Source organism: Bidens hawaiensis, unplaced genomic scaffold, assembly GCF_021521415.1.
Source record: "Bidens hawaiensis isolate Kalapana, Puna unplaced genomic scaffold, B.hawaiensis_p1.1 tig00029622_1, whole genome shotgun sequence".
NCBI lineage: Eukaryota > Viridiplantae > Streptophyta > Magnoliopsida > Asterales > Asteraceae > Bidens > Bidens hawaiensis.
The window spans coordinates 60,279-204,457 of NW_027494907.1; the positions used below are offsets into that span (position 1 = coordinate 60,279).

Consider the following 144,179-nt stretch of genomic DNA (forward strand, 5'->3'; position numbering starts at 1 on the left):
AATCTTTCCACTTAGGAATGCAGACTTAACATCAAGCTGGAACACCTTAATGCTCTTTGAGGCAGCATATGCAAGAAAGATCCTGATAGCTTCAAGTCTTGCCACAGGAGCAAAGACTTCCTCAAAGTCTATTCCTTCCTCTTGAAGGCATCCCAGTGCCACAAGCCTAGCTTTATTCTTAATCACCAAACCCCTCTGTAAGTTCCCCCGCCACGAGGCGTCGCCGATCGATACGAGATCCGCACGAGGTCTAGGAGTGCGGAATCCTCCTAGACTCGTTTATTGGTGTAAAGATGAAGAACACAAACACGTACACGATCAAATACACGAACAAATACAAGAACTGGATAATCAAATCTGAGATTCTTATATAATAATCAAAACACGTTACATACCGTAACCAAACAGAAAACACGACTGACCCGAGGTGAGCTCTACCTCGGGTCGTCTCACACGACTCTCCTTGTCTCTTACTCTCTCCAAACAAACTGCTCAAAACACACACTAATTTCTGGATTACTAAACCTAAACAAGACACACGTATATATATATATAAAACATTCTCGGGCCTGGGCTTCAGTAGGCGAAGTTGTTATAACTTCGCCTATGGCGAAGTTATTCTAACTTTGCCTATGGCAGAAGTTGTTACAACTTCGCCTACGGCGAAGTTGTTATAACTACGTACTTCGTTTCCGCTGATCAGAATTGCATATCGACGGACACAAAATGCACCAACAGTCTCCCCTTTGACCGTTGCTCTCAATTCTAACAAACACAAAAGATCATCTGTTACACGACATGCACCAACAGTCCCCCTCGTAACTGATGATCTTCTGTTTGCAGTCAACCAGCCGTGTCTGAATCTGTCATGTAGCTTCACAAATCTACCAATCACCCAGCGTCTTCCATATCAGATCTTCCCTTCAGTGTAAGCTTCTCCGACTATAACGATTGAGGTCTTTGAAATGCATGCATCCTCGTGCCAATAGATCATCTCAACCAATCACGTGAGTCCATCTGACTTCACCAACACGTGAAGTTGGGCTTCCTCCACAACTTCACCAACTCATCGGCATACGATAAGGTTTAATCTTCAACTACTCAATATCAAGTGATCAATTTCATCACAAAACCACCTTGACAGAATCTAACACATGACCATTAATTAATCCGAAGCATCTTCAATCACCAGGGATAACGATCAAGAACATAAACACTTTAGTTCCCGATTAAATCCAACTTGTTCCAAAATTTTCACTCTAATAAATAAGCATCACGTTTCAGGATCCAATTCTCGAACGCATTGAAAATAACATAAATAATATGCTCTGACTGCAATCCAGTAATGACAAAAACCTTCAGTTCAATTTGACTTTCTTCAGTTGGTCAACCTCGAACAACAACAATTTCATTGCCCACAAACACCCAAATATGTGTCAATATCCAGTTTCAATCAATATCCCATTCACAAACTCAACTCCATATCCAGAGTTGACACGTATTTGTTCACACGTAAGACCCAGAGATAACAAGTTTCACTCGTTGACGGAACAACATCTCCGGTCTCACAATAATCGTGTACACCTGGCCATATAGACGAAAACTCCAAAACACTCCTTTTTTTTTCCTCGTTAACTTCGCCTAAAGTCAACTTCGCCTGTCCATAACTTCGCCTATTCCATAACATTGCCTGACTGATAAGCGAACTTGTGAGGTAGGCAAAGTTGTGGATAACTTCGCTTAACCTTATATCTTCGCCTAAACCCTAAAATTTAAGCGACAACTTCGCCTGAACCTATAACTTCGCCTGCGGCGCAGTTCAGCCAAGAACACATCAGATTCGTGCCAGAAATGCCAAAACGCAGATCTTGAACCATAGCATAAGAGCCTTAGGCTCTGATACCACATGTAAGTTCCCCCGCCACGAGGCGTCGCCGATCGATACGAGATCCGCACGAGGTCTAGGAGTGCGGAATCCTCCTAGACTCGTTTATTGGTGTAAAGATGAAGAACACAAACACGTACACGAACAAATACACGAACAAATACAAGAACGGGATAATCAAATCTGCAGATTCTTATATAATAATCAAAACACGTTACATACCGTAACCAAACAGAAAACACGACTGACCCGAGGTGAGCTCTACCTCGGGTCGTCTCACACGACTCTCCTTGTCTCTTACTCTCTCCAAACAAACTGCTCAAAACACACACTAATTTCTGGATTACTAAACCTAAACAAGACACACGTATATATATATAAAACATTCTCGGGCCTGGGCTTCAGTAGGCGAAGTTGTTATAACTTCGCCTATGGCGAAGTTATTCTAACTTCGCCTATGGCAGAAGTTGTTACAACTTCGCCTACGGCGAAGTTGTTATAACTTCGTACCTCGTTTCCGCTGATCAGAATTGCATAGCGACGGTCACAAAATGCACCAACACCCTCTCATCCCTTTTGTTTCTAAAAACCCATTTTGTTCCTGTTGCATATCTGTCAAATGGCTTATCAACAAGATCCCACACATGTAGATCTCTGAACTGAGCCAGTTCTTCCTGCATTGCTTCTACCCAACTGTTGTCTTTCAGTACTTGAGAAATATTCTTAGGCTCTATTTGGGATAGAAAACATGAGTAAAGACAGATGTTTGCAATTTCTGAGTGACTTCTTGTGACTCTTTCATGCAAATCTCCAATGATGTTTTCAGAAGGATGATTCTTTTCCACATAAGGAGTTTGAACAATCATATCTGCAGACACAGTTATGTCAAGATTTGACTCATTGAGTTCTGGTTTTTCAATGATCAAATCAGTCTCTGCATCATGAAATTCTGGTGCTTCATTATTATTTTGTCTTGAAGTAGATGAACCATTGTTTTTCTAAGTTCAATCTTTGAAACATATCTTGAAATCTTGCAGTAGATGCAGCTTCTTCTTCACTTGGTTGGTTGCTTGAGTCTCCCTCATTCTGAACTTGATCATTTTGTTCATCTTGATTAACTTGATTTATCTCAGTATGATCATGTTCAGGACTGTGATAGTTTTCTTGATTATCTTCTTGAACTTGTTCAACAATGTCACTTGAGGAATTCTTCACAAATGTATATTCCTTTTCTTTTCTAGCAACCTTTTTCCATAATTCTTCCAAGTCCAGTGGTTTCTCTTCAAGTACACTGGCTTGTAGAATGAGTCATCAAAGTCTTCAGGATAAATCTTGAAAGACCTTATTAACTTTTCATGATCAAACAGCCATGTTGCACCATCAACTGTATCGAATTGATTCTCATTAAAGATGATGTCAGATGATTCTATAACACTCAAATGATCTTTCACATATACTCTGTATGCTTTTGAGTGTGTAGAATATCCAACAAAGAAATAATCTAGAGATTTTGTTTGAAACTTGTTCAAATAGTCCCTAGTGTTTAAAAGAAAACATTTGCATCCAAAGGGCTTGAAAAACTTGATATAAGGCTTTCTGTTGTGGAATATTTCATATGGAGTTTTGTTATGTCTTTTGTTTACAAGCACCCTGTTCTTAACATAGCATGCAGTGTTTATGGCTTCAGCCCAAAAAGTAACAGGCAAGTTAGCATCTGCGAACATGGTTCTTGCAGCTTCAATCAAAGTTCTATTTCTTCTTTCTACAACACCATTTTGTTCAGGATTTCTAGGAGCTGAGAATTGTTGAAGTATTCCCTTTTCTGCACAAAATTCTTGCATAACTCCATTCTTGAACTCAGTACCATTATCACTTCTCATTATTTTAACCTTCTTATTCAACTTGTTCTCATTCATTTTTACACAACCCTTAATCAACTCTGCAGTCTCATCTTTGGTACTTAGGAATTAAACCCAAGTATATCTTGAATAGTCATCAATGATCACAAGACAATATCTTTTCTTTCCTATACTTGGCACACTCACAGGACCAAAGAGATCCATGTGAAGTAATTCAAGTATTTGATCTATTGAGTTGATGAGCTTAGGCTTATGAGTAGATTTGTGTTGTTTTCCCTTTTGGCATGAATTACAATGATCTTCCAATTTGAACTCTCTTGTAGGTAAGCCTATGACATGCTCACCTTTGACAAGTCTATTCATGTTCTGTAAGTTCACATGACACAGTTTCCTCCTATGCCACAATTTGGATTCATTTTCAGTGGCTTTGGAAACAAAACATGCACCACCTCTTGAAACAGCTTCTTTCATATTCAATTCATACAAGTTGCCATTTCTTGGTGCCATCATCATAATCATTTCAGGTGGAATCACAAACTCAGGTTTTAAGATGAAGTAGTGGGAATCATCAAAACTGACTTTGTATACCTTATCACACATTTGTGATATACTTAGTAGATTATACTGTAGACCTTCAACATGAAACACATTATCAAAAGAAACCTTTCCATTTGTTAAGATTCCTTTTCCCACAATCTTTCCACCATTCTCATCACTCCCAAAGGCTACATTACCTTCATACTTTTCTTCATAATTAACAAGTGATCTTTTGTCACAAGTCATGTGCCTAGAACAACCACTATCCATATACCATATGTCATTCAGAGGAGTGGACTGTTCCTAAGATGATGATCCTTTTTATTTCTCAATTATGGCCATGAATGCCACATTTTCTTTCTTGATATCATCTGCAATGTCCTCTTCATGATTGCTCCAATCAAAATTTCCTTCATGTTGTGTAGTCACTGCCACATTTCCTTGATTTCTAATCTGATTTTGGTTTACTGGAACAGTGTTGTTTGGAACATTTTGAGTTGCTTGAAGGTTTTGATTGTTGTTCATATGAAAATCTTGAGTCTGTCGCATACTTTGTTGTTGATGGTTCATTTGAGGCTGAAAGTTGTTGAAGTTGGGGTTGTAATTGTTGTTGGAATTAAAGTTGTTGTTATTGTTGAATCTTGGCTGATTTTGTTGGCAATGCTGCTGACCTCTTGGTTGTTGATTCTGGAATTGATTCATCTGAAAGTTTCTTGGTTGATTGCACTCTCTTGCAAAATGACCAGGTTGCTGATAATTGTAGCAAATTGCTTTAGACTTGTCAAATCCAATCCTGTCATTTGGACCAGAGGCCAGTGACCTACCAGCTCTGTTATACAGCCTTTTACTTCTTAAAGCCAACATGGCAGCTTGCCATTTCAAATCCTTGTCTTCCAAATCATCTCCATCAATTTGCTCTAAGTCATCTTGTACCACACTTGTGTGAATCAGGTTCTTTGCAACAAAGGCATTATATGACTCAGTGAACATAGAAATTAAGGCCTGTGTTTCATTGCCTTGTCCATTTCCACCACTAGAATGGGGTAAATTCCCACTTGCCATAGAGGCAGAATCAGTGTCATCAATCAGTTGCACATTGAACCTCTGCTGATTTCCTTGATTACTTGTGCTACCTCCAATGAAAGATTTTGGAGTAGCATTATGCTCAACTGTTTCTTCAATGATGGGAATTTGCTGTTGATTCTTGGTGGTCAAGTTACCCATTGGTGCAATCAATGCATTTGAAACATTGAAGCAGGGTCTTTCTTCCTTAATCATTTCATTCTCAACCATCTCAAGCTCTGCCGCTTGAAGAAAGCATATTACATCATCCAATTTCAATTCACTGAAATTATGCTTCTGAAGGATGAACTTACAAGCAGTATACCATTCCTTTGGCTTTGAGTTGAGTAACTTCGTATTTAAATCAAGGTCAGTCATTACATAATCAGTTGTCCTCAACGCATTCACAGTAGCTAGAAAACGTTCTAGTATTGATTTTAACCTTTCTCCCTCCTTATACTTGAACCTTTCCAACTGTTGCTTCAATCTCTGTTTCTTAATGTTCTTCAGCTTAGTATTCCCTTCATACATCTCAAGGATGGCATCATACATTTGTTTGGCAGTTGTATGATGTGCCACCTTAGTTAGAATCGCCCAAGATAGTCCTAGCTTAATCATAGCTAAGGCCCTGTCATCCACCTTTCTCATTCTTTCTCTTACAGCAGCAGTTCCAGCTGTGTTTGCACCTTCCTCAACTATAGCTTGTGGACCATTCTTGATGGAGTTCCACATATCAACATCATTGTAGCAAACGGCAGCTTCAAAAAGCACCTTCCACTTGGTAAAGTTTTCCTGTCTATACAATCTTGGTATCTTGTTAGTAGACACCTCTTGTTCCTCATATCCAGAAATTTTCAAATACTTAAAATCAGTTTCTTTGTAAAAAGCAAAGTTTTAAAACAATCAGATCGAAAAACAGATTGTTCAGATCTGATGTGTCTGATATGAGTAAAACACGATTTAGATATAAAGATTAAAGCTTTAATTGAAATAATGAAGAGAAAACACCGGTAAATTGTAGATCTGGAAGAAAAATGAAGAACAGAGCTGCTGACGTCACAAATCAATGGAACAGTGGTCTTCTTACATCATCTTTCTTCAAATCTTCAATCAGCAACAAGAATCTTTCCAAAATATCAGCAAATAGCTCTGATACCACTTGTCAGGTCCCCGATTTCAGGTGGATCTTACTCGAATCATGTCATAACTCACACAAATAGATGTGTCAACAAGGGAGTTGATGACAGGTTGCTATATTTAGAAAGATTACCGTTTGTTAAAGGCGGAATCAATAACAAACATATGTTAGCTTGATCAGTATTCAAAGGTAACCAACACTGACAAGATTCACTCAAAAGATTTCCATTTATATAATATTCATCATACAAAGTGGATAATCGATTTAGGGTTTCTTGGAGGAAGGTTTTATCCGTACTATTTTAAGACAGCCACCACACACACAATATTCATTCTCTATTAATGTGTCTTTCTGCCTTGTGTGTGCTGTCCTCAGGTGTGCCCTAATTTTTCCTTTTATAGGCCTGAAACCTGTGGACAGCTGTCATTCCTTCTAGAATACCCTAAACGTACATACATATTCAAATTACATATTTAGAAATATTCTAAGTGTAAAACAAGTCTTTCGGGTAGGCTTTGCATCAATCTTGTCTTTCCGAGTATGCTCTGCCATCCTTCAGGACTTGGTAAAAATAGAAGTGTGCTCGGGAATTAGTTTCCGTGTAGACTTTATTTGAAGAGTATTTTACCAAGTAAAATACTCACCGGGTAGGCTTCAATCTTCTTGACTTTGCCAGACTTTGCCCGACAAACCCTTACGAGCAACCTTGTTCTTCAATGGTTCCTTCAACCCTTTGCTAGAGAAAAGCTTATTAGCAAAGTGTGCTCGGTAGCACTGTTCCTTGCTTAAGTTGAACCTTGCCCGATCATACTTGAGATATATCATTAAATCATCAAGCTTACTTGGACCATAATTATTAATGAATACCTTGCCCGATCTTCCAATTACTTGGCTTCATGAGCTTGGTTAGCCTAAAGCTTACTCGGAAGTGTGCTTTACTTGGCTATGAAGAACAAACCTGCTTGATATAGTGCACCATGCCTGGACTTGCATAAACTAGTGAACCTTACCCGGTAATACACTAATTTGCAAACCCTGCCCGGATATTCACTAAAGAAGAATTCCAGAAGATAGCCTTGCCCGATAGACAAAATATCGTACCCGGCTAAGTAAAAGCTTGCTCGGAGGTCTAAGGTGTGCCCGGATCCATACTTAGCAAATTCTGAGGAGGTTGAGAAGATCCAATCTTCCATATGTTACATAGAACAAGTCTTTAACTTAACAATCTTCCCCTTAGGTCAATTTCTTGACCAAACACATGCATCGGGCAGAATTTCGCCATCATCATCTCTTTGAATTCTTCCCATGTTAAATTGTATAGCACCTGCCTTCCCTTGCTCATTATCAGAGTATTCCACCATTCTAAAGCTTCGCTTGAACATTTGGGCAAAGTATTGAATCTTCTCTTGCTCGAAACACTTGCTTATGATTACAATTGATTCCATCTCTTTTAACCATCTAACTGTTGTAATGGCACCTTTGTCGCCATAAAACTCTTTGGGTCCAAAGTATTTAAAGTCTTTGAACGAGCAACTATCGATTTTCATTTTCTTAAACTTTTGCTTGACATCAGCATCATCATTGGATTCGTGAACACTCTCTTCTACGTGAGATGGTTTAGGACGGGATTTGACCAATTTTCGAGAGGGTTCAACAGATTGGGATTGCCTAGAGTGAGTTCTAGCTTGAGATTCAGCCCTAACGGCTTCTTTTATCACTTGTTGGATTTGATTCATATATTTATCGTTTATTTTCTCTTCTTGTTCTTTTCTTGTTCTTTCTCGTTTTCGTTTCTTTTATCTGCTTCTTTTTGTGAAGCTTCAGCATTATTACTTTGAATTGACATTGTTGAAATTTAATAACATTCTTTTCTTAAAATACACATACTTTATTATTTATTCCACACACACATATATATATATATATCATGAAGTGATATATATATATATATTACAATATTTATATATATCGTTAATCGATATATATAAATCCCTATCTTTATTTTTAGAACGTTTTAACGTTCTTATTACACATGAGATTGCAACATAAAACACATAATACAACAACATCAACACTTTTCGATTCTTTTCGAGTTCTCAGTACTTCATGTATTTCTTCACATGTTTGGTTATCTTGTTACACTTTCGAAGAAGCTTATCTCCTATCTTCTTCTTCTTGACTCCATCCACAGCTACCTTTTTCCTCAAAACATCAGTCTCGTGCAAGGTTCTATCAAGATGTTCTTCCTGCGATTGCAGGATCTCATTCGGGTATCCATATCGAGGTGGCTAATCACAGTACCCCATCATGACGATATCGTAGTGGTTCTTGGGATATGGTGATGATGTCACGTCACACGGGTATTTGAAGAAAATCTCGGTTGCTTCATTCTGCACACGGATCTCATTTTCTTGTTCCTCAATGGACGGGATCTTGCCTTGATATGGTGGGAAACTTGATGACGATTTGTTCTTGAGTTCTTCAAGGTATTGCACATAGGTGTCCAGGCGAGCAGTCACTGTCGGACGGTTCCTCTATTGGCGTTGTTTCTTCATCGGGATTCTCCTCCTCTGGGTCCTCTTTTTCCTCCTCTTCAGAATCTTCCTCCTCCATCAATTGGGCAGTTTCTTTCATAATCGGTTGCATATGAAAGCTTTCATACGACATCATGACCCTCATTCTTGGCATTCGGGAAGGTCCGTCATGTGTGTTGGGGTGGGAATCAACTGAGTCGAATGCAGAAGTTCCAGTCTACCATCTTCTTTGGTCGGAGTGGCGTTGCATCCAGTCGGACGAATCTGACATAGTTCCTCCTTGATTTGTTTGTTGGAGAGGAATGCAAACGACGGACGAGGATTGAGTGGTTGATACATTGGAACATCAAATGGATGGTACTTCGGGATCTTAGATGGATGATACGTTGGTATCTCGGATGGGTGGTACATCGGTATGCTTGATGGGTGATAGCTTGAGTGTCTTGGGGGATCATTCCTTTGCATTGTTGGACTATCGAGTAAGTTGATCGGACATTGATCGGTTCCAGGGAAGTATATTGGTTTGGTTCGGTCAATCGGTTGGTCTTGATTGAAGAAAGACTCGTAGTAATCCTCATTGTTATCCTTTGGTAAAGGTTTAGGAATTCCAGCTCTTCGAGCGTCTTTCATGAATCCATCCATGATCTTCTTGAATGACATCTAAAGGTTGGGTGGTCTAGATTAGGGAGGGATAGAAAAGGTTTACTAGCCTATTTTATCCCTATTTAAGTTTAAACAAGTAATTAAAATATTTTTCCTATACTTGGATCGAAGCCTAGGTATTAACTTTTAATACCTAATTTGCTAAGATCGATGCTCTGATACCAACACTTGTCACACCCCAGACCACGACCTTGGCGTGTGACGCTTATGTCGGTACCACATTTATAAATATATCATAGTTACGTGTTAAAAGCGGAAGTCTTTATATTATGTGGATTTAAAATATAATATTTACATTAACAAAAGACGGGATTAAAAGTTCCAGCTTAGTGCTTGAGAAAGATTACTTGTAATTTACAGAATCACCATATATAATTTAAAGTTAACAAAACAATCCAAGCCATCGGATATCTTGAGCACTTCGAGCTTCCAAGCCCTATTCTTGATTACTTGCAAAATGTTTAAAAATATGTCAGCAACACATGCTGGTGAATATGCTGACGCTAAAATATTTTCTTTTACTTGATTACCCCTCGAGACATAACTTAGGTCCGACCCATCGTGGCTTAGGAATAATCAAGCTTTAGAACAAACACAATTATAAACTCAAGTCTCTACACAAAGCACCTAGCAAACACCGCAACGTTCGACATTACTTTGGTACCATACATATACACGTGATCAGTCCCACTCGGACGTAACTTAGGTCCGACCCATCGTGGGGGAGGTCGTGACCAAGTGTGGCGCGGTGTGCCCACCGACTTTATTACCACATACGTATGGATCCAAACAAACGTACACGACAGTCTGAGGGCTAGCGTTTACTTTTTTTATAACATTTTAGAGACACGTAGTCCCATGTAATTATTTTCATTTAATTCATTTGAACCGATTAAAACAAGTTTGTAAAGTTGGAGTGTATTCACCTTTTTCATTGGATCAGCTTCAATACACTGTCCGAGGGTCTTTCCCTTTTTCTTGCTATCTCGCACCTATAGTACGAGTATAACTTTTTGTTAGTCGTATATGCAATCCGGCTTAAGACCTTTAGTCTCTTTTTATAATCGTTACCTCGATTATATTTTCTTTACCTTAAAACCTCAATTAAAAAGTATTATTTCTTTTTTTTCTTTTATATATTAAAAGTCTTTCTTTTAACTTTTTTACTTTCTTTTTCTTTTATAAGATAAACCTTTAGTTAGTCATATTTTACTGTTATTTAAAAGCCTACGTTTCTTCTTCTCTAAGAAACATATACTTTTCTTTTATTTATTATTTAAGAATAATCATAATAACTTATATAATATTCTATAACAAAGAACTATAACATTCGTATTGATATCATATACATAATCCTCTCTTTTATTTTCTTTGTTATGTTTTCTTTCTATTTATTGAGGTATCGAGTATATCCTCGACTTAGGGTTTTTAAACCTTTCATTTTATTATTATTTGAGTTGGGCATTATGCCTACCTACGTTTGCTTATAAAAACCCTACACAATCGAGCAACACTTCGATGCCGCTTTATTTTCTTTATCTCCTTGATCAACCTTTTCGTCAACACTTTTTCCTTTGTGGATCGAGTCACGCCAATACTTCTTCCCACGTTGGCACACTTATCGTTGTGGGTCGTCAGGATGGCACGCTTCAAGATAACATCGTCGGTATCTCAGAATTACTTTGATTTGGGTACGGAAATCGAGGATTTTAGGCACGTTTTATGAGGTTATAAAGGGTACACTTCCCAAGGTTTAGAGAGATGGTAGAGAGAGATATGTATTTGAAAATATGGTGTGAGAAATGCAATGGTTGAGCTCTGCTATTTATAGGCATTTCAGGGGACCCATCGCGATACGAGATGGTCCTTTGATTGACCCGTCGCATATCGCGACGTTGGTCTGCCTGGTCACTAATAGGTATGCCACGTGGCGGACGCGGTGGCACGTGGTGACACGTGGCCGTACATCATGCCACCGGTTGACACGTGGCAACACGTGTCACACATGTCAGACCACGTCATCACGATATGCGATGACGTTGGCTCATCGGCGATCGTGTATCGCCATGTGGCCATTTCTTGGGTTTGTAATCTAGCCCTTCTCAATACGCGTTGGGCTTGCCCCTTGTCCCGTCGTGTATCGCTATGGGATAGAAAGACAGAATTTTCAATTTCAACCCTAAAGTTTAGAATTTGGCATTTTTGGTCCTCTTTACTTTGGACATGACAACTTTGTTCCAAAATTTTCACGATATTACATTATGTTATCAATTTTTAAAAAACATGTTCAGTAACAAGTCGTGGTACAACTTAAATACACATATAATTGATTTTATGGCTAATTCTCTTTGTATGCATCTTAATAAAAAAACAGCAATTAGTAACAAAATTAGGGTTTAATTTTAGGTATTTTATTCTTTATCGTTGATAATGTAGGGTGATTGTGCTAACCTAATCATGAACTAGGGTTGTAGACATCATGTTTTGGATATTGGACCATCATAAAATTTGATTATGTGATCGTTCAAATAAGTTGAATTTTCATATTCGATAATAATGTTATTGGCACATTACTCATTGTTATTACCATTATTAATCATTGGTGTTACCGTTATTAATGAGGAGAAAAAGCGATCAGAGTCGCTGAAGAGCAAAATTTTTTAGGTGCTTAAACCCTTATTTATGTGACTGTTTTAAGTGTGTTTTATTACCCAAATTGGAGTGGTAATAGTTACTGACGTGAGGTTGCAAACTCACTCAAATATAAACCAATTTCACTAATTAGATAGTAGTAGGTGGGTATCGAATACATGGAGTTTGTGGAAAATGTTTTACCAATTAGTCCTGTAAAATAACTATATTAAAAACCAATCGCTGAAAACAAATTCAAAGATTTGATTGGTTGATTTGATTAACAAAAAGAACTAAAAACAATTTAACGAGTTTAAACCAGGACGAGAAAATATGCCTTTCTTTGGTTTCAGGTTTCTATGAATGTTAACGCAAATGTTTAATCTGAGATGAACTATAAAGACACAGTTCGTGATTATGCGAACGATTGTGATATTTGAAGACTAAGTACTTGGATTACAAAACGCAAGGTAATCATTCAAAAACCAATTAGTTTATCCAACCCCGAATCCCACCCAATTAATCTCGATTGCCTATAGCACCAAGAACACGAACTCAACAAACTAACAATTTATCAATCAATACATAAACACCTTAATAATGAAAGCAATAAGATCAAACTATTATCTTAGAAATTGCATGAACATTCAATCAACATTTAAAACAAAACCTTACAATCCGAGGGAAAACACAAAGAGAAGTAGCCAAGCATGATTTGGTTCATCATCCTTTCAGTTATAGTATGCATATGAATCAAAAACAAGTCTCCAATACAACTCACAATTGATCTATGGCACCTGAAAGTAGCCCATAGGTCGTCCTCAATTGAAAGAAAATGATAAGATAATGAAAATCCATCCAAAAAAAGTATATATCTGGCTATTACGATTTTAGCGTCGGCCACCGTAAGTTAAGGTGGCCACCATAGCTTACGGTGGCCTTAACAAATCCCACGTCAGAAAACAACTGAATTACAGCAGCTTTTTGTCTCAACCCTCATCGTAGCTTACGGTAGGTACCGTAAGCTACGATGGCTTCCTTCTTTGCCTCCTTACTTTCTTGTTAATTTTCCATCTTCCTTCGCCCGCTCTTCTCATTTCGACTAGCTTCCTTCCAACGCATCCCATTCACTTCTTTTACGTCTTTTATACCTGAAATAACATTTAAACAGAGTCATCCAATTCCACAAATAAACCGATTAAATGAATGATTATTAGTGATCTTTTAACACTTAAGGGTTGTCCAACGGACCACCCGTCATTTACGTTAACTTTTTGTTGAATTTATTTATGGAGATATAATATATGCGTAAACATAATATGCAAGACCAATTTTTTTTACATTTAATGATGTTCAATAGCAACATAAATGTTGAGGTTTGCTCAAGTACAAGTATGTGAAATGTCTATTCAAATATGTTTACAAAGAATATGACAAACAAGTTATTAAAATTGATCAAGTAGCAAGAGGTTGTTATTAACAAAAAATAGACATCAGTACTATAACAAATTGTTAGGAACGGATTTCGTGCACACAATTAGAAATAATCGGACAAAAACACACGAAAAACAATTATGAAAATCCCTAGAATGTGGCCGGTAGAATCAACCACATACAGTAAATTGCTAAGAATAGTAAGTGATTGATGAACAAAGAGCCAAATAAGTCAAATGACTTCCATTCTTAATAATATTCAGAATGTTACACGAAAAATTTGGGGTTTGAGGAAGAACAAATTTCAGGTGTGGCTGCCAATAATAGATAGGAATAATAGATCAGAGGTCTGTCCCATCACTGAGACGTATCATTCTATTTATAGACACCTGAAAATTCCTTCTAGAAACCCCAATCATTACAAAAATTCTTGAAATAACTACAAGTGTAAACAGATCTTTGAGTAGACTTTATCTTTGTCGAGTGGAGTTCCTTTAACCATGTAATCATTGAGTATGCTTGGAACATTACTTCGAGTACTTAGAATATTTTCCCGTGAAAATATTCCTCTCAAGAAAGCTTCGATCTTCATGTTTAATTCAAACTTTGATCGGAATAATCTCATGAGCAAACAAGTTCTTCCTTTAATCTCTTCAATATTGATTTAGTCTTATTAGAGTAAACATTGTATACTCGGGTATTGTAGCTTGCTCGAGACTGAACATAGCTGGGAGTAACTCTGAGAATAATTTCATAAACTCCCTACCAGCATGCATGATATCCATATTTATTCCATCTTTGCTCGACCCACTAGGCTACTCGGGAAGTTAGTTTAAGAAAAGGTATATCAACGGTTTGCTAGGTTGAAAACTTACTTGATAGAAGAACTAACCTTACTCGATGAAGTGTAGCTTGCTCGAAACTAACACTTAGAAGATTTCTTGAAGATTATTTTTCTCGGATAAGATATCTTGCTCGAGGAAGTAAAAACCTTGATCGAGGTGCCTGAGCTTGATCGAGTTCCATACTTAGGCAATTCTAGGGAGGTTGAGAAGATTCCAATCTTTCCTTTAGACCCAAAAATCTCCCCCAAGATTGAAACAAACTCAGATGCACCAAAACATACCGGGATACTTAAACTTTGTCAAATACACATCAAATCCTTTAAAACTATAAATCACATTCCATAAAAAAGGAAATGGTTACATATTCAAATTATGTCTCATGGGCATCACACATCAAAGTACAACCAAAATACATCAAAAAAAAAGTTACAAGAAACTAAATATGGTCTTCAGTGTTTGTCTTTTGCAATCCTTCATTCAGATTCTTCATTCATCTTGTCAAGATTATTAATTCTGACTACAAAGTCTCTTTTTTTTATTACATTGTGAGTTATTGATAGAATTGATGATCTTCAAGTACTGCAGCTCCGAGTCATATTTAATGATACCCAAAATAAGTCCAGATGAGTTCATAAGAAGGACACTTCTTGTTGTTTCCTTATATCCGAGCTCTGTAATTCTTCCATTATTTTGAACATCAACATTTGTTTTTCTCAAGTAATTCATATATTGAACAAAAGGATCCAATTATAATAGAGAGGTGGGTAAACAGGCAACAAGCTGTGCAGCCACCCCCTTTTGAATGGCAAACTCGATCCTACTGAAAACAAAGTTATAATTCTTTGGCATTGATAAGTTACTGTGCACAACCTGTTGAACTCTATTAAGAAACGTAATAGCTTCGGGGGAAGGACCCAAATGTACCAAAAGCAAAAGGAATGAAGGCGTGTTGATTCTCGGCACATGCTTTCTCATGCTTAGCACTTTTTTACTGATTCAGCCACAACATAGCTTGCCAAACAACAAACCGGGTATCTCCTTACCAACAAGGGGGATACTCCTGTAAGGTCTAAACAAGCGTGCTTCCCCCTGCTTATCCAAACATAAGAACGTTTGTTGGCTAAAGAGTTGACCTCCCTTAAAGGGGGTTTACTAGGAAATTCACAGGAGTTTCTTTCTTTGCCATGGTCCCCACTCGTTTTTACACATCACAAAGGATATGTCTGACCAAATCATGTATATATATAAAAATCATAAGTTCCTTATAATGATTAGCATGTTCACCAAAATTATCCAAACAAACTTTAGGACACACTGGGCATGTCTCATCAACTGGGAACAATGGGATCATTAAATAATATATTAGAATGGCCCGGTACTCCATTGATGACATGTGCTTCCCTAACCCTTCGATGGGGATGCCAGTAAAGAAATCTTGAGCATGGAGAGCCTGAAGGCAAACTAAAACCGCTTTTTGGCGAGTTGATAAGTTAAACTCATCTCCCATATTTTGTACTATTTTAATATAAACTCACTCACCAAAGAATGTTAGGCTTGGGGGGGGGGGGTTGTCCATATTAGCGAACCCACTGAGATCAAGATCGGGAAGGGAACTATGCAAGCAATCCTATTGAAGCATGAATGTCTACTACTTAGACACCAAGACCAAGCAATATGCAAGTGGGAATTTGTTAGTACATAAAATGTCTATCTCTTTGGTCTTGTAGTGGTTAAACGAACTTAAACTGTTAGATCTACATTGTTAAGGAACGTATAAGTCATGTTACCACCGTATAAGACTCATACGGCGTATACGTCTTATACGCTGGGGAGACTTATACGGTCCATAGGTTCTAGTATAAAAAGGCTTATCATTGTCATATTTTCGAAGATCTTTGGGGAGTTTATTAGTCCAACTTGTATTTGTTCTATAATAGTCATATTAGATTGTACTTCACCATTACTGGCAATATATTAGAAATAGAGAGAATATAATGAGTAATCTTGTTGTTTTCGATCACGTTTAGGGATTCCGCACCTTCACGTTGATTCTAGATATCGAGCTACGTCTGGTTCACGGAACGAACACGTTCCTACATATGGTATCAGAGCTTGGGTTCTCGATATCGAAAAAAATACAAGAACTACTTGTTTCACGTCAAGAATTGATCTATTTCTCAATTCGTTAAAATTTCGTTCCAGATTTGTTCGAGTTAAATCATGTCCAAAATCTTAGAGATTGTTTGTTTTTGTTTATAGATCAAGTCTGGAAAGTTTCGTTGGATTTTGAGTTCGTTTACTCTCTTAAACGTCAAAATTCGTTAAAAAACGCGAAAAATTGGCCCATTCCAAAATCAAAATCCGATTGCACCTAAATGTTCGTTTTGATATCGGGAACATTTATGGAATATTTTGTGCGATTTCGAGTTCATTTGATAGGTCAAACGTCGAAAAACATTAAAAAATTTTTAGCTTAGTTGGACTTATACGCTGAAGGACTTATACGGAGCTAAAGATTTATACGTTCCTAAGGAATTATACGTTGCTAAGAACTTATACGCTCGAACTTATACGCCAGAAACTTATACACTAGAAACTTATACTCTGGAAACACAAAATTTCAAAAATTTTCAAAATGGAATTTTCGAGTTTGTTTAGTGATGAAGATGCATTGAGAAGAAACAAAAGGAAAGTTTTGAAGAAAGAATTTGTTGATTTTGAGATGATGAATAGAGAATTGTTTGATTGCTTAATCAAAAGATATTGTAAGCTTGTGAGCGAAACGAAACATATCGGAGTTGAGAGACGTGAGATCGAATACATTGACAGGTTGGCAGATACACTCGTTGAAACTTCACCTGGAGGTTGGGGTATATTCATTATGTCAATACAATCAGACTCCAACACGTACAATCTCGCTTAATTCATTGAGAAGATAAGGATCATGAATTGTCTTTCCAAATGAATAGTAAAGTTAATGAAAGTTCGAAAAAGTCTGAAAAAGAGTGTAAAACCTGAAGAACCATCATTTCCAGAAATTGAAAACACTGCAAAGTTCGATGATGATGGTGATTCAAAATATGATAAAGATTTGGTTTTGGAATCTCTGTTGGAATTCAAGAAGATGAAACTTGATGATAAACCAAGGAAGCTAAATTTTTCAAAAAAATTGAGTCACTTTGTAAAGAAAGTTTAGAAAACGATATGGAGTAAACGTATTAAGGAAGCTTATGATCAAATTCAAAAAAGAGAAAAGGCACTGTGGGAAAAGATTAATCAAAATGAGAAAACAATAAACAAATACACTGACGAAAATGCTGCACTTAAACAGGAACTACAAACTGTTAAGATTGAGACTGAAAGAATTGATTTGAAGCTTAACAGTTATAAAGAAGCATTTTTTTTCTGGAATATATTCTTCTCAAACTGATTGGTAAATATGAGGTAACCGGGGATGTTGTTTATGGTATAATGATCATGGTGTGGGGGTATAAGCATGAGCATGGTAATGGAGTTTTGGGAAACCACCTAAAATTCGTTGATAAGGTTGAATTAGAACATGGTATGGCATCTGAGAGCAAGAATGAAATCCAGTATCGAAATCAATTCAATAAGGATTTCGTTATTCAAAAGAACAAACGTAAACAAACTGAGGAACCTTCTTGCTATAAGAATAGCCCTAAGTTTGCTTACATTCCAAAATCAGATGTTGTTACATCTAAAGGAAACCAAGATGTTCTTAAAACAGAAAAACAAAAATTTCAAAATTCAAAATGTAAAAATACGAGCTCAAACGTCAAATCAATTATCCAAAAGGATCCTCAAAACAAACTTTCAAAAGAAAAGTCGATACCGTTCAAAATGTTTCTGGGAAACCAAGAGTTGCTAAAATTGTTGATTTGAAAGACTGTAATGGAAAAAGGTTTGAAAGTTTCGAATTTTATGTGAAAAGATCCAAATCAAAGTTATATCATTGGATTGTTAAGAAAAAGGACTCATCCGATAAAGTATCCAAGGGGGAATTAGTTAGTACATAAAATTTCTCTCGCTTTGGTCTTGTAGTGGTTAATCAAACTGACACTGTTAGATCTACATTGTTAGGGGGCGTAGAAGTCAGGTTACCACCGTATAAGACAAATATGGCGTATAAGTCTTATACGCTGGGGAGACTTATACGGTCCATAGGTTCTAGTATAAATAGGCTTATCATTGTCATATTTTAGAAGATCTTTGGAGAGTTTCTTAGTCCAACTTGTATTTGTTCTATAATTGTCATATCATACTGTACTTCACCATTAATGGAAATGTATGAGAAATAGAGAGAATATAACGAGTAATCTTGTTTTCGATCACGTTTAGGGTTTCCGCACCTTCACATTGATTCTAGATATCGATCTATGTCTTGTTCACGATACGAACACGTTCCTAAAAATCCAACGCACAACCATAATCTTAATGCAAACCATTAATATCAAAATCCCGCAAACTGTGGTCCTGTAATTCCAAGATAGTGCTCTTGATGCTACGAAAGCATATGTGTAAACATCCTCAGCTGAATATAAACTTATGCCCCCAAAACGGATTGGTTGAGAGGCTAGGCTAACCTCAATTGAAAATCCCTAAAAAGTGAACCCCCTACATACCACAATATCCTCAACCACCTCACGTAGCCTGTTATCAAAAATAGAGACGACATACTTAACAAACATAGGCTGGCAAATAACAATTTAGCAACCACCATACTAGAGCGAATCAAGAGGAGCTCACATTGAGGGTCATGCGGACGAGTTAAACAACTCATTAGGTCCACTGCGTTTGAAGCTCTATTAAAGGCCAAGCTACTGACAAAACCGGTGTTCCGGCTAACCGCACCCCCTAGGAGTTTCATACCAAGCTTCAGTCTCCCAATCCCGTTAGGAAATGAACATATTTTTGTTTTTACCCCATTGCATGACGGCCAAAAAACTTCAATTTTTTTAATATTGAGCTCGAGCCCCAAACTTGGCCCCTCAAACTAATAATATCTAAGGCTTTAGCCACTTCAGTGGCATCTCCTAAAATCGTGCCATCTTGTAAGTGCCATGCATGGAAAACTAGCTTGCAAGAATCTCGTACACGATGAATGAGTGGGTGTAAAGCTAACGCAAATAGGACGGGTCCCAAAAGATTTCCTTGTTGAACACCAGTCATTGATGAAATACAATCGTTCCCTACATATAACCTAGCTGGTTGCTTGTATAGAAAATTGCCCCATAGAAAATTTATTTGTAAGCAAGGCTAGCGACCCATCAGAATGGAATAAATTAGAAACCTATTTACGCAATGAAGCACCGCCTCCACCCCCCTCTCGGGATCACCACCCCAAATTGAAAGTCGCTTGAGTATTTTTGCCATATCTTTCCCAACACTCCTCATCGCCACCTTAGATACAAGTCTTCTCCCAATCACGCCTACGATAATGGGCCTTACCCCATTGCCGAGCTTAAGTAGCGGGGTTAAAGGGGCAGAAGCCACAAACTCTGCCAAAGCTCCCCCTGAACCACAAATTAACCATGCCCGTAATTTCCTTAATCAATCCCACAACAGTCGTTTATGCCTCCACACATAGGGCATCGATTATATGTTGGGCCTGCGGCCCATCTCTTCCATAAGAAGTCCATTTCGGGAAAGATTTAATACACCCCATAACACTTTCGACATTCACAACCAAATGGGTCTATGAGAGTAAGGCCCTGGGCAAGGTAGGCGCGAGTAAGATGGGATGTTTACTTAGCAATGCTTTCATAGTAGCATCACCAAGGGGAGCAACACCTGAAGAGAACAAAATTTTAACCGCGGCCGTGAAGTTCCCATCTGCAACTTTTCGAATACACTGTTTAACATTGAGGACCTCCTTAGAATAATCACCCTCAACGGAGGCCTCATCGGGTCGCGGGCTCAAATATGTTGGTTGGTTAAAGAGCAACGAGATTAGTTCAACATGCTCACTTCCATCCCCCCTCAAGTTGCCAAGGCATATAGAATAGACATGCATTGCAATATCTTCCTCTAGAAGGTCTGAAAACCTGTAATGTGCAACGCGGTAATATCAAAATTCTAACTCATGCCTCAACAAACTTCAGAACTCACGCCACGTCACACAAAGAAAAAATTAAGGCCCTGTAAAATGCCATGCGATAGCTATGAAGGATGCTTTTAACTGTCTTTAATAGTAGGGAGAAAAGACGATCAAGGAGTGCCACACCCATAATAATCACACCCGTAACAACTACATTAACAGCAAGCTGTGGTTTAGGGATTCCCACAAGAAAGTCTTTCACTTCTCCCGTATCAACCTTTAACTTTGTTACCTTGTCAACATGGTGGCAGAACCGACTGAACGCATGTAAAGACATGCACTCTCCGCCCATCCATTGATTTCCGTCTTCAAGGCGTCAGCCACCGCAACAAAAAGCTCTCAATCTGTGGATATAGCATCCACCATAGACCATTACAAGTTTTCGTGGATATGAGAATGTGCTTCTCATGTGGTGAACGTTCACATGTTGCAAAACAGTATGGATCTAAGGTTAGTTCGAATGAAAAACCTTTAATCAAAGAGCAAGTTCCTTTGGTTAAAGGTATTTTGAAAAGACAACCTTCACAAGTCAAGTTTGATTCACATATCATGTTTGATGATGTTAACCCTAGAAAAATGGTTAGGGTGATTTACACGATTCTAGTGAAACTTGCAAACCCGTTGAGCTTGTTAAACCAATTTGTAAAAATATGGATTTGGGTGTGATTCATGATGAGTATCTTAAACTTAGGTCAAAGAAACCTCTGACTTATTATCAAGTTCATCAATCACATCATAAAACCATCAAATAAGGGATCAAGTGTGAGTAAGTTTCAAGTTAATGTATGCCGAAACGAAACAAAGGTAGAACCCAAGACTGAGGACTTGGCTGCCTTTTTGACCTAATAATCTACTTGATTGTGCAGAGTTTATCCAAGACTATTTCAGGGCACAAATGTATCATGGATAGTGGATGCTCTCGACACATTACCGGCAATCTTAGTCTCCTTTCAAACGTGAAAGATATTCGAGGAGATTTTGTTGCATTTGCGGGAAAACAAGGCGGTTTGATTACCAAAGAGGGAGATGTTTCGAATGGTCGTATTACATTCGAGAAATTAAAATATTGTGATAAAGTGGATCATAATCTATTGAGTGTTTCACAGATTTGCGATAAAAAGTATACCAACTTATTCACTAATAAAGAATGTGTTATTCTCAAACCAGGATTTGTTATCCCCGAGGACGTGGTTATCATGCGATCACCTCGATCAAATCATATCTATGCTCTTGATATGGCGTATAACGTATTATCTTCTTCAAAAGTAACGTCTTTAGTCTTTAAAGCAACTGAGAAGTACACGATCCTATGGCACAGACGAATGGGTCACATCCATATTCGTAAAATGAATCATTTGATGGAAAATGATTTGGTGGATGGTGTATCATTGAAGAATTTCAAGTCGACCGACCACTATGTTGCGTGCAAAAAGGGTAAACAGAAAAAGAAATCACACCCGTTGTAGCGGCTTAACTCTATTGAAACTCCTTTGGAACGACTTCATATGGATTGGTTTGGTCCAGTGAACCGTCCAAGTATTGCTCGATACCTTTATTGTTTAGTTTCCACTGAAGACTATTCAAGATTCTCTTTGGTCTTATTCATGAGCACGAAGAATCAGACACCAGTTCTTGAATCACTTTGTAAACATAAAGTGAGACGTATTCAAATTGATAATGACACGTAGTTCAAGAATAGTATGCTTGATTTTTTCTATATTCAATGAGGTATTCATCGTGAATATAGTGCTCCATATGTGCCATAACAGAATGGTGCAGCTGAGAGGAAGAATAGGACATTGATTGAAGCAGAAATAACGATGTTGGCGGATTCTAAGCTTGTCGTTCAATTTCTGAACGACGTTGTGAATACCGCATGCTATACTTTGAATTGTGTTCTAATGGTTAAGAAGCTCAAGAAGACGAGTTATGAGTTGCTTAATAACCGTAAACCAATTCTTCAATTTTTATACCATTCGGGTTTCCTTGCACGATGATGAAACAAGATGCGGGTAAATTTGATGAGAAGGCGGTCGAGGGTTACTTTCTAGGTTATGTGTCACCTAAAAAACGTGTACATAACTTCTCTTCTAGATGTGCAGAGGAATGGTGTCACGTTGATTGACAGAGATATACTACACCACCTTCCAGCAAAGAACCTGGATGTTCGTCTATGATGGTTTATTTAATTCATTCACTCCTTCGGTTGATGTACAAAACAATGAATTGGTTTGTGTGTATTTGGAAGCCACAATTGTTTTCCATACCAAGATCTTTTAATTATGGCGATAACATTGTACAAGATCAACAAGAAGCATCAGATGATCTTTTTTATCTTCGGATGATGCCGACTTTGAAGATTCTTCCTCCGTTCCATTTGTTGAATCTCAGGATACTCATGAGATACACGTTGAAGAATCTTCCCAATCTTTGAATGATTGATCGATTGAATAAAACGTCACCAATCTTCAAGATATTATTGATGTTCTTGAGAATCCGACACTTCGGATTCATTCTTATCATCCTCTGGACAATATCATTGTAATGTGAATGAAGGTGTTCGTACGTGAAGACAAATTGCTATTGTATGCGTCGATATTGTATTGTATGCATATGCGGACATGCACACATCGTGTATCATGAGTATCACCAAATACACCAGTTTCTTATCTCAGATAGAACTAACAAGTGTTCCTGTGGAACTAAAAGATCCGTCTCGTGTAGAAGCAATGCAAGAAGAGTTATAGCAGTTCGTTAGACTAGGTGTTTAGGATCTTATTGATAAACCGGATCGGTAAAAAAGGCTATCACGACGAGATGGGTATTAAGAGTAAGAAAGATCATCATGGGGTAATTGTGCCAAATTAGGCATGAAGAGTTGTACAATGGTTTACTCATCTAGTAAGCGTGGACTACAGTGTAGTATATGCTACGGTTGTAAGATTGGAGGCTACACGTATTCTCTTGACCTATGATGCCTTTAAGAATTTCAAAGTATATGAGCTGGACGTTAAGAATGCATTTCTTAATGGGGAAATTCATGAAGAGGTGTATGTGAACCAGCCTCATGGTTTTTAAGATCCAGATTATCCGAAGCATGTTTACCGATTAAACAAGGCTCTATATGCTCTTCAACAAGCCCCAAGAGCTTCGTATAGCACACTTGATGACCATTTAGTTGATCGTGGCTTCAAATGGGGGACAGTGGATTTCTACCCTGTTTTATAAGACTGTGGAAGATGTTCTTCTTCTAGTCCAGATATATGTGGATGATATCATTTTTGACTCAGCAAACGACAAGTTATGTATGGGCTTCGAGAAGACAATGCAAACCAAGTTCAAGATGAGTTTGATGAGAGAAATGAATTTCTTCTTAGGGATGTAGTTTCATCAGTCTGAAGCCGGAATCTTTATTCATCAGACCAAATATGTAGACGATGTCTTGACCCGATTCAAGATTACTTACAGAAAAGTCCCTTCTACTCGTCTTCCCGTTGGTCATAATTTGTCACCTGTTAAATTGGAATATACTTTTGATCCAACCTTTTATTGAGCTATGATTGGCTCCTTAATGTATTCAACTACATCACGTCCTGATATAATGTTTGCTGTTTTCTTGTGTGCCAGGTATCAATCGAGTCCCCGAGTGACTCATCTAGGTGTTGTAAAGCGTATTTTCCACTATCTGAGGGGTATTCCTGATATCAGGATATGGTACTCCAAGGTTGATAGTTTTGATCTCTCTGTTTCTTTTTTTTTTCAGATTTCGACTATATAGGATGCATGATCAACTTCAAGTCTACTACAACGAGATGCCAATTTTTGGGAAATCTGCTTGTTTCCTGGCAGTGTAAGAAGTAGACAACGGTCTTTACTTCAACCACCAAAGCCGAATACGTGGCAGCCTTGAGTTGTTGCTCATAGGTTTTGTGGATCCATCAACACTTGCGGGATTACGGTTTAAAGTTTCTTAATATTCCAATTTTTATTGATAACTCTGCTGCAATTTGCATAACGAAAATCCCCATTCACCACTCGAAACGAAACATATAGAAATTTGTTATCATTTCATCCGTGATTGTTAATGAAGGCTTATACGTTAAAACTGTTAACGAATGAAAAATGAAGAAAGGGGTATTCATTACCATTATAACGTATGAAGGGTTTCGTTGAACTTTTAACAAATGAAGGATTATTCGTTTGAACTCTTGACGAATGAAGGGTCATTCGCTAAGACTTGATAATGAATAGGCTATAAGTTTTGTATTGGGACGTGTGCATAATTCAATGGTATATAAAACCTAAAGGAACGAATGAATAGTTTATTCATTATTTGCATTAGTTCTCGTAAACCACAAAACCCAAGCGAAACCCTGCCAAAATATTTCCAGAAATTTTGATATTGGTAAATCGATTGTTTGATACTTAATTCGTATACAGAAGGTAACTACGATCAAGAATGAGGGTTTTAATTGGGATTTGGTCTTTTTTGGACTGTGTTTAACGATTAAATTGTTTTCGGACTTTAATTGACTAATTGGACATTTAAACTGATCTTAAAATCAATTTAGATAGTAAGGATTTATTGTCGAAGATGCATCGATGATAAGAAACCAAATTCTAATGTATAGGGTTAACATTTAGGTGATTTGCAGAATTCAAATGCATTTTTTGACTTCTGGATTTCATATGAATTTTGACATTGACTTATTTAGTAAACATGTCAGATTCGTTTGATTTCATGCGTAACTATTTTAACGAATGAGATCCCATTCGTTGATCTTGTGACGAATGAGTCCTCATCCGTTTACTGTTGTTAATGTATGACCACGTTCGGTTATAAATAGATAGAATAACCTCATTTGTTGTTTATCATAACGAATGTAAGTTCATATTTGATAATGAATGTAAATTTCAATTTGAAGAATGTAGATAATCGCTTAAAGTATTAACGAATGTGTCCATTCGTTATAATCTTTAACGAAGGTGATATGTTGCCATTCGTTATTGTTAAAAGTATAACGAATGAAGATAAATTAATATGGTTAAAGTATATTACTAATAATAACTTGTTAGTTTTTACAAATATGGCCGATAACGTTTCAATGAGCAATTTATGGTTAATCTTCATTTGATCATACAAGAACAACCAGCAGAACAACCAGTAGAACAACATGCTCAACAAGAAGGAGAGGCACAAGCTATTGATTTACCTTTCGATAAGAAGCACAATATGTGTGCATTCTTAAATGAAGATTTTTTGGATGAGTAATGCTTAGGTCCGCTATTTCTTTCTTAAAGAGATCGAGGATCTACTTTGCTATTTCTGTTGACGTACATATTCATTTTAGCATTATCCGTCCTTTCTAGGGTACTATATGCATCTGAAGAGAATCATATAGCTTTGAAGTCCAAAGAAAGAAGATCGTCATCGATGTGGTTGTGATTCGAAAGGTGTCGCGGTTCCCATATACAATACACAATCGATGTGAGTTTGATAAAGTATTGATCAAGGGTTGTTTAAGCGATTGTAGTATAAAGGTGATTTGAATAAAAAAGGCACACCTTTGCGAAAATTATAAGTACTTACTTCATGTACTTATACATTGCCTTGGAACACGAAAGGGTGGATTCGATGAGTGCAGAGCTATGCTTCAATCGGATTTCGTTGCTATTTTAAACACATCGTTCAATTTTTTGTAGATGGTGTTCTATTACCTAAAGGAAACTGCACGATGAGGAAGAACAAGTTCTTGATGTATCCACGCTTCTTACAATTTATCATTAATCTCCTTCAAGACGAATTTGATTAAAGACCCAGATATGTCTAAAGATTTATTGATCCTTGAACACATGAATGAAGAAACGATGAGATGGGTTAGGGCTTATCGTGGTCAGACTGTTCAGACAAAGCCTAAGCTTAAAAATTTTATTGGGCACATGGCTCGTTTTAATTACGTAGCTCCACTTAATGATCATTGAATCCACTATGATTCGGATTCTGAACGTGAATGTGGTGAAGATGGGAACGATGGTGATGATGGAGGTAATGATGGTGATCATGATGCTGTTGAGCATAAACGTAAAGCTAAAGTTAATGCAGTGGAGAAACCAACGAAGAAGCGACCTCGTAGAGGGACGGTTATCGAGATAAAAGAACCTCAAAAACACGTTCCAACTGTGGTGGTGTCTTCTAATGTATCATCTCCACAAGCCCTGGTGGTTACTACTTCACCAAGTACCCTGGTTACTATTATGACGACACCTTCTACCGATCCACGCTTCATGTCTATTCCAAGACCGGTGATCTCTTAGATGGCTTCGCCTCCTCAACAAACGATTTCTGCAAGTCCATCTTGTAACAACGCGGGTTTTTACATTGTATATTAAATACCAATACCCGACTCGTTTACGTTGTTCAAAAAAAAATTGTTAATTAGTTCATCTAATTGTAGTAAATTTGCAAGACTTGTTGTAAATTAATTAAAAGAGAATAACGATTAAAGGTTTAGTTTGAATTTTTAATCTCTTTATAAATAACAAGTCAACTCTTCATTGATCAAGTGTAGATTTTGTAAATTTACGATTTTATATAATAAATAAAGTTGGAGTGTTGTTTTTGCAATTTCCTGAAACTTGAGTAACATATTCTTGGTCATCTTCTTCGTGTCATTACGGCGAAATTTCCGGCCTCAACATCGTATTCTCCGGTGATGTTTATAGCATCATATTAGTTACCAGAACCGACAATTGATCGCACCTGTTGTCTCGCAATCGTTGACTGTAAGTCAAACTTCTTTTATGGAGTTTTAATTCATGATATTAAGCACCGATTTGTTGACCAAAAATTTCGGGAATTACCAAAATGAGACAACGCGTCTAGAACTCTATATAAACAGATCGTTACTCTTTTTCAGTTACAACTTACTCACCGCATGTGTCCGTCACTCGCAATTGGCCCCTACCTTGTTTAATCGTATCCGTTACCGCCGACACTTTTACGGCAGCAAAACCTGTCGCAAAAGAACTCGATGTCAGGTAATATACATATACCATTATACTTGTCTTATTATTTTATTTTGATAAAAGGCCCCATTGCTCTATCTATTAATCGTTAGTGTAGAGATTGAGTTGAGATTTAAAATGGGAACGGGTTAATAGATTTGTGAATTTTGGGTGAAAAAAATAATATTGGTCTCCTTTTTTTTTTCTTGGCCAATAGTAACAGGAGATCAACATCAAATATTTTTAATTATTATTATTATTATTAATATTATTATTATTATTATTATTATTATTATTATTATTATTATCTCATTTTATATATATAGTAAAAATTGTTTGGAACAACTTGTTTGCTTTGAAAATCTTCATCACTAACTTTTAAGTAATTAGTTATTATTATTATTACTTTGAATTTAATCTACTGTTTATTTTAAAATGAATTTTTAATCGGTCTAAAGCAAAGTGAATATATTATTGAAAGTATACTTGCAAAACCAATAACGACCGCAAAAAAACTTTTATGAGAGGGCTGTTGATTATCAATTGAGAAGTTGAGCTTTTAAGATTTATATGATCTGGTGGTTTGTTTTTCTCTTAGTAGTATTTAATCTTTCTATATTAAAATTAATATTATTTTTATCATTTAAAGGATCGAACACCGTTACAACCATGAAGCAAATTGTTCATTTAGAAGTTTTCATTGTATGTTTGGGTGTGTGTGTAAATAGATAATGGTTCCTCGTTTAAACAAACCTATCATCAAGACGAGTTCTCGTTTAATATATATATATATATATATAATTTTTTAAATTATCATTTATTAATTTTAAATCTATACATAACTTGTAATAAACATTTAAATTGATTACGTTCTTATTACACTTGCATAAAATTTATATAAATTATTATTTAGCGCTTTATCAATCCCTAAATTCGTTATGAACCCATCATGTCATTTTTTGGGTTTGTTTATGTTGTTAGATTATTTATCTTAATATTATAACCTTAAAACTAGGGCTTATTGTCAAGACTCCTCATGGAACTAACTAACTTGTTCGCTTTAACCGCCTTCCCGTTCCGCCGTTATGTCACCGTCTACTTTATTGCACCCGTTAAGGTGAGTAATCACTCCCCTATTTTACTTGTTTTTATCTTCTGATGATGCCGACTTTGAAGATTCTTCCTCCGCTCCATTTGTTGATCTCTGGATACTCATGAGATACATGTTGAAGAATCTTCCCAATATTTGAATGATTCATCGACTGAAGAAAATGTCACCAATCATCAAGATAATATTGAAGTTCCCGAGAATCCGACACTTCAGATTCATTCTTATCATCCTATGGACAATATCATTGGTAATGTGGATGAAGGTGTTCGTACGTGACGACAAATTGCTATTGTATGCGAAGATAATGTATTGTATGCATATGCGCACATGCATACATCGGGTATCATGAGTATCACCAAATACAATTGTTTCTTATCTCAGATAGAACTGAAAAGTGTACCTATGGCACTAAAAGATCCGTTTTGGGTAGAAGCAATGCAAGAAGAGTTGTAGCAGTTCGTTAGACTAGGTGTTTGGGATCTTATTGATAAACCGGATCGGGTAAAAAAGGCTATCACGACGAAAGGGGTATTTAAGTGTTAGAAAGATCACCATGGGGTAATTGTGCAAAATTAGACATGAATAGTTGTATAATGGTTATCAATCTAGTAAGCGTGGACTACACTGTAGTATATGCTCCGGTTGTAAGATTGGAGGCTATACGTATTCTCTTGTCCTATGGTTCCTTTAAGAATTTCAAAGTATTCCAGATGGACGTTAAGAGTGCGTTTCTTAATGGGGAAATTCATGAAGAGGTGTATGTGAACCAGCCTCTTGGTTTTTAAGATCCAGATTATCCGAAGCGTGTTTACTGATTAAACAAGGCTCTATATGCTCTTCAACAAGCCTCGAGAGCTTGGTATAACACACTTGATGACCATTTAGTTGATAGTGGCTTTAAATGGGGGACCGTGGATTGTACGATGTTCTATATGACTGTGGAAGATGTTCTTCTTCTAGTCTAGATATATGTGGATGATATCATTTTTGGCTCAACAAACGACAAGTTATGTAAGGGCTTCGAGACGACAATGCGAACCAAGTTCGAGATGAGTTTGATGGGAGAAATGAATTTCTTCTTAGGGATGCAGTTTCACCAGTCTGAAGCCGGAATCTTTATTCATCAAACGAAATATGTAGACGATGTCTTGACCCGATTCATTATTACTTCCGGAAAATTCCCTTCTACTCGTCTTCCCGTTGGTCATAATTTGTCACCAGTCAAATTGGAAGATACTTTTGATCCAACTCTTTATCGAGCTACGATTGGTACTTTAATGTATTTAACTACATCGCGTCCTGATATAATGTTTGCTGTTTGCTGTTTGCTTGTGTGCCAGGTATCAATCGAGTCCTCGAGTGACTCATCTAGGTGCTGTAAAGCGTGTTTTCCACTATCTGAGGGGTATTCCTGACATCGGGTTATGATACTCGAAGGTTGATAGTTTTGATCTCACTGCTTTTTTTTTAGATTCTGACTATGGAGGATGCGTGATCAACTTCATGTCTACTACAGTGGGATGCCAATTTTTGAGAAACTGGCTTGTTTCCTGGCAGTGTTAGAAGTAGACAACGGTCTTTACTTCAACCACCAAAGCCGAATACGTGGCAGCCACGAGTTGTTGCTCACAGGTTTTGTGGATCCATCAACACTTACGGGATTACGGTTTAAAGTTTCTTAATACTGCAATTTTTTTTGATAAATCTGTTGCAATTTGCATAACGAAAAACCCCATTCACCACTCGAAAACGAAACATATCGAAATTTGTTATCATTTCATCTATGATTGTTAATGAAGGCTTATATGCTAAAACTGTTAACAAATGAAAAATGAATAAAGGGGTATTCATTACCATTATAACGTATGAAGGATTTCGTTTGAACTTTTAACGAATGAAGGATTATTTGTATGAACTCTTGACGAATGAAGGGTCATTCGCTAAGACTTGATAATGAATAGGCTATTAGTTTTGTATTGGATGTGTGCATAATTCAAATGCATTTTTTGACTTCTGAATTTTATATGAATTTTGACCTCGACTTATTTAGTAAACATATCAGATTTGTTTGAGTTCATGCGTCACCATTTTAACGAATGAAATCCCATTCATTGATTTTGTAACGAATGAGTCCTCATTCGTTTAATGTTGTTAATGTATGACCACATTCGTTTATAAATAGAAAGATTAACCTCATTCGTTGTTTATCATAATGAATGTAAGTTCATATTTGATAATGAATGTAAATTTCAATTTGATGAATGCAGATAATCGCTTAAAGTATTAACGAATGTGTCCATTCGTTAATAATCTTTAACGAAGGTTATTGTTAAAAGTATAACGAATGAAGATAAATTAATAGGGTTAAAGTATATTACTTATAATAACTTGTACGTTTTAACAGATATGGCTGATAATGTTTCAATTGAGCAATTTGCTGTTAATGAAGATGTTATCATACAAGAACAACCAGTAGAACAACCTGCTCAACAAGAAGGAGAGGCACAAGCTATTGATTTACCGTTTGATAAGTACAATATATGTGCGTTCTAAAATGAAGATTTTTTTGGATGAGTAATGGGTCTGTTATTTCTTTCTTTAGGAGATCGAGGATCTACTTTGCTATTTTTGCTGATGTACATATTCATTTTAGCATTATCCGTCCTTTCTAGGATACTGCTAAATATGTATCTGAAGAGAATCATATAGCTTTGAAGACCAAAAAAGAAGATCGTCATCGATGTGGTTGTGATTCGGATGGTGTTGCGGTTCCTAGATACAATACACGATCGTTGGGAGTTTGATAAAGGATCCAGGGTTGTTTAAGTGATAGAAGTATAAAGGTAATTTGAATAAACAAGGCACACCTGTGCGAAATTTAGAAGTACTTACTTCATGTACTTATACATTGCCTTGGAGGACGAACGGGTGGATTCAATAAGTGCAGAGCTATGCTTCAATCGGCTTTCGTTACTCTTATTTTAAACAAGTCCAATTTTTCGTAAATGGTGTTCTATCACCTAAAGGAAAACTGCACGATGAGGAAGAACAAATTCTTGATGTATCCACGCATCTTACAATTAATCATCGATCTCCTTCAAGTCGAATTAGATTAAATACCCAGAGATGTCTAAAGATTTATTGTTCCTTGAACACATGAATGAAGATACGATGAGACGGGTTAGGGCTTATCGTGGTCAGATTGTTCAGACAAAGCCTAAACTTAAAAAATTTATTGGGCACATGGCTCGTTCAAATTATGTAGCTCCACCTAATGATCATTGAATCCACTATGATTCGGATTCCGAACGTGAATGTTATGAAGATGGGAACGATGGTGATGATGGAGGTAATGATGGTAATCATGATGCTGCTGAGCGTAAACGTAAAGCTAAACTTAATGAAGTGGAGAAACCAGCGACGAAGCAAACTCGTAGAGGGCCGGTCATCAAGATACAAGAACCACAAAAACACGTTCCACCTGTGGTGGTGTCTCCTAATGTATCATCTCCATAAGCCCTGGTGGTTACTACTTCACCAAGTACTCCGGTCACTATTATGACGACATCTTCTACCGATCCATGCTTCATGTCTATTCCAAGACTGGTGATCTCTTAGATGGCTTCATCTCTTCAACAAACGATTGCTACAAGTCAATATTGTAACAAAGCGGGTTTTTACATTGTATATTTAATACCAATACCCGACCCATTTACGTTGTTAAAAAAATTTGTTAATTAGTTCGTCTAATTGTGGTAAATTTGCAAGACTTGTTGTAAATTAATTTAAAGAGAATAACGATTAAAGGTTTAGTTATAATTTTAAACTCTTTATAAATAACAAGCCAACTCTTCAAAGATCAAGTGTCGATTTTGTAAATATATGATTTTATATAATAAATAAAGTTGGAGGGTTGTTTTTGCAATTTCCTGAAACTTGAGTAACATATTCTTGGTCATCTTCTTCGGGTCATTACGGCGAAATTTCCGGCCTCAACTCCATATTCTCCGGCGACGTTTATAGCATCATATTAATTACCAGAACTAGAAATTGATCGCACTAGTTGTCTCACAATTGTTGTCTGTTAGTCAAATATCTTTTATAGAGTTTTAATTCGTGATATTCAGCACTGATTAGTCGACCAAAAATTTTGGGAATTACCAAAATGAGACAACGCCAGGGGCGGATCTATAGTGAAAACGGGTGGTTCCGAGGAACCACACGAGTTTTGAAATAATAGTGTATTTATATATAGAAAATAATAAAGGAACCACCTTATAAATTAGAAAGGAACCACCTTACAAACATTTGAAGCCTTTGTCTAGCTGGAAACCTATTGGTTTTGTAACCCGGAGGTCACAGGTTCAATTCTGGTTTTTGAAACATTTTTTTTTTACTTAGTTAGGGTTTTATAATAAACACAACCAGTGACCAGTCCACAAAACACCACACAGCGCCTCCCCAGTCTCGTCGTTTAACCGCCGCAGATCTTCCCCGTGATTCCAATTTATCAAACTATTACTTCTCAAAGCCACCACCATCAGATGACTTCGAAGCTGACTTCCAGGGATTCAAAGACCGAATTCAGGATAACAATAAGCCTAAGACTTTTGTTTTCTCAGCCAACAATAACTCATCTGGTAATTCACTTTTTTTTCATTAATAGTTTAAGGAATTTGTTATAGGTAAATTACAAGTCATGAACTTGAAGCTTCTAGATCTGACTTATCAAACTAGATTGATGACATAGAAACTAGTCTGTTCTTTCTTGTTATGAATTGCGTATTCGTAATAATATATATATATATTGAAATTTAAAGCTTTTTGAATACCAAAACTAAGTCATTTGAAAATTAATTGATCTTTAAGCTGTTTATTTGTCCCCAGCCCCTGACCCTCTTCAGCCCCTGACTGCCGGCAGCCTCACTCCGTCAGCCACTCGTCCTCGTCACTCCGACCATCGTGGAACGTCGGCAACCTCACTCTGTCAGCCACTCAGCCGTCCCCATCCTCTTGCCACTGCCTACTCTTACTCGAATCCTCTAATCCTCCCACTTTGAAGGTAAGTTTACATTCACAATCCATTGTTAAATGTTAATTGTTCTTGACTTCTTGTAAAATGTTAATTGCTCTTGATTGTTAAGTTATTTGTTAAATTTAGTTTTAGTTTGTTAGATTGTTGGTTTTAATTTGTTAGTTTTTAATTTCTAATGACGGTGTCTCTTTTATTATTTTATCGTATTTTTATTATGTAATGAACTTTCTCGAACCATCGAACCGACCCGAACCTTAAACCGACCTGGATTTTTTTATACCCGACTCCATGAAATAGAAACGTCTAAAAGTAGTGCACCACCCGGAAAAAAATCCTGGATCCGCCACTGGACAACTCATCTAGAATTCTATATAAACCGATCGTTACTCTTATTCGATTACAACTCACTCACCGCATGTGTCCGTCACTCGCAATCGGCCCCTACCCTGTTTAATCGAATCCGTACCGCTGACACTTTTCCGGCAGCCAAACCTATCGCAAACGAACTCGATGTCATGTAATATATATATACCATTCTACTCTTGTTATTTTATTTTGACAAAAGGCCCTATCGCTTTAACTTTTAATCGTTAGTGTAGAGATTGAGTTGAGATTTAAATGGGAACGGGTTAATAGATTTGTGAATTTGGGGTGAAAAAAATAATATTGGTCTCCTTTTTTTTTCTAGGCCAACAGTAATAGGAGATCAACATCAAATATTTTTAATTTTTATTATTATTATTATTATTATATCATTTTATATATAAATAGTAAAAATTGTTTGGAACAGTTTGTTTGTTTTGAAAATCTTCATCACTAACTTTAAAGTAATTGTTTATTATTATTATTATTATTATTATTATTATTATTATTATGAATTCAATCTACTCTTTATTTTAAAATGAATTTTTCATCGGTCTAAAGCAAAGTGAATATATTATTGAAAGGATACTTGCAAAACCAATAACGGCCGCATACTTTTAACTTTTATGAGAGGGCAATTGATTATCAGTTGAGAAATTGAGCTTTTAAGATTTATAAGATGTGGTGGTTTGTTTTTCTCTTAGTAGTATTTAATCTTTCTACATTGAAATTAATATTATTTTAATCATTTAATGGATCGAACACCGTTACAACCGTGAAGCAAATCGTTCATTAAGAAGTTTTCATTGTATGTTTGGGTGTGTGTAAATAGATAATGGTTCCTCGTTTAAACAAACCTATCGTCTAGAGTTATCGTTTAATATATATATATACATATGTATATATAATTTTAAATTATCATTTATTGATTTTAAATCTATACGTAACTTATAATAAACATTTAAATTGATTACGTTCTTATTACACTTACATAAAATTTATATAAATTATTATTTAGTGCTTTATCAATCCCTAAATCCGTTATGATTCCATCATGTCATTTTTCTGGTTTGTTTATGTCGTTAGATTATTTATCTTAATATTATAACCTTAAAACTAGGGCTTATTGTCAAGATTCCTCGTGGAACTAACTAACTTGTTCGCTTTAACCACTTTCCCGTTCCGCCGTTACGTCACCGTCTACCTTATTGCACCCGTTAAGATGAGTAATCACTCCCCTGTTTTACTTGTTTTTCAAACCTTTTTTTGGGGACTTATGCGTACCAATTATTAGTTACACATTTTATTATATCCTCAAAAGCAATATGTTAATATTTGTGTTGTGTATCAATTGAATGACTACTTGCTATTTGTTATTTGTTTATGTGTCTATTTACCACATTCGAGAGGTCCATCATTATATTCACATCATGTCGCAGTGGTCAGCGTCCGATCGCATGACAATGGTTTCACCGATAACTCACTCACGGTAACTGTGACACCCGGTAATTTTCCATATTCTTTAATCTTTATAATTGATCAAAATTACGTGTCATTTATATAATTTATATGAGGTATAAACCATAGTATACTTGAAATATGGACGAGAACAGTCGTTAATGCCTATAGGATTGTATAAAGTGCCGATGAGAACGGCTATATGATGAAGATAGCCCAGTAATAGTTTAGAGGTGACAAATATATCAAGCTAAATATATATCTATGATCCAATATAAGGGGTAATGGCAAGACCATGCCCAGTAATGTCCTAATTCCCTAATTTGGACCAAAACACCATATACGTTTAAATAATAGAATATAGTCGCTGAACCGGCCAAATCAATGATACATTATACAGTGAGACGACCAAGATATGAAACTATGAAGGAATTAAAGGTATACTAGTCAAAATAATATGAAGTTAATAATTTAAACAATCCATGAAAGATTACAATATGGAGCACTAATTAACCGAATATAACTCCGGGCTAAATTTAAATATACATCATACCGGGAACCGAAATAAATACCGGGTTCCATACCATCTATAATACTTTATAGGTGACCAAATAAATTAAGAGAAGCTCATAATACCCAAGTCCAATATAAATTCCATAACTTGTTTACTCGATGATCAACTCGTCCTAACGAATATCCACTTAAGACCCGAACCAAGATTGAACTTAGCACTACATTTGGACAACCAATATATTTATTAAATGACCATAATACCTTCCCTTTGCAGCCCAAAGCCGAACCCCAACCTCTTCCCATTCAGTTTTAATGTACAAGGAACAAACACCACATTAAATCTTATAAACCATTATCCATGCATCCATATGTATCATGATCATGTATCATCATCATCTTCAACATCATAATTGTGAATGTACTACATGATCAAGCAAAAATCTTCCTAACCATTCCCTATGGCCGCCTCCCCCATTCCCTCAAATAAACAACAATAAACACCATACTTTGATCACTATTGCACTTGATTTGATAAGATTATAATCCCCCAAACCAAGGGATGTGTTCCCTTGGGTTTTCCTATAAATAAGACCAAGTACTTGGATGGAAAACACCACACACAAACTCAAGAAACATAGCTCCAAACCAACCTCTTCTTCTCTCGGCCGAAGGCAGCAGCAGAGCACCACCACAGCCGCCTCTTTGCAACCCGTTTTCTCTATAATGCTGCTCTGAACATCTTGAACCCTATATATCGTTGGAAAGCTAGAAGAAATCCTTAAACCGTGGTAGAAAGCCTTGAACGGATCTCTGCCCGGAAGACTAGGTAAGAAGCTTTGAACCTTCGAAGGTCACTACTGGAAACTGCATTTTCCAGCAGTACCCCCCTCTCTTCTTTTGTTCATATCTCACAAACCACTTGGTATTTTTGGGTGATTCTTGTTTAGGAATCCAAGGAAACTCGCAAGGATAACGAACCACCTTTAGAACATCCATTTCCGGCTTCATTTCAGCATTAGGTAAGCCGAAAACTCGAGTTGTAACAGTTTATGGTGGCTGGAAAAACACAGATTCTGTCCAGCCACGGTTTCATCATTTTACTTGACCCTAATCCACCTATTTCATGTTATTTGAACATATTGTAGACTCTTAACATCGTGGTTAACGTCAAGGAACTTGGATCTCGTCTTAAATCGCTCAAAAACCGACATTCCCAAGGTACTAATGCCATATAATGTTTAGTAGAAAAACATGGACTAAGCCTAAGATACATATACATAATGAGGTGATTAGACATAAACATAAACTTGAAGTGTGTTGAAATGACATATAATTAAGGATAAATCATGTTAAGTAAAAGATATAAAGGATTTAAAGGGTGTTTAAGGAAGGTTAAGGTTAATAGAACACCTAGTTAAGGTAAAAATGATCTTGAGTAGTAAAACCCACTTATAAATAAACAAATTGATATAAATGTAAAGATTGAATTTTGGTTATGTTAAACTTTAAAAAGGGTATAACTAACGTATTAAAAACCGTATCGGGTTTGTCATAAAAGTAAAAATAATAATAGTAATAATAATAGTAATAATAATAATAATAATAATGATAAAATATGAGTACTAGTAATAAAGATAAAAGTATAAATAAAAGTGCACATTAAACATAAGGTGCAATCCTTGCATCAAGTCTTGGAAATAAAAATAACGATGATTGTACGGGTAAAATACAAGGTACACGTATATTCCTATATACGCAAATGAAAATATAAATACCCATGTATAATGTTATAAAAACAAAGGATGTGATAACTATATGTTACGAAGACGAAAATACTAATAATACTTATCATATACATGAGGAAATGATATATACAATTAATACATATATATTCCTATATATGTGCCATACGTATAAATATAAAATACGGGTTTTTGTGATGGACATTGCGAGTAACTGGAAGGGTGGAGGTGCCGGTAGTCGGGACGTCCTGTCTAGGCTGGTAACTGAATATATCATAGATGGGCCCGTTACCTACCTGGGGACTAACGATGAGAGCTCCAAAACCTATTAGGCTAAAGCATGTCACGAACGTCATGATTACCGATGAATAATTTGTATCGAGCATTCCCTAATGCTCGGAGGATATGTATATAAAGAGGATATAACGGAAATACATAACAAGTATAAGACGTTGTCTAACGTCCGTATCGCTAATGTATAAAAAGTATACATATATACCGTCACCTCATAAGTATGTATCGGGCTAAGTATTAATAGTTATATATTATGTACTGAAGTGCATACGTATACGATATAATACAGGAAACTCACCAAGTATAACGGAACATTATTCCTCATTTAAGGTGAGTCTCACAGCCCCTATTTTCACTATTTTCACTATGTTTTGAACTGTTTTCGGGGCGAGGGACACGTGTTTAAATATGTTTTATCATGGTGTATATCTTGATTTACAATGTGCGTGTACATGAGATATTTGGCGCGCTCATGGTACATAAAGTCCCCGGTATATATTGTAACCATAAACTATAGGCAACTATAGCCGAGGAACTCTACGGGTAGTACTACTGGTCTGACCAACCCACTCGTAAGTGGTCGCGCCACTTTATAAGACGGGTGCTTAGTTTTCCGATTTATTTATTCCCTCGTGGACTCGTGGGATGTTATGTGGGGCTTTATGGTGTATATATATAGTCAAGGAATGGTTACGAACTCATGTATTCACGTTACACTGCAAGTCATGGATACTGCATTCATGACGTTATGAGAATTATATTATAAAGCATTTTATCGAGTCACAAAACTTGTGAACTCACTCAGTTTATACTGATTAAATTATTTTACGTGTCTTTCAGGTATTTAGCTACGTGAAGAGGTCACGGTGTCTCACTACGGTTTTATGTTTAAGTATGGAAATTTCATGTATGAGGATTTTATATTTTGGAGTTTTCACGGTTATATCTCCCTTCGGCAGGACATAACTGTGAAATCTCAATATGTTATATGTAAACCTTTTTATGGATATTTTTGTAAAACTTATATTATGAATGAAATCTTCATGTATTTTATCATATAGTTGTTGCTTAACCGCGCTCTCGAAAACCTTTCATGAGTCGCACACCGGTTGTTTCCGCCTATGGACCGGGTGTGACAGACTGGTATCAGAGCCAAGGTTATAGCGAACTAGGATTCAACCCTGAGTCTAGGCTATAACCCCTAGATTCCCTCATGAAAACGTTTTTCATGCATGACATGTTTTCAAAACTTGCATTACACGAGAGTGCACGTGTCTTCACGACACCTTTATCGCAACTAATGGTCTAGTATAGGAATGACCAAAATAAAGGATAGAAAGAAAAAAAAAAAAGCGATATTATCACTAATTAAACCTTAATCCTTTCAGCGATGGCCTTCCCGAACAATGATCCATATCATGGCCTAGCCATCACTGACTCCGACTCCGGCTCTGACTCTAACACTGATAGCAGCAGTGTCCATATGAGCGACGTTGTTCCAATTCCTGATGATCCTATAGAGATCTCCGATGACGAGCCTACCGAGGTAATCAGGCTCGATGAGGACGACAAGGTAACTTATGACGACGACGACCTTGAGGAGATGGAGGAGCTGGCTGCAGTGCCCTCCGAGGAGATATGAACCGCCGGGCTGAAAAGGTATGCCACGGACTCCGACGATGAGGTGCCCCGGACTATACATGAGGTAGGCGAGTCCTCATGCCCCAAAGGGCGCGCTACCTCCGATGATACAGAGGTCCCCGTACCACCGACCACAACAGCCGCCGAGGCTGAGAGAAAGGCCCTTGATGAATGGCTAATGGATTGGGAGCAGAGGGTCGAGGTGTTTATGGAGAGCGTGAAAGGCAAGGCCTGTGAGACCAGTCTCCGCCTTGATAACCACTATGACTTGATCTCGGACGCAAGGATGAGAGTGCTAAAGTTGGAGCATATGGTAAAAGATGCATTGCACTTAGCTGATGTGGGAGCGAGGCGGGCCGCTGCCGCCGAACGAAGGGTGATGAAATTGGAAAATGAGGTTAAGACAATTCAAGCCTTTTTGGGAGACGTGTTTCCACCACCGCCACCACCGATGCCATGAAGCGACTATAGACTAGTATTAGCGGGTAGTAATCATATGTATGGGAAGTAATATATTACGGACTACGATCCGATCTTTTGGCAAAACGCTTGTATGTTGTAGGAGTTTGTAGCAGACTTAAACATAAACTTATGTAATCAAATCTTTTGATGTAATGAAGTTATGATTATGATATATGAGTATGAGTATACGATGTGGTATAAAGAAATGTAATAATAAAATCTATGTATGCGAGTATATGATTAATAAGTATGACTATAAGCAAATATATGGGTGTGAATGTAATAAGTATCGAACCTACAACTACTTACATACGAGCGTGATGCCAATACTAACCGATCCTTCTTAATCTCAACTTGAAGGAAAATGACAAGGAGAAGGAACGACAGTTTACCTAATACACCTGCGCAATTACAAGAAGTCATAGCGCAAGCGATAGCCTCCTACGAAGCCAGTAGGGGCGACTCAAGTCAAGAACGAAGGAATTCCGCAAACACTGAAAATGTAGCTCCAGAGACTGGCGGTGAGGAACGAGGATGTTCCTACAAAACTTTCATGACATGCAAACCGTGGTCCTTTAAGGGAACGGAAGGAGCCATAGGAGTTATCCGTTGGATCGAGAAGACAGAATCTGTGATAGCAATCAGTGGATGCACAGAAAAACAGAAAGTGTTGTACGTGACATGTATGTTTCAAGATGAAGCCCTATCGTGGTGGAATTTACAAGTACAAACCCTAGGCCGAGACGTGGCCTATGGTAAGACCTGGAAAGAGTTAAAGGAGATGATGGAAAAGAAATATTGCCCAAGGACTGAGATGCAGAAGTTGGAAAATGAGTTCTGGACGCTCACCATGAAGGGAGCCGACATCACAGCATATAACACGCGATTTCACGAGCTATGCCGAATAGTTCCTCATATGGCCACCACTGAAGAAAAGAGAGTTGAAAGGTACATCTGGGGATTAGCAACAGTTATCAGGGGACCAATCACGGCCACTAGGCCTGCGACCATGGCCGAGGCTGTTGAACTAGGTCTGAGTCTGACAGAAGATGCATACGAGCTGGCACCCTAGGAAAGCCAACTCAGAAGGAAGGAAGCCAACCATTCTCCCAACGCGGCAACAGCCGCCGTAACAATCACAAGAGGAGCTGGGCCTCTCGTAATCAAGGGTCAAGTTCCAAAGAACCCCTTGTCAAGAAACAAGAAACTGTGAAAGTGTATGCCGCCCAGACCACGGATCAACCACGGAAGACGTATAGCGGGTCAAACCCGTGGTGTGACAAATGCAAGTATTATCATGTTGGTGACTGCTCAAGTATTGTGTGTAAGCATTGTCACAAGAGATGACATGTGGAAGCTAAGTGTAGAATTAAGAATAGTGCAGTAGTTGTGAAGCAAGAACCGGGGAAAACGACACCACGAGCTTGTTATGGGTGCGGAAATACGGGTCATTTTATCAAGAACTGTCCGCAGATGAAGAATACAGCTCAAGCTAGGGCTTTTGTTATCGGGGCGAGTGAAGCTAAGGAAGACCCAAATGTCGTCACTGGTACGTTCCTACTTAACAACCACTATGCGTCTGTGTTATTTGATACTGGTGCGGATTTAAGTTTTATATCCACTGAATTTAAAGACCTACTTGGTTTAGCACCTAGTAAATTAGCAACGCCCTATACTATAGAATTAGCTAATGGCAAACAGTTACGATCAGACGATATAGTGGAAAGTTGCGTACTAGTGATGGGAGAACATGAATTTAACGTAGATCTGTTGCCGATAGATTTAGGAAGTTTTGATGTCGTTTTAGGCATGGATTGGTTAGCAAAGAACCATGCTGAAGTTAATTGTTATGACAAGCAAATCCACATACCCTTGGCAAGTGGTGAAACGCTGACTATTCAAGGAGAAAGACGTGGCACTGTGATGAAGTTAATTTCGTGTATGAAAGCACGAAAGTGCTTGCGAAAGAAGTGTCAAGCTTTCTTAGCCCACGTGGTGGAGAAGAAGGATGAAGAAAGGAAGATAGAAAGTATACCTATAGTAAGAGATTTCCCCGATGTCTTTCCAGAAGATCTACCAGGGTTACCACTTCAAAGACAAGTGGAGTTTCGAATCGATCTAGTACCAGGAGCTGCACCAGTAGCGCGAGCACCTTATCGATTAGCTCCCTCGGAAATGCGAGAACTATCGAATCAATTACAGGAGCTACTAGACAAGGGTTTCATACGCCCGAGCTACTCACCTTGGGGAGCCCCGGTACTATTTGTCAAGAAGAAAGACGGTTCGTTCCGTATGTGTATTGATTACAGGGAACTTAACAAACTGACCATCAAAAATCGGTACCCTTTACCGAGGATTGATGATTTGTTTGACCAATTACAGGGATCTAGTTTCTATTCCAAGATAGATCTACGATCCGGGTACCATCAGCTGAAGATACACGAGGACGATGTACCAAAGACTGCGTTCCGAACGAGGTATGGTCATTATGAATTTCTAGTCATGCCTTTTGGGCTAATGAACGCACCTGCCGTGTTCATGGACTTAATGAATCGAGTGTGCAAACCTTACCTTGACATGTTCGTGATAGTGTTTATAGATGACATATTAATTTATTCCCGAACCGAAGAAGAGCACGAGCAACACCTTCGATTGATTTTAGAATTGTTGAGAAAGGAGAAGTTGTATGCAAAGTTTTCAAAGTGTGATTTTTGGCTAAGAGAAGTACACTTTTTAGGCCATGTCGTCAACGAGAAGGGAATTCATGTTGACCCTTCAAAAGTAGAGGCCATTAAAAACTGGGAAGTGCCGAAGACGCCGACGGAAATACGACAATTTTTAGGTCTGGCAGGCTACTATCGACGGCTTATTGAAAATTTCTCGAAGATAGCACAACCCCTTACTGCGCTCACACAGAAAGATAAGTCGTTTGATTGGGGAGATAAACAAGAAAAGGCGTTCCAGTTGCTAAAACAGAAACTTTTCAGTGCACCTATTCTAGCCTTACCAGAAGGGATGGATGACTTCGTAGTTTATTGCGATGCTTCGCATCAAGGACTTGGTTGTATCCTTATACAAACAAATCAAGTCATCGCGTATGCGTCACGACAACTCAAAGTGCACAAGAAAAATTACACCACTCATGATTTGGAATTGGGCGCAGTGGTGTTTGCACTTAAGATATGGCGTCATTACTTATACGGCACCCATTGCACAATCTACACTGATCATAAAAGCCTACAACATATATTTGATCAAAAAGAATTAAACATGAGGCAACGACGGTGGGTTGAATTATTGAATGATTATGATTGTGTAATCAAGTACCACCCTGGAAAGGCGAACGTTGTAGCAGACGTTTTAAGCAGGAAAGAAAGGGTGAAGACATCACGTGTTAAAGTCTTAGGGCTAACTATAAGTACGAACCTCACCACCCTTATCCACGAAGCCCAACGAGAAGCTTTGAAACCTGATAATATCAAAGACGAGGGTCTCCGTGGTATGGTTGACAACTTAGAATCCAAAGAAGACGGTACCCTGTACTTTGTCAACCGAATATGGGTTCCTCTCAAGGGAGGATTACGTGAAAGAATACTTGATGAAGCCCACAAGACGAAGTATTCCGTGCACCCCGGTGCAGATAAAATGTATAAAGATGTAAAGGGATACTATTGGTGGCCTAATCTTAAGGGTGATATAGCAAATTATGTGGGAAAATGTTTAACTTGCGCAAAAGTCAAGGCGGAATATCAGAAACTATCCGGATTATTACAACAGCCCGAGATTCCCATGTGGAAATGGGAACAAATCTCGATGGATTTCATTAAGAAGTTACCTAGGACTCCAAGTGGTTATGACACCATATGGGTGATAGTCGACCGGCTAACCAAATCCGCGCATTTCTTAGCTATCAAAGAAACGGATAAGATGGAGCGGTTAGCTAGACTATATATAAAAGAGATCGTGTCAAGACATGGAGTCCCAGTCTCGATTATTTCCGACCGCGACAGTCGATTTACGTCTCATTTTTGGAAGTCGTTACAAAAAGCTTTGGGCACGCGATTAGATATGAGTACCGCCTACCATCCCCAGACTGATGGCCAAAGCGAGCGAACTATACAAACATTGGAGGATATGCTAAGAGCGTGTGCAATTGATTTTGGTGGTAGCTGGGATGTTCACCTTCCTTTGGTGGAATTTTCATATAATAATAGCTACCACACGAGCATAAAGGCTGCACCGTTCGAAGCTTTGTATGGTCGTAAGTGTAGGTCGCCCTTGTGCTGGGCGGAAATAGGCGATAGAGAAATGACGGGTCCCGAACTAATTCAAGAAACTACTGACAAGATAATTCAAATAAAAGAACGACTGAAAACGGCCCGCGATCGACAGAAAAGTTATGCGGATGTGAGACGCAAGCCTTTGGAATTCCAAGTGGGAGATAAAGTTCTTTTAAAGGTCTCGCCATGGAAAGGAGTTCCGAGGTTTGGAAAGCGGGGCAAGCTCAGCCCAAGATATACCGGACCATTTGAGATCCTGGAAAGGATATGTCCCGTGGCCTATAAGTTGAAGCTACCTGAAGAACTTAACGGGATACATGACACATTCCATGTGTCGAACCTTAAAAAGTGTCTATCCGATGAATCTTTAATCGTACCCCTAGACGAAGTACATATTGACGAACAATTACATTTTGTTGAAGAACCGATAGCCGTTACCGACTGGAAAGAACAAAAACTACGAAGAAGTCGGATTAAGTTAGTGAAGGTACAGTGGAAATCTAAAAGAGGACCCGAGTTTACCTGGGAAAGAGAAGATCAAATTCGAAAGAAGTACCCACACCTTTTCCCGGACCCAACTATAACGGATAACTAACAACAAATTTCGGGACGAAATTCTTCCAACAGGGGGAGAATGTGACACCCGGTAATTTTCCATATTCTTTAATCTTTATAATTGATCAAAATTACGTGTCATTTATATAATTTATATGAGGTATAAACCATAGTATACTTGAAATGTGGACGAGAACAGTCGTTAATGCCTATAGGATTGTATAAAGTGCCGATGAGAACGGCTATATGATGAAGATAGCCCAGTAATAGTTTAGAGGTGACAAATATATCAAGCTAAATATATATCTATGATCCAATATAAGGGGTAATGGTAAGACCATGCCCAGTAATGTCCTAATTCCCTAATTTGGACCAAAACGCCATAAACGTTTAAATAATAGAATATAGTCGCTGAACCGGCCAAATCAATGATACATTATACAGTGAGACGACCAAGATATGAAACTATGAAGGAATTAAAGGTATACTAGTCAAAATAATATGAAGTTAATAATTTAAACAATCCATGAAAGATTACAATATGGAGCACTAATTAACCGAATATAACTCCGGGCTAAATTTAAATATACATCATACCGGGAACCGAAATAAATACCGGGTTCCATACCATCTATAATACTTTATAGGTGACCAAATAAATTAAGAGAAGCTCATAATACCCAAGTCCAATATAAATTCCATAACTTGTTTACTCGATGATCAACTCGTCCTAACGACTATCCACTTAAGACCCGAACCAAGATTGAACTTAGCACTACATTTGGACAACCAATATATTTATTAAATGACCATAATACCTTCCCTTTGCAGCCCAAAGCCGAACCCCAACCTCTTCCCATTCAGTTTTAATGTACAAGGAACAAACACCACATTAAATCTTATAAACCATTATCCATGCATCCATATGTATCATGATCATGTATCATCATCATCTTCAACATCATAATTGTGAATGTACTACATGATCAAGCAAAAATCTTCCTAACCATTCCCTATGGCCGCCTCCCCCATTCCCTCAAATAAACAACAATAAACACCATACTTTGATCACTATTGCACTTGATTTGATAAGATTATAATCCCCCAAACCAAGGGATGTGTTCCCTTGGGTTTTCCTATAAATAAGACCAAGTACTTGGATGGAAAACACCACACACAAACTCAAGAAACATAGCTCCAAACCAACCTCTTCTTCTCTCGGCCGAAGGCAGCAGCAGAGCACCACCACAGCCGCCTCTTTGCAACCCGTTTTCTCTATAATGCTGCTCTGAACATCTTGAACCCTATATATCGTTGGAAAGCTAGAAGAAATCCTTAAACCGTGGTAGAAAGCCTTGAACGGATCTCTGCCCGGAAGACTCGGTAAGAAGCTTTGAACCTTCGAAGGTCACTACTGGAAACTGCATTTTCCAGCAGTACCCCCCTCTCTTCTTTTGTTCATATCTCACAAACCACTTGGTATTTTTGGGTGATTCTTGTTTAGGAATCCAAGGAAACTCGCAAGGATTACGAACCACCTTTTGAACATCCATTTCCGGCTTCATTTCAGCATTAGGTAAGCCGAAAACTCGAGTTGTAACAGTTTATGGTGGCTGGAAAAACACAGATTCTGTCCAGCCACGGTTTCATCATTTTACTTGACCCTAATCCACCTATTTCATGTTATTTGAACATATTGTAGACTCTTAACATCGTGGTTAACGTCAAGGAACTTGGATCTCGTCTTAAATCGCTCAAAAACCGACATTCCCAAGGTACTAATGCCATATAATGTTTAGTAGAAAAACATGGACTAAGCCTAAGATACATATACATAATGAGGTGATTAGACATAAACATAAACTTGAAGTGTGTTGAAATGACATATAATTAAGGATAAATCATGTTAAGTAAAAGATATAAAGGATTTAAAGGGTGTTTAAGGAAGGTTAAGGTTAATAGAACACCTAGTTAAGGTAAAAATGATCTTGAGTAGTAAAACCCACTTATAAATAAACAAATTGATATAAATGTAAAGATGGAATTTTGGTTATGTTAAACTTTAAAAAGGGTATAACTAACGTATTAAAAACCGTATCGGGTTTGTCATAAAAGTAAAAATAATAATAGTAATAATAATAGTAATAATAATAATAATAATAATGATAAAATATGAGTACTAGTAATAAAGATAAAAGTATAAATAAAAGTGCACATTAAACATAAGGTGCAATCCTTGCATCAAGTCTTGGAAATAAAAATAACGATGATTGTACGGGTAAAATACAAGGTACACGTATATTCCTATATACTCAAATGAAAATATAAATACCCATGTATAATGTTATAAAAACAAAGGATGTGATAACTATATGTTACGAAGACGAAAATACTAATAATACTTATCATATACATGAGGAAATGATATATACAATTAATATATGTGCCATACGTATAAATATAAAATACGGGTTTTTGTGATGGACATTGCGAGTAACTGGAAGGGTGGAGGTGCCGGTAGTCGGGACGTCCTGTCTAGGCTGGTAACTGAATATATCATAGATGGGCCCGTTACCTACCTGGGGACTAACGATGAGAGCTCCAAAACCTATTAGGCTAAAGCATGTCACGAACGTCATGATTACCGATGAATAATTTGTATCGAGCATTCCCTAATGCTCGGAGGATATGTATATAAAGAGGATATAACGGAAATACATAACAAGTATAAGACGTTGTCTAACGTCCGTATCGCTAATGTATAAAAAGTATACATATATACCGTCACCTCATAAGTATGTATCGGGCTAAGTATTAATAGTTATATATTATGTACTGAAGTGCATACGTATACGATATAATACAGGAAACTCACCAAGTATAACGGAACATTATTCCTCATTTAAGGTGAGTCTCACAGCCCCTATTTTCACTATTTTCACTATGTTTTGAACTGTTTTCGGGGCGAGGGACACGTGTTTAAATATGTTTTATCATGGTGTATATCTTGATTTACAATGTGCGTGTACATGAGATATTTGGCGCGCTCATGGTACATAAAGTCCCCGGTATATATTGTAACCATAAACTATAGGCAACTATAGCCGAGGAACTCTACGGGTAGTACTACTGGTCTGACCAACCCACTCGTAAGTGGTCGCGCCACTTTATAAGACGGGTGCTTAGTTTTCCGATTTATTTATTCCCTCGTGGACTCGTGGGATGTTATGTGGGGCTTTATGGTGTATATATATAGTCAAGGAATGGTTACGAACTCATGTATTCACGTTACACTGCAAGTCATGGATACTGCATTCATGACGTTATGAGAATTATATTATAAAGCATTTTATCGAGTCACAAAACTTGTGAACTCACTCAGTTTATACTGATTAAATTATTTTACGTGTCTTTCAGGTATTTAGCTACGTGAAGAGGTCACGGTGTCTCACTACGGTTTTATGTTTAAGTATGGAAATTTCATGTATGAGGATTTTATATTTTGGAGTTTTCACGGTTATATCTCCCTTCGGCAGGACATAACTGTGAAATCTCAATATGTTATATGTAAACCTTTTTATGGATATTTTTGTAAAACTTATATTATGAATGAAATCTTCATGTATTTTATCATATAGTTGTTGCTTAACCGCGCTCTCGAAAACCTTTCATGAGTCGCACACCGGTTGTTTCCGCCTATGGACCGGGTGTGACAGTAACCAACGCCCGATTCGCATGGCAACGGTTTAGCCCGATCATCATTATTGTTTGTAATATTTATATGCTACGATTTGATTGCTTATACTCACAAATAATAGTTTTGCGGTTTTTCTTATATATTATTATGTAGTGTCAAAAACTGGTGATTTTCTCACTCAACCTCGTGTTAACAAACCTATTCTATTTTGCATGCATTTGCAGGATATCAGGTTGGTTGTTTAACAAGATGAAGATCACATAGAGATGCCTTTTAGGATTCAAAATTTTTCAAGAATTATTTGATATCATTTGTAATTTCTTTATACTTGATGTACTTGTTTGTAACTTGTTACTTAAAATAAATAAATTAAATATTGCCACTTTACAATTGCATGATAGTACCTTGTGAGCTGTGAACAATCAGTTCACGCCCAGACACTTCCGCCTTAGGTTGGGGTGTGACACATCTCTTCTAACACGTATGATGCAAAGACCTGATTATGCGTTCATGTCTTTTAACAGACCCGAAGGTCCTATGTAGCCGGTGAATCCTATGTTCTTTAACTTCTCAATTCAACAACAAATGCTCCAGTTGTTGAATCTGATTCATTTGCAAGAAAATCAAATGGCTGCAGATAGATTATTTCAAGGTAGAAGCGAGTTGATCAAACAAAAAAGGTGAGCCATTTATCATATGTTCAACGAGAGAACAGGGAATTGCGAGCCCTGGTTACTGGTCGGGGGAGAGACTGAATTAGCAAGATGAACTGATTCTACAACTTACTTGTAAAGACAACATGCTTAAGACGTTGAAGAATGATGATAAATATAAAGATAAAGATCCAGAAGCTAGTACTGGTGGTGATCAGTAAACAGGTGGTACTTCGACATTTGGCGGTGCTCCGGCTGAGGGTAAACCAGGTGATACTTCAACATTTGGTGGTGCTCCGGCCGAGGGTGATTCAGGGAAGAAGTTATTGGTTTATCATGATTTCACTAATATGCAACCCGTGAATACTTTTAAGGTAAACATGGTGTAAATACGTTATATGACGATTACGCGAGCCGAGATCTAGTCGCTAACACGATACACGAGTCAAATACGTTAAGGAATACTTTATTGAATACGTCAATGCGTGAATACATTATGGAGAGAATCCGACATGGTAATGTTACATTAGGGATAACTAATGATGGATCTCTGTAGCTCAATGAACAGGAACTGCCTATGTAAAGGCCCGATCCCCATTCGTCTACATCAATAAAGAATGGGGTACTCACGTGACGAATGAGCTTCCATTTGTTATATTTCTTAACGAATGGGCATCCTTAAATAACGAATGAGCCTCCATTCACTAAATCCCTTATCGAATGGGCTCCTCACTTAACGAATAGGCAGCTAGTCTAACGAATGGACCCCATTCGTTAAAAAATTCATAGCAAACGCGCCACATTACATTACGGCCTATTGACTAACATACCCTAGCCTATTCGATCAGCTACGGAAAATAAATCTTGTGCTAACACATGGTGTCGTTTATGGATGATAGGGTCTAGTGATGAGCATAGTGGATGCCAATGAGATTGAAGAGGGTGAGTTTGTGGATCACTCGTTGACAAAAGAGCATATTTCCATCCTGCTTAATTTAAACGAAGAGGCAGTTAATGAGTTGGAGGATAGGAGGATGTGGAAGTGGAGGATGGTGAGGAAGTGCGTTTTGATAATAGTATTCCAACTGAGAATACGTCTTATGATGATGATTATGTGGAGATGGAAGATGTAACTGATGAGGAATATCCTTTGGGGAAAGATGTAAATGTATATGCAAACTCGCTATATGTAAGGCATATTCGTTAGAGTAGTCAATAACGAATGTGTCCCGGTGTTATTAGGTATTCATTTGTTAGGGAATGTTTATGAATGTCACTAACGTATGTGCTTATTCGTTAAGATAGCGAATAAGGTTAATGTATGGATAGCGATCGAGGCTCATTCGTTACTCGTTAGGGATGTCAAACGAATGAGATCATATCCTATATATATATCCCTGTAAAGTTTATTCTAATAAATCATTTATCAATTATTCCAATCACATACTATTATGTTGCCTAAATTCTGTCTCAACACACAATCAATGTAATCATTCGTGTCTTAACCGTAATGTCATATCAGAGACAAGATTTGTAGTTCGTATAAGTTCAGATTAGGTTCTCTCACTACTCCTATATTTATTGATATTCTGTTGCGATACGTATTACTACGAATCCCGTTCACCACTTGTAAACTATACATACTGAAATTTGTTATCATTTTACCGGTGATTGATATGAAAAGAAATTAATAAATCTTGAAAAGATTCACATGGATTTTCATAAAGCCGACCTTTATACCATAAGCATTTGACAAAACTTGACACATTATCTGCTTGGTTTAAATGGTTTATTAACTTTAAAAGAAATTCAATTGCTCGTTAATCATTTTCATTTTTGCATAGTTTTTTGTTTATTTTCTTTCTTTATATTTTTGTCTTTATATGGAGAAAAACAGAAAATTTTGAAAATATTGTAAATCCTGTTTGTATAGATAAAATCCATAAACATTCTTATATGTTAAACGTCAAAAACATTGAAAAATCCTTAAAATGAGTTTTTGAAGCAGAAAGGAAAAATGATAGTACATTGATCATTTGTATCTCATATCCAACAAACAAAATAAGAAAAAAGGCTGTATGCTTTATTGTATTAGTTCATTGGTAGGCCTCAAACAAATAAGTAAGGAAGAGTATGTGACATAAACCTAAAATTGCCAAATTGAAAAGGGTGTTAGTCTCTAGAAAAGTCTTTGTAAATATAGGCAGAAATGTAATAGCCTGTCATACTCAAGCCTTAAATTAGTTTGATCACCAAAAATTGTTACAAAATAAATGTTTTAAGCTTCTAGTTAATGATTAAAACTTCAATGATATATGGTCTTATGACCTTAAATCAGGTATTGATGGGATGTTTGGGGTTTCCAAACTGCATTGGGTCTTTATGCTGTTTATCATCTGAGTATTCACTTTGGTGAATATTAAAATGCAATATAGCGAACCCGTAGTTTATCTGCCAATATAAGTCATTAAATTTGATCAAAAAGCACTTCACTGTACAAATTCACTACTGACTTGATCAAACCACGTTGTTAGTCATACATTATCCCTTTGCTCACGTCTTATTACCATTAAGAAACAGACCACAATGGATACGATGTATGCAAGCCTTACAAATGAAATCGTGCATACTCATCCATGGGAAAACACCTCGGGATATTTCTTGATAACGGGGGTATGTCTTGTATTGGGGATTATTTTCTAGTTAGCTACTCTAAAAAATTTGATGTCAAAATATATTGATCTGCTAATTCTAAGGTTTAAGTCAAGTTGAGGTGACATGGTAAAAATAAAATTAAGCACAAATCAAGATTAGGGCCGATAGTTTATGATATTTTGTGTCCTAATTGAAACTTAAACGTATCACAAAAATTTATAAAATATTTTTTCTATGGTTAGGTGGACAACAATACAAATGACTGACTTAACACCTATCATAATAAGCTGAAATATAAAATTGTTATGGAAAGAATTATTAGGCAATATGATTCCTTTCTTAAACTCACAAAAATATGTACTTCTTTTGTAGTTTAAATCTAGTTTTATTTTTTTTTTGAATATTTGGAAATTGCAAATATATTTTTGGTGTGTTTTAATATAAATTTAGAAAAATACATAAAGATTTTATATTTTGCTTTATTTTCGATTACCGAGCTATGCAAATTGAAAATGTGAAAAGGAAAAATTTTACCCACGTTTTTAAGTTTAAAGGGTTAATTTAAGAGCTTTAAGGTAATTTTAAGTATTATTTATGAAAAAGATATCAAAAAGTTGGTATTAATTGTTAATATTAAATTTTACAAGAGTTTGGAATGGTAAAAACTCCATTCGTTAATATTAATGTTTATTCATTACTAAAATATAACAAATGAGTTCTCATTCGTTAAATATATATAACGAATGTGTTACATTCGTTATCTCATCACATTCTCTTCTGTTTCAAACTAACAAATGAAGGCTTATTCGTTAATTTGTTAACGAATGAAGAACGAATATAAGGGTTATTCGTTATATTCTTAACGAATGAAGGATTATTCATTAACTAAAGTAAACGAATGAACCATTCGTTTGCATTAGGAAGGGTGCCAAGGTGTACGGAGGATATAACCCTAACAGACGAATGGAATCATATTCGTCTATTCACTGTGTCTCTCAAATCCCCCAACCTAAGTGAAACTATTGCAAAATTTTCCTAGATCAATTTTTGATCAAAACTTGTTATCATCATCAATTCGTGTTATAAAGTATAGAAAAGAATTAGGACTCGTTTACTTTAAGTTACGGTAACACTTAATATAGTTTTGTAGGATTTTGACGCTAAAAACCTTTCCGAACTTATAATGGATTAATTGAACATTAAACTCAATATTAAAATCAAATTAAACATGATTACGGTATTATCGATGTTTCATCGATGACATTGAATCTAAGTTTGTCGTATATGATAATATATGGAATGATTTTAGAATTAAAACTGGTTATTTTGAGTTTCTGGGTTCATCCTTATTTTGACTTTGACATTTATAGTAAAACGAATGCATTTTTTAAGTTCATTCTTGTTTCTAGTAACGATTGAGTAACATTCGTATATTACGGTAAACGAATGACCACATTCGTTGATGTGTTTAACGAATGAAATCATTCATTGGTTGTCCTAACGAGTTAGTGTCTGTTTTACAGAAAGGAATGTGCATAATTGTAACAGATGAGTCTATTCGTTATAAATGTTTAACGAATGTGCATAATTTTAACGAATGAGTCTATTCATTATAAATGTTAACGAATGTACCTATTCGTTATAATGTATTAACGAATGTGTTTATTTGTTATTTATTTTAATGAACGAGAAGTGTTTTCATTCATTACTCTTTAATATATAACGAGTGAGGGCAGTTAATCATTTTTATTTATATTTCAAAGTCTAATATATTTGTTTTTGCGGAATGGCTGATATTCCACAGATTAATGTTCCCGAGGGTGAGCAAGAGCAACTATTGTTCAAGAGGCTCAAGTTATACAAGTAGAACAGGTTGAGAAACCTGTTGAAAATCCCGAGGCTTAGCAAGAAGAAGAAGAACCCGTTGCTAATAAGTTAGTATATGATAAGAAGCACAACATCTGTGTGTTCTTAGATGATAATTTCTTTGGAACTACGATGTTCGGGGGTGTAATTTCATTCTTAAGGAGATCAAGAATTTATCATGCTATATCCACTGATCTTCCAGTACAACATTATAGCATAATCAGACCATTTTGGGAAACTACTAAGTATGTATCTGGAGAGAACCACATCATTGCTGAAGTACATGAGAAGAAGATCTGGTAATAGATCGCTTGTCAGTTGTAATCCCTTCTAAACGGATTGGCACTATTATCACCCACTTCTTGTTTTGTACACCCCCTTTTTAAGTGATTTAGGAACGTGTTCGTGTCTTGAACAAAACTTAGATCGATATCTAGAATCAACGTGAAGGTGCGGAATCCCTAAAAGTTATGGCAAATATTAGTACAAGTACCTTTTGGACTTAAAAGTTATGAGTGAGTAAGACTAGAACCTATTTATAGACTTTGATAACCAAATTATACGTCGTATAAGGTATACGACACAAAAGATATGCGCCATATAAGTATTTATACGTTCCTAAACATGATTTTTCAATCCAAATCACTATTATCCTACTACACAAGACCTACAAGAGCTAAGCGATAGACAACAGAATCCCCCTTGGATATTGCTTGGTTTTGGTATATAAGCAGTAGACATTCATGCTCCAACAAACTCTCCATTGGATATTGTTTAGACTAGGTTTTTCAAAACTTTAATCATTAAGTCATCTTCAATAATTCTCCCCTCAAGTCTTGAGAGTCTAACAGACTCTTCCTCAAGCTTCTTATGTCATGATGAGACCTGCTATTCATGATAATTATATGTTGAATATCTTAATTAACTATGTAAGCATACTCAAATACTTGAAACGATTTTTCAACCGTTTGACAGTTTATCAACATAGAAATCAACAAAAAATTTGTTGTCTTATCAAGTCCAAATTAATGATTTTGAATAAACAATGACATTTTAGTATGTTTCCTATCGATTTTATAAAATTCAGTATTCCCACATCATTAGTCGAAAATAAAACAGAAATGTAAAATCATTTTGCTTTAATGAAAAGCAATAAGAGAAATATAAAGCAATGAACTTCAAAACTATTTACAAATTTGTACTCATACACATATTTTGTGAGTTTGAGCAGGGAATCATATTGACCAAATTATCCTTTCATCATAGTTATATATTTTAGCTTTACTATGACTAGTATTAAGTAAGTCATTGGTATTGATGTCCACCTAAACCTTTCATATTTTTTTTTGAAGGTTCTATGATACGATTAAGTGGTTCAATTAAGCACGAATCTATGTGGCCCCCATATTTCAGACACCATTTTTATATCTCATACAGTGAAATTTCACACGTATGTCATTTTTCTTTCTTAAATCGAATAGCTATGACTCATGCAAAAATAATAAAGTAAAAATAACTCAGAAGGTTAAAATTTTCCCTTAAGATCAATAATACTACACGCAGAAAAGGTTCCATTTTAACAATATAAAAAGATAAAAAAGTTGAAATTGTACAGGGCCTTAACCTCCAGTTCGATACAAGACTTTCACATGTTTGTGGTTACAGTATATAAAAAGAAGATCCAAGGCTAGTACGAAACACGAAGAAAATAATGCATAATACTTAGGTCTTAACCCTCAGATTGGTATTACTACACGCATAGAGGATCCAAGACTTAACAAAAATAAAGAAAAACTTAAGCTGAATTTCTTTGCAAAATAAAAAGAAAAATACGTTAAATTTATTTGCAAAATGAATACATGCACACATAAGAATCTTTTAAACATTTTTATACTTAAAACATACCCTAAGTTTGGTATTACTACACGCAGAGAGGATACAAGACTTAAACAAAACTAAAGAAAAACTTAAGCTGAATTTCTTTGCAAAATAAAAGAAAAATAAGATAAATTTCTTTGCACAATGAATACATGCACACATAGCAATCTTTTAAACATTTTGATACTTAAAACGTACACTAGCTATGCTTCAATATGTTAATCCATTAGATTCACGTAGTTCTTATGTTTATATCACATAATTTTCCTTACTTGTTTGTTTAAGGCCTACCAACACATTGATACAATTAAGCAATCAACCTTTTCGCTTATTTTTTATTGGATTTGGGACCAGATGATCAATGTACTACCATCTTCCCTTTTTGCTTCAAAAATTCACTTTGACAGTTTATATATTTTCTCTTAAATATATCTCCCACTAAAATAAAAAAAAACATATTTTTAGTCTTAAACTATGAAAAAAAATTTACGAAAACAAATTGATTGTTTGATGTGGTCTACTGACATTAAGGTATTTTAGATCACTTTTAATCAAAATGGCAGCCTCATTATCAAGAATATATATTCAGTAGTATAAATGGACATGAAAAGCAAATCGTAATGAACTCCATTCACAGTGAATGCCTCACCCTCCATTGATTTGATAGTGCTGAGCACAACCATGCTCCAATGATAGACGTTATGAATTTTAGGAGCCCTTGCACACACTGTTTAAGGAAACAGAGATATCCAAACCCCCTCGGTCTTGGACCTTTTCACATTTTCAAAAATCTCTACAGTTTCAGAATCTTCAGACATATTCATTAATCATAAATCTTGCTATATGACCTTCCAGAATTTACATGTAAAACCATTGAATTTTCTAAACTTTCGGGCTTTACTGATTTGACATTGTTATCCGAACTTTTAGGACATGACTCTTTTTCAACAAAATACTTATTTGGATTTGACATATGAGTCCTTTTTTTTAATTATCCAATGATATAACTTTGATTTGGATCTTTTCACATAAAATTTAAAACATTCAAACCGTTTTACATCACAATCTATCAAATTAACAACCTCAACAACTTTTGGTGTCCCCGAAACAATTTTAACAGTATCTTCTTTTCTTTTGAAAATTTGTTTAGGAGGAACCTTTGGGATAATAAATTTAATGTTTGAGCTCTTATTTTTAGATTTTCAATTTTAAAATTTTTGTTTTTCTGTTGTAAGAACATCTTGGCTGTTTTAAGATATAACAACATCTAATTTTGGAATGTAATAAAACTTAGGACTATTCTTATAACAAGAAGGTTCTTCAGTTTGTTCACATTTTTTCCTTTTGAATAACGAAATTCTTATTGAATTGATTTCGATACTGGATTTCATTCTTGCTCTCAGATGTCATACCATGTACAAATTCAACCTTATCAACGAATTTTTGGTGTTTTCCCAAAACTCCATTACCATGCTCATGCTTATACCCCACACCAAGATCATTATATCCATAAACAACATCCCCGGTTACCTCATCTTAACTGGTAGGTTTGGGAAGAATACAGTCTAGGACAAAAGACGCTGCTTCGTAACTCTTAAGCTTCAAATCAAGTCTTTCAGGCTCAATTTTAATAGTATGCAGTTCTTGTTTAAGTGCAGTATTTTCATCAAGGTGTCTGTTTGTGGCAATTTGTTTTTCACTGATAGTTTGTTTTAACATCAAAACAGTATTCTCATATTGATTAATATTTTCCCAAAGTGCCTTTTCGCATTTTTGAAGCTTATCATAAGCTTCCTTAACACGTTTAATATCATTTAGTAAAGCGTCGGAATGAGTTTTTAACATTTTGTAGTCCACATATTTTTCTAAAAATTCTTTATTTAGTTACTCACATTTTTCACATTTTTTTTATGTTTTGAATGTTTACTGACTCATGATTAGACTCTAATCTGATTTTGACTTGATAATGAGAAGAAGGTTTAGAGTGTACCTCAAATAACTTAACCTCTTCGAATTTCACAGTTGGGATGTTTGAACTTTCTGGTTTGACTTGATTGAGAATTGGTTCAGTTCCCTTAGCTTCAACAACAACTTCCTCAGTTTTTTCTTCAACTTTCATCTTCTTGAACTCCAACTTTAGATTATCATTAGAAGATTGAAACAATGATTCCAAAATAAATTCTTCATCATATTCTGAATCACCATCATCATCAAACTTTGGAGTGTTTTCAGTTTCTAGCAATGACGATTCTTCAGGTTTTACACTCTTTTCAGCAGTTTTATCAATCATTTCAGACTTTTTAGACTTGCCAATTAGAATTTCATTCTCACCATTAGACTTCATAACCATTTCACAATATTCAAATAACTCGTGAATCTGTTCTGATTTCATAACAAAATTAGAACACTTTTCTGAACATTCACACACATCAACTTTCCTATTCTTTTGGTGAGATAATTCATAATCCTTTAACTTCTCGATGAATTGAGAGGGATTGTACGTGTTGGGGTCTGATTGTATTGACAAAATGAATACACCCCACACTTTAGTTGAAGTGTCAATGAGTGTATCAGCCAACTTGTCAGTGTATTTGAATTCACGTCTCTAAATCCGGATATGTTTCATTTCGCTTACAAGCTTGCAATATTTTTGATTAAACGATCAAATTCTCCAGTCATCGTCTCAAAATCATCAAATTATTTCTTCAAAACATGCCTTCTGTTTCTTCTCGATGTAGCTTCAACATTAAACAAACTCGAAAAATCCATTTTGAAAATTTTCAAAATTTTGTGTTCCTAGCGCGTAAGTCCTTACCAGCGTATAAGTTCTTAGCAACGTATAAGTCCAAAAATTTATCCTCCGTATAAGTCCCGAACATATCTGGCGTATATGTCTAAAACATATCCGACGTATATGTCTAAAGTATATCTGGCGTATATGTCCAAATAGCCAAAAGAATTTTAACGTTTTCGATGTTTGACCTATGAAACGAGCTTGAAATCACACGAAATTTTCCTGAAATGTTACCAACATAAACATTCTGGTGCAATCGGATTTTGATTTTGGAACGAGCTAGTTTTTCGTGTTTTCTAACGATTATTGACGTTTAAGCATGTAAAAGAACTCAAAAACCAATGACACTTTCCAAACATGATCTATAAACAAAAAAGAACAATCACTAAGAATTTGGACATGATTTTGCTTTAACAAATCCGAAACGAACTTTTAATGACATGAGAAATAAATCTATTCTTGACGTGAAACGAGAATGCCGTGTCGTTTCTTCCAATATCGAGCATCAAAGTTCCGATACCACTTGTTTGAACGTGTTCGTGTGATGAACAAAACGTAGATCGATATCTATAATGAACTTGAAGATGCGGAATCCCTAAACGTGATCGAAAACCATGAGATTTCTCATTATATTCTCTCTATTTCTCATATATCTCATTCATTAGCTGTAAAGTACAACATGATATGAAAAAAATCTGTGCAAGTACTTTCGGGACCTAAAAGTTAAGAATGCATCAGACTTGAACCTATTTATAGACTTTGATAACCAACTTATACGCCGTATAAGGTATACGACGCATAAGATATGCGCCCTATAAGACTTATACACCGTATAAGTGCTTATACGTTCCTAAACATGGTTTTTTAATCACTTCTATCCCACTACACAAGACCTATGAGATCGACATTATTATCTAACAAGTGAACCTTCTCCTTGCATCGAAAACATCTCACTTTCGACTTATCAAAATCCAATTTGGTTGATGTACCATCCAAGCAGCTTTTCCTGGTGATCTATGTTTAACGTTGAGCTATTTGAATGACACTTGCAATGCACACTCTGACATCTAACATCTCCTTTTCTTCATGATTAATCTGATCATAATCCTCTTTAGCCATGTTAAAATTCCCGATCCTTCCAACTATTAAACATTCATATGATTCTAGAACGGATCCTAGAAAAGCCATATATTCCTTGACGTTGTCAGTTGTCAGACCATTGTTATTCTTGATGTTTACCGCATTGTTGCATTGTAAGACATAAGGATTTTGACTTTGCAGTTGAGAGGTTTGATCAGGTGTCTTGGTTCCAGAATAACTGCTAGAAAATTGAGCAGTTTATGGAGTTTGAGATCCACTTTGCTGATTACCCACAAAAGCAGCTCCCTCAGTGCAGTAAGCAGTTTGAATCTTCAGATTTTGAGAAACCACGGATTGAGAAATTTTGAAATACAACTCAATTTCTTGAGGAACGGAGGTACTCTTAATCTTCTGCTTCTTTCTCAGTTCCAATTCTTGTGCTTCTAGCTTTTCGGTGAAACGAGTTAGAGCGAGTTGAGCATAAGCAACCGGATTAGACCGTTGGATCATAATAAAGTTTACCAATCTACAGGTAAAGCATCGGGCAAATTATCAATGTATTCAAATTCCTTTTTATCAATGCCCATCCTTTACATTTCATTCACCAAGTGACTGTATCTTACGATTAATTGGGCAAGCGATTCACCCTTCACCATGCTGAATATATCAAATTCTTTTTTAGGCAATGCCATCTTTGATTTCCTCATATCTAGATTTCCCTTATCCCTGTTGAGAAGTGCTCGCCATATAGAATTACATGAGCCATTATGTTGAAGCAATTGAAAGATTTCGGCTTTAATTGCTTCTTGAAACAGGTCAGCATCTTCTTCTACCTAAGAAACGTCGCTTTTTCAGCTTCAGAAATTTGTGATAATCGATAGATTGTTCCATTTTCATTCTTCAGTATTAAGCACTCTTCCTTGATAGCAATCCACGTGTCATAATTCCCAGCTTCAACGTGTGTTTCAAACTTATAAGCCAACCTAGGAAAATATTCTATTCTACGAAGCTTATGTGGCTTATTAGATGTTCCCATCTCATTCTCAAGATTAAGATTCTTATGTAGAGTTGACGGTTGCATCAAGAAAGCACTTAAGTCTTTCATTTATGAGAAAATTCAACAACCAAAAACCAAAACCCATACTTTCCGTGTACGTGTAACACCCAGTGTATAAGTCAGCACGAATCCCAATACGTATAAGAATTAGACGTATAAGACAGCATACGTATAAGTTCTTTTAACCCGTATAAGTGTATCTGGAGTACAAGTCAGCAACTTATCCACTCGTATAAGTCTTATCCTCTCTAAATCAACTTATCCGTGCAACCCTTATCGGTTGATCAAACAGTACACGGGTAACAACATTTTCAATTTTGATAAAAGAAATCAGGCTAGTTTTTATCTGAAATTTGGTTGGGTTTTGAACGATGTATAAACGATCAATCTGTGAATAATTGAAAAGTTTTTGACGGTGAAATCATTTAGAATTGTGAAATCAGCCTTCAAACGTGGAAACAATTGACAATTCCTTGTGTTGTCAAAGCAAATAAGAGCCTATAAGATACCACTTGAAAAGATATCTAAACGATCAGGATTGACATGAAATATATCTGCACTATAACGTAATGTGTGGAATACACTACGAGATGAGAAAAATAAGTAATAATTTAACAATTAAGCTCTTTATATCATCAAAGGTTAATAAGCACAGAGACTATGACAATGAAGTACAATGAGAATTTTGAAATCTTAGGAATGAACGGATATGAAACACTTATATAGTATTTGTGACATATACGGTAGTATATGATATATACATCATATAACATGTATGCCGTATATGTACATATACATCTGTATATGTTCGTATCCTTCATTTTACATTTAAATCCTATTTCCCAATCAGAAATACATACAAAATACAATACCCTAGCACTAGACATTATTTACTAACAATCACGAATAATTGTTACATCATAAACAAGCTGATCATTGTGGTAACATAATGAATCAAGTTTAGACTTGAATTTACCAACTGAAAAAACTCTTGTTCATTATCAACAGATGAACGTACAATAACAGAATCACCTAGCTCAAAGTTAGAAGAGTTATAACTAACCTCTTCTATTTTTGGCATGCAAGCAAAAGTGTCTTGCTGCTCAATGCTTGAATCATCTGATTCAATCTCTGATTCTGATGCATCACTTTCATCAATAAGCTTATTGCCCCTAACATCTTCAAATTGCTTAGTTTGCTCATACAATGTGAAATTTGCTTGATTACCCCCATTAGGCGTGTTACCTAATAGTCTATAAGACCAGTCAATTTCTTCATTAGCAACCAATGCTTGTGACCCGCCTGGTTTAACTGATTCATCCCCTGTTGACTTCTATTTGGACTCAAAGTTGTGTACTTCTTGTTTAAACTTCTTTCTTGAGACCGAGATCCAAAACATTCCTTCTTCGGTTTGTCTCATTCCTTGGCTAAATGACCGAACTCTTGGCTATTATAACATTTAACTTTCAACTTAACAAAGCCAATTCTCTTGTTCATTGCTGGCAAGTCTTTTCCTGTCCTTTGCATGAACTTTTTAACCTTCCTCATGATCATCTTCATACTCCGTTTTAGTTCCATCAATTCAAAATCATCCGGATCGATCTGATCATAATCTTCATCTGTTAAATCATTTGTAGCAATCTTACTACCCACCAATTGCTCATAAGATGTCATGAAAGCACATATTAAGGCAAATTTTTGTTTATCCTCCTTCATGTTCACATTTGGCGGTTGTGAAGTTTGAGGAATTGCACTAGAAGAATTACTAGATCCAGTTGCCATGAAACATACATTTGGACCAGATTCAACACCTTGTGGAATCATCATTCTTGAAGAAACCATTTTCTTTAAGAATTACCAAATAAGTGGAATATGAATAAGGTAGCACATTCTTCAAGGTGTCAATCTGATCACTCTCATTAGGAGGCAGTGAGAAATTGCTCATTTCAGCAATTAAATGACAAAATCTTGTAAACATTATAGTCACTATCTCCATTTCAAATGACAAAAGTTTTTAAACTGAATGTAGGAACGTGTTCGTGACGTGAACAAGACGCAGATCGATATCTAGAATCAACGTGAAGGTGCGGAATCCCTAAACGTGATTGAAAACAACAAGATTACTCATTATATTCTCTCTTTTTCTCATATATCTCAATATTAGTGATTGAAAACAACAATATGATTTGACAATTATAGAACAAATACGAGTTGGACCAAAAAAAATCTAAACTCAAAGGCCAAACAACCTATATATATAGGTGAGTTTGGGACTTATACGCCGTATAAGTGGGTTATACGGCGCATAAGTTATGCGCCGCATAAGACGTATACGCCGTATACGTACTCTCATGAGTTTACAACATTACAAAACATTCCAATACTATTCTAATACATGACCTACAAGACCAAAGCGATAAACATTTTATGTACTAACAGACTCCCCCTTGTATATTGCTTGGTTTGTTGTCTAAGCAGTGGACGTTCTTGCTTCAACAGACACCCCCTCGGATATTTCTTAGACTAGGTTCTCAAAACATCGATCATTAAGTCATCTTCATTAATTCTCCCCCTCAAGTCAATAGTTTCAGAATCATCAGGCATATTCGTTAAATTAAAACTCTTGCTATCTGAACTTCCAGAATTAACATGAAAAACTATTGATTTTTCTGAACTTTCGGATTTGACTGATATGATATTGTAATCCGAACTTTCAGAACATGACTCTTTTTCAACACAAACTTGATCGGATGAGTCCTTTTTCTTAATGATCCAATGATATAGCTTTGATTTGGATCTTTTCACATAAAATTTCAAACTTTCATCCCTTTTTACATTACAATCATTTAAATCTACAATCTCAACAACTTTTGGTTACTCCGAAACATTTTTAACGGTATCGTCTTTTCTTCTGAAAGTTTGTTTCGAAGGATCCTTTGGAATAATTTATTTGACGTTTGAGCTCGTATTTTTATATTTTGATTTTTGGAATTTTGGTTTTTCTATTTTAAAAACATCTTGGTTTCCTTTAGATGTAAAAAAATTTGATTTTGGAATGTAAGCATACATAGGTATATTCTTTTAACAAGAAGGTTTCTCTGGTTGTTCACGTTTGTCTTTTTGAATAAAGAAATCTTTATTGAATTAATTTCAATACTGAATTTCTCTTTCGCAGTTAGATGTACATACCATGTACGAATTCAACCTTATTAACTTGCTCATGCTTATACCCCACACCATGATCATTATATCCATAAACAACATCCCCAGTTACTGATCGGTTTGGGTAGAATATAGTCCAGGAACGTATATGTTAGAGCATATAAGTTTTTAGCAACGTATAAGTCCTTAGAAACGTATAAGTCCTTACCACCATATAAGTCCAACGTATAAGTTGTGACAATCGTCAATTTCAGGTTAACTCCGTTAACTCAACTCCGTAAATTCAAACTTAAGATCATTGAATCTATAACGCACACTTCATTACATTTAAACTAGGGTTTAAATGACACTTAACACTTACTACATGGGGAATTTTTTGGGATTTGCACCGAAACGCAAACGAATTGACGCAAACGATTGATGAATAAACGAAAAACGTCAAAACAGTAATTATGTGATAATTATGTGTTAGACTTATGTGTTATGTGATAACATGATTATAAACGTTAACTCAAGATGTAAACAAGTTAGTTAGGCTAGAAAAGAAATACTTAGAAGTGGAGGGACTTGAGTGTAACTTGTTATGTTTATAAATACATCATTAACCAAACCCTAACTATTATTCTCCTTCCCCCACAAGTGCCGATCGGAACCTCACCCCCCTTGCTCCTTGGCTGCCGTCGACTTTCACACACATATACACCATCAAATCAAGTGTTTGATTGAAGGATTAGGTGCTAGGAAGGTATAATTGATTATCCTATACATCCTTATTACTTGATTTTGATGTTTGTTGGGTTAATTGAAAACCCTAAGCTGCAGATTTCATGTGTACATGTAACCAATACGATTGTTGTTGATTGAGTAATGATTTGATAACTAGAATTGATATTGTAACATGTTGATTGTTGTGTCTTTGATTTGGGTTCAAACAAAAACCCTAATCATGTATTTAATGTGTAATTGATGTGCATGGATGGTGTTTATGGAGTCTAGAATGTTATATGAATGCATGATAGTTCATAGATTGTTAATATGTTGAGTTTGGATGCAAACAGTTTCTGGACAGAATGTGTATTTGATGTTTAAGTGACTGTAACAAAGTGTAAATGTGAAATTTTGTTGAGATTATTTGTACTACAGTAAACTAGGTTGAGTCTAGTTTCTATAAAGTATAAATTTGTAATTTTTGGACAAGTAGAAGTTAACTTTTATGATTTTACAAAAACGTTGTGCAAAGCTGAGCTGTTAGACCTGCTGTTAGGTTGTTTTGTAAATGTTATATCTCATGAACCACGGGACCAATTGGGTTGGTTTCACTTCTGGAAGTTGACTTATTGAGTATGGAACCTAACCCAAGTGGTCTTGCATTTATTGGATTTTTCGTTTAACATGAATTGCAAATAACATTCTGTTGCGCATGAATTTAACTGTTATGAGTTTGCTGTAATGATTTGATGATTGTGAGAAAACTATGTGGAATAAAAATATAATAAAATATGTTCTGGAAACCTAAGACATATATGCTTCTGTGATGATTTTTGGTAAATTATTTGAGATGCTATGATTGGTTGAATAGTAAAATCTTTTAAGTAGAATTTCTGCCTCGGTGAAACTAGCTGCTGAGATTTGTGAAAATGCATGAAACATAATACTTGCTAATTTATTATCGTATTTTTACCAAAATGCCCTTACGGTGAGTAATTGCTGGTGATGTACTTTATGAATACATGACACGTATATGATTGCTTACACATGTAATGTATCACAAATACATTTGTTAAAGTCACACACGATTCACAAACGAAACACGAAACATGTTATGTGCATATGTATTATGTGCCGGGTCTAGAGACTCGATAATATTCCGACACTTAGAAAGATCTCTTTGTTGTTTTCGAACGTTAGAGAGAGCTTTTCTGTGACGCGCATCTTGGCGATTTAATTTGGGAATTTCTTTGCAAACAGTGAGTTTCACTTACCCCTTTAAACTGTTTTTAAACGCTTTTCACTTGGGGGAGATAACATACTCCGAAAAACGCATTTAAGATTTTGTTAGTAGATTATATATCACTTGTAAAGGCTAAGTGGCAAACGAAACAATTGAAGTCCTACACATCGAACCGGTTAATATTTGGATAATAGCGAGTCACTGTTGAGTAGTACTACTGGGTTTGACAAACCCCACCCAACGCTAAACTCGACTGGAGGTCGAGCGGGTGTAATTTTGGCTAACACGTACCATGGTCTGGAGGACCTGGTGACAAGGCACTTGATAAACAGTCGGCTTCGGTGTCGAACACTTAGTAATACTTGCTTTATAGGCTAGCTACCTATAGATATATAATTGACATAACACTATCTGGTAACGCAAAACGCTGTAACGCAAAACGCTGTAACGCAAAACACTGTAACGCAAAACGCTGTAACGCTTAACGCAACACGCTGAACGCAAACGCTAATCGCTTTATTTTTATTTAAACTTGTGAACTCACCAACCTTGTGTTGACACTTTTAGTATGTTATTCTCAGGTAGCCGAGGCGGGCGCGCGGTTTAGGAACATGCATTGCTTGAACATTTTTAATTATGCAAACTTATTTTAAACTGTTATCATTGGGTTTTTAAGTCGTCCTGCGTGACGCAACATTGGTCTCTATGGTTTTACGCTTCCGCATTAAATTACTCGTAAACGTTTTTCATGGTTTTGAAACTTTGTTTTATGGTTTGATTATAACTGATGATTCCGATCCTGTTAGTTCACACCCTCTGACGGTAAAACTCCGTTAGTGGATTTTGAGGGTGTGACAGATTGGTATCAAAGCCATTGGTTATAGCGAACTAGAAGCTGCATGCATACTTGACTATAACCGCGATGACCCATTAGTTATAACGATATGCACTGCATAGGTTAGTGTAGTCTTGTAATCTTATCTCTTTACCTCTTTCACTCATACGCGCGCGCATACACGGCTTACCTGTAGGAATGTCGACGCCACCCTCATCATCATCCGATTCGATGACGCATGCTCACGGGAAGGAACCGCAGTTACCTACTGCATCGCCACCCTGTGTAGTCCCGAAACTCGAAGCTCCCGCACAGAAGAGGTACCGCCTATCCGGAGGCATATACGAAAACGACGTTAGCTGGGATTGGTACCCTAACATGATCAGACGTATGGTCTATCGCGAACAAGTTCCCCCGTTACCTCACCCGAACCATCCTGCTTATCCCAACACCCTACCACCCATAACCGAACCTGTAGAGCGAGTTCTCGCAGCTGTTGTTTCATGCTTGGAGCGTGACGTGGGTTACATGCGCTATACGAGAGCGAACGTTTCCGGACTGTTAAAAGACGGAACCGAGACTAAGGAGGAGATTGCCCGCATGGCAACGGCAATGAAGGAAATGCAAGAAGCTAGTGATCAACAAATGAAGATTATGAGGAAGATGCAAGCCGAGATGATAGAGTTGCAAGAGCAACTCAAAGTAGCAAGGACCCGAACCGAGATAGCTCTAGAGCGTTGCGATGTCTTACAAATGCAACTTGCTCAGAACGCAGCCGAGCCTGAGGCCGAGCCTGAGGCCGAACCTGAAGAAGATCCCGAAGAGGAGCATGAGGAGGATCCCGAGGAAGATCCCGAGGAGGAACCAGAAGGAGAACCGGAGGAAGAACCGGCTGAGGAGGAGGCACACTCGGAGGTGTCCTCAGATGATGACATCTAGTGATGATGACACCTAGATGGAGGGGTTGTCTCCATCCGAACTATTATTTTTCTATGATTTTAAGGATTGATTGGAAATACTTTGTAGCGAATACAATGGTTTTAATCATGAATTATTAATTAGATTAATATGTGGTTGTGATGTGATGTTGTTTCTTATTTCTTTCTTACCTATCTTTTTATTACATGTATGGTGTGTTGTATATGAAAAAAAAATTCATGTTTAACATTTTATACTGTGATTCTAGGAAATGGCTGGAAGAAACGCTGGATGTGGACGTGGTAGCATCAACTTGACTGCAGCTGAACTCCAAACTCTGCTGAACGACCATGCAGCGGCCGCTTTAGCCGCACACGTTCAGAATCAAGCTGGAGGTCCAAGTGGAACGTGTACCTTCAAGAATTACCTTGACTGCAAGCCCAGTTCGTTTAAGGGCACTGAGGGAGTTTAGGCTTCCTGCGTTGGGCTGAGAAGGCCGAGTCGGCATTTGAGATGTGCAATTGTCCCCCTGCCAGTAGGGTCAAATTCGCTGCTGGAACACTTGAGGATTCTGCCCTCACTTGGTGGAATTCGAATGTGCAGATCCTTGGATTGGAACTGGCTAACGCAATGAACTGGGAGGAGTTCCAAAACATGATGCGAGAGGAGTACTGTCCGAGAGAAGAGATTTCAAAGTTAGAGTCGGAATTTTGGTCACTGAAGATGGTGGGCTCAGAAATTGAAGCCTACACCACCTGTTCTCACGAGTTGGCTGTGATGTGTCCGCGGATGGTGGATCCGCCGAGTAAGAGGATTGAAATGTACATTGATGGGTTAGCACCGCAGATTCAGGGCATGGTGACGTCTTCCAGACCAGCCACGATTCAACAAGCGATCCGTTTAGCTCACAAACTGACGGATCAGGCTGTGACCCAAGGTGCGTTACCACCTAGGGGTTCAACTACTAAAGCCCGTGACAACCCGAGTAATGACAACAACAGCAACAGCAACCCGAGCAGCGGAAAGAGGAAGTTTGACAACACCAGATCCTCGTCCTCGAACCTCCCACCGCAACAACACTACCGTAAGCCCGAATTCACTCGCAGCTTTAACAATCAAAGTCACAACTACAATAACAACGGTAGCGGGCAGGGTTCGAGCGGATATGTTGGGAAAAATCCAAAGTGCAATAGGTGCAACTATCATCATGTTGGCCCCGTGTAACCGTGTCAAGTGTCAGAGATGCGGAAAGATGGGTCACCAGGCGAAGGAGTGTAGAGGAGACCTTGCGGCAACGGGTGCTCCTAAACCACCTATGACGACGAAGGGATGTTACGAATGTGGGCAGGAAGGTCATTTCAGGAAAGATTGCCCCAAGCTGAAACAGAACGACAACAATGGAGGTAATGGAAGTGGCAGTAATGGTGGAAGCAATGGCAAAGGAAGGGCTTTTGTGATTGGGTCGGGTCAAGCCCGCAATGATCCGCACGTGGTGACTGGTAAGTTCCCTGTGAACGATTGTTTTGCTTCTGTATTGTTTGACACTGGAGCTGATAGGAGTTTTGTGTCGAAAGCCTTTAGCCAACTCTTAGACTTAACTCCAACTCCGTTAGATGCTAAGTTTCCTGTTGAATTAGCTGACGGTAAGACTATAGTAACGACTCATGTACTTGCGGGATGCAAGTTAAAAGTGTCAGGTCATGTCTTTGATATCGACCTTATTCCTTTTACGCTTAGTAGTTTCGATGTCGTTGTCGGCATGGACTGGTTATCCGAGAACCGAGCGGAGATTATATGTCACGACAAGATAGTTCACGTTACTACCCCTTCCGGCGAGATCATTTCGGTCCGAGGTGAGAGGAGCGGCATGACCACCAGCATCATTACCCTTATGAAGGCGCAGAAGTATCTACGAAAGGGTCATCCGGCAATTTTGGCGCAGATTGTTGAGAAACCTTCGGAGGAGAAACGAATTGAAGATATACCGGCTGTGCGAGATTTTCCGGAAGTCTTCCCGGAGGATTTGCCCGGACTCCCTCCTATTCGTCAAGTCGAATTCCAAATCGAGTTGACACCCAGTGCAGCACCCATAGCACGAGCCCCGTATCGGCTCGCACCGGTGGAGCTTCAAGAACTGTCCACTCAGTTGCAAGACTTGTTGGATAAGGGTTTTATCCGACCTAGCTCATCGCCATGGGGAGCCCCTGTCTTATTTGTCCGAAAGAAGGACGGGACTTTCCGCATGTGCATCGACTACCGGGAGTTGAACAAGGTGACGGTCAAGAACCGTTATCCTTTACCCCGAATTGATGATCTGTTTGACCAGCTTCAAGGATCGAGTTACTACTCGAAGATCGATCTGCGATCCGGTTACCACCAACTGAGAGTGCGCGAAGAAGATATCTCAAAGACGGCTTTCAGAACACGGTATGGTCACTACGAGTTTTCGGTTATGCCTTTTGGCCTAACCAACGCACCAGCCGTATTTATGGATCTCATGAATCGAGTATGCAAGGCGTACCTCGACAAGTTTTGTGATTGTTTTCATTGATGATATTCTCGTCTACTCCAAGAACGAAGCTGACCATGAAGAACACTTAAGGGTAATTCTGGAATTGTTGAAGAATGAACAACTGTATGCTAAACTCTCGAAATGTGAATTTTGGCTTCGCGATGTTCACTTTTTAGGGCATGTGATCAACGAGAATGGTATCCATGTCGATCCCGGTAAGGTAGAGGCCATCAAAAACTGGGAAGCACCTAAGACTCCGACTGAGGTGCGGCAATTCCTAGGACTGGCCGGCTACTACCGACGTTTCATCAAGGGATTTTCAGAGATTGCTCAACCCCTCACCGCTTTGACTCACAAAGGCACTAAGTACAATTGGGGTGACGCGCAAGAATCCGCTTTTCAACTGTTGAAAACCAAAGTTTGTAGCGCCCCTATTCTAGCCCTCCCCGAGGGAACGGAAAATTTCGAGGTACACTGTGACGCATCTATACAAGGTCTCGGTTGTGTGCTGATGCAACTCGAGAAGGTTATAGCCTACGCCTCTCGACAACTACGGGTTCATGAGAAGAACTACACGACCCATGACTTGGAACTCGTAGCTGTGGTGTTTGCCCTTAAGATATGGAGGCATTACTTGTACGGTACCAAGTTTACCATTTACACCGACCACAAGAGTCTCCAACATATCTACGATCAGAAGGAGCTGAACATGCGACGGCGTCGTTGGGTCGAGCTGCTCAAGGATTATGATTGTGCCATCAAGTACCACCCTGGCAAGGCCAATGTGGTGGCCGACGCCCTCAGTAGAAAAGAAACAGATAAACCCAGACGAGTGCGAGTAATGCAACTCACGATTCATGCCAGCTTACCCGATCAGATTCGCGATGCGCAACTCGGAGCTTTGAAAGATGACAATCTTCCATCGGAACTCATGCGGGGCATGAACAAGCAACTTGAAACCAGATCGGACGGGGTCCGATATTTTGAGAATCGGATTTGGGTTCCACGGTACGGAGAGTTGAGAACTCTAGTGATGGACGAAGCTCACAAGTCACTTCGCACTTTTGGAAGTCGCTGCAGAGCGCACTAGGCACCCGTCTTGATATGAGCACAGCATACCATCCTCAGACGGATGGGCAAAGTGAACGAACTATTCAGACCCTGGAAGATATGTTGCGTGCATGCGTATTGGATTTCGGAAAAAGTTGGGAACCTCACTTACCTTTGGTAGAGTTTTCGTATAATAACAGCTACCACGCAAGTATTAAGGCAGCGCCGTTTGAAGCGCTGTATGGACGGAAGTGTCGATCACCATTCTGCTGGGCAGAGGTGGGTGACAGCCAAATCACTGATCCAAAACTGGTACTCGAAACTTCGGAAGAGATTGTTCAAATCCGAAATCGCATGGCAGCAGCACGAGATCGCCAAAAGAGTTACGCCGACAAGCGCCGAAAACCTCTCGAATTTCAAGTGAACGATCGAGTGTTACTCAAAGTCTCACCTTGGAAAGGTGTGGTTTGCTTTGGTAAGCGAAACAAACTCAACCCATGATATGTTGGTCCCTATCGAATAACTGAGCGCATTGGTCCGGTGGTGTACCGACTGGACCTACCAACGGAACTCAGTGGCGTACACGATGTATTCCACGTATCAAATTTGAAGAAATGTCTGTCCGATGAAACCCATGTAGTCCCTTTGGAGGAATTGCAAGTTGATGAACAGTTATGTTTCATTGAGGAACCAGTCGAGGTTTTGGATTGGGAAACCAAAACGCTCAAGCACAGCAAAATTCCAATCGTTAAAGTTCGTTGGAACTCGAGACGTGGACCGGAGTTCACGTGGGAACGCGAGGATCAAATGATGAAAAAGTATCCTCACCTTTTTGAAGGGCTAACCAAACACAGAAAACCGCGAAACCCGGCAAACCGTCAGAAATCACCGGAGGTATGAATTAAATTTCGGGACGAAATTTCTTTCTACTGGGGAATGATATGACAAACTGAAATTTTTTTTTTCTTACTCTTTCAGACACTCATCACGACTTGACTCAAATTTTCGGGACGAAAATTCTTTAACATGGGAATGATGTGACAATCGTCAATTTCAGGTTAACTCCGTTAACACAACTCCGTCAATTCAAACTTAAGATCATTGAATCTATAACGCACACTTCATTACATTTAAACTAGGGTTTAAATGACGCTTAACACTTACTACATGTGTAGTCTTTCGGGATTTGCACCGAAACGCAAACGAGTTGACGCAAACGATTGATGAATAAACGAAAAACGTCAAAACAGTAATTATGTGATAATTATGTTTTAGACTTATGTGTTATGTGATAACAAGATTATAAACGTTAACTCAAGATTTAAATAAGTTAGTTAGGCTAGAAAAGAAATACTTAGAAGTGGAGGGACTTGAGTGTAACTTTTTATGTTTATAATACATCATTAACCAAACCCTAACTATTATTCTCCTTCCCCCACAAGTGCCAATCGGAACCTCACCCCCCTTGCTCCTTGGCTGCCGTCGACTTTCACACACATATACACCATCAAATCAAGTGTTTGATTGAAGGATTAGGTGCTAGGAAGGTATAATTGATTATCCTATACATCCTTATTACTTGATTTTGATGTTTGTTGGGTTAATTGAAAGCCCTAAGCTGCCGATTTCATGTGTACATGTAACCAATACGATTGTTGTTGATTGAGTAATGATTTGATAACTAGAATTGATATTGTAACATGTTGATTGTTGTGTCTTTGATTTGGGTTCAAACAAAAACCCTAATAATGTATGTAATGTGAAATTGATGTGCATGGATGGTGTTTATGGAGTCTAGATTGTTATATGAATGCATGATAGTTCATAGATTGTTAATATGTTGAGTTTGGATGCAAACAGTTTCTGGACAGAATGTGTATTTGATGTTTAAGTGACTGTAACGAAGTGTAAATGTAAAAATTGGTTGAGATTATTGGTACTACTGTAAACTAGGTTGAGTCTAGTTTCTATAAAGTATAAATTTGTAATTTTTGGACAAGGAGAAATTAACTTTTATGATTTTACAAAAACGTTGTGCAAAGCTGAGCTGTTAGACCTGCTGTTAGGTTGTTTTGTAAATGTTATATCTCATGAACCATGATACCAATTGGGTTGGTTCCACTTCTGGAAGTTGACTTATTGAGTTAGGAACCTAACTCAAGTGGTCTTGCAATTATTGGATTTTTTGTTTAACGAGAATTGCAAATAACATTCTGTTACACATGAATTTGACTGTTATGAGTTTGCTGTAATGATTTGATGATTGCGAGAAAACTATGTGGAATAAAAATATAATAAAATATGTTCTGGAAACCTAAGACATATATGCTTCTGTGATGATTTTTGGTAAATTATTTGAGATGCTATGATCGGTGGAATAGTACAATCTTTTAAGTAGAATTTCTGTCTCGGTGAAACTAGCTGCTGAGATTTGTGAAAATGCATGAAACATAATACTTGCTAATTTATTATCGTGTTTTGACCAAAATGCCCTTACGGGGAGTAATTGCTGGTGATGTACTTTATGAATACATGACACGTATATGATTGCTTACACATGTAATGTATCACAAATACATTTGTTAAAGTCACACACGATTCACAAACGAAACACGAAACATGTTATGTGCATAGGTATTATGTGCCGGGTCTAGAGACTCGATAATATTCCGACAATTAGAAAGATCTCTTGGTTGTTTTAGAACGTTAGAGAGAGCTTTTCTGTGACGCGCATCTTGGTGATTTAATTTGGGAATTTCTTCGCAAACAGTGAGTTTCACTTACCCCTTTAAACTGTTTTTAAACGCTTTTCACTTGGGGAGATAACATACTCCGAAAAACGCATTTAAGATTTTGTTAGTAGATTATATATCACTTGTAAAGGCTAAGTGGCAAACGAAACAATTGAAGTCCTACACATAGAACCGGTTAATATTTGGATAATAGCGAGTCACTGTTGAGTAGTACTACTGGGTTTGACAAACCCCACCCAACGCTAAACTCGACTGGAGGTCGAGCGGGTGTAATTTTGGCTAACACGTACCATGGTCTGGAGGACCTGGTGACAAGGCACTTGATAAACAGTCAGCTTCGGTGTCGAACACTTATTAATACTTGCTTTATAGGCTAGCTACCTATAGATATATAATTGACATAACACTATCTGGTAAAGCAAAACGCTGTAACGCAAAACACTGTAACGCAAAACGCTGTAACGCTTAACGCAACACGCTGAACGCAAACGCTAATCGCTTTATTTTTATTTAAACTTGTGAACTCACCAACCTTGTGTTGACACTTTTAGTATGTTATTCTCAGGGAGCAGAGGCGGGCGCGCGGTTTAGGAACATGCATTGCTTGAACATTTTTAATTATGCAAACTTATTTTTAACTGTTATCATTGGGTTTTTAAGTCGTCCTGCGTGACGCAACATTGGTCTCTATGGTTTTACGCTTCCGCATTAAATTACTCGTAAACGTTTTTCATGGTTTTGAAACTTTGTTTTATGGTTTGATTATAACAGATGATTCCGATCCTGTTAGTTCACACCCTCTGACGGTAAAACTCCGTTAGTGGATTTTGAGGGTGACATAAGTCCTTAGGAACGTATAATTCCTTAGCACCATATAAGTCCAACGTATAAGTCCTTAGGGCGTATAAGCAATCATTACATAATCTTGCATCAATCCCATGCATAGACGTATAAGATCATCAAAGTTATGAAAAACGTATATTATATCCATATAAGTCCATAGTCTCAACTTACACGTACAAGAACATATACGTCCAACATCAGTTCCAACGTATAACCAGACTTATACGTATCCAACATATGCGCTCAGTTTGATACATATCTGCTGACTTGTTTGTAAACACAATTATCAATCTGACCACTAACAAGATGAAAAGCTAAAGACGTTTCGTGTTTCAACAGACCCCCCCTCGGATTTTGCTTCATATTGTTTGTTTTAACTCTTTACGTTCTCGAACCTTCAATACTAATGGTTTAAACTTGGTCGTCCAACACAAAACATTCAACCGCACTACTATCGCATTCCGATCTTCGAATTTTAAGTTCGTATCTTAAACACGCATCATTGAATCAACAATATGCAAGTAAGTATAGCTTATACGTAACGTTTTTGTCTATGTTCCTTTTAACATATATGCTCGTATATGTTGAATCTCTTATTCGATCATATAAGTATGTAGAACCAAATGATATATAAGTCATATACTTAGTTATATATGTATGATAGATGTTGATATATCTTATGTGAAAATAAGGTAAAAACATTTAAGACTTGCCATCTTCAATCTCCATTGATGACATCATCAAGCTTCGTATTAAATCGACATGAAATGCATCAAAAATGATAGAAATAAGATAAAAATCGAGTTTCCCGAGTAGAATCAGAGCCACAAGACTTTGATACCACTTGAAAGACCGGATGCTGGATCATAATACTTCATCATATACGTGTAGGAACGATATGAAACAGATCGAAAACGTTGCGTTTACTATACTATTCTAAATGGGGGAAACACGTAGCAAAGGAACGAAACACAAGTCAACTCACTATAGCAATCACTATATTCATATAACAAATTTTCAGTGTAAATGATTTCCAATTTCCAAAAACTATTTACACATGAACTGTAAGAAACATATTTTTGTGAGTTGAGTAAGGAATCATATTGATCTATCCGTTCTTCCATTACGGTTTTCAGCTTTATTATGTCTGATGTTAAGTTAGTTGTTGGTATTGTTGTCCACTTAAACTTTTATAACAAAATATTCAGAGACATCAGTGATATGATTAAGGTTCAATTAAGCACATAATATCAGAACATGATCGGATTCTAATCTTGATTCTAGCTTAATTTGATTTTTACCATGTCACCCCAACTTGACTTAAACCTTAGAACCAGCAGATCTAACATTTTAAACATTTAACATGGAAATCTTAGCAATAATATTCCACAACAAGGCATACCCCCGTTATCAAGCAATACCCAAAGTTTCCTTTACCATGGATGAGTATGTACGATTTCATCTGTCGGCTTACAGACATTGTATCCCATGGGGTCCGTTTCTTATCGGTATTAACAAGCGCGCAAGGGAGGAACAATGTATGACTAACAACGTGTTTGATCATGTCAGTAGTGAAAGTTGTACAAAGTACAAAGTGATCAAGTTTAATGACTTTTTGGGGTTCGCTCTTTGAGCACATTTTTAAATATTCACCGCAATGAATACCCAAATGATAAACCGTATAAAGACCCAATGGCTCTAGAAACCTAAAGCATCCCATCAATACAGGATTTAAGTCCATAAAACCATACCCTTTTGAAGTGTATATTATGTACTAGATGCTTAAAATAATTTTATTAATTCTTTATTATTGGTGATCTACTTAAACATAAGGCTTGAGTATGACAGACTATTACATTTATGCCTTCATTACCAAGACTTTTGCTAGAATTCTAACCCATCTTTCAATATGGTAATTTATGTTTATATCACTTATTCCCTTACTTGTTTGTTTAAAAGTCTACCAATGCACCAAACATTAAGCAATAGACTTTTATACTGCATTTTACCGGTACTTGGAACAAGACGATCAATGTACTATTATTTTTCTTTTATACTTTAAAATTCATTTTAAGGAGCATTTTCTATTATTTTTGTATTTTTCTCATTTTTCAATGTTTTTTTTTACTTTAAGGATATTTGAATGTTTTTGGATTTTAAGATTTTAAAATGTTTTTGATTTTTCCCAAACCATTTCTCCCCCTAAAACCAAAAACTATTTACAAAAATTCTAAACAAAGAAATGTGACCTAGTGAACAGTTACTCAAGGTCGGTATCCATAATCTCGGAATCACTTTCTTTCCCACCTCCCAAATTCTTAATACCATTAAGACCCAACAAATACGAAAATCTGTTTTTATCGAAAGCTTTAGTAAAAAGATCGGCTTTTTGTTCGTCAGTGTGAATTTTGTCTATGGTGATCAACTTCTTCTCGTAGGAATCACGAATGAAGTGATACCGTATTTATATATGTTTAGTTTTAGAATGATTTACCGGGGTTTTTGTTATGGAGATAGCACTAGTGTTATCTACAAATATAGGAGTAGTAAGAAATTTCTAACCGTAATCGCGCATCTGTTGTTGTATCCATAAAGCTTGAGAATAGCAATTGGATGCAGCCACATACTCAGCTTCATATGTAGATAGCAATATTTTCGTCTACTTCTTGCACTGCCATGTCACCAAACTTCTACCATAAAAATTGACAACCGGCGGTGGTAGATTTAGCGTTCAGCTTATAGCTTCCATAATCCGATTCAGAATATGCTCTCAGCTCAAATACATCATCTCTTGGATTCCAAAGACCGACCCCTGGACATCTCTTTAGATATCGAAGTATCCGATTCATTAACGCCAAGTGAGAGACTTTTGGATCGGATTGATATCGGGCGCACAAACAAGTAGAATACATGATGGCTGACCTTGATGCTGTGAGATACATGAGGGAAACAATAATAGAATGATAAAGCGTCTAGTCTAGTCAACCTTCTCCCCGGTGGGATCATGACCGAAACATGATTAAAAGGAATAGGAGTGCTGATCGGCGTTCATTCAGCCATATTGAATTTCTCTAGGATATCCTTTACATACTTCGTCTGGTGAATAAAGATACCATCAGACATCTGTTCGACATGTAATTCCAAGAAAAGCTTCAATTCTCCCATTGCGCTCATCTTAAACTTCGATTTCATTACATCCTCAAACTGCTTGCACAGAACATCATTTGTCGACCCAAATATGATATCGTCAACGTAGACCTGGACTATCAGTAAATGACAATGTACTTCCTTCGTGAAGAGTGTACGAACGACGGTGCCACGAACAAAGCTATTGTCTAATAGGTGTTGACACAATGTTTCATACCAAGCTCTCGGGGCTTAATGTAAAGTACACCTTGTCTTTGTGGATAGGATCGATTAACTCCGGTGGTTATCCCACATAGACTGCTTCACCCAATTTTCCGTTAAGGAAAGCGTACCTCACATCTAGCTGATAAACCTTGAATCCTTTCCAAGATGCAAACGCCAAGAAATTTTGATTGCTTCAAGTCTAGCCACGGGTGCATATACTTCATTGTAGTCGATTCCTTCCCTTTGCTTAAATCCATGAACTACCAATCGAGCTTTGTTTCTGACAATGACTCCATATTCGTCCCTTTTACACTTGAAAAACCACTTGGTATTTATACACCTTTTGTCTTAGGTAAATCAACAGGTTTCCACACACCAAGTTTCTCAAACCGTAATAACTTTTCTTGCATCGCATTAACCCAACTTTATTATGTCAATGCTTGCTTATAGGTCTTCGGTTCGATTTATGAGATAAAACATTTGAATGAGAACCGATTTTTAAGAGGAACGACTTGTGTATAGTAAAATTGAAGGCTCTGATCGATTTGACTTCGAGTTCGTACTCCAGTATTATGATCACCAATAATATTCTCTTCCGGGTGATATGATAATGTTCGAGGAGTAACTTCAATAGGAACCACCACATAAGTTGGAAGATTATTAACATTCCCTTCTCCAACCACTACATTAGAAACAGGTGTCAGTTGAACCAAGGACTCAATCACATCATCGTGATTCACCATCATCATCAAAGGATGGTGTAGCTGGTGTATCTTCAGATGGTTCATCAACATCTTGTGTCAGGTCATCATAGAAGATTGGAACTTCTTGTGTTGTATTTTCATCATGAATTCCTTCACCCAAATGAAGTTGTTGTAACAGAGTGGCCATTTCATCAGTGATTTCTTCTTTAGGAAATGAGGAACAACTCCACAAGCTTTCATAATCAAACATCCACGAATCGCCCTTTCGTTGAATTGGAGTAGCATACCGTTGACAGTCAACAAGCTACACTTGCACAATCCGGTTAATGATAGGTAAAAATACATGGTTTAATGGGCTATCATAACCAACAAAGAATCCCTCCACAGAGTTAGCACCAAATTTACCATTAGAATCAAGCACGGTACATTGTGATCCAAATAGCTAAAGCCACTTCAAGTTTGGCTTTCGTCGATTAAGAAACTCGAAACAAGTTTTGCCGTACTTCTTTACCGTTAGAACGCGGTTGAGAGTATAACAAGTATAGGCAACTGCTTTTGACCAAAAGATAACTGGTAGTTTAGAATAAGCCAACATAGCCCTTGCTATCTCAATCTAAGTCTTATTCTTTCGTTCAGCAACTCCATTCTATTGTGGAGTATAAGGAGCACTAAATTCATGCATAATTCCACGCTCGTCACAGTATTGAAGCATTCGGTTGTTCCTGAATTCGGTACCATTTTTGCTTCTGATTCTTCTGATTGGAAGATTATATAACATCTCAAGTTTCTTGAATAGGATCATTAAGTTGTTGAAGGTCTCATCTTTCGACTCAAGAAACATCACCCATGAGAAGCGTGAGTTATCATCGGTGACCACCAAGAAATAGAGTTCGCAAGTGATACTTTTGCCATTCACGGGACCAAACAAATCCCTGTGTACCATCTCAAAAGGTAAGCTGATTGAGTTGATAGACTTCGTCGGGTGAGACTTCTTGTTTGGTTTTCCCTTCTTACAACTCAAACAATCATTACTCAAATGAAACCCTTTGACATCTACTCCTTCAACTAGTTGGTTGTGAACTAGATAGTTCATCTTACGAACATTGATGTGACCCATCCGTCGATGCCATAACACCGATTTCTTTTCTGATGCCTTGGTGACAAAGTACTGAATAGTGCCTTGAGTTGTTGATGCCACACCCATATTTAGAACATAAAGATCATTCTCTCGTGGTATTAAAACTGATTCCATGAGTCCTGAGTAATCCTCTCCTGACGTTCAACCTCAAACTCCGCCTCAATCCGCTCTTGCTCAGCACTATCTTCTCTCCAATTAATTTCCCAATCACATCCTGAATGTATATTCTTCTCAAAGCATAAGTCAACGACTTTCTGGAACTGATTAGCTTGAGTCTTCACTTTGTCTTCAAAACGTTGTATCTTGCTCGAGTGTAATAATTCATTGTCTTTATAAGAGCAATTCACCAACCACATTGAATCATACACACGAATCACATCATATTTCTCTTCTCTACGATCCAAATAGATACTTGCCTCACCAGTTAAAACTAAGTAAGACCAGCAAAGGAAATAAGGATGAAAATCCTATTCCATTGGGTAGAGCGGTATAACACGTAGCGAATCTAGTCGACTATATCTCAAAGTATGAATCAACTCACCTTCAAGATTCTTTCTATTCCTTGACATAAACACTTTAGGAACCTGAGGTGTCCACTTATTGAATCCTCGTTTTGCATTATTCACCATAAAATTCCAGATATACTTCACAGGGCTACTTTTCAGCTTGTATAGTAGGTCATAGTGCATACAAATATCATCTAACCATGGCAACGATTTCATCTCCATCAAACTATGGAAGTATTGAACTCCAAATAGTCTTCGCATTGCAGTTTTCCAAATTTTACACAAATAAGTAATCCCTTTCCCATCGCCACATCTTTTTGATTCTTCTCATAATTCTTCACCGGGTTCAAGTAAACTTGTTTCGGCTCAACATATGTGTCAGAATACCAACCCTTAATCTCCTCCTTAGAGAATTTCTTCGATTGCTTTGAAGGATCTGGTTCCATTTCAATCTCTTCATCGAATACCTCATCAAAGGCATCAAACTCCTCCGAATCTCCAACATATTTGACAGACTCTGGTCTTTTATAAAAAATAACATCTTGATTCAACCAGTCTTCATTTATACTTGCCTCAGTTACATCTTTCTCAAAATCAAAGTTTAGATCATCAACTGATACGTCGAACATCTTTGCTAGCTCAGATCGATCAACTGGAATCTCTCCTTCTTTTAACTCTTCAACCATATTTGATACTCTAAACTTTGAAGGTTCAAGGTATTCTAATTCTTCCAATGGTTTCTCAGTAGAAGTATATTTAGTTTCAGGCTCCTGTTGTGGATCATCAGTTTGAACATAACCACTAACAGAGTCGAACTTTTTATCAGTCTTTCCAGACAAAGCTCTAGCACCACCTTGAGGATCATCATCATCATCATCATCATCATCATCATCATTAAGATGATGATAGTTATCATCAGAATCACCAAAATCCATTTTTTTCATCCTCTTTTTCTTCTACCTCTTTATCTTCCTCTATAACTTTGGTTTCCTCAAAACTTTGATTAGTAGGTTCAACCACAGGTTCATCCACCTGCATATTAGATCCCCCAGCCTGCAGATAGGCATATTCTTGAACTGCATCATCAATAATAATAGGATCCACAATTTTAGACTTCCCCTTCTCAGCAGCTCTTTTATTATCGTACTCCATACGAAATAAGCCTTCAGCAACACCAATGTCACCACCTTACACTTTCTCAAATACCGTGTCACTAGCATCAGCATGATCAACCTCTGAATAAAGTCTAATACCTAGCTTCTTCTCGATGATTACAAAATACTTCATGCGTTCAATCAACAAATCATCAGATAATTTTCTCTTCCTTTCACTATCATCTAATCTTTTCTTTACTTCAATATTATCAGCCCTTAATCTATCGTTCTCTTCAACCAAACTTGTAATCCATACTTCTTGATTATCAACTTTGTGTTTCAATTCATTGAATTCCAACCTTGTCGATCCATTCAACAATAGATAAGCATCAAAATTAATACCAAAAGATTCTTATGAAACTTTAGGATAAGCTTTTGGAGTTTCCTTATGAACTGGTTCTTCAACAGCATGTGTAGAAAATGGAATAAACTTTTGAGCAGTTGGAGTCTTTAACATTTTATCAATAGTATCATCCAAGCTCACTACAAATTCAGGTGTCTTTTCATCTTTAGCATTTACATCAGCTTTGGAAGTTTCAGGAGTCTTTTCAACGTTTATCGCCTGATCTTTTGCAACTCCAACATCCGCATTCTGTGGTTCATCAACCAAACACAAATCAATTTTAGACCTTTTAACCATATGCTTGATACGTTTCTTCTTCGGCTTGCTTGACACGGGAACATAAGTAGCATCAGTATCAAACTTCTTCTTCGAACACCTTTCCTTTTTCATTTCATATAATGCACGAGGATCAGCCAAAATATTCCTTTGAATCTCATGATCAGATTCTGTTTCCTCTCCAGATGGATCAAAAGTTGGTTCAGCATCAACTACAGGTTGTTGTTGTGCAACTGGAGCGAAAGGTGTTACTGGTTCATCTTTAACAGTTCTCTTACGCTTCCTCTTAGCCCTTTGAGAACCCTCAACCTCATCAGCAAGCTCAGCATCAGATTTCACAAACCATCGACTTCCATCAATTGGCACAAATGTTTTCATATGAACATTCTCTTTATCACAATCCGAGTCACTTCCATACTTTCTCCATTTATTATCAGAAGGTGCAACAAAATCAAGATCTTTAATGTAGTGAAAACGTATAAGTCCAACATGGATTAACCGTATAAGTCCTTAGCATGCAACATATAACCCACTCTAGCAGTCGCATAAACCCACTAATATTGTCAATCAATATGCGGAAAAAGGTAACCATATAAGTCAAAATCATCACCTATTACGTGAACAGTAACCAATTAAGAAATCACTACACCATCATGCTTCAATCCCATGCACAGACATATAAGATCAACAACGTATAAGTCCCACAAAGTCAACGTATATCATATCCGTATAAGTCCATAGTCTCAACTTATATATATACAAACATATACTTCCAACATCAGTTCCAGCGTATAACCAGACTTATACGTATCCAACATATGCACTCAGTTTGATACATATTCGCTGACCTGTTTGTAAACACAATTATCAAACCGACCACTAACAAGATGAAAAGCTAAATACGTTTCGTGTATCAACACTAAAAATTCATCATAGATTTCTTGATGTCCTTGGTATATCCCATACTTCTCATTCTTAGAAGTTGAAACAAAGAAGCAAATGCTTTAATATTTATGACTTGATGGAAATATTTTCTAATAATGCCATTCTTAACGTAGAATAAGCCCTAGTTTCAATCTCGTAGGCTTTCGTTTCTCTCATTGTCATGTTAATAAACGTCTTGTCAGTGTACCTAGTAGAATCATCACCAACTAGCAATGGTATATACACAATGTCAAAACTTAGCATACAATCTGGATGGAAAGATCCTAAATGAACACTAAACCTAGGTTCCCATTTAGAAAATTCACATAACTTCATGAGCCTCAGGCATTTAGTATGAGACCGGATTTCTGATTCCAGTTCAACATTTTCTGCATGATAGTGTTCTGGGATGCAAGAGCATAAAAGTTTGTCATTATGAAAGTTTAGGGTGAAAACTGTCAAAATTGAAAATTTAGTGTATAAACTGACAATTTGTGAAAGTTTAAAGTAACGAATGAGTGAATACTTTAGTAACGAATGTTGTGTGTTTGTGTAATGAATGAACAATCACGAATGAGATTGTTGACACGAATGAGGTAAACATGTAACGAATGAGTTTAATGAATGTGATTGAAATGGTACTGTTCACACTAATGAAACACAAAAAATGACTTACATGAATGATACTGATTAAACGGGTGAACAATAACAGATGAGTGTGTAACGAATAAGGAACTGTATAACGAATGCGTTATTGGAAGCATTTATATCAACGAATGAGTTGTTAGAAACGGTTACAAAACAGTTACAACCGTCTAACGAATGTGACTTGAAATTAACGAATGTACTCAAGAAATGATCGAATGAGCATTCATCCAATTCATCCTTTCCATAGTCAAATTCAAACCAAACCAATTCCAAACAACAACAAATCAATCCAAGCTTATTCAATCCTTAACCAAATCACACATCCAACCACTCAATCAACTCGTATCTTAGTTCCAAACCACAAACCAATCCAAACACCAAAAACAAACCATTTTTTGTCCATTTGACCAAAATTTCAGTCAAAATCACCGTTAAGTATTACTTACAAAGGTTTTTTTACGTTGTAATTTAGATAAAAAAAATTCACTGGTTTGACGCCTGTTGTAAAGCACCACCGTTAAGCGTTAACTGCTGTCTATATATAACTTACCGGTTGTTGAACCGTTTTAATATTAGATTCTATCATTTGCAACGTAACAATTATAACGGTTTCCAGACCGTTTCAAATACACAAAATAACCGTTATATAATGGTATTTATTAATAGTGTTTGGATCTTCATTATAATTTATGGATGATGTGGTCTTGGATATAATATCAGCAAGAATAGACCAACATCATCAACATGTGCTTTCTTCGGATTCATTGACCACCCTTCATCAACTTCAGAGTCAAAGGATATGGTGTCACAAGTCAATGAAAAATCTGAAGACATGCATGAGAAGATTCAGAAGATGATGCTGAAAAAGTATTCTCGTGAATAACTCTTGAATCTTCAACATGGAAAACATCAAGAAATCTTTCTTTAATCTTTTCATTTTATACATGAACCTTGTTATCATCCATTGCCTTTAACAGATCTAAAAATCTGTCGATCAACACAATTAGAATTTTTAGGCAAGTGCTAGAATGTATCAAACTCTGGCTTAAGACTGTTTATCCACATTTATTTCTTTTGGTGATGAGCATATAGTTGATCAAGAGCAATGCATATCTCATATGAATATATATGCATTTTCTGGATGCATATGTTACAGCAAATGATAAGGTTGATATTAGTATAGCAAATGCCTTTTGTTTATGATCATGCTCAGCTTTCTGGAAATAATTCAATTTCTCATATGACTTTGGTATACAATAATTTAATGGTCCATTGCCCATCTCAGGAGCATAACCCCTTTCTTTGATCGGTATCAACAAATCTTTGTTAATCAAACCGATATATTATTCAAAATGAACTTCCCAAACCATGAGATCAGCAATATTTGTAAGCTTCGAAAATCGATCTCATTATTATAAGATAAACAGGTTTGGCCGATCGAACTTGTGATAGAAGATGGATGGTATGACATCATCTTGAAAGTATAAGTGAACCACTGCTGAATAGAAAAACTGATTCGTAAAAACCATTAAGAAACAAATGAACTCGAATTTAAACAAACAAGCGAACTGAGAACCAAACGAGAATAAAAAATATTCTTGATCAAAACTTGAAATGGCATCTTTGACCGAAACCAACTTTGTTTCGTTGAAAAGTTGGAACAAACGAAGTTCGTTAAGCTTGTTAAAATCTTCTTCATTTAGGCTTGTTTGCCTTTTCTAGTCAACCAACAAACTTTAAACAAATTCTAAAACTGAAAAACAGCACGTTAAACTCTTTAACGACAGTTTCCAGCTTGTTAACAGCAAACTGCAGCTTGTTAACCGCAAATTCAGCAAATTCAGCAAACTCAGCGCGTTAACAACACGTTACAGCACGTTTATCAACACGTTTCAGTAGCTTTAAACACGTTTCAGCTTGTTAGCAGCAGCAAAAACAACAAGTTTCAGTACATTACAACTCATTTCAACACTAAAACAACGGTTTTTATTTTTTTAAATCATTGATAAACAGAAAGACACAATGACGAAAAAAGACATAATGGTAAGCAAAAGACACAATGACGTATTTTTTTAATATTTATATAACAAAATCATACTCATATTAAAGATAAAAAAACGTTTATTATGATGGTGAATTTTATTGTAAAAAAATATCATATGAAAAAGTTACAAACTCTTAAAAATGATGGGGGAATTAACATGTGCTTTGCATGTATAGAGAGAATATGTACTATTAATTTCATACATTATTTTCTTTGGTCCCTACTTTACACATGCCAATTAATTATGGCATGTCAATTAATAATGGCGTCTCACACTTCTCATTTTTGTTGGCTTTTGTAGAATAACTTAACTCGTATGATCTCAGCATACCAGGTTATATGGCAAGTGAAAGCATATGCACACAAACTAAATCATATTAGCAAGCATATGGAGAATAGTTATAACAGTATGAAAATGAATCCAATACCGATATATGAAATGAACTAACTAAAACAGAAACTGAACCAAAACACTTGAATTGGAACACGAAACGGAGTTGCAACACAAATACATATTCAATTCAAATGAGCACTAAATCAAAATCGGATACGATCGATGAACGAATCCCATGAGATTAGGCGATTAGATGTAGAATCGAGAGCCGAAAGTTCTGATACCACTAGTAGGTCCCGATACGGATCTGAAAAACATGAACGATTCTAAATTTTCATTGTAAACGTGCGAAATTCTTTTACGGAGCTAACTGGTGAGAAAAAATGAAATTGACATGTAAATATAAACTCATTGTAGCTCAATTATCATTTCGACAGAGTTTCGTTACAATTCGGTATATCTAAAATGAGTGTTCTATCCTCACACGCCAAAATATGAAAGGTGTATATACTATCACAAAGTCATACGCATAACTTGCACCACATTCACTCAATTATAGCTCCAATTAAGCATATCTTGCCTAGTAGTTAATTAGTATAGCATATAATCTTGTTTTTTTTTATCTAAACAACATATACAGCCTAATATAAAAACTAAGCGATGAGCGGGTGCAACTCTCAGCACTTGTCACACCAAAAGTATACAAAGACTACTCTCATCCTTAACCCATTGCCGGGTTGGCTAACGATCGGTTCGCAGAGACAACCTGGGTTGCAACCTATTTGATGCTAAGTGTTAACCATATATTTATCCATGTTTATTTTCCCTTTTTTACTTTTATTCTTGTTAACAATTAGTTTAACATCCAATATGATTTTTGTATAATAGCATAATTTATTTAACTCATAAAAAATATAAAACACAACCATGTTTAATTTGTTTTTATGAACATATCGATATAAATTTTGTTAACAACAAAGTTCTTTCATTAATTTGTATTCTTTTTTTATTATTGTTATAATATGATATTATTGGTTCATAAACTTATTATTTTAAGTTTTATTTTTTATATATTTTAAATAGACATAAGCTACATTAATTTAACAAAAAATTAAGCTTGGGTTGGGTTGTGAATGAGAGTGAACATTTAAATTGGGTTGGGTTGTTTAGGTGATGAGAGAGAAATTAGTTTTTTTTTTATTAAAAGTTGGTTGGGTTGTGAATGTGGGTAGTATAGCAAACTCCCCATTGAGAATTGCTAGAGTTTGTTTAGCTTTAGTCTCTAGCACTTTCAGTTGGTCTTTTAGTTGATTTTCACATGTGTCTTTATACAGATAATGACAGGTAGACAATGCAAGAACAACTTGAATAGGTACAAAATTAGAATGAACATTTGAAGAAGAACATGAAGAATTTAGAATTTCACTTTCCAAATAAGCACGAACCAAGTCTTCATTCAGTACCTCAACTAATGGTGTAAATGAGTTAAACAAACCATCATAATCGAACATCCAATCAGGTCCCTTGCTAGAATGAGGTGTAGTGTACTGTTGGCAATCCACATGGTAACATTCTTGTAACATCCTGAAATTTCTAAGAAGATATTAATTATATTATTTAATAATCGTGGGTAGTTTACTCGGTTAAGCGGAGAAATAATAAAATAGAGTAGGAGTTAGTATGGGTCGGGCTAGTGTTGGTTAATGGATATGGGCTATGGACTTGGGTCATGAAGGAAAGAAGGATGAGACCATGGGCTTAAGCCCATGATCCATAATTATATAAACCTTAAATTCCCATTTTCTCATTCTTTTCACACATATTCCATACACCACCAAAACACACACTTAGCTCTCTCTCTGTTGAGTCAAAATTTGACCCAAAACTGATCAGATTGAAGATTGGAATCTTCTCAACCTCCTCAGAAATGACTAAGTATGGAACCGGGCACACCTTAGACTTCCGAGAAAGCTTTTACTTAGCCGGGCATGATATCTTGCTTTCCGGGCAAGGTTCTCTTCTAGAAGTCTTCTTTAGTGGATATCCGGGCAGAGTTCACTCTTGTGTATATTGCCGGGCAAGGTTCACTATATCAAGCAGGTTTGTTCTTCATAGCCGAGTAAGGTTTACTTCAGAGTAAACTCTTGGCTAACCAAGCTCATGAAGCCATGTGATTGGAAGACCCGACAAGGTATTCTTTAATAATACAGTGGTCCAAGTAGGCTTGATGTTTTAATGGAATATCTCAAAGTAACATCAGGCAAGGTTCAACTCAAGCAAGGAACAGTGCTACCAAGCACACTTTGCTAATAAGCTAATCTCTAGCAAAGGGTTGAAGGGACCATTGAAGAACAAGGTTGCTCGTAAGGGTTTGGTGAGCAAAGTCTAGCAAAGTCAAGAAGATTGAAGTCTATCTGGTGAGTATTTTACTTGGTAAAATACTCTTGAAGTAAAGTCTACCCGGAAACTGATCCCAGACACATTTCTATGTTACTAAGTTCTGAAGGATGGCAGAGCACATAGCCTACTCGGAAAATCAACGTTGCTGCAAAGCCTACCTGGAAGAATTGTTTTGCACTTAGGATAATTCTGAATATGTAATTTGAGTATGTTATAGTATTTTGGGTTTCTAGAAGGAATGACAGCTGTCCTGAGGTGTCAGGCCTAGAAAAGGAATACTTATGTCACACCTCAAGGACACGAAAAAAAAGCGAGAGAGACTCACTTAATTCGAAAAGAATATTTAAGTGTGACGGCTTACGAACAAACTTTCCCATCAAGAAACCCTAAATCGATTATCCTTTTGTATGATTAACTTTGTATGAATGGAAATCTTTTGAGTGAATCTTGTGTGTGTTAGTTACCTTTGATTATTGATAGCAACTACCTTGTTTATTATTGATTCCGCATTTAATAAACAGTAATCTTTCTAAATATAGCAACCCGTCATTAACTCCTTTGTCGACACATTTATTTGTGTGAGTTATGACATGATTTGAGTAAGATCCAGCTGAAATCGGGGACCTGACAAGTGGTATCAAAGCTTGTTGCTGCTATTTTAGTAAGATTCTTGTTGCTGATTGAAGATTTGAAGAAAGATGACGTAAGCAGACAACTGTTCTATAGAAAAGTGACGTCAACAACTTTGTTCTTCATTTTTCTTCCAGATCTACAATCTATTGGTGTTTTCTCTTCCTTATTTCAATTAAATCTTTAATCTTTATTTATAAATCTTTTTCTAATCATATCAGACACATCAGATCTGAACAACTTGTTTTCAGATCTGATTATTTTGAAACTCTATTTTTACAAAGAAACTGATTTTGATTCCTTCAAAAATGTCTGGATATGAGGAACAAGAAGTGTCTACTAACAAGATTCCAAGATTGTATGGACATGAAAACTTTACCAAGTGGAAATTACTCTTTGAAGCAGCCGTATGCTATAATGATGTGGATATGTGGAATTCAATCAAGAATGGACCATGTGACAACAATGAAGGTGCAAATGCAAATGCAATTGTTGCTGTGCGTGAAAGATTAAGAAAGATTGATGACAGGACCTTAGCTATGATTAAGCTAGGACTGTCTTGGAATATTTTAACCAAAGTGGCACATCATACAACTGCCAAAGCAATGTATGATGCCATCCTTGAGATGTATGAGGGGAATACTGAGCTGAAGAACATAAGAAGCAAAGATTGAAGCAATAGTTGGAAAGGTTCAAGTATAAGGAGGGAGAAAGATTGAAATCAATTCTAGAACGATTTCTAGCTATTGTGAATGAGTTGAGGACAACTGATTATGTCATGACTGATTTTGACCTGAATACTAAGCTGCTCAACTCAATGCTTAAGGAATGGTACACTGCCTGCAAATTCATCATTCAAAAGCCCAATTTCAATGATTTGAAGTTGGATGATTTGGTATGCTTCCTTAAAGCTGCAGAAATAGAAATGATTGAGAATGAAATGATCAAATAAGAAAAGCCATGTTTTCAAGTAACCAATGCTCTCATTGCACCTATGGGAAACTTGTCAACCAAAAACCAACAACAGATTCCCATCATTGAAGAACCAAATGAGCATGGTGTTGATACACCTAAGGCTTTTGTTGGTGGTAGTTCAAGCAATTCACAAAACCAGCAGAGGTTTAATGTCCAACTCTTGGAAGAAAATGATTCAGCCACAATGGCTAGTGGACATGGACCCTATATTGGTGGTAATGGAAGTCATGGATCAGATTATCATGGTTTGCTCTCAATGTTCACTGAGTCTTATAATGCTTTTGTTGTAAAGAACATGGTTCATACAAGCATTGTACAAGATGATCTAGAGCAGATAGATGCTGATGATTTGGAGGACATGGATTTGAAATGGCAAGCTGCCATGTTGGCACTCAGAAGCAAGAGGCTGTATAACAGAACTGGTAGATCATATCTATCAGAGCCAAATGAAAGGATTGGGTTTGACAAGTCAAGGGCCATCTGTTACAAATGCCAATAGCCAAGTCATTTTGCTAGAGAATGCAACATGCCAAGGAACTATCAAGTGAACCAATTTCAAAATCAACCAAGAAACCAGCAGCATCAACAACAGTTTCAACAGACTCAGCCAAGGAACAACTTAAACTCCAACAATTTTAACCCCAACTTCAACAACTCCAACAACTATAACCCCAACTTCAACAATTTCCAACAGCCTCCAATGAACAATAATCAACAAGTTATGCAACAGAATCAAGGTTTTCAAAGGAACAACAATCAAAACCTTCAAACTGTTCAAAACAACTATGTCCCAACTAACCAAAATCAACCCAAAAATCAAGAAAATGTGGTAGTGACTACACAACATGAGGAAAATTTTGATTGGAGCAATCATGAAGAAGACATTGCTGATGATATCAAGAGGGCAAATGTGGCATTTATGACATTGATTGAGAAAGAAGTTCGATAACCATTTCATGTACACTCTGCTCCTACTGTTGACTTAAATGAAATTATCAATGAAATTAAAACAAAAGTAGGCAAGCTGGAAAGTGAGTGTTTTAGGAAACAAAGTATCATAAATGGGTATGAGTCTAGTGAGCTGATCAGTGAAGAAAAGATTAAAATCATGGAAGATGATTGCATGATCAGTTACAGAACTCAAACCAGATACATCACTGAGATAGATGGATTAAAGAAAATGTTAGTTGAAGAAAAGGTGCATAATACAAAACTGCAAGTTGAAAATGAATTCTTGAAGAATTTGATCTCCACTGGAAATATTTGTGGAATTCTGAATCAAGTGAAAGAAGAAGACAAATACAAAGCAGTTCCACCTCCATTCAACAACAATTTTATGCCCAAAGTTGACAAAGAGAAGAGAGATGCCTATCTGCAACAATTCAAAGAAGTGTTTGATGATAAAAGAGAATTTGTATATTTACACAGAAATGTTGAAGTAGATGCAGAAGGTGAGTTTGTGGTTAAGGAAGAGTTAAAGGAAGAAAAATCAATTGGAATTCAATTCTCTGAAGATGACTTTGACTCTGTTGATTTGAATCAAGATGATTTAACTAATTAAGCGATTTGAGTGATCAAGTCACTGATGAGGAAATCAAAGCTGCTAAAAGAGGAAGAAGATACAAGAAACCAGAGTCAATTGACAAACTTCCTTTGTATCCACCTGTCACACCTAGAATGAAGAAACAGAATGAGAAAATAAGAAGAGAGCATGTTTCTTATGACAGCTATGAAAAGAAGAAGGTAAGCTACAATGCAGTAAGGCCTCCAAGCAAGGCTGTGTTGGAAAGGATAAAGCAAAACAATAAGAATAAAGTAACTGAAACTGTTGAAATTAAGAATTTTATCCCTGTTTATCCAGTCTTTTCTAGTCATGATGTACTTGATATTGGATAAGTGGAAACATTGGATGAATATGAAAAGAGGCAGTCTAGATACAAAGAAAGCAGTGATGAGGAACCTATGATTATGGAGAAAATTGTCTTTGTTAAAAGCAAAGCTGAAAGACAAGACATCAAAATTGAGGAGTTTGTACCTTTCTCTATTGATTTTGATAGTTTAAAGACTCAAAAGACTCTTGGAGTCAAGTCACCTAAACCAAGTGAAAGATTCAAGAAACCAAAAGAACATGAGATATTCAAAGGAAAGGTTTGGATCAAAAAGTGTGATGAATATGGTCACCACACAGATTCATGTAATGAAAGATTAAAATTCAAACCCTTTCATGTCCCAGATGAAACAAAGTATGGCCAAGACTTTGTTCAGTAAAAGAAAAGGTATGAAGCATACCTGGGAAAAGGAAAGGTGTGAGAAAATGAAACCACAAAGAAAAATGAGTTGAAATCAGCTGAAGAGATAAGAAGTGAGAAGAAAACTGAAGTCAAATCAAAGAAACAAATAACTAAGTCGGTAAGAAGAAGTATGTCTCCTAAGAAGCGTGAGAAAGCTGTTAAGAAGAACTTTCAAACTCTGAGAATCAGCCCCAAACAAGATACACAATCAATCAAGTCTAATAATTCTCAAGGTTCACCTACCAGCAGAAAGACAAGAAACAAAGGTGTCTTTTCAAGAAAGAAATCAACAGAACTGACAGGTGATGAGAAGTTCTTGTTAAAACATGGACATGAACCAGAAGGATTTCTTTGGAAACCCAAGGATGAGACTAAAGTGGAAGGATTTACTGATGTAAGAGAGACTCAGAAAAGAAAGATTATGTAATTCAAGAACATGACAATGCATCAGATGAATCACAAATCACAACCTCATTTGTAAAAACTCCAAGAGAGTGTGGATATGAAACAGATAACTCAGACAACCTTGAGTTGACTCATGAAGATCCTGAACGAACAACACTCACTTCTAGTGCAGCCACTGAAATTGAAACTAATGAGTAGCAAGTTGAAATGACTTGCAATTCATCATCTAACTAATCAAATTTTCTTTTGTGCAGGAACAGTCCACTCACTGAATGAAATATGGTACATGGATAGTGGATGTTCTAGGCATATGACTTGTGACCGGAGGTCACTAGTTAATTATGAAGAAAAGTTTGAAGGTCCTGTGGCATTTGGAAGTGATGAAAATGGTGGAAAGATAGTTGGGAAAGGAATTTTAACAAATGGAAAAGTTTCATTTTGATAATGTGTTTCATGTTGAAGGTTTACAATACAATCTGCTAAGCATATCACAAATGTGTGATAAGGGATACAAGGTTGGTTTTGATGACTCACACTGTTTCATCTTAAAACCTAAATTTGTAATCCCACCTGAAATGATTATGATGATGACACCTAGAAATAACAACCTATATTAGCTCAACATAAAGGAAGCTGTTTCAAGGGGTGGTACATGTTTTGTTTCCAAAGCCACTGAAAATGAGTCAAAATTATGGCACAGGAAACTATGTCATGTGAATCTAAAGAATATAAGCAAACTTGTTAAGGGTGAACATGTCATTGGCTTACCTACAAGAGAGTTCAAACAGGAAGAACATTGCAGTTCATGTCAAAAAGGCAAACAGCACAAGTCAACTCATAAGTCAAAGCTCATCAACTCAATTGATCAAGCACTTGAGTTACTTTACATGGATCTTTTTGGTCCTGTGAGTGTTCCAAGTATAGGGAAGAAAAGATATTGTCTTGTGATCATTGATGATTATTCAAGATATACTTGGGTTTATTTCCTGAGTACAAAGGATGAGACTGCAGAGTTATTTAAGGGCTGTGTGAAAATGATTGAGAACAAACTGAATAAGAAAGTTAAAACAATGAGAAGTGACAATAGTACAGAGTTCAAAAATGGAGTCATGGAAGAAGTTTGCTTAGAAAAGGGAATATTTCAACAATTCTCAGCTCCTAGAACTCCTGAACAAAATGGTGTTGTAGAAAGAAGAAACAAAACACTTATTGAAGCTTCAAGAACCATGTTAGCAGATGCAAATATACCAGTTACATTTTGGGCTAAAGCCATCAATACTTCCTGCTATGTTTAGAACAAGGTACTTGTTAACAAAAGGCATAACAAGACACCATATGAAATTTTCAACAATAGAAAGCCTTATATCAAGTTTTTCAACCCCTTTGGATGCAAATGTTTTCTTCTGAACACCAGGGATTACTTGAACAAGTTTCAAACTAAATCCTTGGATTGCTTCTTTGTTGGATATTCTACACACTCAAAAGCCTACAGACTATATGTGAAAGACCATTTGAGTGTTATTGAATCATCTGAGATCATCTTTAATGAGAATCAGTTCAACACAGTTGATGGTGCAGCATGGCTGTTTGATCATGAAAAGTTGATAAGGTCTTTCAAGATTTATCCTGAAGACTTTGATGACTCATTCTACAAGACTAGTGTATTTGAATAGAAAAAGAAGAAAACATTGGACTTAGAAGGGTTATGGAAGAAGGTTTCTAGCAAAGAAAAGGAGTATACATTTATCAAGGGTATCTCAAATGACATTGTTGATCAAGAACAAGATCATGCAGATCTTAATCAAGACAATCAAGAAGTAGAGAATGAGCAAGTTCAGACTGAGGAGAACCCAAGCAACCATTCAAATGAAGAAGATGTGACTACTGCAAGATTTCAACATTTGTTTGAAAGCTTGAATATTGGAAACAATGGTGCATCTACCTCAAGTCAGAACATTGAATAAGCAACAGAGTTTCATGATGCTGAAACAGATTTGATCATTGAAGAACCAGAAATCAATGAATCAAATCTTGACACAACTGTGTTTGTTGATATGATAGTTCAAACTCACTATGTAGAAAAGAATCATCCCTCTGAAAACATCATTGGAGATATAAATGAAAGAGTTACAAGAAGCCACTCTGAAATTGCAAACATCTGCTTATACTCCTGCTTTCTATCCCAAATAGAACTAAAGAACATTGTTCAAGCTCTAAAGGACAACAGTTGGGTGGAGGCAATGCAGGAGGAACTGGCACAGTTCAGAGATCTACATGTTTGGGATCTGGTTGATAGGCCAAGAAACAGGTCAGCAATTGGCACAAAATGGGTTTTCAAAAACAAAAGGGATGAAAGGGGTTTGGTGATTAAGAATAAGGCTAGACTTGTGGCACTGGGATGCCTTCAAGAGGAAGTAATAGACTTTGAGGAAGTCTTTGCACCAGTTGCAAGACTTGAGGCTATCAAGATTTTCCTTGCATATGTTACCTCAAAGAACATTAGGGTGTTCCAGCTTGATGTTAAGTCTGCATTCCTAAATGGAAAGATTGATGAAGAGGTATATGTTGCTCAACCTCCAGGTTTTGAGGATCCAATGTATCCAAACAGGGTGTATAAGCTAAAAAAAGCCCTTTATGGATTGCATCAGGCTCCTAGAGTATGGTATGATGAGCTGTCAAATCATCTTCTTGAAAATGGATTTCAAAGGGGAGCCATTGACAAGACTCTCTTCTACAAAAGAAAGGGATCAGATTTGCTACTATTACAAGTCTATGTGGATGATATCATCTTTGGTTCAACCAATGAATAAATGTGCATGGAGTTTGAAGAGGTGATGAAGTCCAAATACAGCATGAGCTCTACGGGAGAAATGAACTTCTTTTTAGGACTGCAAGTTCAACAAAAAGCTGAAGGGATCTTCATTCACCAAACTAAATATGTGCAGGACATTTTGAATAAGTTTAAATTTCATGAGTTCAAGACTGCTTCAACTCTAATGGACACCAAAGAAAAGATGATTGCTAATGAAAAGGGGGAGCCTGTGGATGAACATGAATATAGAGCCAAAATTGGATCCCTGATGTACCTAACTGCTACAAGACCTGACATTATGTATGCTGTGTGTGTATGTGCAAGATTCCAAGTAAGTCTAAAAGTCTCCCACATGAATGTTGTTAAAAGAATATTTAGGTATTTGAAGGGAAGACCAGACTTAGGAATTTGGTATCCAAAGAATCAATCTTTTGACCTTGTTGCCTACACAGATAGTTATTATGATGGATACAACATGAGCAGGAAATCAACCTCAGGTGGATGTCAATTTTTGGGAGAAAGGCTAGTGTCACGGCAATGCAAGAAGCAAACAACTGTCTCAATCTCAACTGCAGAAGCTGAATATGTTGCTGCATCTGCCTGCTGTGCAAAAGTTCTCTGGATTTAGAACCAAATGCTGGATTATGGTTTGAATTTTCTGAACACCCCTATTTTCATTGATAATATTGCTGCATACTTTACTGTTAAGAATCCAGTCCAACATTCAAAGATTAAGCATTTTGAAATCAGACATCACTTCATCAGAGATTGTAGTGAAAAAGGTTTGATTGAAATGCAAAGAGTTGATACAAGTGACAACTTGGCTGACCTATTCACCAAGCCACTTGACAGAACCAGATTCAACTTTCTTTTGAAAGCCCTGGGGATGATCAACTCAGATGAGGTCTGATTGAGGATGTGTGCTTAGTGTGTGTCTCTATGTGCTAATTGACTATTCTTGATTGAGGTCACATACACTGAATGTTGAATGAATATGTATTGAACATGTTACTTGTTTGATGTTAACTGTTTTGTGCTTAACTGATCATCTGTGCAATTTATGTGTCCTTGATGCTAATGATTGACTATCAGTTAACTGTTTTGATATTATGATAAGTAGTTTGGATTGATTAAACTGATTAAATGCTTATATGATGTCATGAGTAATCACTTGATTATGATTGCTTGAATATGTGTGTTATCTGATCATCTTGATGTTATTAGGATAGGATAGGCTATGAATGTTAAGAATGTCTACTTGTTTTGATGATGTTAAGTATGATTAAGATTTGAATATGTTACAACTGTTTGTGTCAAAATATGTCTTTATGTCTAAATTAAAGCTTTCAAATGAATTTTTGCATAATCACAAATTTTGATCAAAACATGAGCAAGTTGTTAATGGTGTGGAGATATGATAATACTATTCAGTTCAGGCTTTAAAGAAGCTTCAAAGGATTTATAATGAAAAGTCTCAAGAGTTATTTTGGCTGAAAATTATGTCATTTGCTCAAGTTGGAAAGGCATATACTTGTATATGTTGGTCCTGTCATCTGGTTTCAGACAGATAGGATAGCCATTAACCTGGAAAACTGAAGGCATTTGGGGCAATCTGTAACTGGTTGCTTTCTCATGATATGTAAAATCTAAGGTGATATAAACATAAAGAAAATGCTATGATTTATGTGGAGTTACATTGTTGTCAATGCATGTTCCTAGATAAATCTTTTCAAATGATAGGCAGAAAAGTGATTATCTAGTCATACACAAGCCTGTTGGTCTTTGGTTACACAAAATGAAACATCTTTTAAAGAATGACAAAGAACAACTGTGAACTACTTTAATTTCAAATATTTTGTCAACCAAAAGTTGATACATGTTCACATATTTTTATTGCAAAATACAAACATGAGGGTTAATATCAGAACTACAAGGGTGGAGGCAATAATATAAGTCCTTTAAACATCCTGAATGAAAGGCCTGTAAGTCCGACTTGCGTGGCATGTAAGTCCAACGTTCAACCTCACATATGTTTGTAGATTTGAAAAGAAATATCTTATAAATTTTCAAAAATATGTTCTGTCATTAAAAGTTTTTAACCAAAACCAGGGGGTCAAAGTCAAATTGGGGTGATCTAGAGAAAGCCAAATAAGCCTTGAGGATAGATAAGGAGCATCAGAACACAACATGTCTTATCCATTAAATTTTCTACAACTTAATTGAAACTTAATCATATCACCAAAGAAATGAAAATCATGTTAAGTCTAGACCTGCTGTTGACCTGTCTTTGTAGTCATAATAATGCTGAGAAAGAAGTATTGAGAAAGCTACTTAGTCAATATGATCCCATTCCTGAGATCTTTTCAGTTTATAAAAGAAATTGTTTTGAAGAGAAAGATAACTGAAATTTGATCTCTAAATGCACCATTCGCTCTTAAACTGTGATCTGTAGTGATTCATAACTGATAAATGTCTTTGACAAGTGGTTTAAGTCAAAAAGTGTTGCATTTTGCCTAAAATAGGTTGAATATGTATGTTCGGGCAAGGTTTGATGTTCTCTAACCTTTCCGGGCACAAAACAGTTGAATATGTATTTTTGGGTAAGGTTTAATGTTTTATAACATCTCCGAGTACACTTAGATACTTTTATCTAAGTTTACTATTTTCAGGCATGCTTTTAAGTATTTAATACTTTTCGGGTAGATTTTACTAAAATTAGTCACTTTTCGGGAAAGCCTGACTGTTTATGTTTGAATATGTTTTTCGGGTAAGGTTTTATGTTTTTTAACCTTTCTGGGCACACTTAGATGTTTTTATCTAAGTTTGACATTTTCGGGTATGATTTGATGATTTGATGTTTTCCGGTTTGACTAAACTGTTTAGTTTAGTTCCCGGGCATACCTGATGTTTGAATATGATTATCCTAGAAAGCTTAGTGCTAACTTAGGATTGTCGGGCAAACTCTTTGATATTTTAGACTATAGTACACTTAGGTGTTTTGTGTTTAATCTTTACTCTGAGCATGCTATGTATTATTTGTGAATATGATTGATTTGAAATTACAAGTGTTTTCGAGCAGACTTTGTCTTCCGGGCACACTTTATATTCCCGGTACACTATTGTTCCCTCAATATACTTGGTAATTTCAAAATTTGACTTTCCGAGTACCATGTTTGCTAGATATCATTTCGGGCACACTTTATACTCTATGAAAGGTTGTTCGGGCACACTATACATTAGGAAGGTTTCTCGGACACACTATGCATCAAAGTATACTTGATTGACTGAGTTTCTGATTTTGATAGGGTTTATGATAGATTGAGTTACTTAATTTATTTTTGAAAATTTTATTTGAGTATCTTAATTGATTCCTAGCAAGAATGCTTATTTGATATTTTATACTTGATTATTTGTCTTGTGATTAAGTTCTCAAGAAATCTGGTATTTCGGGTAAGCTTTCTTCATCTTTACTTGACTTTAAATTAGTTAGCTTGACCAAGCAAGGTTTGTAAGTGGAAGATGTCGGGTAAACTTTGTCAATAAAAAATGAAAGTTTTTTCGGGCAAAGTTTAACCTTTTAATTTTATCTGGTAAGGTTTTTGGATAAGATTATTATGTTTGACAGCTAATAACTCACTACACGACAAAATGTATTTAAAACCCACTTTCAAAAGGTATATAAGAGGGAGTTAGGGATATTTTCAACATTATTTTCCCTCTCTCTCTCTCTCTCTCTCTCCTTCCACTGCAACTGCTTACTCTCAAAGAAACTCAAACCGACTTATCATACTCGTCTCTAATACAAACCCTAATTTTAATCAGCCCCTAATTCCGACTCGGTAAGCAATGATAATGTGTTTTCCGATAACGATTAGACTATAATGGGCTTTGATTATGTATTTGATTACTAATACTTTTTTTTTGTGTTTAGGTTATTAATTTGTCGAAGATCAGGTTTTTAATAAAATTTCTCTCTTTCTTCTATAAATTTATAACTTGAAATTGTGTAAAGTAATAAACTTTTATACTAATTTCACTTTGAATATGTTTGATTGTGATGTTCAGATATGGCAGAAGAAGAAGAAGTTCAACCTAAATATGCCTTTGAACCAAAGCACAATATGTGCGCACTGCTGGAGGTCACTCTTGATAATGATCCAGTTGAAAGAATGATTACATGGATGGCTAGATCCAATGTGAGGTTTGCTTTCACAGAATGCCCAATCATCTATAGAAATCATTCACTAGATTTCTGGCAATCTGCAAGACTGGTTGATGATATAAATGGGAAAAGAATCGAAGCAACTGTTGCAAGCCATGAAATACATGTAACAGAAAGGATGATAAGAAGGTGTTTGCAGTTACATGATGATGACTATAACCATATAAACTTCAATACTGATCATTTCATGAGGATCTTTGAGCAGATGATGGGGTATCAGGGAACTGTCCATGATGGACAATTTCAAAAAGGGATGTTCCCTATGTTGTATAGATTCTTAATTCACCATGTGATACAGGGGTTTTCTCCAAAAAAAGGAACATGGAAACTGATGAGTCGTGATTTAGAAAATGCCACTGTTGGTATTATATATGATCTGCCTTTCAATTTTTCAAAGATGATATTTGATGGCATGGTTGGAAACTTGAAGAAGGCCGAAGCTGATAGATTTCTTCAATATCCCAAATTCTTATAGATAATCTTTAACAGGGAATTTCAAGGCTTACCTACTATTGGAACTACACATCTGTTGCAAAATCCCAATACATATAAAAGAATTGAAATCCGGGAAGTGCTAACAGATTCAATCCCAACACTCCATTTGAAATTTTACCATGGTTTTTGAACCATGGTTTGGAGATTATGCCGGTGCCTGAATTGAGCTCAGAGGAGGAAGTAGAGGAAGATGATGATGATGGTGATGATGATAGTTCTGAAGATGGAGATGGTGATCATGATGGAGATGATGGAGGGGCTGGAGTAGCCACGAATGATGTTGCATTGAATCAGGGAGAGCAACTTGAAGAACTTGAACAACCACTAAAAACTCCACCACACCAACCATTACCAACTGACCTACCCATTGACCAACCTATACCATCACCACCACACTTTCCACCACATCAAACCACTCAATCCCCACCACAAACCTTAACCTTGTGCCAGCCTGACACATCAACTCTATATCCCCAACACCACAAACACCACCAACCACTAGCCCAATTCACTCAGATCGTTTTAATCAAAGCCCACCCCATACACAATCACCACCACAACCCATTATTCAAACCCAAACCACAAACCAACAACAACCTGAATATGAACCTTTTTCTACATCACCCCCTACAACCCAGCAGACAGAAACAGATATATTCCAACGAAATTTGGATTTAATGGTTGAAAATGCTGAGTTGAAGAGAAGAAATGAGGTGGTTACCAATGAAAATGTAATGTTGTTAGATCAGTTGGTACGTTTAAAATTGAGAATTCGAGCCCTGGAGACCTCAGCTGCCCCAAAACAGGGGGAGGATGAAAAGATGCCAACTGATTATGTGGTAAATGTTGAGAATGTAAACGGTTTGAAATTGATTTTGAATGCATATGATGATGGAGAGGAGGAAAGTGAGGAAAGGAGATTGGAAGATGTTTATAATGAAGCAGACTCTTCTGATATAGGAGAACAAAATTATGATGGGAATGATGAAGTTATAACTGTGGTATAGAGTGAGGAGGATGAAGAAATGAGAAATGAAGAAGAGACTAGAAATGATATTGAAATGATAAATGATGAAGATACTGATGTCTAGACAGATGTAGCAAGTGATAATTTAACTGACATTCAAACTGATGTGATAAATGAAGAAGATGCTGCTACTGATGTGACACCCGGTAAAATAAAAAGTATTATTATATTCAATAACGAGATTAAGACATGTTTAGGCCTGATTAAGTGAAAATTAAGACCCATAAGTTAAATATAGTATTTTAAGCTAAGAATGAATGGAATATATACATTACAAAACATGTGAGAAGTGAGACGGAATAAAGAAATTCTGGTGATAAATAACGGAGAAACGAACGTTTTCGTTTAAACGTGTGAAAATTCAACCCGACATTCGAGAAAGTGTCCAGGGGTGAATCCATTTGAATATTTTAGAGGATCGAAAACCGAGAACGCAGGCGAAAACGTGGCTCAATTATGAGTTATAACGAAGCGGGAAAATGTAAATTAGTATTTTCGAACAGGATCGTTAAAGCGCTGTACCGATGAGCTTGTAAAAGTTGATATTATCTCCGTATTTGAGGTTTATTATTTAGATAAAGTAAGTCAAATAGACACCATAAGTTTGGATGAGTTATTTTTGGGAAAACAACACTAATTTTATTAAGTTCGGAATAACACGGAACCGGCTTTGGGTAACGATCGTCAATAACTTATTAACGGAAATAATAAGTTAACGAGACAAATTTAAGTCGAGAACAGAATAAGAATAAGTATTTTGACGAATGTATTTGGAAAATATAACGTCACTTGTAGTAGCGGATTCGTTAAAGCGAGAGAACGAAACGTGATCGAAAAACGTGTTAAAACGCACTATATAAGTGGGCCTAATCCCACATATTATTCATTCTTCCACACAAATCTACATTATTAGAGAGAGAGAGAGAGTAGAGAGAGAGGCTAGAGGATTCCGGCAAGGTGGCCGGCGGCCAGCGGTGGTCTGGTGGTGGTTCGCGGTGGCCGGAGGTGGTCCGACGCGGTGGTCCGGTGGCAACCGAAGCCCGTCTTCTACCTAGAACCATTTTTCAACGTCCCGAACGCAATCGTAAGCTCCGTTTGTACTTGATCTGAGCTTTTAGTTCGTTAAAAACTCATTTTTAAATCTGGACAGATTGTAATACTTTTGCATGTCCACAAAGATCGGTCTATACCTAAAGATCTAACGGTCCGATTATCTTAATATTTTTACAGAGAGTTCATAACCCATAAATAATCATTTTGAACGGTGGAGATGAAGATCGGAGCTGCTTAAGCTGGGTTTCTAAACCCGTTTTAGAGTTCAGCTCGCTGGTTGGATTCTGAAAACACAGCTCTGAAGAAATGTATATCCCCCGAGATCTGACCATCGGATCGAGCTGAACCTATCGGTGAACCTTCCTAACATATAGATCTATGATTCCACCGAAGGGATCTATGATCAGATGGTTAGATAGTGAGTTATAAGCTTCGTAAGTTACTGGTCAGATTATAGAACGAAAATAGTTTCTTAAAACGAGTTGCATGTAGGTTTTTAGGTGTCGTATGGACGATCCGAGACCAGAGAAACGTTCATGACGCAAAAACGAACGCGTTGATGTATCCGTATCGCATTGCATGTGGGTTTTGAATAGTTTTCTAGACTCGAACCGTACACGAGGAGGTATATCGTTTATATATTTAAGTGTTGGGAAAGATCTATCGGGTGACACCCTGCCTACCGAACAGTCGCACTGGTTAAACGTTTGGGGCAAATATTTTGAATTATTGTACGCTTTGATTATAGATTTAGTAGCATTGCATTTGTTATATTCCTTGCTAGTTTATAACTATCACAAATGTTGAAGAATAAAATGTTATTTCGAGAACTATCGTTGTAAAACGAAAGGAGTCCATTTGGTTTGTTGTTGAGGCGACTATATGATTTTTAAACGACCTTCGTGTAAGTTGGCCATGATCCCGTGGGATAAGGGTAAAATATAAATTGTGATTCAGTATGGACAAAATAGTTTCGAAATGAAGAAAGTGAAATTTAATGAAATTATTGGCTTTGTATTAAAAAAGAAAAATAATGTTAAAACGACAATTTCGTTAAGCGAAAGGGGTCAAATGAATTTCATGGGAAAAAGACTTGTTTTGATGTGACTTTTGGTTTCATGTCAATAAGGACAAATAAATATTTTAACAAATGAAATTTTGTTTTTAAATATTGTTTCGACTGAAAGTCGTTAATACTATTTTTTCTATTTAAACAATCGTTGACTTCGGGCCGTATGAGCGGAGTGGTATTATGAAACCAAGAAAAGCTTTGTTTCAAATATAAGTTTTTAACATTGAGAACTCACCAACCATTGTATTGACGTGTATTTTTAAACGTGTTTTTCAGGTAAATGAAAAGCTGATGCTTCATGGAGATGATGTGGGAAAACAGGTGTAATACCTTAATGTTGGACTTGTATTTTAAATAAACAGTGTACTCTGACACGTGCGATTTATGATATTTTATAATAAATAAAAGTCCAACTTGTATGTGAATATGTTGTGCTTAAATGCTGATGGCTAAACGAAGTCTGTCACCGCCCAAATTAGTTAATTAAGTCTCCGCTGTTAAGTTAAGATTTTTGGGGTGTGACAGAAGTTGGTATCAGAGCCAATGGTTATAGCGAACTAGAAATTTTCCAAAAAAATTCTAGACTATAGCCCATTATTTAGAACAAATGTTTTCCCACTTCACGATGCTGAAATATTTTATAAACAAAATTTTCATTAGAAATGCAAAAGAAAATGGTGCATTTAATTTGTTTATGTATAATGTGAAATTTAATTGATAAATTTATGTATGTTGTTTAAATATTAATGTGATTACCTTGTACGAATTATGTCACAAATTTCTGATTCACACACTATAAACGAAATGTACAGCATTAGTAATGAGTCGGGAGACCGCCTTCACCTACCTTTGTTATGCTGGAAATCGTCCACGCACATCTATAACCTATTCCCCTACTATCTTTAGACTACATGTCATCTTTCTACACATGTCAATTTGCGTTTGTTATTATTGGCTATCCTATGGCAAACTCATGTAACAGATGGATTGAGGATGACAATGTGACCTTACCTCTACCGATTCTCGAGGTTTTGTAACCCAATAGTGGGTGTTATACTTGTTTCGATTAAGGTGTTATAACCATTGATGGAGTACTTGGACCCCCAATAAATTTTTTTTTCTTGTTGATCTAGATAGGCATCGCATGCCTTGGATATTTTGGTATGGAAAATTTAAAAACTTGTGATTGGTGCTGATGCGTATTCGCACATATTTTAGTAATTATTTTATTAACTTCTAAACAAGTATTATAATTTACCAAGTTAAAATGTCACAATGATCCTTTGGCTGATTTATTGATTATTTTGCGAACTGATTATTTCCTATATTTAGTCACCCGCATATAATAATTAATAATGAATGTTGTTTTATATATGTTATCCGAGAATAACATAAACAACAATATGCCATTGAAAACAAGACACACTTGTGCTAGTAGAAGATATGAATTACCGACCTACTCTAAAGGATTATCTCAACTAATCTCTCGACACGTTAACACTGCTTTAGAATAGTGAAAAAGCCAATGCCAAATATTTCAGTATAAATATTCCAACTGTGCCGTGAAGACTTGGTCAACTTTGGTGTACGCGGGTTACACAAAATAAAGTCCTTGTATGGATTCTAAAAACTGAATTGGTGGATTATGTGATTAGTACTTAATAAATGTATCTATGTGATTAGTACTTAATACATGTATCTCTATGTGAACTTGTGAAACCTATAATTATGACCCACAATAGGAGAATACTAGAATGATCTTGTAAGGTAAATTGACAACTACACTTGATATCACGTAATTTTGAATTTACAGGTACGAGAGAATTCTAGGAAATTCTATTGTGATGACCTATTAGTGTAATATGATAGTTAGTTTTATTGACGAATCGATTTTAATCATCAAGTCATCCATCCATTTGAATAATGTCGTGCTAAAACTAAAGTGGATTCTCTAGTCAGGAGTTTATTGAGACAATAATCTAGTTTAAGTGTTTGGTAAACCCTTTCTTTCAATCCCCATTGATCATTCCATCATCTCTGAGCTTGGTCATTTGTATTTTTGCAATGGGCCTTGCACCATGATCGTATTCATACGTCTTGACTATATTGATTTCTTGATGTCATACGTGTTGGTTCTTAACCTAAAACAAGTTATGCTCTGTATCAAAAATCTTGATGATCATGTCATTAGGGTAATTTCTGTACAAATTCTTTTGCGGATTTGGGATAGTACAGTTGACTCTAGTAGATACATCAAAGAGTTTTGAGCATGAAGGACAATACATATCCTTGTTAAAGAAATTGTCTCCTTTGGAATTTAGGCGTCAGTAGGACATTCCTATTTGTTATACCCAAGATTGAGGCTACACTTGATTGAGTTAGTTCCTTACGAAATCATAATGACTTTTTTGCTTAATATCCCAATCTGACACTTCCCTTATGCGCCTCTTGTATAATAAGCAACGTTATCTTTATATGCGTGTGATACCTAAATGTGATGTAACGACTAAAATGAAGACAAGTATGCATCGTAGCTCTTGTCGAAATTTTAATACACCTATTATAAACATGTGACCTCAAATCTATATATAGAGAACAAGTTGCGTAACTACCTCATCAATCACTAAACCGCTTATATGATTGGAGGCACTTTGGAGATTTTGAGTGTAGTATCATGTCTGGCATACTCGCAGTTGCCCACTAAGCTCCAAAAATTACACGTACGCGCAAAATTTTGTCAGCCTCCGTGTTTCATACTCTCTTCTAATGGACAAAAGTTAAGTTATCGTCAACCAATCAATTGTCCATAAAGATTATATGACAATACTGCTATTTTCACAAAATAGAATATATTATCTGCTTAAAAGTTTCTTGATGGAAATAGGAGAAGTGCGATTTTCTCAAATTGGTAGGCCCCTCACTACCGATAATGATGATGATGAATATAATCACACCCTTAAAACTCTAAAATCTTGAATCATACCCGAAACTCAGGATCATCATCTAGTAAAAACTTACAACTCAATTCTCATAGTGGAAACGTCGACCCCAATTCGACGTAAGGTAAAGACTTTGTGAGATTAAGCCTTCAATAAAAATGTATCCATCCTCAATTTTTTTAAAAGGAAATTTAGATACCCTTGAGATCTGTAAGATCAAATAAAAATTGTTGGGACTAGAGAACCTAGTTATCGGAATAATGCTTCTTCTAAATGCATACGATAACAATCTTGTAGGATCATTACCATATTGTGATGCATACAACGGGATTTGAAATGACACGTGTTCATTTTAATAATCCTTAGATGTAATATATTTCAAGTTCTATTTTTGTTCACTCTGTACTTTTAGACCTTACCCACAAACTGAAATTTCACTCGATTTATCAATTGCCCAGAGCAATAAATGCACGATCTTTCGATTAGAATTCGTCACCTATGATTTCGTTATTTTCTTCCTTTAGTAATGATAACTAACACGCAATTGGTACTAATATTGTTACTTGGTAGCAAAATTCCGCAACATAGGATTATAATTAATCATTCCTTTTGTTAAATTGAACTGAACCTCATTGGTGCTCGCAACACTCGAGCTTCTCAGTAAGATTGAATCATTTGATCTTACATAGTTATCTCGATTACATTCCAACCTAAATTTAGATCATTAGTTACATGACACGCGTCATGCATATCCATACAAATACTCAGTCTGATTCGTATGATACACTAATTTTGTGATGTTTAAAGAATTAAACACCCATTAATTTGGTATCTTTCAATGAATAAGTTAGTCTAGTGTAAAGGGATCCCATCCTTGTTCCTGTTAACCACCATTGAATTTACTCTTTCTGTTCTATTGCCTATATACACGAATTTTGTTATTCCTCATATAACATCATAGTGTTGCCACTTCAACAAATAATGATGGTTGTTGTTGGTAGTAACGAATCAACGTCTTATTTTGTCTACGCTTACTTTCAATTAAAGATGAGTATAGTCTCGTAAGACTTAGACTCAAACATAAAAATAAGGGTGATTTACTAATGTTCAACGGCAAGTCGACCTATTCCTTAGCCAGAGAAACATTAAGTAATATGGAACGAATGTGTTACCAGTACAATATCAAATTTATAATGTGACTTATACTTCTTAGGAAGTTACATAATCAAAGAATCATACTCTGAAGTATTTTGTACTAACAAAACGACATTTGTGAGAATTTGAGCACTCTAATGAAAATGTGTGCTTGGTGTGCTTAGATAGAAATAATATATATATATATATATATATATATATATATATATATATATATACACACACAAGCACAACCAATCATGTAATAGGGTATGATACAATATTTTAGACACTAGAGATTAAATCTTAATCGGATGCTTGTATTGTGAAGTCATATTAAGTTATACCTAGTACTTATGCTATAACAAAGTGTGGTGGTAGTTCACACACAACACCAAGTAATCAATCGATAACGTACACCATTCCCTGGTAAAGTATATATACCAACCATGTTCTTAAACACAGTCACGACAAACTATATATAGTCACGCCGAGTTGTATATAGTGATGTTGAACTATGTGAAAGATTTTCCTTCCATAATTGATCCTGATTGCATTCATAAAAACCGTTAATGAGTAACAACTCCTTGTCAATCAAAGATAGTGTTAAGGTGTTATCCTTTGTATATTCATCAACTTCATATTCTTCGAATACCGTGCAACGTTTGCAACCGGAATATTCTAAGATCCTTAACTATCATTGTAGCTACGTCTATAAATTCTTTGACCCTATTGTGACATCATTTTTTCATAATCTATTTGATTCCAGCGTACAATATTTACCAACCTTTCATGGTAGAGAAATATTAATATTTACCAACCTTTCATGGTAGAGAAATATTAAATGTTTAGGTTCTTCTTTATAATGACATTTAGCGTTTATGTAATAATGAATGAATGTTTGTGCTTAAAGTATAATAGATTCCTTAGACTCTAAGAGATAATCTTAGGACAAAATTATTTACGACTCGTCATAAAGGGAAGCAATATAAAGAGAAGGTGTTTGCATAAATCTCTTTTCAAGACGCGAGATGCACAGAATTGTAGTTGTCTGTCTAAAGACCGGTTGCTATCATTTCGGAAAAGACTAACTTAGAAGAATGGTAAATATGGATGCGAATATCGGCAAGATAAAATTTCCTCCTCATGTCAGAGACAAGATTAACCTCAAAGAACCAGTGCTTAAACTGGAAGCAAGATCTGGTAGTTTACTTTGATAGACTTATCAAAGTTTGAGTGTGTGCTTACATAATGAAGTAGAGTATGTGCTTATGCACAGCACAATTGAACTCATAAAGATAACTACTTGACTTATGATCTGGAGTTAAGTAAGGATACTGATAGAAAAACCCATACTGTGATAGTAGCTAACAGTGTCATCTCAGGAAAGGTGACCATACGATCAAGAAGAGATATTGTTGTTAATACCGACTACGGATTTTATTCAAATCAGAAACGTACACCTAGTGATGATAAAGAATTTGAAAAATTTTATAATGATAAGCTACTACCAAGATAGCAAGTTGAAGCAAAGCATTAGAATGTTATATCCTCTATGCTCAGTCAAATCTCGAGGGCGAGATTCCAATAAGATGGGGAGAATGTGACACCCGGTAAAATAAAAAGTATTATTATATTCCATAAACGAGATTAAGACATGTTTAGGCCTGATTAAGTGAAAATTAAGACCCATAAGTTAAATATAGTATTTTAATCTAAGAATGAATGGAATATATACATTATAAAACATGTGAGAAGTGAGACGGAATAAAGAAATTCTGGTGATAAATAACGGAGAAACGAACGTTTTCGTTTAAACGTGTGAAAATTCAACCCGACATTCGAGAAAGTGTCCAGGGGTGAATCCATTTGAATATTTTAGAGGATCGAAAACCGAGAACGCATGCGAAAACGTGGCTCAATTCTGAGTTATAACGAAGCGGGAAAATGTAAATTAGTATTTTCGAACACGATCGTTAAAGCGCATGTACCGATGAGCTTGTAAAAGTTGATATTATCTCCGTATTTGAGGTTTATTATTTAGATAAAGTAAGTCAAATAGACACCGTAAGTTTGGATGAGTTGTTTTTGGGAAAAACAACACTAATTTATTAAGTTCGGAATAACACGGAACCGACATTGGATAACGATCGTCAATAACTTATTAACAGACATAATAAGTTAACGAGACAAATTTAAGTCGAGAACGGAATAAGAATAGGTATTTTGACTAAATGTATTTGGAAAATATAAAGTCACTTGTAGTAGCGGGTTCGTTAAACGAGAGAACGAAACGCGATCGAAAAACACGTTAAAACACACTATATAAGTGGGCTTAACCCCACATATTATTCATTCTTCTACACAAATCTGCATTATTAGAGATAGAGAGAGAGAGGCTAGAGGATTCCGGCAAGGTGGCCGGCGGCTGGCGGTTGTCTGGTGGTGGTTCGCGGTGGCCGGAGGTGGTCCGACACTGTGGTCTGGTGGCGGCCGAAGCCCGTCTTCTACCCGAAACCATTTTACAACGTCCCGAACGCGATGGTAAGCTCCGTTTGTCATTGATCTGAGCTTAAGTTCGTTAAAAACTCGTTTTTAAAATCTGGACAGATTGTAATACTATTACATGTCCACAAAGATTGGTCTATAACTAAAGATCTAACGGTCCGATCATCTTGATATCTTTACAGAGGATTCATAACCCATAAATAATCATTTTGAACGGTGGAGATGAAGATCTGAGCTGCTTAAGATGGGTTTCTAAACCCGTTTTAGTGTTCAGCTCGCTGGCCGGATTCTGAAAACACAGCTCTGAAGAAATGCAGAACCCCGGAGATCTGACCATCGGATCGAGCTGAACTTTTCGGTGAACCTTCCTAAAATATAGATCTATGATTCCACTTAAGGGATCTATGATCAGATGGTTAGATGGTGAGTTATATGCTTCGTAAGTTACTGGTCAGATTATAGAACGAAAATAGTTTCTTAAAACGAGTTGCATGTAGGTTTTTAGGTGCCGTATGGACGACCCGAGACCGGAGAAACGTTTGTGACGCAAAAAAGAACGCGTTGATGTATCCGTATCTCATTTCATGTGGGTTTTGAATAGTTTTCTAGACTCGAACCGTACACGAGGAGGTATATCGTTTATATATTTAAGAGTTGGAAAAGATAGCTAACGAGAGATTAATATTAAAATTGTTATCGGAAATGTTATCGGAAATAACTTGGACAATGAAAATCTTATTAATAATTATTAGAAAACCGTTACTTAATATCGAGTGTTAAAAACGGTACAATCGAGACTTGGTCTATTTCGTGTAAATTTATGATATAAAAATATGTATAAGATATTTGGACGATAATATTTTATTCAAATAATCGGTTAACAAAAGATTATTATATTTTACCATATATATATATATATATATATATATTTAAATAACGTCCATGTTTAGTTTCATGAATTTAGTTCTACAACGATTGGTTGAACTAAGTTGTTTATAATTATATAACATTTTGAAACATTCGATTCGGTTACAATTTTCTAAAATAATAAAAGTTCATGATTTAATAATTTCAACTATTATAAATGAAACACGTGAGGATAAACGAGTTAAGTTAGGATATGTTCCTATTTGTATATGTGTTTATGTGTTAATATATTTTGTATTAAACATAGGAATCCAGTTATCACTGGATGACTGTTATAGATATCTTGCATCAACTGATTGTGTGTCATCTCGCATGTGTTAATTGTGCCAAACAAATGTGAGTTTCTCAAAAATGCCCACCATTTTTAATTGTTTTAAATGATTTATCAATGTTTTCGGGGAGGAAACACATTTGTGTCAAAACACATTTTATTATCTTAACAATTGTGATATTGTAAGGGCTTTAGATTTGACCTACGCGCGTAAGCGTGGTCGGGCTGACGGGAATACGTAAAGGGACCAAGCCTTACATAATCTCGAGGCAGAAAGGGACTGAGCCCTAATAATACTTAAGACAGAAAAGGGACCGGACCCTAATAATATCCAAGGTAGAATAGAATAATGTAAAGTAGAATTTAGAATAAAGTATGAAGGTAAGTATGTATATTATTAACGAATTATGAAAGTATGAAGTACGTATGGAAGTACGTAGTTATGAACGTATTGAATGTTGTATGATTAACTAGAACTCACTCAGCGTAGCTGACTTTTAGTATGTGTCAGGTCCCCGATTTCAGCTGGATCTTACTCAAATCATGCCATAACTCACACAAATAGATGTGTCGACAAGGGAGTTAATGACGGGTTGCTATATTTAGAAAGATTACTGCTTATTAAAGGCGGAATCAATAGTAAACAGGGTAGTTGCAATCAATAATCAAAGGTAACTAACACAAACAAGATTCACTCAAAAGATTTCCATTTATATAATGTTCATCATACGAAGGGTAATCGATTTAGGGTTTCTTGTAAGAAAACGACAGTGGATCAATAAATGTTCTCACTTAGTATCGTATTCAGCCGCCTATTTTCCGTGTTGTGTCTTGTCCTCAGGTGTGCCCTAATTATTCCTTTTATAGGCCTGACACCTGTGGACAGCTGTCATTCCTTCTAGAAACCCTAAATGATAAGACATATTCAAATTACATATTCAGAAATAATCCTAAGTGTAAAACAAGTCTTCCGGGTAGGCTTTGCATCAATCTTGTCTTTCCGAGTATGCTCTGCCATCCTTCACAACTTGGTAACATAGAAGTGTGCTTGGAATCAGTTTCCGGGTAGACTTTACTTGAAGAGTGTTTTACTAAGTAAAATACTCACCGGGTAGACTTCAATCTTCTTGACTTTGCCAGACTTTGCCCGACTAACCCCTACGAGCAACCTTGTTCTTCAATGTTTCATTCAACCCTTTGCTAGAGAATATGGCAAGATGGCAAGATCCGAAGAGGCTAGCATCTAGAGATTTGTCGTGATGTTGAAATACTATGTTTTATGTTATGTTTTAGAAAGACAAGTTATGGATGTTTGTAATGAATGGTTGAATTTTATATTATTCCACGAAATTTTTTATTAACTCTGATATTTAAAACCGCGTTTATGAGTAAATCCAACGTCAAAAGTGAGGTACCGGTAATGGGGCCTTACATTTTCTCAAAAGTGAGGCAACGTCAAGATATTAACCCGAGAATCGAATACAACGTATAAACCATAAATATGTCCTAACAAAGATATACTTTTGGTTTCCATGCCGGTTTTAGCATGAAAACTACAAAATCTTCATTTGATGTAACACCAGATAAGATTTTGATAATCATCTTCCTATTTCTCTTCGCACGCTGATGTAACTTTTGGAATTGTCGAAAAGTCAAAGTTGCCTTTGATTTTATGAACAATTTAGAATCATCAATAGTTTCATCAGTTTCTTTGGTGGCTAAATCAACTGGTCATACCATCAGAGAATAAGAGCAAGGTTGTAGATAATCGGCGAGATAGCAGCGGTGGATCGGCTGGTCAGTGTCAACATGAGAAAGAAGGTCGATAGTCAAATTAAATGAGTGACTGCGTAATTGTGAATTTTTATATCAGGAGATGAATTTAAGGTTTCATCATATGTATCTAAATATAACAAATAACTAAAAAGAATATTAAAATGTATAATTTCGTATATCAGATATCCAAAATATTCAGAGATTTTCAAACTTGCTATTCGACTATGAATCCAAAAATTTGAATATTCGAACTTTTAGATAATTCGGATTTTAATTTTCGGGTAATCTGGATTCTAATTTATTTATTTATTTATTTGTTTTAAACACCTAGTAGTTGAGGTGGTTGTTTCATAGTGGTGGTGTTTTTGGTTAATTAAAAGAAATCAACGTTATCCCTAACGTTTTAATAATGAGGGTAACTTGGGGTTTCATTGAGTACCACACATATAGTGTTATTTACATTAAGTATTTTGATTAACAAAATCTAAAAAAGACCAAACTACCCTCATGTGCAAAACACATTACTGGGTTTATCAAAAAAACTAATGCATGCTAGCGAAAATGATGAAACATGTTTTCTTTTGAGAAAAAAAACTTTGTAATTATCTTAAAGACGCTGAAGTTTAAGAAAACCATAAAGTGTCAAAATCTTCCTTGAGATTTGGTCATTTTTGCGATTTTTGTCGAAAAAAATTGTTGTGTGCAACAGGATTGTTGATTGTTTTTGACTTCTTGCAAATTACGTCCAAATCGTTAACTCCATTAATTTTTCTCATTAAGTCAAGGGTGAAACCGACTTTTCACCAAGGTATGAAGGAGCATTTTGGTCTTTTACCTAAGTATAAATTTTAATGTTAAAAAAATATTATATATAATGGGACCCACCTCCCCTAAACTTCATCTTCTTCATCCTTGCCCCACCCACACTCACCTCTGCCACCACCACCACCACCACTATAGACACTCACCCATCATCGCAGAAACTCATCTCCGACTAAAAGATCAAGCCTTCGTCGCTAACGGATCTGGTTGAGAGGAAGAAGCTTGCCTAACCGCATCTGGATTTTTTGGTGACCATTTTTGAGTTAAATTCGTTTTGCCGCTACCACGTTCTCTTTGACATATCATTACCGGAATCATTGATTCGTACAATCGATTTATAGTTTCATAAGTTGATGATTTGCTAACGACGCTAAGTTAGCGGGTGTTTTGTACGGGAGTGAGAAAGAATCGAGGGTGTGTTTTGTGGCTACTATGTTTAGTGTTGTGGTTGACGACTGTGTATAAGGGTAAGATCGATGGTAATTATTGGGCAGTCGGTGTTTATACTTCGTGGAGTTTTGTTCAGATTCAGAGAAAACATATTTGAGGAAGAAGAAAGGAGTGGGGTTGGGGAGGGTGGTGTTTATCTATACTTATGATTAATATATTATTGTTTTTCATTTTTTTATAATAATTTTGTAAAAAAGACAAATATGCCCCTTAGTTAACGACGGAAATAGACATAACGTTTTGGACGTAATTGGAAAGAAGTAGGAAACCTCAATGGTTATGTTGCACAAAACATTTTGTTTGGACGAAAATCATATAATTGACTAAACCTCTAGAACATTTTGGCAAATATAAAAAAAATAGTGTTGTTACATGGCGTGTATGATATCTGTGAATTGCATGGTCTCATCATCATCCCCCTAAAACAACAACGACGACGGCCAGTACCATAATAAACCATCCGCTGCATATCACCTCCACCTCCTTGTATCAAAACCAGCAGCTCCCATCGTTTCACGTACGCCGCGGATTGACCATATGTTATTCTTCTATTCAAGGAGGCGGCACCAGCAAAAGCAAAAGCAAAAGCAAAACCACTTCTCTTCCAAGTAATTAATCATTTTCTACCTTATTCAATTTCTTCTTATTCATGTTAGGGGCTTTTGATTTGACTGGTGATGGTTCTCGAGTTCTTCGCGTTGCCTATCAGGGAGTTCCCGGGGAGTATAGAGAGTCTGCTACAGAAAAGGCTTACCCTAACTGTCAACCAATTCCTTGTCAACAGTTTGAAACTGCATTTGAGGTCATGCAATTCTCTTTCAGTATTAATTATTAATGAAGTTCAAATATTATACTATTATAAGGTCTGATGAAGTATAAACCCTAATAGATTCATATCTCAACTTGGGAACACGTTCTTGATGATGACAAGCATGTAGGATCATTTTGAAACCTGAATGTTAAAGTTATCATAAGATGGTTAAATGAATTTTGTTGTAAGTCACCTCGTGCATGCACATGTTCTTGATAACTATAGAGAAGCCTGGGCCCATTGGGCTAAATCCCTAATTATATTTATGTAATACTAGTAATTAACAATCATCCACAACAACAAAGGATCTAGAATGTGTTTGACCTTGATTCCAGATTGTTTTAGTTTAGGAAAAAAAGCACCTTCTTATCAGATTGTATAACAGTACTCTTGGTTTAATTATTGAGTTTGTATTTGTTAATTGAATAGAAGATTATGTACTTTACTTTTGCAACTAATTAACTAATGCACATTCTCCACCATGCATGTGGCACATAAAGTTTGCTAATTGTTAAATAGTACTTATATACACGTTGTTGACTATTACTCAAATGTTCAAAATGATTTGCAGCCTGTTGAGCGGTGGCTACTGGACCAAGCAGTTTTACCTATTGAGAGTTCTTTAGGAGGAAGCATTCATACGAATTATGATCTGTTACTTTGACACAGGCTACATATTGTTGGAGAAGTTAAACTTTTCATTCGTCATTGCTTGCTAGCTAACTACGGTGTTGAACATCTCAAAAGAGTTCTTAGCCATCCACAGGTTTAGTTTACATATTGGTTCTGTTGATGTTTGTTTGGAATAATATAACTTGTTGTCAACAGGTAAAATACTAATTATCTAACATAGTGTGCACTTGAATGGTTTTACAGGCTCTTGCTCAATGTGAAAGCACCTTAACAAAACTAGGAATAGTCAGATAAGCCGTGGATGATACTGCTAGTGATGCAAAGGTAGTCAAATGCTTCTCTATGTTGCTAAGTGACAATCAAGCAACATAAAATACATATGGTTTGAAAGTGGAGAATGGATGAAGATAAGAGTATTTCTTAAAACTATACACTTCTTATGTATTACTAGATCAATGAATCATCTTTATATTCATTATGTTTATGTATTTGTTTTGTAGTTAACTCTATTAGCTTCACTGTAATTGATTATAGTTTATAATTACTATTTACTAATGTTTTATGTTATGTTCCACCCTGGCAGCATGTTGCTCTACATGGACTTGATGATACCGGAGCAGTTACAAGTGCTGCTGTCGCTAAAATTTACGGATTAAATGTGCTTGTCAAGATATCCAGGTACCTCGAAAATGTTATGGGATAAATGTTCTTTTGTTTCGTGTAAAATGGCAAAATAGGGGTCGACCCGAAGCTTGATCTCTTAACTGAAAAATCAGCTGACGACTTGCGGACATTGTTTGATCTGTTTGACAAGTTCAACTCATATTCTTTATTTTAATTTTTTGGTTCTTATTTGGTGTTAAATGTTAATAACCCGAATAAACTTATATATAAGTAAACAGGTCGAAATTGTCATATCTTGTACTTGGTAGTTGTAAGTAAAACATGTATGATTTCTGAAGAAACGCGGATCTACTCCCCTAGATGGGTCCTAGATCCAATGAGTCAACAGAGTAGGATACGGTTAGCTGCCAATACGACATGAACCCAAATTCCCAAAGTCCAATGACGTGAACCTGCAAAACCGACACCGTGAGCTCGTTACGGGAAGGACAAGAGTGGGTGTCTTCCGTAACCACCCTCTGGCGTGAGAATAAGTACTGTTCTGTAAAAGATAAGCACTTAAGTGAATTTAGAAAGTACTGTAGGAATGAATGAATACCTCATGATGATTGAGAGGGTATTTATAGCCGAAGGGTGTGGGGAAGTGATTGGGCCAGCTGTCCTTTTAGAAGATGCTTTCATAACCGTCTGGACACGTGTCCCTCATATGATAGGTTTAGCCTATACGTTGTATCTGCATGTAAAACAACCTGGACACGTGTCTCTCTAACATTGGTTAACGGGGTAATATTGGCCATGTGCATGGTTATGACGACCTTGCCAGGTGTCATAGTTGATTGGCCAAGTGATCACGTATTGCTCAAGAAAGCATCTTTGATAATTCTTCTAGAAGGTAATTAGTTGAAAACAGCTGTCCCGGGGCATCACCTCATTGTCATTTACGCGGAAGGGTGTTCCTTCTTGCGGATGACTTTTGAGGGTGCCAGGATGCTTCCGCACGTGCCATGAGGGTGTTTCTTCCTCAGATGATTCATATGTTCCGCGAGTGACTTGTGACGTGCTCTTGGTTGACCCACGGGTGTTACCTAAGGGTATTTGGGTCTTTTTAGTACCCTACCTCTGTAAGTCCCCCTAGTCCAGTGTTTTTTCCGTGTGAAGTATTTTATGCGGGTGAAATTCTGGACTTAATATGGATTTGGGGATTTTTAACTTTGCAAGTTGGTGAGAAATATCTTTTGTTGATGTGGATAACCATGACAAAAGGACAAGTTGACCACTCGCAGGCGCGTGTGTAGGTGATAGGACATTTATAACGGCGGTCACTATACCCGACTGTACAACTTTTTCCCTTTTTCGTATTTCCCGCGTGACGTGGCGATTATTTACTGGATGGTTTTTTCTCTCTCCCCTGTTCGCATCCCATCGCATTAATTGCGGTGTGTATAAATAGATGGAGTTAACTTCTTTTTGAAGTTTTATCGCCTTTGAGTCTTGGATATTAACTTGCTTTCTTTCCCTGAAAACCTTCAATCTGTCACTTAATATTCCTTGAAATAACCCGATATTTCATCAAGTGTTTGTCATGGCGACTGCTCAATCTGAGGTTGATGAGACAGAAGTCCACTGGGACCAAGAGGAATACCAAACACTCATCCGTATGGCATTCCACCAGAATGGGAACTGGAGTTCCTATCTTCCGGTTCTATTGCCAGTTTCCCACCTCCTGGGAAGATGTCTTTGTATGCTGACTATTTTTGCTGTGGGAACTTTCGTCTCCCCATCACAAAGTTTTTTCTGCGGTTGATTAAGGCATTTGGGATTCACTTATCTCAACTTCACTCACGTGCCGTCATGCGAATTTGCCATTTCGAGTTCGTGTGTATGACACATGAAATAGTACCTCGGCTGGACCGATTCGTTGTATTTTACAAGATGATCAATCGAATGGATGGTTTACTTGCCATAGCTTACCGGATTGAGTTATTGGCAACGTGACCAAGGAAACTTCCAAAGATTGGAAGAAAAAGTTCTTTTGGATCTCCGAGGACGTGGTGCTAGAGACCATGATCCGTCGTGCTCCCAACGACGCCCTTACTGATATTACTCCGGCTGCCCATGAGAAGCGCGACTTGCTTCGCACGCTTACTTCTTCACCAACGTCGATGCGAGCACTTCCTGAGGAAGCCCTTGTATGGGCGGGTATGAGCCGCTTGTGGTCTTCTCCTTTCATGGAGCCTATTTTTATTGAGCTAGATGGCCGTAAGTTTTACTACTTTGTTCTTCCGCCTTCCCGTTTTTTGAGGTTGTATTGGTGACGTTTCCGTTTGCTTTTAGGTTTTGGATCAATGTTGAACGCCCTAGATGATGGCAAGGGTTGTGTGGGTAAGACAATTCGCGATGCAAAGGATATGCCTATCCTTGAAAGAACTGCCAAATACTTCCTCTTCCCAGTCAAAGTGCGGGCCGAGCCAGTTGTCTCGGAGGCTATTTTCGAATCAGGTGCATACATCCTGAACCCTCTGCCTCTTAATGCGCTAACCTCCTACGGGACAATCGTCATCCTAAGTGATGATACTTTTGGTGTTTCATCTGTCTCTCATTTGCTGGCAGAACTTCACCGAAAGAGGCCTTTCCACGTATCTCAGGCGAGTGGCGTAGGTACTAGTTCTGCGGACACCGGGAAGAGGCCGAAGACGAAGAAACGCCGGACACATCGTCCGAGAAAGCCATCACCGCCCAACCTTGCGTAACGTCTGGGGACGGTGACTGGTAAGTTCTTACTTGTTAACTTTCGTTTTTTAAGGTAATGAGATCTGACTATGATTTTCTTATGCAGATTCGTCCATTGCTGAAGGTCATGCGATTGGTAGGCTATCGACGCCGATGCCAAAATGTTGAAAAACAACCGTCGCCTCCCCGGGAGAAGGAGGTGGATAACCCTGTTACCCCTCCTATTGAGACGACCGCGGAGGGGTCTAACGTTCAGCCGGTGACTACCGGATCTCTGGACTATCTTTTCTTGGGTGGTGATGCCATCGGTTCTCAACATGATAATCCTGAAGTCACTGTAGAGGGCTTTAGGGTTAATGAATCTCCAATGCGACCTCCTCCCCAGTTTTACACTTCCTCTTCACCTTTTATAACGGGCGAATGAGATGATTTCTTATTTGGACCCTCTGTCCATGGAGCCGGGGGAGGTTCCTCACAAGGTGCCACACAACAGTCTTCCGCTACTCCTGTTCGTCTCGGAACTTCAAGTTCTAAATATTTCAGAGACGTACAGATGGGAGGAGATTATGACTTGTTTGTCCCGTCTTGGGACATTGTCAATGTGTCCCGGGTTTCGAATCCCAAGACCTGTATGAATTTTGTTGAGCACTGTATGCCGCCTGCTGAAGTGGCGTACCAACAAACTTGCTCTCGCCAAGAACTTCACACGGATTTATCCGTTTCTTTGACTAACAGCTTAGCTTGTTGTCAAGAAATTTTACGCGAGTGGCGTATGATGGGCGGGAAGCTGGGCGCGGCTTCCGAAGCTGTAAAAGTTGCAAAGAAGGAAGCTGAAGAGCACCGTAAAGCGAAGAGTGCAGCTAGGTGGAAACAAACTGATGCCGAAGCTGCACTCCAAAAGGAAAAAGAGCGAAATGCTGATGCTGCTAAACGGTGGAAAAAGGCTTGCGAGAAACAGAACGTTGTACTTGAGGCCGCCCGAGCTAAAACTCAAAAGAAGAAGGACGATTGGCGATGTCACAAAATGAAGTGTCTCGCCAAAGCGTCCGGATCCAAGAGCTCGAGGCTGAACTAAGATTGTAGAGGGAGCAAGTCGAACTCAAGGATAAAACTGCTGCTGAAATGCAATCTGCATATGACTCGCTCTTGCAATAGCATACTAAGGCAAGCAACCGCACCTTCGCCGAATTACAGGAGCTTCGTGGTCGGGCGGAACGTGCTGAACGGGAAAGGCAATGGTTCCTCAACCGCGGACTTGACTCTGTAAATTTCCCTCGTATACAGCTTATTTTTTGTGTTCATATGTTTATGATTTTGACAAATCTTGTTTATAGGTCATCCGTCACATCAAGAGAGCCCGGAGATTACTGACTGCTTCATGAATCTGACAACTGACTCGGAAGGCATTGGCCGGGTAAAGGGTTTAATGAAGGATTGGCATTTACCCAATCCGGGCAATCTATTAAGAGCCACCCACTTCATGGCCTTGATGCGAAGAAAGAATTGGATATGCGGGTAAAAGAGTATGAAGATCTGACCTACCCGCTGCAACATATGCTTCCAGAATTTGCCTTGGCTGAAGATGGCGTGAAGCAGTTGCGGGTCTACATAGATGATGAACTGGAGGATGATGAATCTGATGATGACAAGTCTGAGGATGCTTCCCCAAATGCTCCGGAAGACACTTCGGCTACTAACCCATAGGATAGATGAACTTGTAATTTCTTTTCATGTTTTTGTAATCACCATGTTTGAATATTAATGAGAAGAACTTTATGTTGATAATATCTTTTGAGATATCTTTTCTTTGAATTTTGTAGTTGTGTAAATTGGATAGTACTGGTGACGTGGCGGAGAGAGAATTTGTCACACCCCGTTAAGCGTATTGCGGAAGCGTAAAACGGAAATGCAACAGATACAACTGGTATCAAATACATTGTTCATAAAGAAACATTACTAACTAGTTTACAATATATTATATCGTTCTAACATCTTTTACAAACTAAGTGATACAATCAAACCGGTTCTTCAATTACTTTACTTCTAACTCAAATGCCCATGACAGCAATCACCAATCAGACACGTAACGCACAGAAAATTACTTCTCATATCTGATTACCTGAAAAGCATGTTAAAATTGGTCAACTACGAATAGTTGGTGAGTTTCATAAGTTTAACGAAATCAGCTCTGCGTATCACACAGTCAAAGTTTGTATGTACGCGCGTATGTAAAAATATGCATTTTATGTTTGTATAAATATATACAGCCATATCCTTGTGTGTGTGCATATGCACACATGTAAGTTTATAATATAAATTCGAAATTTCAGTAAAATCGTGATTGTTTGTTCGTACTACCTGTTTCCAATTTCCGTGTTTAACCAACCACTGTGGATCCCCTTCCTCTCAAAACGGTTCCACATGAACTCAACCACTGTGGTCCCCCTTCCACCCACAATGATTCCATGTAAACTCAAACATTATATAGTGTACACGCAAATAATTAATATATTCTACACATAGTGTTTCCTACGGCTAATCACGTAGCATGTACATAGACACATATGCACATATAGTATTTATCACGTATCACCAATTACTGTGGCTCCCCATCCGCCCTCAATACTCATAATCACATTATTTTCTTAACATTCATGTCATAATCAAGTTAGTTTGTTTAATAAGTTGCAGCAGAACTTGGCTCATAGGCCATACTCAACTTTTGTTTATAAGTTGCAGCAGAACTTGGCTCATAAGCCATACTCAACTTTAGTTTACAAGTTGCAGCAGAACTTGGCTCGTAAGCCATACTCAACTTTAGTTTATAAGTTGCAGCAGAACTTGGCTCGTAAGCCATACTCAACTTTAGTTTATAAGTTGCAGCAGAACTTGGCTCGTAAGCCATACTCAACTTTAGTTTATTACTATTGTGGCCCCCCTTCCGCCTCTATTTATCACAGGCCACGTTATCCCCATGGCCATTACAGACCACGTTGTCTCCAAAATTAGTTATGTTTAACATTACATAACATGTTTGTATAAACCTGCTGTTACGTGTAATTTCATTATGTTTTGCAAATTCGTATTATCTCCCCTTAATATATCAATTAATGATAATAATCATCTTTCATCAGCACGTAGTCAATCATTATGTTTGTAGGGACTTTTCATATATAATTGTTCAGATATTTTATGTCCCGAATCGTTTTCAGATCGATAACGTGTATAAACATGCTTTCCACCCCAAAAGTTCGTAAAACAGTTTAGAAAGTGGGGTCGTGAAACTCACCTTATCGTAGTTCGCACAGAAATTACGTATCAATAAGTCAGATGCCTCGTTTATAGCCTGATTCCTATAAACGGTATTGTATCGTTAATACTAGTACAGTGTTCAAGTTAAGTCGGGCTGTATAGATAATCTGGGTATAGCTGTTAGGCCCAGAACATGACCATAGTCTTAGATTGTGACGTTGTATACTATGAAATGTTTAAAATTGCATTTGGCTCGGTTTCACCGTTTTCCGAGCCTAGCTCAGTTGATCGTTTATACGTTTCGGGATTAGGTAAGATCACATAAACTTAAGTAAATATATTGATTGATAAAATGATTTGATTTATGAAAGAATTTTAAGGTTTCGGTGTCTGGTTTGATCGCAGGGTTCGTTTCCGTTTTCACACGGTTTTGATTATACAAAACGCGCCCAATCCACCCGATTTGTCCGGAATTTTCGTAACAAGTTCGTTTTTATCAATATCATTCAAAAAATATGATATTTGACCACTTTTGACATTTTGACATACCAGTCAGTCCGTTAAACACAAAACTGCCGGTTTCGTTAAAACAATTATAATTTAAATCTTTGATTAATCATAACTAAATATGTACTTATATATAAATTATGCAAATTTTTGTAAAAATACATTAAGACATGGAGAATTTTATAAAAATATTTCCAGAAATTTTATGATTAATTATTTATTTATAAAAATTCATTTAATAGGTTATAATCGTGTAATAAATGGCCCGTTTATATCAAACGACCTCCGAAAAATCCAATAATTTTTACCAATGGCCTTAATGTTATTACATAGCCCCTGCAAAATTTCCAGAACCTAACTCTTTTGAAAAAATGCCTTTTTGTGCGTTTTTTCGGCTGTTAAAATTCGGTTTAACCATGATTGCACAAACCATACTTAGGCATTTCCAATGATTCCCAAACTTTACCAGTGATCTTACCATCCCATATCAAACTCCAAAACCAAGTTTCAGAATTTTTCAATATGTTTAGCTATTTTTCCCAAATAAACGCTCATAAACGGAAATAAATTCACCAAATATTCTCCGTTTATCGAAAAATTACCAAATTTGAACAGGGACTCATTTATATGATCCCTGATGTCCCTGCAAGTTTTCAGAAGCTAACAACAAGCACGTCACAACCTAATACTAAACAGCCCCTAAACGAGTGTTACGGGTTTACCTTGTCGGTTTTCGATGAATTTTGCTAGCTTAAATGATTCTCCGGGTCTCGGGTTGCAGACTCAGTATATCTACATATCATATAACATCAAACAAAGCATAAATCATCCATGTAACAGCCTTGATAATTAGGTTTCGTTAAAACAATTATAATTTAAATCTTTGATTAATCATAACTAAATATGTACTTATATATAAATTATGCAAATTTTTGTAAAAATACATTAAGACATGGAGAATTTTATAAAAATATTTCCAGAAATTTTATGATTAATTATTTATTTATAAAAATTCATTTAATAGGTTATAATCGTGTAATAAATGGCCCGTTTATATCAAACGACCTCCGAAAAATCCAATAATTTTTACCAATGGCCTTAATGTTATTACATAGCCCCTGCAAAATTTCCAGAACCTAACTCATTTGAAAAAATGCCTTTTTGTGCGTTTTTCGGCTGTTAAAATTCGGTTTAACCATGATTGCACAAACCATACTTAGGCATTTCCAATGATTCCCAAACTTTACCAGTGATCTTACCATCCCATATCAAACTCCAAAACCAAGTTTCAGAATTTTTCAATATGTTTAGCTATTTTTCCCAAATAAACGCTCATAAACGGAAATAAATTCACCAAATATTCTCCGTTTATTGAAAAATTACCAAATTTGAACAGGGACTCATTTATATGATCCCTGATGTCCCTGCAAGTTTTCAGAAGCTAACAACAAGCACGTCACAACCTAATACTAAACAGCCCCTAAACGAGTGTTACGGGTTTACCTTGTCGGTTTTCGATGAATTTTGCTAGCTTAAATGATTCTCCGGGTCTCGGGTTGCAGACTCAGTATATCTACATATCATATAACATCAAACAAAGCATAAATCATCCATGTAACAGCCTTGATAATTAGGGTTTCGGTTTTGGGTTCAAACCGAACTTTCTAACCGTAAAAACGTTGTATTCATGTTCTAATCCGCGTTTTTGACCAAAAAAGTATATGTTCCTGGTTTGTAAACATGTTTAACATCAAAACATGGTTTTACTTAATTTTTAGGGTTTTTGGATGGTTAAACATGTTTAAAACTAATCAAGAACTAATTTTCTATGTTTAAACTTATTAAATCAAGTATGAAATCTCATGAAATCAAGTGTTTACCTCAAAGTTTTTGATGGAAGATGAAGTTTCTAGATAAATAGGTTGCAGCTGCTTGGACTTGAGCTTTTGGTTAAATAGAATGAATAAAGTTGGCTTAGTTAACAAGCTTTTATAAAATGAGGGGGGGATGTCAAGTGTTGCGGCCGTAAGAAAGAATGGGCCCCCTTGGGCCCAATTTGACCCATTAATCTGATTCTAAAGGCCCAAACACGAAAAGCCCAGTCCAAATTTAGTTCGGGTTCAGTTTTTGACGCGAAAAACTTATCGGGTGCGTCAAACAGCGCGAAAACGAGTGTTTTTCAGTTTATTCTTGTAAAATAAGAAAAACGTACTGACTCGTTGTAAAATTCCAAAATATTTTCACGGATTGCTTAGAACATGTCATATAAGTGTTTTATAAATCTTTTTCGGCTTAACGGATGCTACAATGCTTGTTTTGATATTAACGATTGCGTTTAAGCTTATAGCGTATCAATAAACGAAATCTTTTTCGTTTAAAGAGTTTTAAACGTACTAGGGCCTAAATATCAACATGTTAGCCTCTATAACATATATATAAGTCGTATATGACCCCTCAGTATGTATACGGGTCATAATTAGTATCGGTCGGTTACTCGTTTAAGCACTACGAATTAACCGATTTATCGTTTACTTGTTACGTAATGAATATAGTGTACCTCGTTTTGTCATGAATGTCACATTCTCCCCCCGTTAAGAAATTTCGTCCCCGAAATTCAATATGCCAAATATGCTCTTTTTGGGGAAAATTTTATAATCATTTGTTTTGGAATTCGTTTTTCTGTTTCCGAACACGTTTGATTCCCCGTTGTGGATTCCACTGGATTTTATTCAATAAGATTTTATTGTGTCACAACTGTTTGATTTTCCTCACTCAGCATTTCCATGAGTCTCTTTATAGAGTTTAGCTGTATAAAAGTTTTAAAATAGTACTAATTCCGCCATGTCAGTAAGGCACTCATTTTGATTCGATATATATATATATATCGGGTATGAGATAATTTTGCTTAATACGTTACGGTTCGAGGCAATTTTGTACAGTTCCATGTATTTTAGAATCAACTCATCGTTTTCCTCAACTCAACTAACAACTTTCAAAATTTGATAACTTCTCGTATTTCTCAGTATAGCCCTCTTGTTAGCCTTAGGCGGTCTTCGGTTTGTTATTAATATTACGAGCTTTATTTATGGTTATCGAAATCGAATCGGATTTTGTATTTTGGATGTCGCCAATTTTTTTTCAATTTCAATAAGATGGCGAGTTACATTCTTGCTCGTATGATATAGTATATAGGCGTTTGCATAATATTACGATGATTGTTAATGTACAAGGATTGAAATTACCGGTCTTACTCTCCTCTAATGTTTGAATAGTTTATTTGATTTGATTGTCTTATAAAGGATTATAGATTGTGCTTAGGCCAATTAGGGATTTAAAATTTCATACCCAGTTCACCAAGAGTAAGGTTTTGTTAAGGCTTTTTCAGTTGGATAGTTGTTACCATTCGGAAGAAAGTATTCGGAGTGGATTAGTCAAGAAACTATTATTTAGCTGGTATTGCTTTCTCGGGATGTTTTGGGAATATGTGTTAAGAGATCCATTGTAGTTTGTTTCCCACTTCCAATGGGGTATCTCGAATTGTTGTAGCATCTCCGAGGATCTTTTGTATTCCCCATTAACTTATAATAGTGCACACCTTACAACATATGTGCCTATGATTCCTTCATATATTTCGCTTGCATCTATATACTATTACTCAGTTTATCCGCACATCTGGCCTGGCTTTTCCTTGTTCATCACTCAGTTTGCTATAAAAGTTTAAAGTTCAAGTTTCGGTTACGGATAGTGTAGATTTCCTCATCCGTGTTTCGTCATTGGGGTACTAGGTTTTGTTCCGTGTACCGGGTCACTTCTTTATCTAGAAGAGGTAGTATAACAGTTTTATTTCTATATATAACCTTCATTTGAACTCAATTAACTAGTCCATACTGACTATTACACAATGACTCCTCACTTTCATCGGGAGTGCATTGATAGGGAATAGCTAGTTATTTAGGTTAAGAGGGTAGTTTTCCGAGTAATATGGTTAGTATTTATAGTCTTACTTTTGGTGGTTTCTATAGTATACAGAATTGTTATTTTACTAGACAGTATATTTTCCAAGGTAATAACTTGTAGGAACGAAACGTCTATCAGTGTCCATAATAAATAAACTAAAGTATATTAGGCATTACTAAGAACATACCTGTTACTACATTTGTTCTATCCGGTTTATTCACAATACTTGACCCCTAGTCGAGTTGGACGTCGATGTCGGTTCTTGCCTTTGTCTTTCCATCGCAATTGGGTTCAATCTAGGGCAGTCTTTTTTGATGTGCTCCATACTACCACACTCATAACAGGCATTATGGTTTATTATGGGTTGGTTTTGGTAGACTGGTTGTTGTCGTGTTGGTTGCGGTTAGGGTAGTTGTGAGTCCTGGAGTTGGGTTGATGGATTTATAGTATTCATAACGGTTCTACAATTTCGGGCATAGTGTCCCACCTTTCCACATTTGTGACACACATTGGTCCGACATTCACCAACATGATGATAACCACATTTTCCACATCTAGGCAAAAGCCCGTTATACTTATTTTGCTTCACATCGGAACTGATCATAGCGTAATTTTGTATTGCAAGGCGCGCACATTTATTCCGTTGTTTTTCTTGTATTTCCGCTTCATAATTGGTTCGTTTGGTACCAGATGATTCCCCGGGCATTCTTAATGAACCACTTCTAATCAAATCAGAAGTTACAATGCCGGCTTGTAACACGGCATTTTCGAAAGTTACAGGGCCAGTTGAATTAACCAAACTCCTGACTTTGGGGGCTAAACCCCAAATGTAACGTTTAGTACGTTTAGATTCTGGAGTAACTAACCATGGGACTAGACGAGCCAGTTCGTTAAAGCGATGGGTATACTCCAAGTGATCTGCACCCTTCATTTCTAGATTCCAAAGTTCTTGCTCTAATTTCTGAATTTCGTTTCTCGGACAAAAGCGTTTTATCATAAGATTTTTAAGTTCTGTCCAAGACATACGATTGGTTGCCTCTTGTCCTTGAATTTGCACAACAGTATTCCACCACATTAGCGCGTGGTCTACAAACGTAGAAGTAGCAAATTTGACAATACAAGCTGGTGGACAGTTACTGATATTAATGATAGATTCAGTCTTTTCGATCCACTTTACCAGTCCATTTGGTCCTTCAGTACCACTAAATTCCATAGGTTTACATAGCATGAAGTTCTTAAGTTGATATCCGTGTTGCGGGGGATTTTGATTGTTACAACTATTGTTCAAGTTTGGTAGGAGATTATCATTATTGAAAGTAATATTGGTATTCAACGGGGAAGTATTAGTTGTGATAGTATCAGTATTTTTCGGGGGAGCATTTGTGGTTGTATTAGTATTTGTCGAGGGATTAGTATTTACAGCCGCGTTAGCGTTCGGCACTTGATTTGTATTCATAGTTGTATGGATACCAGCAGCGAATTGTGCTGCTATTGTCGGAAGTACTGTTTGTAGTTGTCGAGCGATCATCTCGGCTATATCCGCCTCAGACAACATGTTTACTTTCTTCGGGGCCATTCTAATATAAAAACCAGTTATCTCACGATTAACACAATTCACATACGCTAATAATCACAAAAAGGACTTACAATAACAAGTAATCAGGTATTTCAATTAACACGTATGTATCACACAGGTTTGTTCTCGAGTCTGAATACTAAGGATAGTATATAAAATTAGCCTAGCAAACACCAAAGTTTGCATATATATTAAAAGTTGTCATCTCATGACAAGAAATTTTAATCCAATAGGGGTCAATGTTTGTATTAAAAGCCCAAATCGTCCTCCATATTAGCATAGCGCACCACCATATGCTTGTATGGAGTATCAGAAACTATACGCGACAATACCGCACTATCCTTATCTATCAAAGCACGCGTTATAACAATTATAAATAATTCACAACTTGTACGACAATTGTTCCGATAAGATTCCATTATTGGGAAGCTGTTTTTGTTCGGTCTCTCCCGTAGGTAGATATTTGCTTGCTACGAGTTTAATCAGTATGTTACGGTAGGAATGCACGTATATATTTCACCTGACTTCTAAATGTTGTTAACTAATATTGTAACATATATTCTTTCGTCAGGTCATTCTGTATTTGTAGGCATGTCGGACTTAATAAAAGTAATAGTTTGCTGGTTGGAGGTAATCAGGTTTCACTCCAGTCGGGACACGTCATCATTTCATGAGCATGAGATTTCTCTCCTACAGTAACCAGTTGGAATAGGAAAAATATAGGAGAGGTTGGATGTTCTTATTCATAGATGGTTCAAAGAGTTTGCTAGTTAAGGAGGTTCATCAGAGTTAGTTGTACTGGTAAATTGTAAAGGAAATTATTATTGTTAATATTTCTTTTTGAAATATCATTAGTATATTATCTGTACTGGTAGTCACGGTCTGTTTATAGAATTAGGGAATCAATAAAGTAGTTATTATATTTTATAATTCAATAAGTTGAATTTATCACTAAGTATTTCCCCCCGGGATGGTGTTTGTTTTTCAAACAACAGGAATCGAAGGATGACCAGAAAATAGTTTAGTTTAGTGTCAAAGAAACGAGTACATGAAATAAAGGTTAGACCCAAGCTGAGAGGTATTATATGTGTATATATATATTCTTGGAATCATTATCTGTAGGACACGCCTCTCGTGATTCATTCCCGGGCCTTGTATATTAAGTTCCTTAGTGGTTTCGTCATATCACCAGGTTTAGTTTGAAGTCGGTTAAGCGCTCTCGTATTCTCGTTTACAGGAAACACCGGTTCTTTATCTGTCGTAAAGCTACCCGATCTCGACATCTTTCGGTGCAATCGTTAATCAGAAGAAAACGTTTTTCAGTAGCTTAGATCATCGTAAAGGATATTATTAATTAATACCGAAGTTAAATATTTTATTTGTTACGAACAGGTATAATATAAATTTTGATACGATATAATTTTAATCATAATATAAATTAATATTAATTATAACCGAATATAATATTCGTTACAATAAGATTCAATATCATCGGTAGTACCGTACGCACACGTATACCTATATCTCATCTCAGATAAGTACGTATGCACATTTCATATATACTTCACATCACCTTTATGCACGTATGTTGCCATTTTTACCTATCAATATGTTCCGCGATTTCACCCCGAATTCCCTCGTACAAGCAAGTCTGTTATTACGTTCCGGACCATAATAACTCACTTGCCCTACGAGTTCATCCCGGCATCCATCAGTATCTATCGTTATTCATTATTAACCTTCCCAGTGATAATCGAGCCTACGGTTATATTATAGGAATCCTAAGGGATAACCTAATCCTTAATAACCAATGGCTCTGATACCAACTTTTGTCACACCCCGTTAAGCGTATTGCGGAAGCGTAAAACGGAAATGCAACAGATACAACTGGTATCAAATACATTGTTCATAAAGAAACATTACTAACTAGTTTACAATATATTATATCGTTCTAACATCTTTTACAAACTAAGTGATACAATCAAACCGGTTCTTCAATTACTTTACTTCTAACTCAAATGCCCATGACAGCAATCACCAATCAGACACGTAACGCACAGAAAATTACTTCTCATATCTGATTACCTGAAAAGCATGTTAAAATAGGTCAACTACGAATAGTTGGTGAGTTTCATAAGTTTAACGAAATCAGCTCTGCGTATCACACAGTCACAGTTTGTATGTACGCGCGTATGTAAAAATATGCATTTTATGTTTGTATAAATATATACAGCCATATCCTTGTGTGTGTGCATATGCACACATGTAAGTTTATAATATAAATTCGAAATTTCAGTAAAATCGTGATTGTTTGTTCGTACTACCTGTTTCCAATTTCCGTGTTTAACCAACCACTGTGGATCCCCTTCCTCTCAAAACGGTTCCACATGAACTCAACCACTGTGGTCCCCCTTCCACCCACAATGATTCCATGTAAACTCAAACATTATATAGTGTACACGCAAATAATTAATATATTCTACACATAGTGTTTCCTACGGCTAATCACGTAGCATGTACATAGACACATATGCACATATAGTATTTATCACGTATCACCAATTACTGTGGCTCCCCATCCGCCCTCAATACTCATAATCACATTATTTTCTTAACATTCATGTCATAATCAAGTTAGTTTGTTTAATAAGTTGCAGCAGAACTTGGCTCATAGGCCATACTCAACTTTTGTTTATAAGTTGCAGCAGAACTTGGCTCATAAGCCATACTCAACTTTAGTTTACAAGTTGCAGCAGAACTTGGCTCGTAAGCCATACTCAACTTTAGTTTATAAGTTGCAGCAGAACTTGGCTCGTAAGCCATACTCAACTTTAGTTTATAAGTTGCAGCAGAACTTGGCTCGTAAGCCATACTCAACTTTAGTTTATTACTATTGTGGCCCCCCTTCCGCCTCTATTTATCACAGGCCACGTTATCCCCATGGCCATTACAGACCACGTTGTCTCCAAAATTAGTTATGTTTAACATTACATAACATGTTTGTATAAACCTGCTGTTACGTGTAATTTCATTATGTTTTGCAAATTCGTATTATCTCCCCTTAATATATCAATTAATGATAATAATCATCTTTCATCAGCACGTAGTCAATCATTATGTTTGTAGGGACTTTTCATATATAATTGTTCAGATATTTTATGTCCCGAATCGTTTTCAGATCGATAACGTGTATAAACATGCTTTCCACCCCAAAAGTTCGTAAAACAGTTTAGAAAGTGGGGTCGTGAAACTCACCTTATCGTAGTTCGCACAGAAATTACGTATCAATAAGTCAGATGCCTCGTTTATAGCCTGATTCCTATAAACGGTATTGTATCATTAATACTAGTACAGTGTTCAAGTTAAGTCGGGCTGTATAGATAATCTGGGTATAGCTGTTAGGCCCAGAACATGACCATAGTCTTAGATTGTGACGTTGTATACTATGAAATGTTTAAAATTGCATTTGGCTCGGTTTCACCGTTTTCCGAGCCTAGCTCAGTTGATCGTTTATACGTTTCGGGATTAGGTAAGATCACATAAACTTAAGTAAATATATTGATTGATAAAATGATTTGATTTATGAAAGAATTTTAAGGTTTCGGTGTCTGGTTTGATCGCAGGGTTCGTTTCCGTTTTCACACGGTTTTGATTATACAAAACGCGCCCAATCCACCCGATTTGTCCGGAATTTTCGTAACAAGTTCGTTTTTATCAATATCATTCAAAAAATATGATATTTGACCACTTTTGACATTTTGACATACCAGTCAGTCCGTTAAACACAAAACTGCCGGTTTCGTTAAAACAATTATAATTTAAATCTTTGATTAATCATAACTAAATATGTACTTATATATAAATTATGCAAATTTTTGTAAAAATACATTAAGACATGGAGAATTTTATAAAAATATTTCCAGAAATTTTATGATTAATTATTTATTTATAAAAATTCATTTAATAGGTTATAATCGTGTAATAAATGGCCCGTTTATATCAAACGACCTCCGAAAAATCCAATAATTTTTACCAATGGCCTTAATGTTATTACATAGCCCCTGCAAAATTTCCAAAACCTAACTCTTTTGACAAAATGCCTTTTTGTGCGTTTTTCGGCTGTTAAATTCGGTTTAACCATGATTGCACAAACCATACTTAGGCATTTCCAATGATTCCCAAACTTTACCAGTGATCTTACCATCCCATATCAAACTCCAAAACCAAGTTTCAGAATTTTTCAATATGTTTAGCTATTTTTCCCAAATAAACGCTCATAAACGGAAATAAATTCACCAAATATTCTCCGTTTATCGAAAAATTACCAAATTTGAACAGGGACTCATTTATATGATCCCTGATGTCCCTGCAAGTTTTCAGAAGCTAACAACAAGAAAGTCACAACCTAATACTAAACAGCCCCTAAACGAGTGTTACGGGTTTACCTTGTCGGTTTTCGATGAATTTTGCTAGTTTAAATGATTCTCCGGGTCTCGGGTTGCAGACTCAGTATATCTACATATCATATAACATCAAACAAAGCATAAATCATCCATGTAACAGCCTTGATAATTAGGGTTTCGGTTTTGGGTTCAAACCGAACTTTCTAACCGTAAAAACGTTGTATTCATGTTCTAATCCGCGTTTTTGACCAAAAAAGTATATGTTCCTGGTTTGTAAACATGTTTAACATCAAAACATGGTTTTACTTAATTTTTAGGGTTTTTGGATGGTTAAACATGTTTAAAACTAATCAAGAACTAATTTTCTATGTTTAAACTTATTAAATCAAGTATGAAATCTCATGAAATCAAGTGTTTACCTCAAAGTTTTTGATGGAAGATGAAGTTTCTAGATAAATAGGTTGCAGCTGCTTGGACTTGAGCTTTTGGTTAAATAGAATGAATAAAGTTGGCTTAGTTAACAAGCTTTTATAAAATGAGGGGGGGATGTCAAGTGTTGCGGCCGTAAGAAAGAATGGCCCCCCTTGGGCCCAATTTGACCCATTAATCTGATTCTAAAGGCCCAAACACGAAAAGCCCAGTCCAAATTTAGTTCGGGTTCAGTTTTTGACGCGAAAAACTTATCGGGTGCGTCAAACAGCGCGAAAACGAGTGTTTTTCAGTTTATTCTTGTAAAATAAGAAAAACGTACTGACTCGTTGTAAAATTCCAAAATATTTTCACGGATTGCTTAGAACATGTCATATAAGTGTTTTATAAATCTTTTTCGGCTTAACGGATGCTACAATGCTTGTTTTGATATTAACGATTGCGTTTAAGCTTATAGCGTATCAATAAACGAAATCTTTTTCGTTTAAAGAGTTTTAAACGTACTAGGGCCTAAATATCAACATGTTAGCCTCTATAACATATATATAAGTCGTATATGACCCCTCAGTATGTATACGGGTCATAATTAGTATCGGTCGGTTACTCGTTTAAGCACTACGAATTAACCGATTTATCGTTTACTTGTTACGTAATGAATATAGTGTACCTCGTTTTGTCATGAATGTCACATTCTCCCCCCGTTAAGAAATTTCGTCCCCGAAATTCAATATGCCAAATATGCTCTTTTTGGGGAAAATTTTATAATCATTTGTTTTGGAATTCGTTTTTCTGTTTCCGAACACGTTTGATTCCCCGTTGTGGATTCCACTGGATTTTATTCAATAAGATTTTATTGTGTCACAACTGTTTGATTTTCCTCACTCAGCATTTCCATGAGTCTCTTTATAGAGTTTAGCTGTATAAAAGTTTTAAAATAGTACTAATTCCGCCATGTCAGTAAGGCACTCATTTTGATTCGATATATATATATATATCGGGTATGAGATAATTTTGCTTAATACGTTACGGTTCGAGGCAATTTTGTACAGTTCCATGTATTTTAGAATCAACTCATCGTTTTCCTCAACTCAACTAACAACTTTCAAAATTTGATAACTTCTCGTATTTCTCAGTATAGCCCTCTTGTTAGCCTTAGGCGGTCTTCGGTTTGTTATTAATATTACGAGCTTTATTTATGGTTATCGAAATCGAATCGGATTTTGTATTTTGGATGTCGCCAATTTTTTTTCAATTTCAATAAGATGGCGAGTTACATTCTTGCTCGTATGATATAGTATATAGGCGTTTGCATAATATTACGATGATTGTTAATGTACAAGGATTGAAATTACCGGTCTTACTCTCCTCTAATGTTTGAATAGTTTATTTGATTTGATTGTCTTATAAAGGATTATAGATTGTGCTTAGGCCAATTAGGGATTTAAAATTTCATACCCAGTTCACCAAGAGTAAGGTTTTGTTAAGGCTTTTTCAGTTGGATAGTTGTTACCATTCGGAAGAAAGTATTCGGAGTGGATTAGTCAAGAAACTATTATTTAGCTGGTATTGCTTTCTCGGGATGTTTTGGGAATATGTGTTAAGAGATCCATTGTAGTTTGTTTCCCACTTCCAATGGGGTATCTCGAATTGTTGTAGCATCTCCGAGGATCTTTTGTATTCCCCATTAACTTATAATAGTGCACACCTTACAACATATGTGCCTATGATTCCTTCATATATTTCGCTTGCATCTATATACTATTACTCAGTTTATCCGCACATCTGGCCTGGCTTTTCCTTGTTCATCACTCAGTTTGCTATAAAAGTTTAAAGTTCAAGTTTCGGTTACGGATAGTGTAGATTTCCTCATCCGTGTTTCGTCATTGGGGTACTAGGTTTTGTTCCGTGTACCGGGTCACTTCTTTATCTAGAAGAGGTAGTATAACAGTTTTATTTCTATATATAACCTTCATTTGAACTCAATTAACTAGTCCATACTGACTATTACACAATGACTCCTCACTTTCATCGGGAGTGCATTGATAGGGAATAGCTAGTTATTTAGGTTAAGAGGGTAGTTTTCCGAGTAATATGGTTAGTATTTATAGTCTTACTTTTGGTGGTTTCTATAGTATACAGAATTGTTATTTTACTAGACAGTATATTTTCCAAGGTAATAACTTGTAGGAACGAAACGTCTATCAGTGTCCATAATAAATAAACTAAAGTATATTAGGCATTACTAAGAACATACCTGTTACTACATTTGTTCTATCCGGTTTATTCACAATACTTGACCCCTAGTCGAGTTGGACGTCGATGTCGGTTCTTGCCTTTGTCTTTCCATCGCAATTGGGTTCAATCTAGGGCAGTCTTTTTTGATGTGCTCCATACTACCACACTCATAACAGGCATTATGGTTTATTATGGGTTGGTTTTGGTAGACTGGTTGTTGTCGTGTTGGTTGCGGTTAGGGTAGTTGTGAGTCCTGGAGTTGGGTTGATGGATTTATAGTATTCATAACGGTTCTACAATTTCGGGCATAGTGTCCCACCTTTCCACATTTGTGATACACATTGGTCCGACATTCACCAACATGATGATAACCACATTTTCCACATCTAGGCAAAAGCCCGTTATACTTATTTTGCTTCACATCGGAACTGATCATAGCGTAATTTTGTATTGCAAGGCGCGCACATTTATTCCGTTGTCTTTCTTGTATTTCCGCTTCATAATTGGTTCGTTTGGTACCAGATGATTCCCCGGGCATTCTTAATGAACCACTTCTAATCAAATCAGAAGTTACAATGCCGGCTTGTAACACGGCATTTTCGAAAGTTACAGGGCCAGTTGAATTAACCAAACTCCTGACTTTGGGGGCTAAACCCCAAATGTAACGTTCAGTACGTTTAGATTCTGGAGTAACTAACCATGGGACTAGACGAGCCAGTTCGTTAAAGCGATGGGTATACTCCAAGTGATCTGCACCCTTCATTTCTAGATTCCAAAGTTCTTGCTCTAATTTCTGAATTTCGTTTCTCGGACAAAAGCGTTTTATCATAAGATTTTTAAGTTCTGTCCAAGACATACGATTGGTTGCCTCTTGTCCTTGAATTTGCACAACAGTATTCCACCACATTAGCGCGTGGTCTACAAACGTAGAAGTAGCAAATTTGACAATACAAGCTGGTGGACAGTTACTGATATTAATGATAGATTCAGTCTTTTCGATCCACTTTACCAGTCCATTTGGTCCTTCAGTACCACTAAATTCCATAGGTTTACATAGCATGAAGTTCTTAAGTTGATATCCGTGTTGCGGGGGATTTTGATTGTTACAACTATTGTTCAAGTTTGGTAGGAGATTATCATTATTGAAAGTAATATTGGTATTCAACGGGGAAGTATTAGTTGTGATAGTATCAGTATTTTTCGGGGGAGCATTTGTGGTTGTATTAGTATTTGTCGAGGGATTAGTATTTACAGCCGCGTTAGCGTTCGGCACTTGATTTGTATTCATAGTTGTATGGATACCAGCAGCGAATTGTGCTGCTATTGTCGGAAGTACTGTTTGTAGTTGTCGAGCGATCATCTCGGCTATATCCGCCTCAGACAACATGTTTACTTTCTTCGGGGCCATTCTAATATAAAAACCAGTTATCTCACGATTAACACAATTCACATACGCTAATAATCACAAAAAGGACTTACAATAACAAGTAATCAGGTATTTCAATTAACACGTATGTATCACACAGGTTTGTTCTCGAGTCTGAATACTAAGGATAGTATATAAAATTAGCCTAGCAAACACCAAAGTTTGCATATATATTAAAAGTTGTCATCTCATGACAAGAAATTTTAATCCAATAGGGGTCAATGTTTGTATTAAAAGCCCAAATCGTCCTCCATATTAGCATAGCGCACCACCATATGCTTGTATGGAGTATCAGAAACTATACGCGACAATACCGCACTATCCTTATCTATCAAAGCACGCGTTATAACAATTATAAATAATTCACAACTTGTACGACAATTGTTCCGATAAGATTCCATTATTGGGAAGCTGTTTTTGTTCGGTCTCTCCCGTAGGTAGATATTTGCTTGCTACGAGTTTAATCAGTATGTTACGGTAGGAATGCACGTATATATTTCACCTGACTTCTAAATGTTGTTAACTAATATTGTAACATATATTCTTTCGTCAGGTCATTCTGTATTTGTAGGCATGTCGGACTTAATAAAAGTAATAGTTTGCTGGTTGGAGGTAATCAGGTTTCACTCCAGTCGGGACACGTCATCATTTCATGAGCATGAGATTTCTCTCCTACAGTAACCAGTTGGAATAGGAAAAATATAGGAGAGGTTGGATGTTCTTATTCATAGATGGTTCAAAGAGTTTGCTAGTTAAGGAGGTTCATCAGAGTTAGTTGTACTGGTAAATTGTAAAGGAAATTATTATTGTTAATATTTCTTTTTGAAATATCATTAGTATATTATCTGTACTGGTAGTCACGGTCTGTTTATAGAATTAGGGAATCAATAAAGTAGTTATTATATTTTATAATTCAATAAGTTGAATTTATCACTAAGTATTTCCCCCCGGGATGGTGTTTGTTTTTCAAACAACAGGAATCGAAGGATGACCAGAAAATAGTTTAGTTTAGTGTCAAAGAAACGAGTACATGAAATAAAGGTTAGACCCAAGCTGAGAGGTATTATATGTGTATATATATATTCTTGGAATCATTATCTGTAGGACACGCCTCTCGTGATTCATTCCCGGGCCTTGTATATTAAGTTCCTTAGTGGTTTCGTCATATCACCAGGTTTAGTTTGAAGTCGGTTAAGCGCTCTCGTATTCTCGTTTACAGGAAACACCGGTTCTTTATCTGTCGTAAAGCTACCCGATCTCGACATCTTTCGGTGCAATCGTTAATCAGAAGAAAACGTTTTTCAGTAGCTTAGATCATCGTAAAGGATATTATTAATTAATACCGAAGTTAAATATTTTATTTGTTACGAACAGGTATAATATAAATTTTGATACGATATAATTTTAATCATAATATAAATTAATATTAATTATAACCGAATATAATATTCGTTACAATAAGATTCAATATCATCGGTAGTACCGTACGCACACGTATACCTATATCTCATCTCAGATAAGTACGTATGCACATTTCATATATACTTCACGTCACCTTTATGCACGTATGTTGCCATTTTTACTTATCAATATGTTCCGCGATTTCACCCCGAATTCCCTCGTACAAGCAAGTCTGTTATTACGTTCCGGACCATAATAACTCACTTGCCCTACGAGTTCATCCCGGCATCCATCAGTATCTATCGTTATTCATTATTAACCTTCCCAGTGATAATCGAGCCTACGGTTATATTATAGGAATCCTAAGGGATAACCTAATCCTTAATAACCAATGGCTCTGATACCAACTTCTGTCACACCCCGTTAAGCGTATTGCGGAAGCGTAAAACGGAAATGCAACAGATACAACTGGTATCAAATACATTGTTCATAAAGAAACATTACTAACTAGTTTACAATATATTATATCGTTCTAACATCTTTTACAAACTAAGTGATACAATCAAACCGGTTCTTCAATTACTTTACTTCTAACTCAAATGCCCATGACAGCAATCACCAATCAGACACGTAACGCACAGAAAATTACTTCTCATATCTGATTACCTGAAAAGCATGTTAAAATAGGTCAACTACGAATAGTTGGTGAGTTTCATAAGTTTAACGAAATCAGCTCTGCGTATCACACAGTCACAGTTTGTATGTACGCGCGTATGTAAAAATATGCATTTTATGTTTGTATAAATATATACAGCCATATCCTTGTGTGTGTGCATATGCACACATGTAAGTTTATAATATAAATTCGAAATTTCAGTAAAATCGTGATTGTTTGTTCGTACTACCTGTTTCCAATTTCCGTGTTTAACCAACCACTGTGGATCCCCTTCCTCTCAAAACGGTTCCACATGAACTCAACCACTGTGGTCCCCCTTCCACCCACAATGATTCCATGTAAACTCAAACATTATATAGTGTACACGCAAATAATTAATATATTCTACACATAGTGTTTCCTACGGCTAATCACGTAGCATGTACATAGACACATATGCACATATAGTATTTATCACGTATCACCAATTACTGTGGCTCCCCATCCGCCCTCAATACTCATAATCACATTATTTTCTTAACATTCATGTCATAATCAAGTTAGTTTGTTTAATAAGTTGCAGCAGAACTTGGCTCATAGGCCATACTCAACTTTTGTTTATAAGTTGCAGCAGAACTTGGCTCATAAGCCATACTCAACTTTAGTTTACAAGTTGCAGCAGAACTTGGCTCGTAAGCCATACTCAACTTTAGTTTATAAGTTGCAGCAGAACTTGGCTCGTAAGCCATACTCAACTTTAGTTTATAAGTTGCAGCAGAACTTGGCTCGTAAGCCATACTCAACTTTAGTTTATTACTATTGTGGCCCCCCTTCCGCCTCTATTTATCACAGGCCACGTTATCCCCATGGCCATTACAGACCACGTTGTCTCCAAAATTAGTTATGTTTAACATTACATAACATGTTTGTATAAACCTGCTGTTACGTGTAATTTCATTATGTTTTGCAAATTCGTATTATCTCCCCTTAATATATCAATTAATGATAATAATCATCTTTCATCAGCACGTAGTCAATCATTATGTTTGTAGGGACTTTTCATATATAATTGTTCAGATATTTTATGTCCCGAATCGTTTTCAGATCGATAACGTGTATAAACATGCTTTCCACCCCAAAAGTTCGTAAAACAGTTTAGAAAGTGGGGTCGTGAAACTCACCTTATCGTAGTTCGCACAGAAATTACGTATCAATAAGACAGATGCCTCGTTTATAGCCTGATTCCTATAAACGGTATTGTATCGTTAATACTAGTACAGTGTTCAAGTTAAGTCGGGCTGTATAGATAATCTGGGTATAGCTGTTAGGCCCAGAACATGACCATAGTCTTAGATTGTGACGTTGTATACTATGAAATGTTTAAAATTGCATTTGGCTCGGTTTCACCGTTTTCCGAGCCTAGCTCAGTTGATCGTTTATACGTTTCGGGATTAGGTAAGATCACATAAACTTAAGTAAATATATTGATTGATAAAATGATTTGATTTATGAAAGAATTTTAAGGTTTCGGTGTCTGGTTTGATCGCAGGGTTCGTTTCCGTTTTCACACGGTTTTGATTATACAAAACGCGCCCAATCCACCCGATTTGTCCGGAATTTTCGTAACAAGTTCGTTTTTATCAATATCATTCAAAAAATATGATATTTGACCACTTTTGACATTTTGACATACCAGTCAGTCCGTTAAACACAAAACTGCCGGTTTCGTTAAAACAATTATAATTTAAATCTTTGATTAATCATAACTAAATATGTACTTATATATAAATTATGCAAATTTTTGTAAAAATACATTAAGACATGGAGAATTTTATAAAAATATTTCCAGAAATTTTATGATTAATTATTTATTTATAAAAATTCATTTAATAGGTTATAATCGTGTAATAAATGGCCCGTTTATATCAAACGACCTCCGAAAAATCCAATAATTTTTTCCAATGGCCTTAATGTTATTACATAGCCCCTGCAAAATTTCCAGAACCTAACTCTTTTGACAAAATGCCTTTTTGTGCGTTTTTCGGCTGTTAAAATTCGGTTTAACCATGATTGCACAAACCATACTTAGGCATTTCCAATGATTTCCAAACTTTACCAGTGATCTTACCATCCCATATCAAACTCCAAAACCAAGTTTCAGAATTTTTCAATATGTTTAGCTATTTTTCCCAAATAAACGCTCATAAACGGAAATAAATTCACCAAATATTCTCCGTTTATCGAAAAATTACCAAATTTGAACAGGGACTCATTTATATGATCCCTGATGTCCCTGCAAGTTTTCAGAAGCTAACAACAAGCACGTCACAACCTAATACTAAACAGCCCCTAAACGAGTGTTACGGGTTTACCTTGTCGGTTTTCGATGAATTTTGCTAGTTTAAATGATTCTCCGGGTCTCGGGTTGCAGACTCAGTATATCTACATATCATATAACATCAAACAAAGCATAAATCATCCATGTAACAGCCTTGATAATTAGGGTTTCGGTTTTGGGTTCAAACCGAACTTTCTAACCGTAAAAACGTTGTATTCATGTTCTAATCCGCGTTTTTGACCAAAAAAGTATATGTTCCTGGTTTGTAAACAAGTTTAACATCAAAACATGGTTTTACTTAATTTTTAGGGTTTTTGGATGGTTAAACATGTTTAAAACTAATCAAGAACTAATTTTCTATGTTTAAACTTATTAAATCAAGTATGAAATCTCATGAAATCAAGTGTTTACCTCAAAGTTTTTGATGGAAGATGAAGTTTCTAGATAAATAGGTTGCAGCTGCTTGGACTTGAGCTTTTGGTTAAATAGAATGAATAAAGTTGGCTTAGTTAACAAGCTTTTATAAAATGAGGGGGGGATGTCAAGTGTTGCGGCCGTAAGAAAGAATGGGCCCCCTTGGGCCCAATTTGACCCATTAATCTGATTCTAAAGGCCCAAACACGAAAAGCCCAGTCCAAATTTAGTTCGGGTTCAGTTTTTGACGCGAAAAACTTATCGGGTGCGTCAAACAGCGCGAAAACGAGTGTTTTTCAGTTTATTCTTGTAAAATAAGAAAAACGTACTGACTCGTTGTAAAATTCCAAAATATTTTCACGGATTGCTTAGATCATGTCATATAAGTGTTTTATAAATCTTTTTCGGCTTAACGGATGCTACAATGCTTGTTTTGATATTAACGATTGCGTTTAAGCTTATAGCGTATCAATAAACGAAATCTTTTTCGTTTAAAGAGTTTTAAACGTACTAGGGCCTAAATATCAACATGTTAGCCTCTATAACATATATATAAGTCGTATATGACCCCTCAGTATGTATACGGGTCATAATTAGTATCGGTCGGTTACTCGTTTAAGCACTACGAATTAACCGATTTATCGTTTACTTGTTACGTAATGAATATAGTGTACCTCGTTTTGTCATGAATGTCACAGAATTTCTAGGCGATGGCTGACAAGACGTGTTAAACGCCTGTTTGACAACCTGTAAACGCTTTTTCGAATCTATTGCCTGGCGTGTCAGTCATCCCGTGGTCTGGATTTTCTCTTTCCTCTGTCAGTCAAACGGTCACATTAATTGCGATGAGTATAAATAGGCATTGATGTCTTCAACCCATTCTTATCACTTACATATTTTCTCCTTCAATCATTCCAGAGAACTTTGCTTTCTTGCATTCGTCTTTATATTCTGTTCAAATGGCTGCCCAGAAGAAAAATCCCCCCGCTATTAATGAAGTCGGGTGTGATATTAAAGAGAAGTACTTCGAGGACGTTAAAAATGTATACGGTTTTCCGTCGGAATGGAAAGCCGAGCGTCCGGCGAAAGGGTCCATCGCGACAGCGCCGCCGTCGAAGAAGATGGCTGTATATCTGGACCATTTCACTACGGGTAATTTCCGGTTGCCCATGAAGAAATTCGTGCAATCGGTCCTGACGGCATATGGGACTCATTTATCCCAGATTCATCCGTTTGGGATGCTAAGAATTCGACATTTCGAGTTTTGTTGTCAAGCGCACAACTACGATTTTTCTGTTGGCATGTTTGCCCTACTATACAAGATGACTTATCGTGAAGGCTGGTATGGTTTTGCCACCACCGGCAAAGGATCTATTGGTTTTGAATGGCTTCGCAGTATTCATGGGTGGAAGTCAAAATTCTTCTGGATCCAGGAAGATGTTATCCCGTTTACAATGACTCACCGGAAGCCGCAGGATAAACAACCGGAAGTCCTTGCTTCCGAATATGAAAGTCGTGCCTGGTTTCTTACTCTCACCAAGACTCCGACACCCATGCATCCTATCCACGAAGAGGCAATGTTGCATGCCAAGATGATTCGTTTGTGGCCGTTCCCCACCTTGGAACCTTATTATGAAAGTTCCGATGGGAGTAAGCTTTTACTTTTAATATTCCGGGTTCCCAGTTTACTTTCTTTAGTGTTCTTCGGTTGCAGGTGAAGGTATGATCCTTTCCACTCTTGTGGATAAGATGGGAGGTATGATGGTGTGCCGCCCCATTACCCTGCATGATGTACCATTTTTGGAGCGCTCGGGAGCAACTTTTTTTTCTCCACTACCCTCACTCCGGAGCCTGTTGTTTCCCAGGTGATGTACGCGCAAGGTGAGGAGTTTGTCAAATAATGTGAAGGTATTCTTCAAACTCGACCTATAACTGTCGTTGCTTCGAGCGGAGTGATAGTACTTCTTTCATCCAGTGAGGAGTCGTCACTCTGTGAAGAAGGATTATCAAGTGGTGCTATTAATCCTTCGCATTCTACTGTAGGTTTGACCTGCAAGCAAGATTTGAAGGCCACCACCGATCCATCAACCGGTGAGGAAGGGGGTCCTCAATCCACTGAGGGTGAACCTCAGGTTCTGGAAGCGGGTGCTTCAAAAGCTGTTGGTAAGCAGAAAGCACAACCTTCCGATGCTGTCCCTAAGAGGAAGAAAAAGAAGAAGGAGGAGGCTAAGGTTCCGGACTTGGGTGCTCGCCTCTGAGAGCTTTCCGCCCAAGACGTTTCCAAGAGT

At 36.6% G+C, this 144,179-nt stretch overlaps 1 long non-coding RNA gene across 1 annotated transcript; it reads left to right on the forward strand.

Annotated features, from left to right (window-relative positions):
* The first annotated feature begins 115,175 nt into the window (after positions 1 to 115,175).
* Positions 115,176 to 116,268, forward strand: LOC143579152 (uncharacterized). Its single transcript, XR_013143407.1, has 3 exons — positions 115,176 to 115,302; positions 115,883 to 116,077; positions 116,188 to 116,268. It is a non-coding gene; the product is annotated as an uncharacterized LOC143579152 (long non-coding RNA).
* Positions 116,269 to 144,179: the final 27,911 nt, after the last annotated feature.